Source organism: Physella acuta, unplaced genomic scaffold (genome assembly GCF_028476545.2).
Source record: "Physella acuta isolate Inbredline_101_S28 unplaced genomic scaffold, ASM2847654v3 ptg000350l, whole genome shotgun sequence".
Classification (NCBI taxonomy): Eukaryota; Metazoa; Mollusca; class Gastropoda; family Physidae; genus Physella; species Physella acuta.
In genome coordinates, this window is record NW_026731869.1 from 131,267 (window position 1) to 272,500 (window position 141,234).

Consider the following 141,234-nt stretch of genomic DNA (forward strand, 5'->3'; position numbering starts at 1 on the left):
CTGAAAGAAACACTGAAACCAACCCACCCCCCCACACACCACCCCCCACCACCCCCCACACACCACACACCACCCCCCCACCCCCCCCCACACACACCACCCCCACCCCCCCCCCCCACACACACCACCACCCCCCCCCCCCCCCCACCCCTCCACCACCCCCACCCCCAAAAAAAACATGTCTACCGTCCCATTCAACGAAATATAATTATATACTTTTTCCAGTGTCCGCCCCCTCCCAGAAAATTATACCCCCGCCCCCGAAAATTTCAAGTACCCCCACCCCTCTCCGGGGAGGAAAAAGTCTGAAAGAAACACTGAAACCAACCCACCCCCCCACACACCACCCCCCCCACCCCCACACACCACCCCCCCCCTCCAACCCCCCCCCCCCCCCCCCCCCCCCCCCCAAAAAAAAAAAACATGTCTACCGTCCCATTGCAAGAAAACCACTTTTTAGATTAGACACATTAATTAGGCGGTAATTTTATTATAGAGTATCGATGAAGAAATTTCTTTTGAGTTGGGGAGGGGGGGGGGGGGCTCAGACGTTCTTACGCGGGGGGTGGGGCTTCGCCCCTACCCGAAGAATTGTATGCAAGAAACTCTTCACGCAAACCATTTAGATTAGACAACATTTCCTTTTTTTCAATGTTTACGCGATAATCAATGACGTCATATTACTGTGTGCACTCTCTGGTTTGAGATTATGTTCTACTCTACGCTAAATGTGTCGACGTCATATTTCGTTTTTCGAATTACTGTGCATGTTTTTATTTTGCTTGTGTTTTCTCTAGAGCGTTCTTGTCAGACAGAGCGTTCTTGACAGACAGCGAAACTATTATTATAGATGTAATACTTTGAAAAACTATATTATCCGACACTATACCCGAAATATAGAATTGTTTAAAACTAGCATAACCTCTTTTTTTTAAATTCTAAGCAATATTTATGCATATAAATAAAAACTTAACATAGATTGCCGTTGACCGAAATAAGCACTTGCCGTGATATAAATAAACACGAACTATATTTAAAAATACCAATCTATACCTGAAGTCATAATAAACCCAACTAAAACGCAATTTCGTATCGAGTTAATATCCTGGTATAATTCTTTAACCATTCCAATACAATATCTCAATATCGAATATAACGCCCTTATGATGTGTCAGGCCATGTCAAATACATATTGGTATACACACATTACAAACATGATGTGTATTCAAAATGTGTACGAATGGATAGTTGGCGTATGTTATAGGCCTACTAATTTCGTTTATTTTAGAATTGTATTACAATTTGGAATGAGTAAACTAAAAAAAAAAATTCAACATATAATACATCAATAAATTGACCGACTTACTAACATTCACAATTTTGCCCTTAACCAACTTTTTAATTACGCTCCATCTTTGATGTCGTAAACAACGAAATTGAAATTTCCGGGGGTTTCGGATCTCGCGCTGTTGTTTTTACGTACAAGAATGAGATGTAGCGATTCCGTCTTGGTTTTGTCACACCATAGCCTGTACCTTTCGTTTAGGCCCCACTCGGAAGAGTTGAGCCGATAAATGATGTATTGGGGACTCAGCGAATATGTAGTAGATACTGAAAAGTTCCACTTTTGATTTCCGACTTCCGGTTTAGACGTTCCGAAAACAATGCACAGTTGTCTGTCTTTTTTAACTTTTTGCACTGTAATTAAACAAGTGTACGACAATTCGACGTCTTTTCCGGGGGGTCTGTTCACTACCATAACCCTGCTACAATCGAGTAGGTACTTTTCATTGCAATATCTGTCGTAGAAATAGAGTGTCCGGTTTCCGTTTCTAATATCAATAATTTTAAAATTTAACCTAATATCAATGAGCTTCACAGGGTAGCCTCGGTTGAATTTTTGAAGTACAAAAGTGAGATTGGACGACGATTGGCAGAAATGTTTGTGATAGATTGTATCGGGGTAATATTCCAGCGAGTGCAGTAGTTTTTCCGTAGTGTTTACACGAGCGAAGATTTGTAATTCTACATTCGACTCCCGGTTAACGGAATATGTGGTTTCTTGCAGAATACAAAACCCCGCACCTCTTTGAAAGATAATAGTCAAGGTACATGTCATTGTGTTCATCGTCGAGTTCGCCGTTAACTTCGGTGCGACTTTCAATGTGTATTCGCTGCTTGCGTTAGCGTAGAGAACCGGCACCCTGTTCCCGCACAAAAACACGGGCATGGGTAGTGCGTTAGTATACAATCTCACGGCTGTGTCAATAAATGTAACAAAAAATATTGTGGCTTGTAGAATCTTGATAATCATCATTTGATTCTTGTTGTTATTCCTGTACCGAACTGAAAGTTAAAAATTGTAAAAAAAAAAAATAGTTACCACAGTAGTGAAAATAAAAATTGTAAAAAAATAAAAAATATAATGCTAGACAGTAAAGTTATATATATAGATTTGCAAAATATGTTAATATTATGTATAATGAAAGAAATAGCTACATTAGCAATTGAAATCTAGCTTGATATCATTGCAATATTTACTAAAATTGTTATTTATTTATTGAAACGCAATTAAAAAAATACATGCAAATGTATTAATGATTATAGATAGGCCTACCGTGTTGTAAAATAATAATAATAACTCTGTACTCACGTGCCAGTAGAGTTGAGATAAAACGTGGCTGCTGTGATAATGATCTCCCTTTAAAGACCTACTTCTGTCTGTGTGTTTATATCGATCCAATGTGTGATTAGAGTCATAGACAGACGGGCGTACCAGGTGTTACTAGCTGATGTATACGGGGGGGGGGGGGGGGCGGGCGGACACTGGTACATTTATATATTTTCTATATAAATTATATGTCCTGTCATATGTGGGGTCGGCGTGGTCGAATCGGATAAGCTCATGGTTGCTAAAACGAAAAGTCTCGACCCCAGGGCAGATAAGGCTCGATAGATGGGGGAAAAATCTAACAAATGCTCCCTTGTAGTTTGTTCTTGTTTGGACAAAGACTATGGAAGCAAATCCAAAAAGAAAAGCAGGTTGAAATCGTAGTCAATGGCCTCAATGGTGCATAACCAGTTGACACGTAAACTTAATTTTGTTGGAGGGGATTTCTTCCAACACTAAAATTAAGAACGAAGAAAAAGAAGAAGAAACACCAATCTCCCACAGCGTAATGAGGGTATCAACTCGCCATAAAGACAAACAAACTACTATGCCTTTCTCGGTCTGTTAATGGACACTTTATTTTAGAATTAAAATTTGAAGTAACACAACACACCACAGACACAGATTATATAAAAATGCTGTAATGCACCTTAAAATGGGTATTGGACATTAAACTACGTCTTTTACCATCCACTCCCCCCCCCCCCCCGGACATTCCCCCACCTCAATCCGGTGACCTGAGCAATCCCTACCCTTTGCTCAACAACCCCGACCCCAACCCCAAGCCTAATCTATCTCTATATGGGGGGTGGGGGGTGAATAATGTCCCACTGGGAAGGAGGGGGGGAATTGATACGGTAGTAATTTACAGGGGCAATTTACCTCGTAGGGGTGTAATGTGTGGATGATTATCCAATGGGTCGTTAATTAACATGGGGGTTAATGTCCTGCTCCCACCTTAAACAGTGCGGTACGTGAGTTAATATGTATATTCCAACTTACATCATCTCTACTATGGGATGTTTGAACAGAATGTGGTGCGAGTCTAGTGATGTAAACTTCACCGCAGAAAAAACAAACAAGGTAAGCTACCCAAAACCTGCTGTATAGCAACGTAAATTGTTGTTTGTCTCCCTTTATCATCCTAGTCAGCGTGGGAGTGGCGTATTTTGTTGGATGGAGAGCTACAACGGGCGCTAGGTCCATTCGGGCAAGTGTCCATTCGGGCATTTGTCGCATTGGAGCAAGTGTCCATTCGGGCAAGTGTCCATTCGGGCATTTGTCGCATTGGAGCAAGTGTCCATTCGGGCAAGTGTCCATTAGGGCATTTGTCGCAATATAAATATAAAGTCCACGTAAACAACATACATCTAGCCTTAAAATACAATAAAGGAGGAGTTGCTGGGGGGGGGGGGGGGACGACGACACTTGAAACTTTCGGGAGGAGGGTAGGACAAAATATTTCCGGGGATGGGGCCCGAGACAGGTAAAAGTATATAAGTATATATGTTCTATATAAATTATATTTTGTTCGGGTTGGGGGGGGGGGGGGGAGGAGGGGGCTAGTCATGTTTTGAGGGGAGGGGGTAGGTGGAATGGGGATGACGCCCCGAAGAGATGCCTGCATGAAACATTGATAACACTTATTCAAAAATACATGTAAACAATACCTTACAATGAAAAGAAACGTGTCAAATTGTATATTTAGCAATAAAACCACAGTATTTCCACCACAGTGAAGCAAGTTAAGAAAAATTAAAGTAGGCCTAACTCACGTGGGTTAAAAAATAATTGTAAACTCAATGTGTAACGGCTGTTTAACATTAATTAAAAATATAATGCAAAGCCTTATTTGTATAAAAGTGAAAAAAAAATAATTGACTTCAAAACAAATAAACCGGGAGTGATCTCTCCTAAACTTTCTCGAATATTCAAAAATAAAACAACAAGGGATGGCTAGTCGGGATATAGACATGATTTGCAATCCATTCTAAATACTTAAACCTTTTAAAATAGAATAGAATATTGTAGTGAAAAGAATTGCACACCAAGTGAACGCCAAATAAAAATGTGCATAATAGTGCGGAATATTAGTAGTACTTTATAAATTCACATGCGTTTTTTGAGAAATCGGAAATAGCGTAAATTACTACTTCCGTTCAACGGAAATTATTCAAAATTTTATTTAAGGCAGAGAATTAGATCTATTACTGACAAATGAAATTTCATTTATCTATCTGAAACAGTACTCAATTTAGAGGCTTAAGAAAAATTGAAAATATAAAAAGTTAAAGTTTCCGGTTGATACGGATCTACAAATCTGATATAATACTTATATATGCAATTTCATCAACCTAGCTATAACGGTACTCGTTACGGTACATTATAGACACACAGACAAACAGACACACACACACACACACATGCAGACAAGATTGCAAAACTTTGTTTTTCCGACTCAGGGAGGTGTAAAACGTCGAGATTTACAAAAAATCTCGATTTTTTTTTTTTTGCACGATTACTATACTTTCTCTATATTTCGTATGCACGAGAAAGTAAAAACTACCATTAAAAACGTTATCAAACTGGTCATGTTTGCTTAAATGGAGGCGAGCGAGTTGACGATATTCCTTCCATAATGTTGTTGACATGGAATAAAAACGTGCTTTTTAGATTTAGACCGTAAAAAAAAATAAAAGATAAAAACTTAAGCCTAAAATTAATTTAGAAATTTTATATTTTTAGAATAAATGCTATAAAAGTTGCAAATCCAGAGAACTTGAAAATAATTTGTTGAGTTTAAGGCTCCATTTCTATTTATTTTCATCAAGCCTAAGTTATAACCGGATGTTTCACTTTCGTAAGACAAATATTGATTGGCTGTACAGTAACTTAGTGATCGATAACTATTTGTTTACAAAACTTTGCAGATCAAGTTTTTAAATAACAATGCAAATTTAAAACCCCATGACCTAGTTTTCTATTTTTAGCTTACAATGTGTAAAATAAAATCTATGGCGGCCTCTCCAATAGCAGGATGCCATTGTTTATGTCGCCATTACACGTGAAAACCAAATTGTTTTTGCTTTTTTTTAAAATTTTTATTTAGTTACCGAAAATATTATAAACATCAAATACATCCAATCGTTAGTAAAGTCCGAAAAAAACCAGACAGGCAGGATTTTATAACCATATTAATTGTAACTATGCTGTGCATGATTATTAAATGAATTTATACACCTCTCAAATACCTTTGAGACTTTTCTCGCTGGTGTCCATTAACTAGAAACCTCTTAAGATATTAGTTTTTATTGGCAGCACGACTGAGCATTGCATGATGGCCTACAAGTCCGACTATCCCCTGGGGTCACAGTAAATCTATAGACCCCCACAGGGAGACTGACCATTGTATGATGGCCTACAAGTCCGACTATCCCCTTGGGTCACATAGTCCCACAGCCCGACAGACCATCGCATGATTCCCCTATCCCCAGGACCATTCGTTAAATCAGTAGCTTCCCATGTTACTTTCAATAATTGACGTCGCTCTAGTAAGGGACGTAACCAACAGGAGAAAGTCTGGCAGTAATTTTAGTTATGTTCTCTTGATATTCTTGTAGCGGCACTTGACTAGTGACATCAATCTAATATTAAATTTACTCAGACAAATGATTAACTAGCAAACCTGTCGTTTTTTATGTCAATATTATTTGAGGTATTATTCACGTTGGCAATATTTACACAGCTTAAACCGAACGAGAAATAGTTGCTAAAATTTACAAAGAAGATCTATTCATTATATTGCATTATTCGTCTGTCAAAGCACAGTTGATGGTGCTCAAAATTATGTTAAAAAATTTGATGTTGATGTACTTGTTTTAATTGCAAATAAAAGTATTAAAAAAAAATGTGATTACAAGACAAAAGAAAAAAAAAGTTTTTAGTTTGACCTTCACCCCTTTTACTGTCATCCTTTGCAATTTTTTTATAATCAAATACATGACATCATGTAAATATTCATTATGTACATTTGCAAAACCTTTCGTTTTCATTTGATGTTCAAAATTATGTTAAAAAATTTGATGTTGATGTACTTGTTTAATTGCAAATTAAAAAAAAAAAAAAATGAATAAGCTGTTTACTCAGTATTCAACAATTAAAACTAAATCAAAATACCCTATTAAAAGCTTGAGAGACATTAAAAAAAATAAATAATAATAAAATAAAAAAATTAATGAATAATATTTGGAATAAGTCCTGTTAATTATTTGAGCACTTTGGTTTTCAAAAATTATGTATTGTTTTTGATGTACTAAAAAAAATACATTTTGTTGTTGCAGAAAAAAGTAAACAGGGAGTGATCTCCCCTAAACTTTCACGAATATTCTTATATAACACTACGGGGGATGGCAACTTGGGATATAGTTAATAATTATTTTTAATCAATTTTAATAACTTTTTATAATCTATATATATAAAAAATTTTCATAAAAAATCGTTTTAATAACAAGCTTTTATGTAATAATGCACTAAAAAGTAGAAAATAAATTATAGACTACTATTTAAATAACTATAAAGAAAAGCGTGGGTCACTTTAGTATCTATTGGATACCTTTACTAATGTTAAGGAAGACACCCACGCTTTTCTTTATAGTTATTTAAATAGGTGTCTATAATTTATTTTCTACTTTTTAGTGCATTATTACATAAAAGCTTGTTATTAAAACGTTTTTTATGAAAAAAAAATTCAGTACTTTACATGTTTTATTTACAATAGAGTTACATGACTAAAAACCATTGCTCGCCTACTGAACGTGATGGCGCAGCCATTGAACGTGATGGCGCAGCTATTGAACGTGATGACGTGTGGTGTGGTTGGATAGACATGCCTATTAATTCGGTCCAAATTTTAATTAATTCATAAAAAATTAATTAGGCATCCAATTAAGTCAAATTTAATTTCAGATCGCATTGTCTTCATGTTTTGACCCACGTGCCAAGTGTAAATCGTATCGGTTAAGTAGAAGTTTCCGAATTTTCGCTCCGCTGTTTCGATCTAGAGAGACAGAGGAAGTGAGTTAAATAAAAGCTTGTAAAAAGCAATGTATGTTTGTGTGTGTCTGTCCTTTATGCATTACTACACCTCTCATCACATCGCCGTGAAACTTTGGGAAGTTGTTGAGAATATTCCTGGGGAGGTTTCTGCGAAAAAAAAAAATTCAAATTCGCAGGGGTGGCGCCCCGACAGGGCGAGATTTGTTTTTTTCTATATACGGTATATAAAAATAAAAGTCGATTTTGGTTTGGCATCGTTCATCCGATAGCCATGAGACTTTGGGGAGTTCATTATATCACTTTAGGGAAGGGTTATGAATTGCCGTGACACCGTTCACACGATCGCCATGAAACGTTGGGAAGAAGTTGAATTTATTTCTTGGGGAGGTTTCTGCGCTAAAGACATTTTCAAATTCGCAGGGGTGGCGCCCCTGCTGGGCGCGATTTGTTTTTTCTCTATATACGGTTTATAAAGTTAAAAGTCTATCTCGGTTTCACACCGTTCATCCGTGTACCATGATTAGAGCATTCAATGGTAGGGTTCTGCAAAAAAAATAATTATTATTTGCCCCCGGGGGGAGCGATTTTTTTCTCTATACACGGTATATAAAAAATAAAACTCGGATGCGGTTCATCCGACTGCCAAGAAACTTTAGGGAGTAGATGAGAATACTCCCGAGAATATTTCTGCGAAAAAGAAAACTAAAGTTTCTTATGGGCGGCGCCATGTAGGGTACAATTTTCGTCAATACACGGTTTGGCGCCCAAAGTTTTAGAGCGACTATGTTGGCACATGGCGTCCGTTAATCGAGCGTCCTGCAGGGGTACTATTGTATTCAGCGGTAAAACTACAACAGGCTTCTAAAAACAAGTAACGCGAGGAGATCCTGTACAGTTTCGTCACCTTGCGAAAGATGAAAAAATAACTTTTTGAATATGAGGCGCCTACTGTAGAATACAATCTCGTAGCAAAAATAATTGCACACCAAGTGAACTCCAAACAAAATGTGCATAATAGTGCGGGATATTATTAGTACTTTATAAATTCACATGCGTTTTTTTGAGGGATCGGAAATAGCGTAAATTACTAATTCCGGTCAACGGAAATTACTCAAAATTCGACAGATGGCAGAGAATTACATCTTTTACTTATATGTAAAAATTTATTTATCTATCCAAAATAGTACTCAAGTTATATGATTTTAAAAAATTAAAAGTAGAAAAACTTCCACTTCCGGAAATCGCTCAAAAGTTGATACGGATCTAAAAATTTGATATAATACTTATATATGAAATCATCAACCTAGCTGTAACGGTACTCAAGTTATCTTGTTTACAGACACACATACACACACACATACATACACACACTCAGACATATGGACAAGGTTGCAAAATTATGTTTTTCCGACTCAGGGAGGGTTAAAACGACGAGATTTGTAAAAATCTAGTTTTTTTTTGCACGATTACAAGACTTTCTTTATACTCTGTGTATACGAGAAAATAAAAATCATAAGAAAAAATACAAATTTCTCTTAGTATTTGTATACAATGGTTTAATTAAAATGAATGTAACTGTAGATGTGATAATAAACATAATAATTTATGTTCAAGAACTAAAACTAAAATTAAAATTAATTGTTCAAACGAAACATATATTACCGTACAAAGAATATTCACTAAAGTCTAGCAGCCTTGATGCCAAAAATCAAACCAATCTTGTTACAGGGCAACCTTTATAGCTACAGAACAACCTTTATGGTTACAGTCCAACTTTTATGGCTACAGTTCAACTTTTATGGCTAATGTCCAACTTTTATGGCTACTGTCCAACTTTTACGGCTATAGTTCAACCTTTAAAGCTAGAGTTCAACCTATATGGCTACAGTCCAACCTGTATAGCTACAGTCCAACTTTTATGGCTATAGTCCAAACTTTGTAGCTACAGTCCAACATTTATGACTAAAGTCCAACTTTTATGGCTACAGTTCAACTTTTATGGCTACATTCCAACTTTTATGAGTCAACGTGTATGGCTAAATTCTAGCTTTTACGGCTACATTCCAACTTTTATGAGTCAACGTGTATGGCTAAATTCTAGCTTTTATTGCTACAGTCCAACATTTATGGCTACAGTCCAACTTTTATTACCCTAACATGTATGGCTACATTCTAACTTATATGGCATTATTTCAAGCTATATGACTAGAGTCCAACCTATATGGCTACCGTCCAGCATTTATGGTAAAAGTTGAACCTTTAAGGCTAACGTCCAACATTTATGGTAAAAGTTGAACCTTTAAGGCTACCGTCCAACATTTATGTTAAAAGTTGAACCTTAAAGGCTACCGTCCAACATTTATGTTAAAAGTTGAACCTTAAAGGCAACAGTCCAACATTTATGTTAAAAGTTGAACCTTAAAGGCAACAGTCCAACATTTATGGTAAAAGTTGAACCTTTAAGGCTACCGTCCAACATTTATGGTAAAAGTTGAACCTTTAAGGCTACCGTCCAATGAAACCGTGGGTCACGTTTTGTGGATGAGTGTTAATGACTTGTAGTTTAACTGGTAGTTTAACTGGGCCAAAACAAAGTTTTTACTTTAAAATTTTAGATTAAAAAACGTGATTTATATATATATATATATATATATATATATATATATATATATATATATATATATGCCTGTATTTATATGCTAAACTAGCTGTTTGTCAATCCCTGGCTACGGTGTAAAATACATTAACAATACTATTTGAAGAACGAAACAGAAACAATATACAATGCATAACAATTTAACACATAAAACAACACAAAATGTATACAACAAAAAACAAAACACAAGAAAAAGCACTATTTTTATACAACCTGTTTTATATTCGTTGTAAAAAAATATATATTTGACGTAATGAAATAATATTTAAAAATAACGTTTTAAGGCAAGCTTTTAATGCACTAGAAAGGAGAAAATGAATGATTGTATTTAAATATATAATAATATACTACAAATTAAATAAAAAAGAAAAGCTTTGTTCACTATATTATATTTTGGATAGGTTTACTAATATTTAGGAAGACAGTCTTCACCCACTTGCCGACTTTGAAACGAATAGGTTTGTTTAAAGTGCTCGCCCGTTTCGATCTATGACGACAAAAGCACGACAGACAGACAGAGAAAGCAAGTTAAATAAAAGCTTGTATAAAGATTTAAGACCAATAAACTTTAGTAGGGGAGATAGTCCTTCGCTTAATACACTATATTTAAACAAACACTTTTAATTTTCCCCCTAGTTCAACCTATTCTACCAGATTATTTATTTCTTAATATTTAATATAACATATTTGTGTAATTAATTTTTATTTTGTATTTAATTATGATTTAATATAGTATTTTAATAAATGCTAAAATAAAAAACTGGTATTTTTTAAAGAATATTTTAGAAATTAGTATAGGCCGACAGCTGGATTTTCAATTATTCTTAACTATTTTTTTTTACTTACAAAATATTATTAATAAGCTGATATATCAGAATGAATAATTTTTGTGAGAATGTGGGCCAGCTGATCATCATAAAGAAGCTGCTAGTTAGAGAATTTTATTAGAGTAACATGAAAAGAAAAGTTAGAAGCATCACCAAACAGATGACCAGGAAACACTTCAGATACTTTTCAAAATCATGACGGTGAAGAAATATGAAACACGGCACAAGTTCTCTCAGAAGAAACAGATTATGCCACACCAGAAATAAAGTGTCTGACACCAAACCATTGTAGGACCAACAAATAAAATCTACAAGTTGTGGACAATTATGATGATATAAAAGATACTAATATAATAATATAATTGGCTCTCTTGTTGTAAAGTGATAGTTGTATGGGCATTGTGTAAATAATTACGTTTTGAAATTCAGTTTTGTAAAAAAAAAAATTTAAAAAGTGCTAGGAACATTTTTGTTAGCCATCATAATATGTGTTAGTGTTGTAAATATGTGTAAATATTCCAGCAGCTAGAATACATTCTTATTATCTGGTAGATATTTTAGTAATCACAATAATGTAAGGGGGTAAAAAGTGTATTGTACCATGCAGTGCGGCTAAAATAACAACTATCACTGGACGATTTATGTGCTTGTATAAGTTTTTAGCGCAATTTCCATTCTGGAGAATTGCGTTTATTAATTCGTCATTTCTGGGAATGGGTGGATGAATGTATGGATGTGTGTCCGGGCTTTAAGTCGTATCTCCTCCTCAACGAAGCAATATCGATGACTAGTTACAAAGGCAATTATGTTAAGCAAGTTACGAGGATGAGCATAGGCCATAAAAATTCCGGGTTTCTTTCATGTATTTCCCGGAAAAGCCAAAAAAACTCGAAGAAATGCAGTTTTTGGCCCATATCTCGGCAACCAGACCACTTAGCGACTTGAAACATGTACCAATCGATTTCTACCATAATTTAGAACAATATTGCCGAAGAAAGTTTTCAAAAATATCCTCTCGTTCGGTCACAAATTTTAAAATTACATAAACACCTACAAACCGATCGTTCTTCTAGCTTGAACGCAACCCAGCATTATACGTCAGAGCTATTTTTAGAGAACATAAGGAAATTGCGCATAAATGTCACTAGACTTTTTTAATTAACTTGTTTTTTAATAAATCTCTTAGCTACTAGAAACTTACTACAAAAAGCAAGTTCAAGAAATACACACTAGTGTCAATGCCAATAGGAAAACTGCTATAGCAACTTATTTAACTACAATATTCTCATGTGATAAAAAATAAAGATATGTTTTATTAAGTTACTCATAATACTTTCCAAATTTACCTAAACAGATAAATAATGGTACTTATTGTGTTAGGTCCAAAATAAGGGTTAGGATTATAATGCAATTAAATAATGTGATCATTGATTTCAATACCAAGCATCCAACACAAGCTTTGGAGGTTTATCTCTTTCTTATGAGTTTCATATATACATAAATACATTTTTATGTGTTTTTAGTAGTATGTGAAAATTACCAATATGTGTTGAAATACATATATTATTGATATGTTTAATAAATCTTTAGTTTGTACTGCCAAAAAAAAATCAGAATGAATAATAATAGCATAAGTAAACCATCTTAAATGAATGAAAGTAGGCTACAAGTAAGAAAGAAATATTACTATTGTAAATCTGTATCAGTCCTCACAGGCCTCTGATGAAAACTGTAATACTAAAGCGAACACACACAACTGACGCTGTAAATTACATGTCTGAGGCAAAAAAAAAGGAAGAAAAATCAGGATGAATAATATTCAGTTTGCCAGCTTTGAGTAATACAGGATTCTTTTTAAATTAATTTTAAAATAACAGGTTTACTATTTTCAATTTTTTTTTACCTTAAGCAGTTAGTTATCAATGCAGACTGAATTATTATAGAGCAACATTTTTATAAAGCTATAGTGTTTCATATAAAAATATATTAATTAAAATAATGTTATTACCAATCAAGTTCTCCATATATCGCTGAACATACTTATCACATTACCTAAAAGAGAAAGAGAGAGAGAGAGAGAGAGAGAGAGAGAGAGAGAGAGAGAGAGAGAGAGAAAAGTGCGCTCATGGGCTTTTATATATCATGATTGGCCTCCCATATAAAACACAAATGGCTGAAGTGGGTCTAACTACACAAGATAAGGCCAAAAGTGTGAATTAAGATCGACATGTGGGTGGTTGACGGTCTATATGCAGCAGCAATAACGCCAACAGTAGACGTACATGCATCAACAGTGATTGGCAGTCTGACTGACGACAAATGCGCTGTCTTGCGCTGAGCTAGAAGCCGATAAGTACGCCAAAAAGTATAGCCGTCATTAAAAATGTGATATTTAAGCTATACACCAAGATTCGTAGTTTTAGTTAGGTGGGTTGTTTGATTGTTTTTACTTTTTTTTACATTTGTGTTTGTGGAACTTGTTTTAAATTGTATTTAGTTAATATCGCAAAAAGGCGGCAGTATCCTAAAACTGGTCGAAAGGGGAACGGTCGCTCCCCCTGCCCCCTCCCCTCCTTGCATACACTACAGGGTAAAGTTTTTAGTTTGAAGCTACTTTCTCAACGAATAGAATGGTAACAATTAGTAACAGCTAAGGTTATGGATACTTTAAAAACGATTAGGTGACAAAAAAAGACTGCTACACTGATAAATTTTGTAATGTTATTTTTAAATATAAATTGTTACAACGCACTTATTTAATCAATGAAAATGATGGTGCCTACGTTTTGACAAGGGAATTAACCTCAATGTCTTTTTAGTTATTCGTGTTACCTCCCTTAATATTTCAGTCCTTCGTTATAGAGGGTGCAACCATAGGCAATAGGACAACGGTATGTTTTTACTTCTCAAGAAGTATACATTTGCTAAGCCTCCCCTTACACAACCATTATGTTTCTAAGCATTCCCATACAAAATAATAATATGAATCCCTTACACGATAATAATGTTGCTAATCATTCCCCAATACGATAACAATTTTTCTAGTATTTTCATACACAATTATAATGCTAGTAAGCATTCAGATAACACAATCATAATGTTTCTAAACATTCCCTTACAAAATAGTAATGTTGCTAAGCATTCCCTTTCATAATCAAAACACAATCAAAACATCTCTAAACATTTCCCTACACAATTATAGGTTGCTAAGCATTGCCCTTCTAAAATAATATTGTTGCTAATCACTAATGTACACAATCATATCGTTGCTAAGCATTCCCCAACGCAATCATTCTAACATTCTCTTACACAATCATACCGTCTCTGGGCATTCCATTACACAATCATAATGTTTCTAAACATGCCCCTACACACCCATAACGTCATTGAAAATTCCCGCACACAATCATGACGTCTCTAAGCGTTCCCCTACACAATCAATGATTTAAGACGTGTCCGGTCCATCCCTATTTGTGGGTTTTAATGTCTCGTGATTTGCTTCAAGGAGGGTGCAGCTGAATTATTAACATTAAGATTAACAACTTAATTAGAATTTATAAGTCGGCATAAAATCTTACACACAGGTAGCACAGTTTTTAATTCAACCAATGTAGTTTATATCTATCAGCTTTATCTCAAAGTTAAAAAAAAATTGAAAGATAAAAATATTTTTAAAACATAAGACAGTTTAACTAAACTGTGTTAAAATTTCTTTTAGATCATTGATCAGGAATTAGTGAACTTTACAAAACAGGTTTGGTATCAGTCATTATATGATCTTGTAAATAAAAAAAATTAAGAGTTAGCAAACTGAGATTATTTTATATGTGCGTCGAGAGTACAATTTGTTTAAATTTATTTTATAATTGCGGTGAATGATAAAAAGGTTTACTGTATTTTCTATAGAATTCAATCATGAAATTATTTATGGCGTTGTGCTTCTTGGTTGTGCCTGCTTGTATAGTTGGTCAAACCACAACATGTAAGTAAAACCGTATCTTTTTATTTGGCATTATCAGTCTACGTCGCTTTATAATAGCAGTTATTTTTTTTTATAAATAAAATGTATATTTACTCAAAGGAAAGCGTGTATATGTATGTTTGAGCAAAGATCCAAGATGACACCGAAGACATGTTGTTCTCCCTGCTTACAGTTTTTAACACTTATAACAAGTATCACTAAATGAAGTATTGAAAATGAACTACTGGACATGAAAAGAAAATATATAAATTAAAAAAAATCATTATGAATATATTATTTCAAATATATGTGTATTATACATTAATAAATGTATCTTTGGTACTTTTGATATTAATTAGCATGTAGAGTCAATTTCCCCTTTCGAACCTGACGGTTAATTTGGCAAGTGAAGTAGAGTTAACCTGTTTCTGTGACCTCGGCGTATGACCTCGGTAGTGTGGTCAGCACTATGCCCAGCCCCCTTTACTTTCCCTAACGTGAGTTAGGTACCCAAAAGAGCTGGGTGGACTCATGAACGGTCTAATGACTTGAACCCTGATTTGAACTCGAGACTCACGGGTTAGCAGTCTAATTCTCTACTTCTAGACCAATCCGTCCTAATGATAATTTAGAACTAGTGCTATATTTTGAGCTTAAATCAAGTTCTCAATGTTTTATCAGTTTTGGGCTGACTTTTTATTGCCATTATATTAATTTTAATTCTGTTCTGTTCGTATCCCTAGATACCGATATCGTTGCCGGGCTGACGGCCAAAGGCCACTACACGACATTCCTAGACCTACTCAACACGACTGGTTTCATATCAAGGATCAACTCATGTAAGACGGCGTTAAATACATAACATTTTACATTCAGCTTTCAAAACATTCCGACGCTTTGAACTTAATAATACACTATACATAGCGTCTTATTGCAACATAACGGTAACAATTTAAAGTTTTTATTACATGCAAGTTTTTAAAAAATTCTCATGTAAATATTAATATTGTAGGCGTACGTATACACTAATATCAAATGACATAATCGTATACATCGCAGTATTTATCTACGTGGGATACTCACCTATTTTCATCTATTTCAGTATCTCACAATTTTAATCACAATTCACGTTTTCCATCTTCATGACGATTTATAACTATTTTATCATCTCGACTTTCATCTATTTCAGCCTTTAACCTCACCTTCTTCTTCTTCTTCGTTCTTAATTATTAGTGTTGAAGGGGATCGAGATTTATCTGCCAGTGGGTTTGAACTTGAGACTTTGTTAGAATTTATCAACCATGAGCTTTTTGCCGACTCGACCACGCCTCCAACACAATTAAGCGTTACGTGTCAACTGGTTATGCGCCATTGAGGCCATTGACTCCGATTTCAGCCTGCTTTTCTTTTTGGATTTGCTTCCATAGCCTTTGCCCAACCAAGAACAAGCTACAAGGCAGCAGTTGTTTGATTTTTGGAGTTGTCTCTCCTAGAAGAGTGGCTGTCCCCAGCGAACGAGCCTCATCTGCCCGAGGGTTCGAACTCGAGACTTTTCGGTTTAGCAACCATGAGCTTTACCTCACCATCTTCATATATTTTAGCATTTCAACTCACAATCTTCATCTAGTTCAGCATCTCCCATCACCATCATCGATTTCAGCATTTTACCTAACCATCGTCATCTATTTCAGCATTTCACCCCTCATCTTCATCTATTTCAGCATCTTACCTCACCATCTTCATTTAATACAGCATTTCACCTCATCATCCTTATCTATTTCAGCATCTTACCTCACCATCTTCATCTATTTCAGCATCACACTTTTACAATCTTTACTTCATAATTTCACCTCACCATCTCCATCTATTTCAGCATTTCATCTCACCATCTTCATCTATTCCAGCATCACACTTTACTGTTTTCGCACCCACCGACGACGCCTTTGCCAAGCTCCCCTCTGACGCACTCGACCAAATCAAGAACGACCCTGCACGTCTGAATGAGGTGGTGGGGTACCACGTGACGTTCAATACCTTCTACGTGCATGGCACCCAGCAAGACGTGGTTTTAAAATCCTCCAACAACCTGCCCATAAGGATAAACACCTACAGTATACTGCATGTAACTATCGTCACTGTTTGGAAATTAATATTTACCTGCTTTGTTGGTGGTTGCTTGGTTAAGAATAGTTTAATATTTTTATATTATTTCTACTATGGTTAGAACACGCTGTAGTGATGCCTTTAAGACAGGCAAACGGTCTCGAATTATGGCCTTAAGACAGGCAGATAGTCTGCAGTTAAGGCCTTTACACAGGAAAAAAGACAAGAGTAATGCCCTTTAGACTGGCAGCTAGGCTTGAATAATGCACTTAAGACGTGCGACTAACAGGAGTAATGCCCTTAACACAAGCAGACTGCCAGGTGTATTGTACTTAATAAAAGCAAAAAAACTTAGAGTAGTGCCATTAAGACTTACAGATTGGCTCCAGTTAAGACCTTAAGACACGCAGTCTGGCTGGAGTAATGCCCTTAAGATAGGCAGACCGAATCGTTATATTTAACCTAAAAAATACAATTTGGCCAAATGGGATAGTATGAAACACAGGCTTAACATTAAATAGCCATGCGCATTATTTATTAGGCAACTAATAATTTGTCTGATATCAATAAACAATATTAAACTTCGTAGTATATTATTGTATACACACCATAAAGCATCATGAAGGGTGTAGTGCTAGTATTAATATTGTACTTTGACAGACAGTGACAGCAGATGGAGTGAGAATCATAGAGCCCAACATCACCTTTACGCGAGGTTATGTGCACGGGCTGGAGGCTGTACTCACCCCACCGAGGAAAACAGTCATGCAGTACATCCTGAACAGGACCGACATCAGCACGTTCACGTCCTGGGTAGTCGACAGCAACCTGATCAACTTCATCACAGGTCAGATCAGTGTTCGCTTGATAGAAAACATATGAAAATGTAAGAGTGTTCGCTCGTTGGAAGAAATATGGAGATGTAAGAGTGTTCGCTTGTTGGAAGACATATGAAAATGTAAGAGTGTTCGCTCGTTGGAAGAAATATGGAGATGTAAGAGTGTTCGCTTGTTGGTAGACATATGAAAATGTTAGAGTGTTCGCTTATTGGAAGACAACTGAAAACGTAAGTGTGTTCGCTTGTTGGAAGAAATCTTAAATAGCAACCTTTACCGAGAAAACGAAATTCAAGTATACTTCACACACTGGGAAGTCGAACGCAATACAATATAATATGTAGCACATACGTAACTAACATAGGTTTATAAAAAATAAGCTCAGTGATGTCTGGTCCCGTGATAGAGCAAAGGGCTGTTAACCTGATAATTCCAGAGTTCGATTCTTCTGGTAGATGAGACAAGTTACCTATAAACGAAAACCCATTCGTAGATAAAACTCCGACCTCAAACTAAATTATCATTTCTGGGTTCCAAAAACTGAGCATTTCTTTGAACTATTTCGGTAAAGCTAAGAAATCAATCCAGACGCACCGATATCACATGATCTCTTCATGTAATGCCGTGTTGCGCGCCATGTTTATTTCTCATCTATGGACGCATGCATTGCCAACGTATAAGAGCTTTGTTGATCAAATGAAAATATATTTAAACTCCTCAACTAAATAACCATTCATTTCTCTTTTTGTTTATTAAACTTACACTTAGATGTATCAAACCCTGATAAAAGAAGATATTTTACATCTAAAAGCATCAGTTGCAACTGTCACTGCTACGTTTACTCCATTAATGTTGTATATTTCTATGGTTCAGATGATGATGATGTGACTGTCTTTATACCAAACAACGCCGCCTTCCAAAAACTCAGCGCCGAGACACACACCTACCTCAACAGCCATCCCTCCGTTATTCAAGGTAAGACTTTTTGGAATGCACGGAGCTTTACTTTGATTATCTATTGTCTTAACCTGTTGTCTTGATGACAAATATTGAGTAAGATAAGTAGTCAGTGTATACACAATACACAAAGTTTTATTACTAAGTTTTGCCTTAACTAATATAATACAAATTGACAAAAATATGGGCAGTATCTACAAACTTCGCCAAAAACAAACCTGTTCCCCTCCCCCCTTCCCTTCACCCCCCCCCCCCCCCCAAAAAAAAAGTAACACTTAAAAAGTTACACATGTCAAAGTTTAAGATAGGTAAATATGATATTACTGCTAACATGTGCCTATTATTTTATGTTGTGCATCCTGCTTAAACAAAATGTAATAGCATGAAGTATTGTTTTGACAGAAATTTTGAGGTACCATATCGTAAGCACGATGACCGTATTCAGCGCAGGCATGAAGGATTCCCTGACCTTGACTTCAGCCGACGCCCACCATGACGAACTGATGGTTCTCGGAGAGATTCACGTGCGTGACGTTTCTACTCAACCCACTTATTGTTACCTACGTACATATATATATATATATATATATATATATATATATATATATATATATATATATATATATATATATATATATATATGCGCATATATTCAGTATTGTGTTATATTTGTTGCCAGATTTATATTGATAATTAATACAGCCAAATTAATTCTAAAATTCAAACAATACCTTCCCCAGAGGGCGGCCTTCAAGTGAACCACGCCAAGATTGTAGAGAAAGATATCTCCACACTTGATGGTGTCATACATATCATCGATAGTGTCTTGATCCCATACCGAACGCTGGTCAGTATTGCTGATCAGGGCATTGTTGTTGGTTGATTACAAAGGTTCAGTGATCAATTTGTAAGATCGATGAATGTATTCACATTTAGAATTTTGTTACCTTTAAATATAAAATAAAGCTGGATTTATTGAGATCGCACGTGTTGATGTATTTGATTTAATAATGTAGTAATAGAAAGCTGTTTTTGTAAGGTTCGGCTGCAGTGGTTACAAGATGCGTGATGTTTTACATAAGTGTCTTATAATGGTGTTGAAATATTGACATAAGACTTGTGACATTTTTATATGATTTGGGACGTTAGCACTTGTGACATTTTTATCTGTGGTGGGACGTTAGCACTTGTGACATTTTTATATGTGGTGTGACGTTAGCACCTGTGACATTTTTATATGAGATGGGATGTTGATTTTAGACTTATGACATATATCAGCCTTTTTTTTACTCCTGACTTCTGTCATAGATAAGGGATAGAGGCTATGAAGAAGACAACAATGAAACTTGATAACACACAGTTGTTTAATAAAAAAAAAAAATAAGACTGAAACCCTACGACTTTGTTAATGTAAAAACTTTTGACGTTGAAAACAGAAAACGTATTTTAGCGTGGCTAAAAAACATGGTCTCAACAGAAAACTTGAGACTTAGTTTATATAGTGTATCAGCAACGTTCACAGTAAATCTTAGTACAACGACCATCTATTTGAAGCGCTAAACACTCCTAGAATAGTGTATAGTGTAAAATTAAAAAAAAAATTCTTTCTTTTAAAAAATACGGCTAATTAAAATTTTAATTGTGTTATATTTTTATGTTAAAGCAATGATATAGGTAAATTATTTTCAATGTTGAACTTTTGTGATTATTTTTTTTCATTTAATTTTTATATTTTAGTGAGCAAAAGTTAGCCCGACATTGAAATGAAATCCTTATCACAAAACTGTTAACCCACATTTACTACAGGAATTTTTTTCCGATTTAATCTTATTTTCCAACAGTAGGTGATTTTCACTTGATCTTTCTATGAAAAACAAACAGATTTAAAAAAAAATATAGATAAATAGATGAAAAAAAAACTAGCACATTTAGATATGCTGAAGTGTTTTTTTTTCATCTGAAATCTTGCATAGTCAGATTAAAAAAAAAGTTTCTAGAATATATTTTCCGAGTTTTATCTTTTAGCTGCTTTATAGCTAAATTGTAGGCCTATAACTTAATACTGGAATATAAATTTACATTTTAAAATTGATTTGGGTCTATTATATATGTATTTACTTTTTTTTATTATTAAATAGCAGTATTAAGACATTAAATTAAGAAAGTATTACTGGGTGCTTGTATGTTCAGTCGATCACTTTACCTTAAGAAAGATTTTTCAAACAAATGTTGTGTAGGTCTTATCACTATGTCCAAAACATCGGTTTGTCAGGCCCACTTTCTCAGCCCTCAACCCACAACCCACCTCACTCCTAAAACCTCTACAAGTAAGTAAATATCGTTGAATAAATTGAAAACAATATGTATTTTGATATTTTATGAAACACTAGTCTCAACAGAAATCGAAGTGTAGAAAAGAAGACATGTAAAAAAAAAACTTTATTACTTTGTAATGTAAATAAAAACATAAAAATGAGTCTACGTTAAAGAACATTCATATTATTGACATTTTTATAACTATTTCAAGTGACTTTTAAAGCACATCTCTAGTTTATCGCAAACATTGAAATAAACTAATGACGATACTTAGAACAATTTAGAATAAGGTATGCTTCCTTTATACAAGAATGATTGTGTAAGAGTTTGGTCTTTCAATTTAAGAATGCATATAACTCATAAATGTAACATTTATAATATCTTAAAGTAAGAAAATATGATTTAAGCACTAACATTCGATAACTCATTGTATAGTCTATCTATTTCTGTCTGCATTTGATGACACTGTAAACAGATAAATTCGTAGTTTTTTTTTTGTAACCCAGTCAGCTCTTAAAGAAACCAGTGCGGCAAATTATTAAGTTCTAAAGTCTAGAGAAATGGAAGCGAAGACGGAATCTTTCTAGCGACATAAAACTCCTTCTTCCCGGTTTTAGATAGTGGTTCTGACGTTAGAACACACCGCCCTATACCATAGATTAGTCGACGATTGGAAAATAAAAAAGTTAAAAACAAAAACACCTGACTTCACAGAACACAGCGACCTATCCAATAGATAAGACAACGATTGGAAAATAAAAAAAAGTAATAAAAAAAAAAAAAAAAACAACATCTGATTGGACGAATACAGATAAGTCTGTAGATTAATTTTCAGCGACATTTAAAAAAAAATCTACTGCATTGTTTTCACACGTGAGTCACAATATTTTCTGTTCAAAACGTTTTTTACCATTAGGAGGTAAGGTTATTATTTTTTGGTTTCTGTTTTTTACCTGTTAATTTATGAAGTAAAGTATTATTTCAGGTATTGAATTAAAATAACATTTATCTTAGAGTAAGTAAACTGTCATTTATCTTAGAGTAAGTAAACTGTCAATTTTCTTAGAGTAAGTGAACTGTCATTTATCTTAGAGTAAGTAAACTGTCATTTACCTTAGAGTAAGTAAACCGTCATTTATCTTAGAGTAAGTGAACTGTCATTTATCTTAGTGTAAGTAAACTGTCATTTGTCTTAGAGTAAGTAAACTGTCATTTATCTTAGAGCAAATAAACTGTCATTTATCTTATCTTATCTTATTTATCTTAGAGTAAGTAAACTGTCATTCATCTTAGAGTAAGTAAACTGTCATTTATCTTAGAGTAAGTAAACTGTCATTTATCTTAGAGTAAGTAAACTGTCATTTATCTTAGAATAAGTAAACTGTCATTTATCTTAGAGTAAGTAAACTGTCATTATATCTTAGAGTAAGTAAACTGTCATTTATCTTAGAGTAAGTAAACTGTCATTTATCTTAATGTAAGTAAACTGTCATTTATCTTAGAGTAAGTAAACCGTCATTTATCTTAGAGTAAGTAAACTGTCAATTATCTTAGAGTAAGTAAATTGTCATTTATCTTAGAGTAAGTAAACTGTCATTTATCTTAGAGTAAATAAAATGTCATTTATCTTAAAGTAAGTAAACTGTCATTTATCTTAGAGTAAGTAAACTGTCATTTATCTTAGAGTAAGTAAACCGTCATTTATCTTATAGTAAGTAAACTGTCATTATATCTTAGAGTAAGTAAACTGTCATTTATCTTAGAGTAAGTAAACCGTCATTTATCTTAGAGTAAGTAAACTGTCATTTATCTTAGAGTAAGTAAACCATCATTTATCTTAGAGTAAGTAAACTGTCATTTATCTTAGAGTAAGTAAACTGTCATTTATCTTAGAGTAAGTAAACTGTCATTTATCTTAGAATAAGTAAACTGTCATATATCTTAGAGTAAGTAATGTGTCATTTATCTTAGAGTAAGTAAACTGTTATTTATCTTAGAGTAAGTAAACTGTCATTTATCTTAGAGTAAGTAAAATGCCATTATATCTTAGAGTAAGTAAACTGTCATTTATCTTAGAGTAAGTAAACTGTCATTTATCTTAGAGTAAGTAAAATGTCATTATATCTTAGAGTAAGTAAAATGTCATTTATCTTAGAGTAAGTAAACTCTCATTTATCTTAGAGTAAGTAAACCGTCGTTTATCTTAGAGTAAGTAAACTGTCATTTATCTTAGAGTAAGTAAACTGTCATTTATCTTAGAGTAAGTAAACTGTCATTTATCTTAGAGAAAGTAAACTGTCATTATATCTTAGAGTAAGTAAACTGTCATTTATCTTAGAGTAAGTAAACCGTCATTTATCTTAGAGTACGTAAACTGTCATTTATCTTAGAGTAAATAAAATGTCATTTATCTTACAGTAAGTAAACTGTCATTTATCTTAGAGTAAGTAAACCGTCATTTATCTTAGAGTAAGTAAACTGTCATTTATCTTAGAGTAAGTAAACTGTCATTTATCTTAGAGTAAGTAAACTGTCATTTATGTTAGAGTAAAAAAAAGTCATTTATCTTAGAGTAAGTAAACTGTCATTTATCTTAGAGTAAGTAAACTCTCATTTATCTTAGAGTAAGTAAACCGTCGTTTATCTTAGAGTAAGTAAACTGTCATTTATCTTAGAGTAAGTAAACTGTCATTTATCTTAGAGTAAGTAAACTGTCATTTATCTTAGAGAAAGTAAACTGTCATTATATCTTAGAGTAAGTAAACTGTCATTTATCTTAGAGTAAGTAAACCGTCATTTATCTTAGAGCAAGTAAACTGTCATTTATCTTAGAGTAAATAAAATGTCATTTATCTTACAGTAAGTAAACTGTCATTTATCTTAGAGTAAGTAAACCGTCATTTATCTTAGAGTAAGTAAACTGTCATTTATCTTAGAGTAAGTAAACTGTCATTTATCTTAGAGTAAGTAAACTGTCATTTATCTTAGAGTAAAAAAAAGTCATTTATCTTAGAGTAAGTAAACTGTCATTTATCTTAGAGTAAGTAAACTGTCATTTATCTTAGAGTAAGTAAACCGTCATTTATCTTAGAGTAAGTAAACTGTCATTTATCTTAGAGTAAGTAAACTGTCAATTATCTTAGAGTAAGTAAACTGTCATTTATCTTAGAGTAAGTAAACTGTACATGTTTTTTGTGTTCAGTAACCAAGAGAAATATGAACATGTTGAAAACTTTAGCTGTTGTTGTTGTGGTGACTGCCTGCTGTCTAGCACAAAATACGACAACTCCTGCGCCATGTAAGTTTTGTTTATTTTAGCTTAACTTTCCTTGAAAAACGTACATTATACTTTCCTTAAACATTCAGGATCATGAATATTTAGACTCGTATTTCTGTAATATTAAGTCAGTTTAAATATGTTGCCTGAATTATTTGTTTATCACTTGTATACATTTAACTTAAACAAAAAAAAGTAAAGTTTCCCCTTTAGACCAAGCAATCCATTCTTATGATGAAGTAGAGATCATAATTTCTAGACCTTGGTAAAGGTCTATGCCCAGCCGCCTGTACTCGTGAGTTAGGTACCCATCAGAGCTGGGTGGACTCAGGAAAGTTTCACCCGGAATCAAACTCGAGACTTTCATGTTAGCAGTCTAGCGCTCTACCGCTAGGCTACGCTTTACCCGAAATGTCTACGTGTTATAGTTACTAAATAATTTTAAAAATGAAATTGTCTTTGAGACGCGTTTATATACATACATATATATATATATATATATATATATATATATATATATATATATATATATATATATATATATATATATATATATATATATATATATATATATATATATATATATATATATATATATATATATATACATATATATATATATATACACACATATATATATATACATATATACGTTACTAAAATTGAAATTATGTATACAAATGTGTAGCTAGGGCAACATATATTGAATAAATCGAATCGTTTATTCCTCTGTTTAGTGCCACAGCTTGTTGATGCCCTGACAGCCAATGGACAGTTCACCATCTTCTTGGACCTTCTAGCACAGACCAACCTTCTGCAGCAAATCAATCAAAGTAATAAAGCCTTTATAGACCTCAGCACCACACAAATCTATACAAGCAACAAATTCACACAAAGACAATAATTTTTAAACCACACACAAACATAAGTTGTAATACTGTACAGTGTCACTCATTTCTAATCTAAACAGTAACACTAATTTCTAAACTTAACATTGACATTAAGTTCAAAATGATTTCAGTAGGTCGCCGTGGTCGGGTTGGTTAAGCACATGGTTGCTGAACCGGAAAGTCCCGAGTTCGAAATCCCCGGGGTAGATGAGTCTCGATAGTAACTCATCTTAGAGAGACAGCTCCAAAATCATGGATGCTAATCCAAAACGAATCGTTTGCTAATGGAACATTACTAGTGTACACGAAGTGCATAACTGTGTTGGAGGGAATCCCATCCAACATTCGAATTTATAATGAAGAAGGAGAGTTCTGACTAATTACAAGACTGGCTCGTAATTAATAAAACCATACACTAGTTCTAATGGAACATTAACCGTTTATCATTTTTTTTTCAAAATCACAGAAATGAAAAAAAAAACACAATGTGCGAAGTTTCCATTCCAAATTTTTTTCACTATTTTATAATCTGTTTTATTTCTTCTTGTTGAGTAATTATATCGCACGTGCGTCCGGTATTCAGGTATTCACTTCGCCGTGTTCGCCCCCACGGACACCGCCTTCAACAGACTCCCCGCCGGCAGTGTTGACGCTCTGAAGGCCGACAAGGCTCAGCTCGAGTCCATCCTTGGCTACCATGTTGTCCTCAGCACCAGCTACCACGTCCAGGGGTCCCAGCAGGACCAGACCATCAAGTCCTCCAACAACCTGCCCATCAGGATCAACACCTACAGCATCCTGCACGTGAGTCGAATTAAGCTCGGGGTTATTGAACGCAACCTGACGCGATATTCATGCAGTAGTAAAGTTCCTTTTCAAACCTGACGGTACATGGCGCGAGTGAAGTAGAATTTACTTTTTTCTGTGACCTTGGCATATGAAGAGATATTGCGGTCAGAACATTTACTTACCCTAACGTGACTTTAGGCACCCATCAGAGCTGGGTGGACTGAGGGACGGTCTACTGACTTGAACCCGGATTCGAACTCGAGACTGTCGGGGTAGCAGTCCAGCTCTGTATCACTAGGCCACTTTGTATATTCTTGCAATAGATCGGAATATTTGAGCATGAACAGGTAATATTAAAAACAAGTGAACAATGTGTCTCTAGCTTTACACCGATAGACTTTAAGTCTTTCGGTGAGGCTATACTGAATGTATTGTGTTTGCATTGGTCGTTTCTTACGTTGGTCAGTAAGGCCATACTGAAAGTCCTTATGCTAATTGTCTCTGAGTTAACATTAATCGGCCTTAAGAATTTTGGGGCGTCTATGTATACACAAAGATTCCACTGTAAGAGTTTTGAAACCATCAAGCTTAGTTTACTCTGAATTTGACCTACGGTCTCTGAGAAATAGACCATTATAATGATATTAGATGTGTATATATATATATATATATATATATATATATATATATATATATATATATATATATATATATATATATATATATATATACATATATATATATATATGTATATGTATATATATATTTAATTTATCTGTTATGATATATCTTGTTACTAAGATATTTCAACAAACATACAGACATACACGTACCATGTAAATTATAAATATATGTGTGTTTATGTATAAAATAAGCATGTGCGTGTCTTTATGTATTTATTTAATATGTATGCTCGATGAACATTTATCATTCTAGCCTGTACATGTTTCCTACCTTTTATAAACACGTGGTTTTGTATCTTTAACATCTAGGCGAACACAGTCGAGGGAGTAAACATCACGATAAGAAATATTCATGTCTACCACGGGTACGCCCATGGCATCGACGGCATCATGACGCCGCCCCTGGGAAATGTGGTGGACATCGGCGCTAACAGATCCGACTTCTCTATATTTGAGTCGCTGGTTACAAAAGCTAACCTGGCCAGTTTCTTTACAAGTGAGTTATGGATGTGGCGTTACACTGGGGTGCGAGGGGGCGGCAAGCATTTAACATTTGATCAAGAATAAAAAACAAAAGCGGTTATAAGCTATGCTTTTATATGTTTAAACGTTTATTTGTCATTGTAAATCTGAAATGAATTTATCTTTAACGTTTAACATTAGTTATTCATTCTTTATGTCCACTTAGAATACTGCCAATCAATTTTAGACGTGTCAAAAATGTTTGGCATATTTAAAAAAAAGTTAGTTGTCGAGAGTTATAAATGCATGTATTATTACGAAATCCAAAATCATTAGCAACGTTAAAGCATTGTTGAACATTATACTAAGATTTATACTTTTTAGAAATTGTTTAAAAACCGCGACATTTGACCAATATTGTTAATCACATCTCTAATATTATTTTTTACCATTGATTGTAAGTCAAACATAACTTAACAGAACATATATCAATAGTTACTGAACGACTTTACTGATATATTTATTGCTTACATAAGACTAAAAAGTTACATACATGTATATGTCTGTTGTTCCGTAGATGACCATTCAACGACATTCTTCGTCCCCAACAACGACGCCTTCGCCAAGCTCAGCAACCAAACATTGGACTACCTCAACACCCACGTCTCTGCTTTAACAGGTCAGATATTGTACACTGTTTCATGTGTAATGGACAGTTGTGTTTGATTCACGTGTAGTGGACAGTTGTGTTTGATTCACTCCATAGGTCAGACACTTCACACTGTTTCACGTGTAGTGGACAGTTGTGTTTGATTCACTTGTAGTGGACAGTTGTGTTTGATTCACTCCATAGGTCAGACACTTCACACTGTTTCATGTGTAGTGGACAGTTGTGTTTGATTCACGTGTAGTGGACAGTTGTGTTTGATTCACTCCATAGGTCAGACACTTCACACTGTTTCACGTGTAGTGGACAGTTGTGTTTGATTCACTTGTAGTGGACAGTTGTGTTTGATTCACTCCATAGGTCAGACACTTCACACTGTTTCACGTGTAGAGGACAGTTGTGTTTGATTCACTTGACATGTCAGATAGTTCACACTGTTTCATGTGTAGTGGACAGTAGTGTTTGATTCACTCGACAAGTCAGATAGTTCACACTGTTTCACGTGTAGTGGACAGTTGTGTTTGATTCACGTGTAGTGGACAGTTGTGTTTGATTCACGTGTAGTGGACAGTTGTGTTTGATTCTCTCCATAGGTCAGACACTTCACACTGTCTCACGTGAAGTGGACAGTTGTGTTTGATTCACTTGACATGTCAGACACTTCACACTGTTTCACGTGTAGTGGACAGTTGTGTTTGATTCACTCGACAGGTCAGACACTTTACACTGTTTTATGTGTAGTGGACAGTTGTGTTTGATTCTGTCCATAGGTCAGACACTTCACACTGTCTCACGTGAAGTGGACAGTTGTGTTTGATTCACTCCATAGGTCAGACACTTCACACTGTCTCACGTGAAGTGGACAGTTGTGTTTGATTCACTTGACATGTCAGACACTTCACACTGTTTCACGTGTAGTGGACAGTTGTGTTTGATTCACTCGACATGTCAGATAGTTCACACTGTTTCACGTGTAGTGGACAGTTGTGTTTGATTCACTTGACGTGTCAGACACTTACACTGTTTCACGTGTAGTGGACAGTTGTGTTTGATTCACTTGACATGTCAGACACTTCACACTGTTTCATGTGTAGTGGACAGTTGTGTTTTATTCACTCAACAAGTCAAACACTTCACACTGTTTTACGTGTAGTGGACAGTTGTGTTTGATTCACTTGACATGTCAGACACTTCACACTGTTTCATGTGTAGTGGACAGTTGTGTTTTATTCACTCAACAAGTCAGACACTTCACACTGTTTTACGTGTAGTGGACAGTTGTGTTTGATTCACTCGTTCATATTGTATGTTGTAATACGGCCATAGCATCATTGTAATATATAAATACCTGTATAACTGTGAGTAGTATTTACAGTATGTTGTACCCAAATGAAGTTTTATAACAGGTTATGGTTTTGTAAAATATTCTTCTTTTTTGTTCTTATTTTAATATTGGAAGACATTTCTTCCAACACAGTAAAGTTTTACGTATGAGTATGGTATGTTGATGCCTACTTCAGCCGGATTTTTGCTACTGGATTTGCTTTCATTCTCCCCTAAACTAATTATGTTTTTAAATTATATTTGACTGAAATTAATTATGATTCAAACAATTGCATGAAAGTTGTGAAATATTATATTGGGAAAAAAATCAACATTTATATTGAATAAATTGTTATTTTAAGCAACACCTATGAACGACGATTGTATGTAGTTTTGCTTATCACATCACACTTGGACAAGCTGATTTCCATTGTTTAATGATTTATTTAAAAGTGTAATTGTGAGTATCGCATAACATGAAGACAAAGGCTGATTTTGATTGTTGAATAATGACTTGTTTGAAACATTCCAGAGGTTCTCAAGTACCACATGGTCAAAGAGTACTCACTCTACAGTGTCGGCATGAAGCACACGCTGACCGTTGATTCTGCTGACCAGCATCATGACACACTCATGATTCTAGAGGATGGTAGTGAGTAATTTGTTCCCTTATAGTGCTGAAACTATTGCGAGCAATACACAGCTTTCCACGTTATTCTGTACGTGTATGTTTTGTTAGTTACAAAGAGACGGCATTAAAACATGACTGTAATGAAAATTCTTTTAAACAATTGATAAAATCTAAATCAAAGCTAAGTCAAAAACTCAAAAGATACTAGAATGTATCGTTTTTATAATCATTATTATAATTATTATAATCATTATTTATTGAGGTTTATCGTTTAATCGTGTATAAAAAGAATAATCAATCTGTTTTGTTAGTTGCTTTATCTTACAATCAGTTTTTATTGGTAAAGAATTAAGTATTAAGTTCCTCTTCCAACCTGACGGTCTATGGTGAAAGTGAAATAAAGTTCATATGTTTCTGCGACCTCCTAACACTGTATTAACTAGTGTCCACATTACAATAATTTAAACACTCGATGGTGTAAATGTTTAATTACTATAATTGCATAGCTGGTAATACAATACTGTAACAATACTATCTTACCAAAAGCTCATTATTGTTCAACATCAATTCCCCAAACATCTTACCCCCGGAAAGGATCTCAAGTAAATAACATATGTGCATATTAGTTCAATTTTGTGGTGATAAGTACATTATGTTTCGTGTTTGCTCTATTTTCCAGGTGGAAACATTTTTGTCAACCATGCGAAGATAATCGAGAAGGACATCAGTTCAATTAACGGGGTCATTCATGTTGTGGATACCGTACTTGTTCCAATACGTGTGCAGGTTCAGATCGAAGACCAAGGCATCATCGTGGGCTAACTGCTGCAATATCAATGCTGCTAATATATTGATTTTATATTTCTGTGTTTTAATTTATATAAATCATACTTGACACACTACACACGTGTTATTATTCTGTTTTATTTTGTCTTTATTCCAATCATGACGACAACCACGATTTTTTTGTAGAATAATTATTTGAAGCAATGAAATACGGGATAGCTAGGGAGGATTGGTATCCTGATACGAAGCTATACACGTTTATTTAATGAACAAGCAAGTTATTTAAAACAATGGGAGATTATTCTCACTTTTGTTTTCAACTCAGTTCGGAGGTTTAGATTATTGTAGCAGTTTTAATGTGCACCCTGTTGAGCGTTATGCAGTGTCCGTAAGTAATAAGAATACCAGAAATGAGCGATGGAAAGTAGGAGACTGGACTAGCGTCGTAGAGCCTGCATTTTCTTGCCGCCTTGTAGTCGACAGGTCGTTCCAACATCGGATTTACCCCCCCCCCCCCCCCTCCCCGTTTCCCGCACACATAACAACAACAACGATAACAACAGCAGCCGATATGCACGTAGGAGGAAGAACCTAGTGTAAGCAAAAGACCAAGAGCGATTTAAAAAACCCTGTACAGTAAATGCTAAGGTCTTCATCAAGTCGGGGTTTGCTGTTTTAAGATTATTGTATGCAAAAATTACCCCCCCCCCTTCCCTTCCCCCCCCCCCCCCCCCCCCGCACACACACATCAATCCCCCGTTAATTGCAATAATCGTCTTTCAAACTTTTGATTCCCCCATCATCTATCAATTTTTAAAGGTATATATTTAATAAAAAAAAAGAGACAAAAATACCAGTAAATGTTAGCTAGCTAAGTAGCTTTTCCAAAAAAAATAAAAACACCAACATATTTACAACCACAAGTTAATATTGAAATTGAAATTGGAGCTAATTTCGGACAATAGTAGATACGCTGATCAATTTTCTTAATTTCATCGTCACAGCAGCGTACTCTTTTGTTTATATTTTTATTTCATGGTCGTTAGGTCTGGTGCTATGCCAGGGAGTTGTGAGTTTAAAAAAAGGTTCAAGCGTGATATTTGTGATAATGACTCTTTGTTGTTTCCTGAAAATACTAATAATTGTCTAAATCTCCATCTTCTTCTTCTTCGTTCTTAATTTTTAGTGTTGGGAGGGATCGAGCCTTATCTGCCAGAGGGTTTGAACTCGAGACTTTTTTTTTCTAATTTATCAATCATGAGCTTTTTGCCGACTCGACCATGCTTCCATCACAATTAAGGATTACGTGTCAACTGGTTATGCGCCATTGAGGCCATTGACTCCGATTTCAGCCAGCTTTCCTTTTTGGATTTGCTTCCATAGCCTTTGTCCAACCAACAACAAACTACAAGGCAGCAGTTGTTTGATTTTGGAGTTGTCTCTCCTAGAAGAGTGGCTGTCCCCAGCTAACGAGCCTCATCTGCCCCAGGGCTCGAACTCGAGACTTTTCGGTTTAGCATCCATGAGCTTTACCGACTCGACCACGCCGACCACAATTGTCTATATGAATCACTTGCATGCGTTTCCTTCAAAACTAAACTGAAGACACATCTGCCATGCCGTCTAACCAGATATAGCACAGGAAAACGAAACGACCATACTTAGCTTAATCATGTACCTTTTATTGTCTCAATACTGTATCTAGGGGACCATGTTACTGACTACCCTAAAACAATACCGCTGGTTTCCATAGCAATCAGTACCCTTGGTGGGATCAATACATGATCGATGACGTGATAAACGCCTGTCTCAGAGCTTATATCGATCTGGATCAGTCTAGCGTGATCAATAGAAAAATCTCCATCTGCAAAAAAAAAAAATAAAAAAATATAAAACAAAAATTGAAACTTACATTTGCTTGAAAGAGAAATGAACTTCTTATTTATACGGCCATAACTACCGGCTCCAGCTATCGTTCATCACTCAAGCAACTAGAGCAGGGTCAAGCATTTCTCCCACCCATGTGACCAGCCGCTAGACACAGGTTTCTTCCAGGCTTTTGTTTGTCACCAGGTTTAGGCATGCGGGGGGGGGGGGGGGTCAGAAAGGCGCGACTACCTAGGGCGTCGAGCCCATCACTAGACCACACCCTGCCTTCAGACATGAACTGCCATTGTCTGCACGTCGAGTGAACATTTCGTGATAGTTGTGTTATTAGCAATGGGCGTAAGAATTAGCGCCTTACACTGATTTTGGAAGATAATTAGAGTTCATTGAGCAGATGAATTTGAGTTCATCTTTTTCAGAAATCTTGACATTAAAGGGATAGTGTGGTCAGCACTATACCCAACCGCCTTTACTTTCTCTAACGTGAGTTAGGTACCCATCAGAGCTTGGTGGAATCATGGACATTCGACTGATGTGAATCCAGATTCGAATTCGATACTTTCGGGCTAGCAATCTAGCTCTTTAGCATTGGCTACGCCGTCTAAAAAAAAGATAGTTAATAGCATAAATGGATTCGATGGTGCGACTACTGAGAAACAAACGCACCAGCAAGTAGACGCTGGAGGATGACCATGATGTACTCACCACCGTCCTGTAGGATCATCAGGTTGTCGTGGTGTAGCGTGGCCGAGGGGATAGTCACCGCATGTCTCATGCCGATGCTGTACAGGGTGGTTGTCTTGCTGATGTGGTATTTCAGAACCTCTGATGGTTTAAATAAAAACAAATTATGCTGATGTGGTATTTGAGAACCTCTGGTGGTTAAAAGAAGAAAAAAAATTATGCTCATGTAGTATTTGAGAATCTCTGATGGTTAAAAAAAAAGGGGTGGGGGGGGTATGTTACAGATGTGACATTTGAGGCCATCTTAGGATTAAAGAAAACATAAAACCTTAAAATAAACAGCTTTAAGTTCACTGCGAATATCTTGACTTCATTTTTATCAAAAAAACTAAACTAAATCATATGATAAGAACTAAGTTTGTAACAATTTAGGCATAAAAAAAAATCCTCTCACGGATACATAAAAAACTGTGTATATGTTAAACGGCTGCAATAAGGTATTCGCAAATATTTTCTAAATTCTAATACTTGTATTTGATTGTGATATGTTGTTCATAGAGAAATGACATAAACATATCGTCTCCATTTCTTTATTTGTATTTTGAATAAAATATCATCCGATACAAAAATTTAAAATGTATTTTTTTTTTCATTTCCATTTTTTAATATTGCATAGTAAGCCATTTACTAATGTAGTTTACTTCTCCTTCATAGTTCTAAATTAAATCTCCGGGGTTGTTTTCCTACAACATAACTGAGCATTACATGTCAACATGTTATGTGTCATATGGCCCGTTGACTCCGACTTTTCTACTTTTCTTTCTGGATTTGTTTCCGTAGTCTTGGTTCAATCAAGTACAATCTGCGAAGCACGAGTTGTTTGATTTTGGAGCTGTCTCGCCCAAATGGGTTGGTTTCTCCAGCTCACAATCCTCAACAGCAGAGTTTTTTCCAAGCATCCCTTGGGGGGAGGGGGCGGGGGGAAGGGCAGAGCCCTCTCGAAAAAAGGCTACCACCCCCAACCCCCACGAACAAATTGGAATTTATACTGAAAATATATACTTTTAACAGATCCGCCCCACCCCACGCCCAAAGGAAATTTTCGTCCACCCCTCCGAAAATTGTAAGTGTCCCCCCGGAGAAAAAGTCTGGAAGTAACACTGCTCAACAGGCCCTGGGTCCAAACTCGATACACTTATATTAGCTATCATGTGCTCTACCTCCCCACAACACCGCCTCTATTATGTGTATCAAATTTATCCTTTTCAATGTGAATATACCCGATATTTTACTTCACACTAGTCTACTTTTCTTATTAGACACCTGGACACGTGGTATTTACCTGTAAGATCAGCTGGGTGAGTGTTCAGGTAGTCCATGACCTGAGGGCTCAGCTTAGCCCAAGCGTCGTTGTTGGGTAGGAAGATGGTGCTGGTGGTATCCGCTGGGGACAGGGGGGTAGCTTTAGTTTAATACACAAGAATTTTCTAGAGGCATAGTGTAGCTTTAGTTTAATAGATGTGGGTGTTCTAGGGGAATAGTGTACCTTTAGTTTAGTAGACGTAGATGTTTTAGGGTTATAGTGGAGCTTTAGTTTAGTAGACGTAGATGTTTTAAGGTTATAGTGGAGCTTTAGTTTAGTAGACGTAGATGTTTTAAGGTTATAGTGGAGCTTTAGTTTAGTAGACGTAGATGTTTTAGGGTTATAGTGGAGCTTTAGTTTGGTAGACGTAGATGTTTTAGGGGTATAGTGGAGCTTTAATTGAATATACGTGGATGGTCTAGGGGTAAAGTGTAGCTTTAGTTGAAAACAGTCGAATTTTAAAGGGGGATAGTGTAGCTTTAATTGAATAGACATGAATGTTCAATGTTACAGAGTGTAGCTTTAGTTGAATAGACATATTAGTGTTATTAATTTTTAACTAAATATATTAGTTTTCCCTCTTTTCTCTAATTCAGAAAAAACATCAATAGGAAATACGCATTTCAATTGTTGTTTGTAAATTATTATGAATTATTGATACTGTTTAGAGTGACCCTGTTGAAATTAATCTGTTTTTGTAGAAATATATTGCTATTTAAAAATTAATTACTTAAAAATACGTACCATCAGTGCTTTTACGTGTGAACAAATTCTACTGACCTTTAAAAAAATCTGGTAACTTTTGTTGAATAATGAGATTATCGAATCTCGTGAGATCAGGCTGAGTGGTCAAGTACTGAGGGAGGTTGGGCACCGGTGCCTTCATTATGCCATCTATGATATGTACATGCCCGTGAACGACTTCTTGGTTCATTGTGGTAACGTTGACACCTTGGGCCGTGTTAGTCTGCAGAAAATCGCAAATGTTAATTTTATAAAACGTAATTTGAATACTAATTTACTAATTAAGATTAAACAATAAAATACTATAAGATATATTAGTGGTTAGAAGAGGCAACGGAAAAAGAGGTATAATAATAAAAATGTCATATGTGTAGGTAAAATATAAAATAGTGTAATATTTATATACTAAGCCGTCTAAAACAAGTATGTTATAACCTTCGTTTTTTGTAAACATTCTAAAATCTACCAGGATATTGCATAATATGTTAGTTATTTAGCATATTAAAAAATAAAAAACGTATACAACTGCATGTGTTTGGTCATACTGTTATGTTTGAATATTTATGTGTTTAATTAAAAAAAAACCAGCCCAGGTATTTTTAGTTTTTAAATTGCATATATTTTTCTATAGCACAATAATACATGATGTGATACTGATAACTCAAAGAATTCTAAAAGTCATTAAATAAAACACTAAAATACATAAAATACACCATTAACTCCAATAACCAACATTTTGTGCCCCTCTACCCTGATTTATGATGGGACGTAGTGGTCTAGCGGTAGAGAGCTGGACTGCTAACCCTTAGGTCTCGAGTTCGAATCCGGGTTCAATTCAGTAGACCGTCCCTGAGTTCACCCAACTCTTATGGGTACCTAACTCACGCTTGAAGAAAAATTGAAAACACGCACCTCTCACATTACTTGTAGCAGATTATACAGTTACGAGCCGGCCCGGGGCATAACATACGCCGCTATTTAGTTGTTGTTTTTTCTACTTTTCAGTAATTCATAATTTGTGAATTCGACAGTACCAACGCTGACACTGAAAATATTTCTTTAAAACACTATAAGTAGCTCGTTAAGGACCATAAACCCCCCCCCCCCCTTCCTTCCCCCCCCCCCCCCCCCCCCAACGTTTAAAATCGTTTCAAACTAAATTATCTGCCCCTAATAGCCGTCACTAAACCCGACTCCACGAAGGTAAACATAGCGTGAATCACAGCTCACTAAGACCATGTAGGGGTGGGGATGGTAGGGAGCGCGTTTACAGCTTCATTTCTAGCGTCTCTTAGAAGAGAATTATATATATAGATACTTAAGTCACCTAAATATAACGATGTATATCTGTTCAAAAACAAGGTTATACGTACGTGGAGCAGGTTATACAAGTTGACCCTAACGTGCTGAAAGGTCGAGGACGTCAGGACCTGATCCACCACACCGTGGAACTTGTAGTCGGCGTTGAGGATGACGTGCAGACCGATAAGGGCGTCAAGCCTAGCCTGGTCAGCTTTAAGGGCTTGGATGTAGTTGGCGGGGAGTTCGGTAAACACGGAGTCAGGGAAGGCGAACACCGTGAAGTGTAGGGCTGGGGAATAGTGGAATAAAATAGTGTGACGTGTAGGGCTGGGGAATTGTGGAATAAAATATTATGATGTGTAGGGTTGGGGAATTGTGGAATAAAATAGTGTGACGTGTAGGGCTGGGGAATTGTGGAATAAAATATTATGATGTGTAGGGTTGGGGAATTGTGGAATAAAATATTGTGAAGTGTAGGCTGGGGAATTTCGTAACAAAATATAGTGATATATATATATATATATATATATATATATATATATATATATATATATATATATATATATATATATATATATATATATATCGCTTTTATGAACCAGACTGTTCAATCTTTTCCTTTTTCGAGAATTTTCACCATTTTGTTCTAAATTCAGCAAACTGCCAAGGCAAAAAAAAAGTGCTCATATCTCCTACCATGAAAAACAACATAGATTTGAACCTAATAGACATTGTGGAAAGATAAACTTGAAAGTACTGTTGCAAACAAGTTTGAAAACTGGACTTAGATACATACAAGACAGCGATGCTTACATGTGTTTATTTTTGGGAACAGATTAGAAGAATCCAGAAGATCTAGAAAGTTATGGAATCTGTTTTGTCCATCAAGAAGATTGGTTAAAGTACTCCCTAGATTAGTAGAAAAATTTAAAAAAATGGTTAATAATGACGGGTATTTACAAACAATGAAGCAATATACTTGGAGTTATGTAAGTTATTTAAACCACATTAGATGATTAGCCATTTAAAAAAAAATTGTATACTTAAAGTGAATAAAATGTTTAAATGTGATGTTTTGCATTTTCATAAAAAATTTATTTCCATAAACTTAAATTTCGATTAAAAAAAACACCGATTAGCTATTTTTTCTTTAAAAAATGTTCTTTATAATGGGAATACAAAGTTAAATTTAATGTTAAAGAGTTTAAGATACTCTTTATTTTAATATAGCCTTCCAATTGTAAATTTGAAATTCGACTAATAATTAAAAAGAACGGTTTTCTTAATGGCTTACAAATTCATTTTTAAATAGTATAATAGAGGCAATTACATTTGTATCTTTTTTATAATTCCATATTTTCATCTATAATATTATAGTTTAGGAAAATACAAAACATCGTGCATTTCTATTAAATATTATATTTAAAATTTAAAAAATGTATAAATCGCGTTTTTATGAATTTTTTTTGACGAACTAAAATGTACATACATTACAAAAATAACAGGTATTGTTTAGAAAAAAATAGTAATAATATTAATTTCGGTAATGATGCTTCTTATAATAAAGATATTTAAGATATTTAATTTTAAGGGATAATGAAGCTAGTTAGCGATTAGTTTAAGCTTCTTATATGTAAGAGATTTAATTCTGAAGGATAATGAAGCTAGTTAGCTGTTAGTAGTTACACGGACGGTCAAAATTAAATATAAATTCATATTATCCTATCTTAGTGTCAACACAGGTAAAAACTTACATTGGTTCGATGACGGTGAATGTTGAGAAACAAATGCCGCATGTGTGATCGACATGCCGATGGCCAAAAACACTAACACTGACCAGGCCCTCATGTTGATACTAGATGATACAAAAATTATTTGTCATTATCACTGTATCGCTTTTATTTCTTTCAAATTTATCTTCTATTGCACTACTCTTATTTATTGGTATATATATATATATATATATATATATATATATATATATATATATATATATATATATATATATATATGTATATATATATATATATGTATATATATATATATATATGCCTATGTATATATATATATATGGTATATGCCTATATTATATATATATATATATATATATATATATATATATATATATATATATATATATATATATATATGAATTGTTAATCATCCAATTAAAAAAAATGTCTTCTATAACCCTAGACAATATATGATTGTTGTTAATATGTAATTGTGTTGAAACTTTTGTTAAAGCATATTTTTTATTTATCATTATGAGCCATACTAAAACATGAACGAAATACATAATTAGAGCGTCTCCACGTTAAAATGATTACCATAAGAATAGATCACAATACGTACTGCATTGAGCATCATTAATATAATCAATAAATAAACTTTATTAAAATAGGTTTAAAACCCGACTACTGGTCTTTTTTTGTTTGCCCAAATACATTTTCATCTATTTATACAAACAGCGCACTTCGAGATAAAAACATAAGAGCATTTAATTAAAGGTTGAGAAATAGAAATTGGAATGTTAATGTAGTTTTTAAAATATGAAAAAAACTATTTAAAAATTACAATTATAAATTTATATTATAATAATATAAAAGTATATACTTGTTTTCCACTGCAAGAAATATGGAGAAATTCGTGTCGGAATTCTGGCATCAGTCCCAAAGTGTCTGGTACACAGCGGTTAATCATAAACTGGGCCTGGTTTTGTTTCGTTTGAAACTGATAACACGTAACAAACATGGCCTCATCAGCACAAAAAAAGGTGTTGATTGTCTTTAGAGGCGACGCTAATCTTTAGTTAAAGGCAGGCATTTTAAACAACGCTCCGGTGGTCTTTTTAATGTTCATTTACTAGCGGATTTATGTTATAGCATAGCTTGGTTGAAAGATAGACATTAGTAAATTATATCTATAACTAGCAATAAATATCAGATGCTATTGGAGAATAAAAATAAAAACGCTAAAACATTAGTTCGATAGGTTGATTTCATTTTTTCTTCCAGGTATCTCTTCGGTGTGGGCACAGCCCCCCTCCACCCCTGAAAAATGTCTATCCCCCCCCCCCCCCCTAAAAAAAAAAAGAAATAAAATTTATATAAAAAAAATATATTTTTACCGGTGTCAGCAACCCCCATCCCCAAAAATTTCAAGAGCCCCCACCCCCTCCCCCCCCCCCCCCCCCCGAGAAAGAAGTCTGTAATAAACACTGATTGGTTTCTTTTTAGAATTGTATTTCAGATGTTGGCATATATTACTAATTAGGACGTTTAGCCATTTAAAAAAAAAAGAAAATGTAGGTTCTACAAAAGCGACTCAGTCTCCGAATGGATGTTTTTGTCTCTGATTTCTCTTCTTCTCCTGTCCCTTTAACTTCACACTAGGTACAATTTGCCTCTTGTAAAAAGCACAACACGATATAGATTTAAATGACAAACTATGTAATCAAACATTTAAAAAGACAAATGCTGTTTCCCACACACTATCTATCTGTATACTACTAAAACTCAAGTTTGTGCCCACACCGAAGAGATACCTGGAAGAAAAAATGAAATCAACCAATCGAACAAATGTTTTAATGTTTTTATTTTTATTCTCCAATAGCATCTGATATTTATTGCTAGATAAATCTAGAATCTAGATCTAAATCTAGGTCACTAGACTTAACGTAAATTCTAGATCTAGACTTAATGTAAATTCTACATCTATAATCTATTTAGAGACCTTAATTATTTTTTATAAATCTTTGTTTAGCTTCAATGATCATCTAATTCGAAAATCAATGGGATCTATCTATCTATCTAGGTTCTAGAACTAGATATAGTAGGATTACTCGCTAACTTGTAGGCGTGGTCGGTTGCTAACAACAATATGGCGTCCGGACAAGACGCATAACTTACGACCATTTTTAGGCCATGTTTACCACAAGCAAAATGGCGGGTTTTCACGTTATATAAACATGCTATAGGTGGCCAGGGCTAGATATGCCAGAAAAGCATTTTAAAATTTGCTTTGGAGAATGAAGGCTAAATTTTAAAGTCGGTGTCATTAAAATTAATAGATTCCGGCCGAGCATGTCTCTGACCACACTATCCCTTCATATGCTTAATACGAAGAAACAGGTGAACTCTACTTCACCTGCCCTGTGTCCCGCGAGGTCCCAATAGGCAACTTTATAATTCACGTTTAAAAAAACAAAAATTGAAAAAACAAATTTACTTTGTCATGATTTGTCTTGAACCGGTACCACCCACTTGGTAGCCATTCTACAACCATCTTAGCTATAGGGCCACTGACTAACCAATGAAGAATGAGTCTTATATTGTACTGCAAAGTAAGAAACCAGTTACGCGAATAGGTCCTATTACTTTAAATTTAATTAGGGGCCGATATCCCAAATTAGTCAATTCCATAGTTAAACAATATACAATAATTAAGGCCCGAAATAGTTTAGTATATAGATTCTAGTTCTAGGTTCTAGATGTAGAATTTACGTTAACCCTAGATCTAGATGTAGGATTAAGGTTGAGTCTAGATTCTAGTTTTCGCCGTAACTCTAGATCTAGATCTAGAATCTAGATAGATAAATACCATGCATTCTTGAATTAGATGGTCATTGAAGCTAAACAAAAATGTATATAAAAAAATTAAGGCCTGAAATAGATCTAGATTCTAGATGTAGAATTTACATTGAGTCTAGATCTAGAATTTACGTTAAGTCAAGTGACCTAGATCTAGATCTAGATTCATAACTTTTTCTTCCTTCGACAGCTAATCTGTAGATCTAGAAAAATGTATTGTATAAAAAAATAAAAAGAATTGTTAAAACATTGATAATAGTGTTGAAACGTAATAAAAATAGCAAACGGGCGTATTGTTTATAGTTATAGCCGACAAAAAAATAGCTTTATAACGCGTTAAAGATCGAAATGGGCAACACAATCTTCGATAGAACCGCCATTGTTGTTTTATAAAGTAAATAAATCATGTGAAGTGACTATCCACTCAAAGTAAAGTCATTGTTTTGAACTTTTATAATTAATGTAATTAATCTACCAATTAATAAATTAATAAAGTAATTAAATTATTTAAATAAATTTGTGATTAACAGTCTCTCTGAAAACTAAAATTGTTCTCTACCAACATACTTTTTTACAGCTCTACACATAGTGCAGATTCTCTCCTGTAACCAAACGGACAAAAAAATAAATATTCAAATTTGTAAATAAAATTGAGTTTTAGTAGTATATAGAAGATACGTAAACTGCTAGGCTATACCACATTGACCACTATTGTGTATTTTATCATGGAAAAAAATGTTATTGTGACTGTTATTGATTTACTTCATCTGGCCACTTCGGTTGACTTCATGGAGGGGCTAAGAGCTTTTTTTTTTAAAAAAAAATATTTGAATTTTAAAAAATCGCTTTTCAACGGCTTATATGCAAAAATATGAGAATAAGTGTAATCTATGGTCCCCAATCAAATTTCATTTTTTATTTTAAAATGTAACTATAATTTTATCGCTTGCCATATTTTAAAAAAGATTTGTTTTCAAAAATTTAGTGCGATTACATAGACTTTTCAAGCCTATTCCAAATCGGCATTTTTTTAAAGGCTAATCCTAACTTTCGTATCAAACAGAACTTGAGAACAAACCAATTCTTGATTTGTTATTATTTTGTATGTATTGTCTTTGGTGTTAATTCTTACTAGACTTACCCGGTCATCCATTGGATAACCGTGGGTTTCGGGGGTCATCACCAAAAAAACAGACCCCACATTCAAAAAGACGTTTTGTATCTTTTAAAAACACCGATTTTGGCTGAGCATAGGTCTGACCACACTATCCCTTCATATACTGACGTCACAGGTGACCTACTCAACTCTACTTCACCTGCCCAGTGTCCCGCCAAGTCTCAGACAACATGTTTTTATCGTTTAAAAAAACGATTCCGGCCGAGCATGACTCTGACCACAATATCCTTTCATATGCTTGGGACAAAGAAAATAAACTACTTCATCTGCCCTGTATCCCGCCAAGTTCAGATAGTCAAATTTATCATTCACATCTAAAAAAAAATTTAAAAAAAATTAACATTGACGTGATATGTCTAGAACCCGTGCCACACACATGAAAGCCTATTACACTAACAACTTAGCTGTCTAGACTCTTGACGTCACAGATGTTTGTTGTGGTATAACTTAATACTATGAGTCTCCTTATGCAACTTGATTTACGTACATAGGCCCTATCTAGATCTAAATCTAAGTCTAGTAACTTTCAAATTACATTTTATCTTAAATTAGCCAATTGCATAGCTAAAGAAACAAAGATTTATTAACACTAGACTTACCTGTCATACCTTGGATGACTGTGGGTTTTGAGGGTCATCCATAAATGACATCACGTCTGTGACTTATCATCACAAAATAACCAGACCCCACATTCAAAAAGACAATTTTTATCTTTTAAAAACACCGATTTTCGGCCGAGCATGGGTCTAATCACACTATCCCTTTATATACTGACGTCACAAATGACCTTTTAAAAGTTCTATTAATTTTAATCACACCAACTTCCAAATTCAGCCTTCATTCTCCAAAGCAAATTTTAAAATGCTTTTCTGGCATATCTAGCCCTGGCCACCTATAGCATGTTTATATAACGTGAAAACCCGCCATTTTGCTCGGGGTAAACATGGCCTAGAAATGGTTGGAAGTCATGCGTCCGGTCCGGACGCCATATTGTTGTTAGCTACCGACCACGCCTTTAAGTTAGCGAGTAATCCTACTATATCTAGATCTAGAACCTAGATAGATAGATAGATCCCATTGATTTTCGAATTAGATGATCATTGAAGCTAAACAAAGATTTATATAAAATAATTAAGGTCTCTAAATAGATTATAGATGTAGAATTTACATTAAGTCTAGATCTAAAATTTACCTTAAGACTAGGGACCTAGATTTAGATCTAGATCTAGATTCATAACTTTTTCTTCCTTCGACAGCTGATCTGAAGATCTAGAGATATGTATTGTATAATAAAATAAAAAGAAGTGTTAAAACATTGATAATAGTGTTGAAACGTAATAAAAATAGCGAACGGACGAATTGTTAATGTTATAGCCGACGGAAAATTAGTTTAAGAACGCGTTAAACATCTGAACGGGCACCTAATCTTGGATTGATGCCGCCATTTATTGTACTAAAAAGTAAACAAATCACCTGACGTCACTATTCAGTCAAAGTAAAGCCACTGTTTGAAACTTTTATAATTGATGTGGTTAATCTACCAATGAATAAATCAATAAAATAATTAACGTCTTTAAATAAATTTGTGATTAACAGTCTGTCTAAAAACAAAAATTGTTCTCTACCTACATACTATTTTACAGCTTTGCACATATACTCTGCAAATCAGACAAACAAATAAATATTGAAACATGTAAACAAAGTTTAGTTTTAGTAGTATGTAGATTAGATAGATAGCAAACTCAAAGTTTTGATCCTTGAAGCATTGAGTTCTCATTGAACTGAAGCAACTTCGTGCAATACACTTGGAAACTTATTGCGTGTTTTTTGTCTTTCTTTCTGTGAGTTTCTATTCAAGGTTGTAGTGAGATTTATGTTGTTCTGACATCAAGATGAACAGTAGATGACACGTGACGTAATGGCCCTAAACTGTGCATAAAAGGTAGGATGGAGGCGTGTTGTGAGCTGATGCGATGCGGCGCGTGTAGGAGGAAGGGGGGGTCGGAAGTTCAGTTGAGTTGAGTTGAGGTATGATCGTAGAAGAACTATTTTAGACACTATCTGAAGATGCTATTTAAAGAGACAGCATTAGCCGGTTTTTGAAAATGAAATTTTTGAAGAACATGAGAAATAATTAACAAATAGTAGCTGCAGTGTTGTTAATGCAATTAGTAATAAAACAGATAGTATTAGTTACCTCACAAGTTAAAGACAGTTACAAGTACTATGGACGTTTCGACCCAAGGTCTTCGTCAGCACACAACAGTGTGGTTACAGATTAGACAAATAAAGACAATCAGTAACACATTTTTTTGACTTAGCTCGACAGTGAAAACACGTCTTGTCTGATAAAAAATTATTTAAAAATTTAAAAAATTAAATTATTAAAAAATAAAAATAAACGATTTTAATTTATTTTGTGCCATTTTGTTTTTCTGCATTACTGTGAATGTACATAATTAACGTTGAACTTGAAATGTTTACAAAACGGATGAAACTGATGGATGTCTTTTTTTGAAATCTCCTTTTACTTTAGGTGGCATTCATGATTCTTGTAATATTCTGTTTCGTTTAAATTCCAAATCTATTTTAGATCCAAGAACAACTCCATAACCACCTAAACCCTCACAAGTCTTCACTTTATATGTCAGGTAAAGTTTATATGTGGGTTCCCCCCTCAACACCTCCTGTTGAATCTTCCACAAGACATTAAATTAGTCCTTTTGTATGATGCATACATTATAATGAACAAAATAAAGAGGATATTTCAGAAAGATTAGTACTTTTTGAAGATTGTATCAGTATCAGCCCTCACAAGCAGATGATGAGAAATGTAAAGCGAACAAAAATGCAAAGAAAAACTGATGCCGTAAACTTAAAGTCTGTGGCGAACAAATATTTAAAAAATGAAAGAACAAAAATACCCAACACTTATAACGGTAGCTAAAGGAAAATAAAACAAAAGTACGCAACTTTTATCAATGCAAACTTGGGTCCGAACCACTTAGCAGGGCATTACTCAGCAAGGCATATATTATGCAGGGCATGTACTGTGCAGGGCATATACTCAGCTGGGCATAGATACAACAGGGCATATACTCAGCAGGAAATTTGATCAGCGGGCGGAGGCAACACACTGTAAGCTGCGCGAGAAATCGTGAACTAATCTTTAAATAAACCGGGAGGGATCTCCCCTTAAACTTTCTCGAATATTCTCATATAACACTACGGGGGATGGTACCTTGGGATAGAGACATGAATTTTAATTTATTTCTAATTACTTAAACTTTTTAAAATAGAATAGAACCTCGTAGAAAAAAGAATTGCGCATCAAGTGAACACTTAACAATATGTGTATAATTGTGCGGCATATTATTAGTACTTTATAAATTCACATTTGTACTTTTGAGAAATCGGAAATATCGTAAATTACTACTTTCGATCACCGGAAATTGCACAAAATTTGTCAGAAGGCAGAAAATTAGATCGTTTACTTACATGTGAAATTTCGTTTATCTATCTGAAACAGTAATCAAGTTATATGATTATGATAAACCAAAAGTAGAATAAGTTCCACTTCCGTTTACCGGGAATCGCTGAAAAGTTTATACAGAACTACACATTTGATATAATACTTTTATATAAATTTCATTAACTTAGCTGTAAGGGTACTCAAGTTATCGTGTTTACAGATATACACACTCACACACAAACAGACATAAGGACTCAATTGCAAAGCCCAGTTATTTCTGACTCGATTACGCATAGAACACCGAAATTTTGATAAATCTGCATTTATTACTTTTGGGCATAGAGCTGACCACATTATTCAATTATACGCCGAGGTCACAGGAACAAGTGATCTCTACTACATTTGCCCTTTGAACAGCCCTTGACGAGATCTGATTACAACTTGTGATAGCGACATAGAGTTAAAATACAACGACTAAAATCTGTGTTGGAAACTTCAATCATTCTTTAGATCTAGCTATAAGTGACTGAGTGCAATTGAGACATGGACAATCTATTTTAACTTTTGTTTTGGCGATCTAATCTAAACCATGGATCAGGACACATGTCGCTTCACATGCAACATTAAAACAAGGCAGAAGTTTGGAATCTTCGCCTCAGTTGGCCTTTTCTTATCTACTTTGTAAGTACTGTAGACGGTTAGCATTGTGTACGTACTGTTAAAAAAAAACCAAACAAATAAATGCTGTTGTAATGAATTAAGATTTGGTATTTACTTCTTACATGATGTATTATCTATATCATACAATTTAATTTACATTTTTAAAAATTAAAGTGTTGGTTAGTTTATAAACGAAAAATTAGGTTTAATTTTAAGAAATGTTTTTTTAAAAATATAGGCAACAGTCATATTAACAATTTTATTTAAACAAAATTTTAAAGAGTCTAATTTAAATAAGTAAAAACTTTCGATAAATTAGATACTACATTCTTTGAGACCACTTATATTGTATTTGTTCAGCAACCATTCGTTTTTATGTAATTAATCATAAACGTATTGTTAAAAAATGTATTCTCAAAAACTTTGACCTTTACTTAGACGTATTTAATCCATACAACAATGTCTTGTTTTGTTTGAGCAGGTAACGAATATGGCACCGTTTATCTTCGCCCTTGCACTGGTCATCATACCTGGACTGGTGCACTCACAGACTGTTACTCCAACCCGATGTAATATATTACACAATCATTAGTAACTCTTACACAATTTTGTAAAGTAACGTGTAAAACTAAACCTTGAAGTAAGCTGAAATTAGATGTAGTATATTACACAATGTGTAGCTCTAACACTAACTTCGTTAAGTTACAGGTAGAAAAAATAATCAGTATGTTGAATAAAAATAAATGGGACGGAGTGGTCCAGCGGTAGAGAGCTGGACTGCTAACCGTAAGTCTCGAGTTCGAATCCGGGTTCAAGTAAAGTATGGGAAAGGAAAGGTCACAGAAACAAGTGAACTCTACTTCACTTTCCCCATAGACCTTCAGGTTTTAAAGGGAAACTTCTTATAGAAATAGGTAGGTTGTATCAACTACTCGCCCTCGAATGATGCCATACTATTTATACTTCGTCAGTTTATGAATTAAACTATCTGTCAACTGTACCCTTTCACCTAATTTCTCAGTGAATCTCACACCACCAGTGGCTAAACGGTATATTTGAGCAGTGGCGTCACTGGGCCGGGTGTCACCCGGTGCTGTATATAGAGTGTTAATAAAAACATTTTTTTGTTTGCATTTTAAGTTTGGTGTCACCCTAACCCCCTACTCTTTCGTTGTCTTAACTGTATAAAAAAGTGTTTTAAAAATAAATTTTGCCCTATTTTATCATAATGTCACACCCTGGTGTCTCCCGGCAGAGAAAGCAAGCTCCCGTCCTGTGACCCACTGTTTAAGGACGCTGACAAAACAAGGAAAGTCATTGATTACAAATGATATAATGCACACTTGTCTGTTTCAGTTCCGGATGTAGTGTCTGCTCTAGTAGCTAATGGTCATTTCACCGTGTTTCTCGACCTGCTCAACTCCTCTGGTTTACTGCCCAGGATCAACTCATGTAAGTTTCGACATGCTGTTTATAGTGTTCACAGTTTTTTCAGAACTCAATTTGTTTACAACATAATTGGTTTCCGTGGATCTGAGTCATATTTTGAATTTTCCTAACATGACATATAGATTCATCAATTGCTTAAATTTTGTGTACCAATAGCAATAATTAATTATTCAATTATCAAAAGAATTGAAATAAAACGAATTGAAGTCAAATTTTTATTAATTTATTCGACTAGTCATACTGCCTAGCTTCGCTTAGGTTTTCAAAAGCATTTAAGAATTTGAATACTTAATTATTAAGTAATAGGCTGAGGTGTGGAGTGCTTAAATTTAAATAGTAACTAGAATACCCGTCATCCGTTGGATAACTGTGGGTTTCGGGGGTCATCCATCAAAAAACATCACGTCAGTCACTCAGAGGCATAGCGACCCTTCCCGGCGCCCGGGGACAAACTTTTCGATTTTAACCCCCCCCCCCCCCCCAAGATTTCGATTTTCAACCCCCCCCCTCAAACTTTTGATGTGCACCCCCCCCCCACTCAAACTTTCGATTTGAACCCCCCTCAACCTTTCAATTTATTTTTCCAAACCATTTTGGCGCCCCAACATATGTCCCCCCCGCCCCCCCCCTTCCCCTCCCCCCGCCTTCCCTTCCCACCCCCTATATCTATATTTTAGATCTACGACTGAGCTATATTTAGAATTTACGTTTATAATTTAGCAAAATTACCGGCATCTAAACCGCGTATGAATCTTAAGCTACACCAATAGGCCCGGGAGCGAGCATTTCAAAATTACCATATTCCAAACAAAGATTTATACAAAATAATAAAGGTCTAAAATAGTTTAGTATATAGAAACTCATTATTATCTAAATCTAGATAGAATTATCTATATTCTAGATCTACGACTGGTTTGCTTAAGTCTCGTTTTTTTAATTGTATTTATAACTAATAAATCTTTGATTTGACCTAGATTGTCCTAGATTCTAGATTCTAGATCTAGATCTATAAATAACTTTCTTGGACAGATTTTAGATCTAGAGAAATTTATCGTGAAACTAAATGAAAAAGACAGTTGAAAATTGATATAAGTGTTGGAATGTAATAAATACAGCAAACGGACGTATTGTTAAAGTTATGACCGACAGAAAATTAGATTTAGAACGCGTTAAACTTTTGAATGGGAACACAATTTTCTTCGATAGACGCCGCCATTTTATTGTACTAAAGAGTAAACAAAAACCGGTGACGTCACTATTCCCACAAAGTTTAGTCAGTGTTTTAACATTTAAAAAAAAATGGGTTACTCTACGTATGAATAAATCAATAAATTAATTAACGTCTTTAAATAAATTTGTGATTAACAGTCTGTCTGCATTAAAAAATTATTCTCTACCTACATACTATTTTACAGCTCTCCAGATAGAGTCGAACATATCACAAAACTCGATCGGACAAACAAAAAAACAACAAAAAAACAAATAAATATTCAAATATGTAAACAAACTTGACTTTTAGTAGTATACTAGAGTACCCGTCATCCGTTGGATAACTGTGGGTTTCGGGGGTCATCCATCAAAAAACATCACGTCTGTCACTCAGAGGCACAGCGACCCTTCCCGGCGCCCGGGGACAAACTTTTCAATTTGAACCCCCCCCCCCCCCCCCGCAAGATTTTGATTTGACCCCCCCCCCCCACCCCCACCCAAACTTTCGATTTGCACCCCCCTCAACCTTTCAATTTATTTTTCCAACCCATTTTGGCGCCTTCTAAGGTCGGCGCCAGGGGACATGTGTCCCCCCTACCCCCTCCTCGCTACGCTACTGCAGTGTCACTTATCGTCACAAAAAACAGACCCCACATTCAAAAATATGTTTTTTATCTTTTAAATACACCGAAAACACTGATTTCGGACTATCCCTTCATATACTGACGTCACAGGTGACCTACACAACTCTACTTCACCTGCCCAGTGTCCCGCCAAGTCTCAGACAACATGTTTTTATCGTTTAAAAAACAATTCCAGCCGAGCATGTCTCTGACCACACTATCCTTTCATATGCTTAGGACAAAGAAACAGATAAACTCTACTTCACCTGCCCTGTATCCTACCAAGTTCAGATAGGCAACTTTATCATTCACATCTAAAAAAAAAAATTGAAAACAAAAATATCATTGACATTGGTCTAGAACCCGTGCCACTTGCATGAGAGCCGACTACTCTACCAACATAGCTATTTACTCGTGACGTCACAAGTGAATTTTTATACTATACTTTGAGTCTCGTTATGCAACTTTATTTACGCGCATAGATCTAGATCTAACTTCTAAGTCTAGTAGTAGTAACTTTCAAATTAAATTTTATCTTAAATTAGCCAAACAAAGATTTATATAAAATAAAGAAGGTTTGAAATTATCTAGATCTAGATAGAATTATCTAGATCTAGATTCTACGACTCGTTTTCTTAAGTCTTAAGTTTAGTTTTTCTTGCTAGATCTAGAATCTAGATCTAGATCTAATCATTAGCTACGCTAATAGGCCCGGAGCGAGCATTTCAAAATTACCATATTCCAAAAAACATTTATATAAAATAATAAAGGTCTAAAATAGTTTAGTATATAGAAAATCATTATTATCTAAATCTAAATAGAATTATCTATATTTTAGATATACGACTGAGCTATATCTAGAGTTTACGTCTATAATTTTGCACACTTAGCGGTATAGAAGCCGCGTATGAATCTTAAGCTACGCAAATAGATCTAGGCCCTGACTCCAGCATTTCAAAATTTGCATAGGGGCCTAGTCAAAACAAAGACTTATACCAAACAATAAAGGTCTAAAATATTTTAGTATATAGAAACTCATTATTATCTAAATCTAGATAGAATTATCTATATTCTAGATCTACGACTGGTTTGCTTAAGTCTCGTTTTTTTGGATTGTATTTATAACTAATAAATCTTGGATTTGACCTAGATTCTAGATCTAGATCTAAATCTATAAATAACTTTCCTTCGACAGCTGATCTTTAGATCTAGAGAAATTTATTGTAAAACTAAATGAAAAAGACAGTTGAAAATTGATATAATTGTTGGAACGTAATAAATACAGCAAACGGACGTATTGTTTAAGTTAAAGCCGGCAGAAAATTAGCTTTGTAACGCGTTAAACTATTGAATGGGCCACAAAGTCTATGATGGAGTCCGCCATTTTTATTGTACCAAAAAGTAAACACATCAAGGGACGTCACTATCCCCACAAAGTTTAGTTAATGTTTTAAAATTTAAAAAAAAATGTGGTTAATTTAACTATGAATAAATCAATAAATTAATTAACGTCTTTAAATAAATTTGTGATTAACAGTCTGTCTTAAAACAAAAATTTTTCTCTACCTACATACTATTTTACAGCTTTCCACGATGAGTGCAACCATGCGAGATAGTCAATCAGCCAAACAAACAAACAAACAAAAAAACAAATAAATATTCAAACATGTAAACAAACTTGACTTTTAGTAGTATACTAGAATACCCGTCATCCGTTGGATAACTGTGGGTTTCGGGGGTCATCAATCAAAAAACATCACGTCTGTCACTCAGAGGCAGAGCGACCCTTCCCGGCGCCCGGGGACAAAGTTTTCGATTTGAACCCCCCCCCCGCAAGATTTCGATTTGAACCCCCCCCCCTCAAACTTTTGATGTGCACCCCCCCCCCCCCCCCACTCAAACTTTCGATTTGAACCCCCCTCAACCTTTCAATTTATTTTTCCAAACCATTTTGGCGCCCCAACATATGTCCCCCCCCCGCCCCCCCCCCTTCCCCCATCCACCTCCCCCCGCCTCCCCTCCCCCCCCCGCCTCCCCTCCCCTACCCTCTCCCCCCCCCCCATCCTTGCTACGCTACTGCAGTGTCACTTATCGTCACAAAAAACAGACCCCACATTCAAAAATATGTTTTTTATCTTTTAAAAACACCGAAAACACCGATTTCGGACTATCCCTTCATATACTGACGTCACATGTGACCTACTCAACTCTACTTCACCTGCCCAGTGTCCCGCCAAGTCTCAGACAACATGTATTTATCGTTTAAAAAACGATTCCAGCCGAGCATGTATCTGACCACACTATCCTTTCATATGCTTAGGACAAAGAAACAGATGAACTCTACTTCACCTGCCCTGTATCTTGCCAAGTTCAGATAGGCAACTTTATCATTCACATCTAAAAAAAAAAATTGAAAAAAAAAATTTCATCGACATATTGGTCTAGAACCCGTGCCACCTGCATGAGAGCCGACTACGCTACCAGCTTAGCTATTTACTCGTGACGTCACAAGTGAATTTTTATACTATACTTTTGAGTCTCCGCGCATAGATCTAGATCTAAGTCTAGTAGTAGTAACTTTCAAATTAAATTTTATCTTAAATTAGCCAAACAAAGATTTATATAAAATAATTAAGGCCTGAAATAGATTCTAGATGTAGAATTTACATTAAGTCTAGATCTAGAATTTACATTGAGTCTAGTGACCTACATCTAGGCTAGATCTAGATAGATCTAGATCTAGGCTAGCTTCATAACTTTCCTTCGACAGCTGATCTTTAGATCTAGAGAAATTTATCGTAAAACTAAATGAAAAAGACAGTTGAAAATTGATGTAAGTGTTGGAACGTAATAAATACAGCAAACGGACGTATTGTTTAAGTTATAGCCGGCAGAAAATTAGCTTTGTAACGCGTTAAACTTTTGAATGGGCCACAAAGTCTATGATGGAGTCCGCCATTTTTATTGTACCAAAAAAGTAAACACATCAAGGGACGTCACTATCCCCACAAAGTTTATTCAAAGTATTAACATTTTTAAAAAAATACGGTTAATTTAACAATGAATAAATCAATAAATTAATTAACGTCTTTAAATAAGTTTGTGATTAACAGTCTGTCTTAAAACAAATTTTTTTGTCTACCTACATACTATTTTACAGCTCTCCACGATGAGTGCGACCATGCGAGATAGTCAATCAGCCAAAGAAAAAAAAAAACAAAAAAACAAACAAACAAAAAAATAAATATTCAAACATGTAAACAAACTTGACTTTTAGTAGTATATAGATAGATAGATGCTAATTTTAGAGAAACTGTTGTTGTATTTGTTTGTTGTTTAAAGTCCGTTTTCAGAAAAAGTATTGGAAAGTTCGTAATGTATGACAAAATGGAATTAGAACTACAGAGGTTCAATGAACTGTATATCTCATAATTTATATTACATTTACTTTTAAAATTAATTTATTTTTTTAATTTGGATACGTACCTTAATTAACAACTTAATTTTGTACTAAAACAAATGCTATACTTCGTCATTTTCTGTTTATGTTTAGAATAGTATACAATTGTTTGAAAAAAAAAATTCTTTTAAAAAAGCTACCTCCCTTAAAAATTGAACGAAGACGTATGTCTTTGTTTACTTTTTTTTAACAAATAGTTGCTATGCTTATATATGAAAATACGGTATCTGGACATATTTACCGACTATAATGGCTTTTTCCGACGGGAATAACGTTTTTTTGTTACCATCTAGGGTCGGTCTACGACCTTACAAAATATCAGGGGGATCGTTCGGCATTTTTTTTTATATAGCTAATGTAACGAGAATGTCACTCGTGGTCAATTTTTTAGCCCTCGCCGTGTGAGCATAGGCTGACCGATAGTTTATCCCTAAGGCCGATTCATTGATACAGCTCTATGCAAAACATGAGCCAGATGTAGAGAGCCAAAGTTACAAAACATTTTTTTTTTTAAAATAGTCATCGTTTTTCACCAAATTAAAAAAATTTATAAGGGAATTCGGACCGGTCAGTTCTAACTGCCTTTCGAAGTTTTCCCGAAGATAACTTCTATTCCGTAGTGATGCCCGGCGGTATTTCTACAACCTCAGAGAATTACGAATGGGTTTGCACGTCCAGATATTTGAATTTTTTTTTACAAAAACGGTACTATGTTTATATAAGGGAATATGGCCTCTGGTCAGTTAAAACATTGTTCTGGAGTTTTCCCGAGGGTAGCACAATTTATTGGCTGACACCGAGTGGCCGATGTACATCCCCAAGAGTTTTCAAAGGGTTCCTACGTGGTAAATGTTTTTCGATATATAGCTCATATAAGGAGAATTTCACTGTGGTCACTTTTTAGCCCTCGCCGCGCGAGCAGAGGCTGACCTATTGTTTATCCATAAGGCCGATTTATTTACCCATGTAATTGGAAAAAATAAGCCAGATGTACAGAGCCAAAGTTCCAGAACATTGTTTTGAAAACAGTCATTGTTTTTCAGAAAGTTAACAATCTTTATATAGGGAAAATTCGGACCGGTCAGTTTTAAAGGTCTTCCGTGGTTTTCCGGAATATATAATAGTTTTTTTTTGCGACTACCGAGGGTCGGTCTACGACCTCAGGAGCTATGACAAGGTTCCTACGTGGGAAATTTTTTTCAATATATAGTCCATATTAGGCGCCGGTCAATCGAGGTCAGTTTTGACCCCCTCTTCGTTTTCCATTCAGCCAACCGGCACCTGCCCTCGTGTTCTATCGACCCAAGGCAGGATCCTGCCAAATTTGACGCGCCTGCGGCTCCGGGAAATGCCCTATCGGACACCCTAGCACTTTGCTTTATATATATAGATTATAAGACATTATATCTTTTTACTTTCTCGTATATACGAAGTATAGAGAAAGTCTTGTAATCGTGCAAAAAAAAATCGAGATTTTTACAAATCTCGACGTTTTACACTTCACTGATACGGAAAAACATAATTTTGCAATCTTGTCCGTATGTCTGTGTGTCTGTCTGCATGTCTGTCTGTGTGTGTGTGTGTCCGTGTGTAAACACGATAACTTGAGTACCGTTACTGCTAGGTTGATGAAATTTCATATATAAGTATTTTATCAAAATCGTAGATCCGTATCAACTTTTGAGCGATTTCCGATAACCGGAAGTGGTACTTATCCTACCTTGAATTTTTCAAAAGCCTATAACTTGAGTACTATTTCAGATAGATAAATCAAATTTCACGTGTAAGTAAAAGATCTAATTCTCTACCTTCTGTTAAATTTTGAGTAATTTCCGTTGACCGGAAGTAGTAATTTACGCTACTTCCGATTTCTCAAAAAACTAATGTAAATTTTTAAAGTACTAATAATATTGCGCACTATTATGCACTTTTTTATTTTGCGTTCACTTGGTGTGCAATTCTTTTGTCTACGAGATTTTATTCTATTTTTACAAGCTTTTATTTAACTCACTTCCTATGTCGTCAGTCGTCAGTCTGTCGTCAGTCTAGATCGAAACGCAGGAGCGAAAATTCGGACAGTTCTACTTGAGCGATACGATTCACAGTTGGCACGTGGGTCAAGACATGAAGACAATGCAATCTGAAACTAAATTTGACTTAATTGGATGCCTAATTAATTTTTTATGAATTAATTAAAATTTGGACCGAATTAGTCGGCATGTCTATCCAACCACACCACACGCGTCATCACGTTCAATAACTGCGCCATCAGGTTCAATAGCTGCGCCATCACGTTCAATAGACGCGCAATGGTTTTTAGTCATGTAACACTATTGTAAATAAAACATGTAAAGTACTGAAAAAAATTCATAAAAAAGGTTTTAATAACAAGCTTTTATGTAATAATGCAATAAAAAGTAGAAAATAAATCATAGACTACTATTAATTTAATAACTATAAAGAAAAGCGTGGGTGACTTCCTTAACATTAGTAAAGTATCCATAGATACTAAAGTGACCCACGCTTTTCTTTATAGTTATTTAAATAGTAGTCTATGATTTATTTTCTACTTTTTAGTGCATTATTACATAAAAGCTTGTTATTAAAACGTTTTTTATGAATTTTTTTAAAAACTTTAATTATTTAAAATGGATTAAAAATCATGTCTATAGCCCGAGTTCCCATCCCCTGTTGTTTTATATAAGAATATTCGAGAAAGTTTAGGGGAGATCACTCCCGGTTTATTTTTATTAAGCACACGGTAGTTCACGTTATCTTAGCCTAGAATAGATAATAAGAAACATCAACGATTTCCCATGGTTGATAATGTGAGGACAAATAGTTTAAATCTATATCATGAATTATATCCATCTCTAATCAACCAATACCTAACACCTTTGATCCTTTACACATAACCATCAATATGACACAGCCCTTGTAACATGCTAAAAAGTACAGTTCCATTTTTAAAACCGACGGCCCATGTGACTAGTGAAGTAGAGTTAACCTGTTGCTGTGACCTTGACATATGACGGGATAGTATAGTCAGGACTATGCCCAGCCACAATTATTTTCTCTAACGTGAGCTATAGGTACCCATTAGAGATAGATGGAAGTGTTCTACTGACTTGTATCCGGACCGAGACTTTCGAGTTAGCAGTCGAGCGCTCTACCACCGTCCCACCTGCCTTTGTAACATGCTACCCAAAGGTTAACATTTTTAGAAATGTTATATTGATAAAATGTGCCCTAAAATATAAAATACCTATGACACGACTGCTTATATACAAGATGAAATTAAGTTCATCTGATTTTTTTTTAAACTTGTCTTATAAAAACCGCAATGCGACCTAGATTGATCTCAGTGGTATTAGCTCACTCTGCCTTAGTACCACGCCATCTCACGGAAACATAATTATGCTGCACTGCATTATTGACATTAAAAAAAAACTCAAATGTTTCAATGCGCCAACACATCCGTATCTCCCCAACAACAGCCGCGCACTTCACGATTTTCGCCCCCACGGACGACGCCTTTGCCCGGCTGTCCGCCGATGATTTCGATAAAATAAAGAACAACCAGACCAGGCTGGCTGAGATCGTGGGGTTCCATGTCGTGCTGACCACCAACTACCGCATACACGGCACCCAGCAGGACGATGTGCTCAAGTCCTCCAACAATTTCCCCATCAGGATCAACACCTACAACATTCTGCACGTGAGTAGCGGCCGGGGAGCCAAACGTTAAACATTTGTAGCGTGTGACTAGCCATATGTTAAATACTAGTAGCGTCTGGCTAGCCAAACGTTAAACATTTGTAGCGTATGCCTAGCCATATGTTAAATACTAGTAGCGTCTGGCTAGCCAAACGTTAAACATGTGTAGCGTCTGACTAGCAATAAGTTACATACTAGTAGCGTCTGGCTAGACAAAAGGTAAACATGTTTAGCTTGTGACTAGCAATAAGTCTACTAATCTAGTAGCGGTTAGCTAGCAGAGCGTTAAACACGTGTAGCGTCTGACTAGCAATAAGTTACATACTAGTAGCGGCTGGCTAGACAAACGTTATACACTTGAATGGTGTGACAAGCAATAATTTAAATCCTATTATTCTGGCTAGACAGACTTTAGTCAACAGTTGCTCCTATCTAGTCTAGCATAAAAATAACTGCTAGTAACGTATCGCCTACAAAAGGTTAATCAATAGTAGCGTCTGGTTAACAAATTTCAGATACGAGTGGCGCTTGGGTAACAGAAAGATAATTACTAGTAAATTCTACTTTGTTAAGTTTTTAGACAACCGTTTTTTTCTGAATAGAAGAACTGTCATCGTCAATAGTTTGTCTGTTCACATTAACATGACTCATACCCCCAAATTCAGGGAAATTTGTTGAAATTTGTCCTTAAAAGTACAATAATTTGTTTTATGCATAGTATCCAAAATAAAAATTGTCATATTGTTTATGGTTCTTGTCTGTGCGCAGTTTCATTGAATTTTATAAACTAATTTTTTGTTTCTGATTTTTTGTAAATTTGCAAAATTGTTACACAATCACATCTTTTCCTCAACAAAATTAAAAAAAAAATAATTTTTAAATCGTACTTATATTTATTATATGGAAAACACTACTAACGCCAGGCTAGCACAAAATTGAGTCCCCTAACGATAAGAGCTTAGTCTAATACAGGCAAACGCTTATATTATTGACATGAAAGTATTTTTGTGCCACCGTGTTTTTACACACGTTGTATATTGGCTTTCAAAGACAACCGAGTCGGTATAATAGCAACTTGCGTTGTTTATTTACAGTAGCAACATCGGAAAAAATCACAATACGGCGTTCACAAGATGAGTTAAATATACAGGTGATCGCAAAGACATTCAGCTTTAGTAAATACCAGTGTGATGTCTCTTTCATAAACTTCTAAAATCCCCGTGAAAAAGACATGCATGTTTTATATTAACGTGTGTAGAATTTACAATTGGATTTACGTAATTGTCTACAGGGAATGTAAAGGGCATTTGGGTACAGATAATTTTAATGATCTGTGTATATGCACTACAATGTACATGTATCAATATAATGTATTATGGTTTGTTTGGCGAGGTAAATTAATTTGATAACCTGTGCTTACAGACAGTGGCAGCCGATGGTGTCAACATCACCATCAAGAACATCCCCATCCTCCACGGGCTGGCCCACGGGCTGGACGGTGTCCTGACCCCACCCACCCAGAGCATCATGCAGCTCAGCCTCAACAGGCCAGACATCAGCACCTTCGCCAAGTGGGTGGTCGACGCCAATCTGCTCAACTTCTTCACCAGTGAGTCAATGTGTAGAGGAGTGGGGAGAGGGGAAGGGATGGGGGATAGAGGGAAGGAGTGAGAGGGTGGAGGGAGATTTTGGTTGTGATAATGCTGGAGAGAAGGGTTAGGAGAGAGAGAAAGGTGAATGAATGAAGGGTAGAAAAATAGAAAGATAGGAAGTGAGAGCGAGAGTGAGAAGTATATAGAGAGATATAATTAGTGAAAGTTCAGAGAGAGAGAGAGAGATTGAGAGGAAGGAAGAAAGGGTGTGAAAAAAAAGAGAGGACGTGGTATCTCACTAAATGGGAAACAATAGAATGAGATAGAAATAGGGAATAAGATACAAGTTAGTGTGGAAGCAAAAACAGAATTGATATTAAAAAAACAAACAGAGAGAATAAGGAGAAAAAAAAATTGCGAAAGAAGTCAAAATTAAAAAAACTGGTACTGTATTGGAAATGTTAAATAAACGTATAAAAAGATAGCAAATGTCTTAGGAGAAACACCAAACGTTACAAACTTTATATACCTATTAGCTAGAACTCAATGTGTAACTATTTACATATTGAGGAGTCGGGGGAGGGGGGTTGCTTAACACCACTTATTGCGAAATTAAGATAAACAAAGTAAATATTTAGATGTAGGCCCAACTGTACACACTACGTCTCCCAGTATAGAAGGTGCTTGCTTGTTATTACTGATTCTTTTATCACAATTATAGTTGCATATGTGCTTGCTGTTACTGATTCTTTAGTTACAATTATATATGCATATGTGAAAAAAAAATTAAAATATTTTAAAAAAAAATAAAAATAAAAAAAAAAAAAATTGCGAAATTAAGACAAACAAAGTAAAAAACAACATATAAAAGTAGAGACTGGAAAAGATGGAAAAAACGAAAATAAAGATTAAAATAGATAAAGATGATACAATGCATATGTCAGCTTCCTGCTGAATTAGTGATGTATAACTAACTATTTTAAAACTGATACACAATGCACCTTTGTATGTTTCGTGCACCAAAAGTTATATGCAGGCTAAGTCATTACAAATCGAGAACACAAGAGGCATCAAATGAAGAAAAAAATATATTTTCAGTTTTAATTATAAATATTTCACATGCATTCATCAAAGAGTTATCGTTTGTTGTTATAAATCAGTCACCTATGTTTTATATGTTGCTCCCTGCACGCCGAACAAATTTGAACAGCATTTTTCTTCTTTGCAGACGATAAGGACGTCACCGTGTTTATCCCCAACAACGCAGCCTTTGCTAAACTGAGTTCAGATATAACCACATTTCTCAACAGTCACCACGCCAACATGGCAGGTAATACTTCAAGTATTTATTCTACTTAAACATTGGGTGTGTTCTATTATCTAAATAAATTCAAATCAATACCAACGCATCGATTTATAATTAGAGCAAGATAAATTATAACTTCAAGGATAGTTACACTACTGTAGTATAATTATTACTGTTCAAGATAGACAAAGTAAAACAACAATACTCTACTGTTGCATTACTGTGTCCTTTGTCTAAATGCATACATTTAAAAAAACAATTAAATCCGACTATCTTAGTAGTAATGATTTGACTTTCCTTGCACAAGGTTGCGATCAGAACAAAATAGTTTTTTGTGTTATATGTTATTTATTTTCAAACATGAATGTTCAACAAGTCACTCTCGTAAATTGCCTTAACGTTGAAGTATTTTAATCCCCAGAAACTTTAAAGTTCCACGTCGTAAACGCCATGACCTTGTTCAGTATTGGGATGACCCACAGCATCAGCCTGACTTCCGGGAACAACCACCACGACGGCCTGATGATACTACAGGATTCAGGTTAGTATCACGCGCTAAACCACACGGCATTACCAGAGCACACGCTACTTGATAAGGCATTACCTCAGCTACACGCTATATAATACGAAATGCAATTAATTAGGCACTAAATAGTACAAATATTTTTAAATTAATATATAAGCTGCTCTATATACAACTATATATAAAATCTCGTTTAGTTACTTGATCTGTAATTGCACGAACCGTTTTCTTATCCACACCACAGTTGGAGCCCTGAGTGTGAACCACGCCAAGATTGTAGAGAAAGACATCATCACCACCGATGGCGTCGTGCACATCATTGACAGCGTCTTGGTCCCACCTCGCGTCTTGGTAGCTCTCCAAGATCAAGGAATCGTTGTTGGTTAAATTTGTGATGGTGCTGTCCGAAATCAACGTAGCCATCTTTGTTCAATTCTTTGTTATATCGGCAACAATGCACATGTTTATTAAATTTCTGCCTAAAATCAGTGTAGCCATGTTTGTTTAATGCTTTGTTATATCAGACATTAATGCACATGTTTGTTAATTTATGGGGCTGTTCAAAATCAAACCATATTTGTTTAATGTGTTGTTTATACTAGCCAATAGTACACATTTTTGTTGAATTTTTGAGAAAAGTGAAATATTAAAGACCAAGGTATAATGTTCTCAGTCAATTGTTGGAGAAGTGAAGAATAGACTTGTAATCTTTGTGGCGTAGACTTCATTAAGCACTAATTATTACAATCTAAGAAGAAAGAACAAATACAAGAACTTAATTTATTATAACAAGCTTTAAAACGCACAGAAAATAATAAAATAAACTAGCTTTCTTTAATAAAAACATTGTTGAGCATAAAATCTCTGGTATATTTTAGCGACCAACACGGTTATTAACTAAAACACTTTTTTTCAGTTATCTTTTTTTTCAAGACATTAAAATATAATTTCTCTTTAACATTTAATAAAAAGATTACTTAAATATACGATAACAAGAATAACTACAAGACAACTTAAGAGTGTCGAATTTTTCCATCTTATTAACAAATATTAAATAAGTTATTTAAATCTAATTTAAAATTTACACAATTTAAAAAAAACAAAAGGGAGATAACAAGAATAAGAACTCGCAAACGATAGTGAAATTTGGACACTTATGATTGATTTCACACATGAGTGCGACCACAGACAAAGGAATCGGCAGATAAGATCGTTTAAAAGCAAATAAGTTTAGAATAACTTTTGATTTCCGGTTTCCGGTTTAGACGTTCTGAAAACAATGCACAGTTGTCTGTCTTTTTTAACTTTTTGAACTGTTATTAAACAAGTGTACGACAATTCGACGTCTTTTCCGGGGGTCTGTTGACTACCATAACTCTGCTACGATCGAATAGGTATTTTTCATCGCAGTATCTGTCGTAGAAATAGAGTGTCCGGTTTCCGTTTCTAATATCAATAATTTTAAAATGTAACCTAATGTCAATGAGCTTCACTGGGTAGCCTCGGTTGATTTTTTGAAGCACAAAAGTGAGATTGGACGACGATTGGCAAAAATGTTTGTGATAAATTGTATCGGGGTAATGTTCCAGCGAGTGCAGTAGTTTTTCCGTAGTGTTTACACGAGCAAAGATTTGTAATTTTACATTCGAATCCCGGTTAACGGAAAAGGTGGTCTCTTGCAGAAGACAAAACCCCGCACCTCTTTGGAAGATAATAGTCAAGGTACATGTCATTGCGTCCATAGTTGAGTTCTCCGTTAACTTCGGTGCGACTTTCAATGTGTATTCGCTGCTTGCAATAGCGTAGAGAACCGGCACCCTGTTTCCGCACAAAAACACTGTCATGGGTATTGCGCTAGTATACAATCTCACGGCTGTGTCAATAAATGTAACAAAAAATATTGTAGAATCTTGATAGACATCATTTGATTATTGTTGTTATTCGTGTACCGAACTGAAAGTTTAAAAATTGTAAAAAAAAAAATTATCACAGCAAAGATAAAAAAAATTATAATGCTAGATAGTTATACCTAAAGATTTGCAAAATATGTTAATATTATGTATAAGAAATAGCTGCATTAGCAGTTGAAATCTAGCTTTATATCATTGCAATATTTACAAAAATTATCTTTTTATTTCTACGCATTTAAAAAACATATGCCAATGTATATATGATTGTAAATACCGTGTTTAAAAAAAAAGAATGGTTTCGAGTGTGGAAAATTTAACTTAGTACTCACGTGTTGGTAGAGTTAGATAAAACATGGCTGCTGTGTAAATAATCTCCCTTTAACGGCCATCTCCTGTCTGTGTTTACATCCATCCAATGTGTGATTAGAGTCATAGACAAGCATACCAGGTGTTACTAGCTGATGTATACGTGGGGGGGGGGAGGGGGGAGACTGGTAAATGTATAGTTTTTCTACATGAATTATATTTCTGGCCATACAATATAAGGAGTCGGGGTGGTTGAATCGGTTAAGCTCATGCTTGCTAAAACGAAAAGTCTCGACTCCGAAACCCCCGGGCAGATAAGGCTCAATAGCTGTGGAAAAAGAAAATCAAACAACTGCTACCTTGTAGTTTGTTCTTGATTGGACAAAGGCTATGGAAGTAAATCCACAAAGAAAAGCAGGCTGAAATCGGAGTCAAAGGCCTCAATGGCGCATAAACAGTTGACACGTATACTTAAATGTGCAGGAGGGGATCCCTTCACGAAGAAGAAGAAGAAACCCCATTCTCCCACATTGTGATGAGGGATCAACGCGCCATAAAGACAATATTTAACTACTACGCCTTTCCAGGTCTGATTACGGATACCTTATTTTAGTATTAAATTTTGAAGTTATACCACATACTACGGATACAAATTATATAAAAATGCTGCAATGCACCTTAAATTGAATATAAGACATTACCCATCATCTATTACCAAATTATATAAAAATGCTGTAATGCACCTTAAAATGGGTATTGGACATTACCCATCATCTATTACCAAATTATATAAAAATGCTGTAATGCACCTTAAATTGGGTATTGGAGATTACCCATCATCTATTACCAACTTATATAAAAATGCTGTAATGCACCTTAAATTGGGTTTTGGACATTACCCATCATCTATTACCAAATTATATAAAAATGCTGTAATGCACCTTAAAATGGGTATTAGACATTACCCATCTATTACCCCCACCTCGTTCCGGCGACATGAGCAATTACTACCCCTCGCTCAAGAGCCCCAACCATAACCCCAAACCTAAGCTATCTTTATAGGCGGGTGGGGGGGGGGGGGGGGTTGGTAGGTCGGAGAGGGGGGTGGTGTTTGTGAATATTGTCCTTCTGGGAGGGGGGTAATTTACAGGGATTAATTACCCCGTGGGGTTATAATGTGTGGATGATTATCCAGGGGGTCGGTAATTTACATGGCGGGAGGGGGGGGGGGGTGTAATGTCCTGCTCCCACCTTAAACAGTGCTGTTCGTGAGTTAATATGTATCTTTCAGCTTACATCATCTATACTAGGGGAAGTTTGAACATAAAGGTAGTGCGCGTCTAATAATGTAAACGTGACCGCAGAGAAACAAAGGTAAGCTACCTAAACCTGCTGTAGAGCAACGTAAATTGTTGTTTGTCTCCCCTTATCATCCTTGTCGGTGTGCAGTTGCGTATTTTGTTATTTGCCTCCCCTTGTCAGTCGCCTGGTGGCCCAACAGGTCACGACCTCTGAACTCTAATTAGTTGGGATTCAGGTCGTTTACTCTCGAATAACACGGGGTTTAGTTTGTTTCCAACCTTTGTTTTTACTCGTCCTGGCTGAGCCTGTTTTCGTCCTTAAGTCGTTTTTCATTATACATTTTTCGTATCGCCTACATACCTGATGTGCTATGTGCTGCTAAACCTATGTTATATTTCAGTCGGAGATAGTGTTCCATTCAGATACTTTTCTCCGGCATGAGGGAAGGGGCATTGGAAACTTTCGGAAGAGGGGGGTGAATATCATAGCAAAAGCAATAACAATCTTATACAGATTTAGTTGAGCATATTAAACTATTGAGAAAATACTTTCTGTATTTTGTACCTTTGGGGCAAGAATTTGTCAGGCTTCGTAATGATGGGAGGAGGCTTAGAGAGGCAAATGCAAGCAACTTCGATATGCAAGAATAAATTTGAACTCATTTAACATCACATCAATCATGATTTATTAATAACGTGTTAGTACCTGCTATATAGAATGTAATGCATTTAAAACACGGATAAATATTGGTTAATAATATTTGATGACCAATCAGAAACAAATGGCCTAGAGTGGCGCGCTTTATGCTCAAGAAAAAAGGGGTAGATTCATAACTGATGACGAAATAAGCTGGTTGTGGTTAAACTCCTAATTTTGACAGCTGGTTATTGGCCACTGTACTGTACTGTACTGTACTGTACTGTACTGTACTGTACTGTACTGTACTGTACTGTACTGTACTGTACTGTACTGTACTGTACTGTACTGTACTGTACTGTACTGTACTGTACTGTACTGTACTGTACTGTACTGTACTGTACTGTACTGTACTGTACTGTACTGTACTGTACTGTACTGTACTGTACTGTACTGTACTGTACTGTACTGTACTGTACTGTACTGTACTGTACTGTACTGTACTGTACTGTACTGTACTGTACTGTACTGTACTGTACTGTACTGTACTGTACTGTACTGTACTGTACTGTACTGTACTGTACTGTACTGTACTGTACTGTACTGTACTGTACTGTACTGTACTGCACTGTAACCTCTTTTACACTAGTCTACTTTACCTTTTCCTGCCCTACCCTGGCCTACCCTACATTACCCTACCCTACCCATATATTAACACAGAATAAAGTGCATTTATCATGTAGGCTATATTGCAAAATACTACCACGGTAAAATAAATTTAAATACTTAAATTAAGAAATACCACCACAAAATGAACTGATTTCAAGTTGGTTCAAAATATACATAAAAAACAACAAAAACCTGTTGTTACCATTTTACATCTGTCAAGTCTCATTGTTCAAGTAGTCAAACACTATTACAGTCCTTAAAGAATATAATATGTTCAACCTTACGCATTACTTATGCTTGTCGTATTACATTATTACAATCCTCGCTACACACAAAAGAACCCAGGAACAATAGGCTCGTTATAGGAAACGATTCTACAATGTAAGCTTAGCCTCGTTATAATCATCTTTTCAATGTATGCTTTTAAATCATAGCACGTAGTTTATAAGAAAATAATTAAGCACGATCTTATTTAGATTATTTTATCGGTCTTCAACATTGATAAAATCAACGATGAATTGACTTGATTTGTGAGACGCAGCACTAAAATATGTACTTGTTGGTATTTGAGATCCTTAGAAACGTATCGGTCTTTCTCTAATTTCTTTTTAGATCTTCATACTGTATATGATATGGGATGGGGAAGGGGCTTATTGTACTTATTTCTAAGACCTTTATACTGTACTAGCCCAGGGCTAATCGCACCATGCCGGGATAAGTCGGACGCGCCTGATTACGTTTAGTGAACTACTATAATACTAGTTCTTATCTATAGTTTATCGCATTGTTTAAAACGAACGTAGACGCCATAGCGCTTACGGGGTAACCCGGGGTGCCAGAGCGAAATTTAAATTCTTTTTTTTCGCAGTAACATCCCAAGGAGTATTCGCAACAATTTCTCAAAGTTTCATGGCGATGTAATGAAAGGTGTAGTAATGCATAAAAGACAGACAGATAGACAGACACACACATATATTGCTTTATATAAATATACAGAGAAGATGGGGTTACAATAAACTTGTTTCTAAGACTTTTATACTGCATAAGATGGGGGGGGGGGCACTGTAAACTTGTTTCTAAGACCTTTATACTGTATAAGATGGGGGGGGGGGCACTGTAAACTTGTTTCTAAGACCTTTATACTGCATAAGATTGCGTGACTCGTTATGTAAACACATTCACTTATGAAGTCGTGCCTTGTCGCAACCCATTTGCAGCTTTAATGTCGGTATTTATAAACATAGTAGTCAGAGCTTTTCTTTCTGGTTACCTTTTCTTGAAAATGCGTTTAAAAGTCTGGAATTACTTCTTCTCTTCTTTTCGCTCTTAGTTTTAGTGTTGGAAGGGAACCCCCTTCAACACAATTAAGGATACGTGTCAACTGGTTATGCTCCATTGAGGCCATTGACTCCGATTTTAGCGTGCTTTAGTTTTTGGATTTGCTTCCATAGCCTTTGTTCAACCAAGAATAAACTACAAGGCAGCAGTTGTTTGATTTTGGAGTTGTCTCTCCTAGAAGAGTGGCTGTCCCCAGCTAACGAGCCTCATCTGCCCGCGGGTTAGAACTCGAGACTTTTTCGGTTTAGCAACCATAAGCTTTACCGACTCGACCACGCCCTTGGAATTACTGAATTGTTACACTTTTTTTAGGGAAATCTGAATTCAATCTTACCCAACAGTAGCTCAGTTTTTATTTCTCCCAGCATAGTTGATATCTATCAGCACTATCTCAAAGATAAAAGAATCGGAAAGATAAAAATAGTTTTAAAACATAAGACACTTGAACTAGAGAGAAGAAAAACTGCGTTTAGATCATTGATCTGGTTTTACTGAAGTGTAAAATCTACAAACAGGTTCAGTATATTTTATTAGTGATCATATTTAAAAATATCGAAAGCTTGCAAACAAAGACTTAGATTATTTGCTTTTGTGTAGAAAACAAATATTGTTTAAAAGTACGTTATAACTTTAGTGTTTTTAAAAAACGATTTTTGTCCATAGATCTTCATCATGATACCATTTGTGGTACTGTTCTCTTTGGTGGTGCCTCCTTGTATTATTGGTCAAACTGTCACAAAATGTAAGTAATACCGTGATTTGTTAATTGTATTTTATTATTCAATTGCACCATATCATGTAAAAATTGTTTTTTTTTTATAAAACTGAGAAGTTACGTTTATACAAATAAATGAGCGTATATGTATGTTCAAGCAAAAGACCTAATTGACACGAAATACATTTTTTTCTTCCTGCATATGCGTAGGCAATTTAGAACACTTAATAAATACGACTAAACCAAATGCTGGAAATTATCAAGTGAACCCATAAACAGAGTAGAAATAAATCCATACACATAAATTTAAAATAAAGAATAAAAAATTATACATACATATATATATATATATATATATATATATATATATATATATATATATATATATGTACATTCTGTCTTATTTTCTCTCTCTTTTCTCTTTATATATATGCTAGCCATCGGTATCCGTTACACGGGCAATTCTGGTGACTTTTAGTTCTCTTCTCTTTACAAAAGGCTACCCGGTTTTTCTTTAAGATATTTATCTCCGGGGAGCGGCATTTAAAACTGTGCGGAGGAGGTTGTGGTGGTTGTGTGTGCGTTGGGGGTGGGGGGGGGGTGCGGATACTGTTTTATTTTTATATTTTTGTATGAATTACTATTTTCAATATCGTTCGGAGGTGAAATGGGAAGAAACGGTAGAGATGCCTGAAGAAAATGTACATATCTACGGAAAGTGAGTAATGAAATGAATTATAATTCAGCTTTTAAAAAAGTCATTATCGGAAACCTAGGAAAAGAAACATTTTATTGATCAAGAGTATTGGAATGAAACATTGTTAAGATTATGAAAAAAGGGGTTTTGTTTTATGTACTGTCTATGTTTATACTTGTTTAAAATAACATAGACTACCAATACCTATTAGAAAAATTAAAACCAAATTATATACAGTATTAGTCAACACAATACCATATTTAATGCACTCGCTGATTAACAGACTTAAAATTAAGAGACTTAAAATTTAGTGAAAAACTAGGCTGTTCAATGGTAGTCATTTAGTTTTTGTCTTTTAAAAGCACATATTTCGGCTGGGCATGGGTCTGACTACACTATCGCTTCATATGATGAACTCTACTTCACCTTCCCCGTGTCCCGCCAAGTCCGTATAGACAACCTTATCATTCACATATAACAAAAAAAAATTGAAAAAAAAAATTAAGATTGTCTTTGTGTGTCTCGAACCCGTACTACCCGCATGGTATTAATTACACTATTATCTCAGCTATTTAGACGGTGCCCTGTAAAACAGCCCGGGACAAAACGGCCCCGTTTGTATGACCCCGTCAATTCAACTCCCGATAAAACGACCCATTCAAAATAGCCCCGTCAAAAGGGCCCCGACTTATTGGCTCCCGTCAAATGGGCCCCCCGTCATATTGACTCGCGACATATAGGCTCCTGACAAATGGGCTCCCAACATTTAGGCTCCTGTCGAATGGACTCCCGACATATTGGCTCCCGACAGATAGGCTCAGGACATATTGGCTCCCGACAAAGCGGCTCCCGACATATTGGCTCCCGACATAAGGGGTCACGACAAATGGGCTCCCAATAAATGGGCTCCCGACATATTGGCTACCGACAATTGGGCTCCCGACATGTTGGCTTCCGACAAAATGATTCAGGACATATTGGCACTAACAGATGAATCGTATTACCACAATTGGCATAATTGTAACCATTTTGTCCTACCTCCACTACCACTATAACCTCTTTTAAATGCCTGAATGAAATTGTTTTTTATGAACCAGCATCAATTCACAAACAAATCGAGTCCTTAACAGCTAAATTTCACCAATTCTAAAGTTTGGATAATGTTTAATTTACAACAGTAAAGATCTGTTGCTTAAAAGCGAGCACAGAAGTGTAAATGTATGATATACATGATGTTTACAGGATAACGACTTTTTGTTTTAATACTGCAGATAGTAGTGTATAGCGTGGACCCCTCTCCCCACACACTGAGTTGGAACAGCCTATAACCGACTCATTTATGGAAGTCATAGATACTATTTCTTATAATAGATAAACCTGCCGAACAAAAGATGCATTCGTTGTTTTACTTAAGAGTAAAGAATATTGATGAAGGGGTCCCACTGGCAGGTGTCATATGCAGTGAAAACCATTTTGCCGGGAGCCTAAGCCTCTACAGAAACCGTATTGTCAGTGGTCCTTTAGTCGGGAGTCAAATTGACAGGAGCCTATTTGTCGTGAGCCAAAATACGGGATCCTATTTGTCGGGAGTCGTAATGACGGGGGCCGCTTTGTGGTTAAACTAAATGGCGGGAGCCTATTTTCCTGGAGTCGTAATGACGGGGGCCGTTTTGTCGAGAAACTAAATGACGGGAGGCAAAATGTCGGGAGCCTAAATGACGGGAGCCTATTTGTCTGGAGCCTTATTGACCGAAGCCTTTTTGTCTGGAGCCTATATAACGGGAGCCTATTTGTCGTGAGCCTATATGATGGGGTCCATACGTCGCTGGCCGTTTTGACGGGGTCAATTTGACGGGGTCAATTTGATGGGGCTCTTATGTCGGGCCGATTTGTCGGGGTCGTTTTGACGGGGCCGTTTTGTCATTGGCCGTTTTGACGCCGCACGATTTAAACACTATGGGTCACATGGAGAATAAAAGAGGTATTTAGGAAAGTTAACTTACGCGATAGGCTCTATTATTTCAAATTTAATGGTATCTCAAATTAGCCAATTCCATAGCTAAACAAACAAAGATTTCAATAAAATAATTAAGGCCTGAAATAGTTTAGCATAGAAATTTATTATTGGAATATATTCTAGATCTAGATAGGGTTTAGATATAGAATGACTAGATCTGTCTAACTAAGTCTAGTTTTTCCGAAGATCAAGATATTCTAGATCTAGAATCTCTAAATCTAGATCTAGATGATCTAGATCTAGATCTAGATCTAGAATCCAAATACATAAAATAAATTTTATAAGTTTGGGCCGAGAAAATTGTATTATATACATTTTATAGCGTACGTAGATCAAAATCAAATTGGAATGAAACAGTTCTTTTCTTTATATTCTAAAATCGGAAGATGACGCCATTAGTTTTGTGTTCTTTCCTAAGTGTAAGCATTTGTGACGTCATTGTTAATCACGTTCTTGTCACAGCTATACAACATTTTCTGGTTGCATAATTAAAATTGTTTTACTACATTCGAATATGCCTTTTTTATTTATTTTTCTTCTTTAAATATTTTTTTTATACATTTAAAACATCTACCATATTATTTTCAACAAAATTCCGTATCAAGTGCTCCATATATCGCTGAAGATACTGATATGATAGCCTGTGAAAATATTTTGCGGACAGATATATATATATATATATATATATATATATATATATATATATATATATATACTTCAAGTTGAATACATTAGAATAGGTTAGGTTAGGTTTGCCTGTCGTCTCTACTGGGACATAGGCCGCTGACAAGAGCTTTCCAGACTTTCTGTCCTGGGCTAGTCTCTCTAAATGTCCCCAGGTGTATCCAATCTTCTTGGTGTCTTCTTCCAGGTCGCGTCTCCAGGTCTTTCTTAGTCTGCCTCTCCTCCTCCTGCCTTGTGGATTCCAGGTGAGGGTCTGTCTTGTTATGCTGGATACAAGATTCCTGAGTGTGTGGCCAATCTATTTTCATTTTCTCTGGAGGATCTCTACTTCAACTGGCAGTTGATTTGTCCGTTGCCATAGAACATCATTCTTATGGTTTTAGGCCAGCAAATTTGCAGGATCTTTCTGAGGCATGCGTTTATAAATTATTTTATTTTATTCTTATTTATTGCAGTTATTCTCCATGTCTCAGTCACATAGAGTAAAACAGGTTTTACTAGTGTGTTGAAGGCCCGGATTTTTATTCCAAGGGTTAAATCTCCAGAACCTCAACGATTTCCACATTGACTGTCTATCCAGGCTATCAAAGGCCTTCTCGTAATCTATGAAATTAATATAGAGAGATGAGTTGCAATCTTGGGTCTGTTCAATGATGATGCGCAGGGTAGCAATTTGGTCTACGCATGACCTTTCCTTCCTAAAGCCCGCCTGTTGATCTCGAAGCTGGGGATCTATCGCTTCCTTCATTCTGTTTAATAATATTCTGTTGAAGACTTTGCCTGGGATGGACAAAAGTGTTATTCCCATCCCTCTATAGTTAGAGCATGCACTAAGATCGCCTTTCTTTGGAAGTTTTATGAGTAGTCCCTCCTTTCACTCCTCTGGTATTTGTTCATCTTCCCAGATTTTCTTGAAGAGTGTGTATAGTAATGTGGTGCTAGTTTCTATATCTGCTGTCAGTGCTTCTGCCGGTATACCATTTATTCCTGGAGCCTTCCAATTTTTCAGCTGCTTAATAGCTTTATGTATCTCTTCTTTTGAAGGTGGGTTGCAGTCTATAGGGAGGTCACTTTCAGCTGGTGGTATGTCTTGCGTGCACTCTGGTGTTGGTCTAATCAGTAGTTCTTCAAACTGTTCTGCCCATCTCTTCCTCTGTCCTTCCGCATCAGGTATTATCTTTCCATCTTTGGTCTTTACTGGCCTCTCTGGCTTACTCTACTTACCAGATATCTTCTTATTTGTATTGTACACGTCAATAATATTACCATGGTACAGTGCTTCTTCCGCTACTCTTACCAGCAGTTCCAAATAACTCCGTTTGTCTTTCCTTATGCTTTTTTTGACATTTTTGTTTGTTTTGGTGTTTTCTTCTAGTGCTTTTAATTTAGCAGCCCGTGTGCGGCTGTTGTTTACTGTTGCCTTCTTTCTTTTTCTCTCTTCAATAATTTTCATGGTATCTGCTGAAATCCATTTCTTTGCTTGTCTTTTGATAGGGCCAGGTACTTTTTCGCATTTTATAATAATATGTTTTTAGTTTTTTTTCCATGTTTCCTCTTTCGTCTCTTCTTCTATTGGTTCTTGTAGTACCTGAAACCTATTGGACATATGAAGTTTAAATTCATTGAGTTTAGAGGGGTCCTTTAGCAGGCCTGTGTTGTATTTGTATTTACTTTTGTTTTCCAGCAGGTTTTTCTTCAGTTTGAGTTTTACTTTAGCTACAAGTAGGTGATGGTCTGCGGCAACATCAGCTCCTTTGTTGACACGTACATCTTGAAGTGATCTCCTGAACTTTTTTATGATACATATATGGTCTATTTGGTTTTCTGTAGATAGGTCGGGTGATACCCAATCAGAGCCCTTTGTGCTTGGTTTGATAGCATGAGTTCAACTCCTTGAGTATTTGGTGGATTTTCATCCTCATGGCCTGAGTACAGCAGTAGCTCTCCTGTTATCAACCTTTTTTTGTCCTGAGCCAGTCCACCTTGACTATTTTATAGCGTCTCATTTCTGCTGCTACTTGGGTTGCTTTTCCGGTTTCGTACATTGTGCGGACATTCCAAGCTCCAATATTGATGGTGGACCAGGTGGAAATAATGGTGATCGACCTGGTAGTTTCCAATACATAAAGGCTTTCACCCAGCTTCATGAATTCTCCTTTGGGAGATCCATTCTACCCCTGGTCCGAGCTGTCTTTGTTTCTCTTTGTCTGCGTTTCTGTAGCAAGTAATTTGTTTTACGATATAAGGTTATTGACCTTATGCTCAACCCTCAACCTGGAAGACCAGGGTCGTAGCTTTCGTCTGACCCGTACTCGCGTAGACCTTCCCAGCTTGGTTGAACCTGCCAGGAGTTAACACTCCCGCTGGTATAGCTCTGGGGGTCGTCAGAGTACACAAGCTGCCAAGCAACGACAAGGCCCTAGCACCAGATGACAGATGCATAGAATAGTAGATGTATATTCTACAGAGGGAGTATTTTTTATCGTACTAAATAGTTACTATATATTTTGACAGTTTTTCGCCGTTTTACATCGCCCACATCATCATTTACGGAATATAAAGAGCTTGCTGCTTACCCGTGCTCCTTTTTAAATGTACCAGCTATTGAACAGAACAAAACTAAACACAAATACAAAAGAAAACACAAACTCAGACACAACGCAAACAGAAACACAAAAGTAAACAAAAACACAACGCAAACACAATGCAATCAAAAACACAATGCAAACAAAAACACAAATGCAAACACATACGCAAAATAACACAAACGAAAACGCAAACACAAACGCAACACGCAAAAATAAACACAAAAGAAAACACAAACGCAAACACGAACACAACGCGAAGGCAAACACAATATAAACACAAACACAAACACAAATGCAAACGCAAAAAATACAAACAAAAAACAAACAAAAACGCTTACACAAACGCAAGACAAAAATACAAACGCAAACATAAAACTGAACGAAAACAATGACGCATTACATAAACAATACTTAAATGCAAACATAAAAGCATAGTGCTCACCGTCTAGCCCGGGGCGCCAAATCGCACCCTGCCGGGGCGCCGGCGAAACCACCTGATTTAACTTTGTAAATGACTAAAATACCCCAGCTTACCCATAGTCTATTGCACTCATTTAAATAAAAGGAGGTGCCATAGCGCTCACGGAAAGGCCCGGGTCGCCAAATAACACCCTGTCCGGACGCCGAAGGACGCCCTGGTTTCAATTTAGGGAAGGACTATAGTAACGTTACCCTTTTACCTTCAGCTTTTCGAACTCTTTAAAACAAAAGTATGCACCATAGCACTCTAAGGATAGCCCAGGAAGCCATATCAAACCCTTCACGGGCGCCGGCTGACTTCCATGATTCAATTAAGCGAAAACTAAAAAAACTCCAGATTATCCGCAAATGGAAAGCTAGAAGTAAACTTAGAGAACATTCAGGAGCTGCTTCTAAACTGTTATTAATTGAAAGTGATAATTAGTAAACAGTACGTTCAGTGTATAAAATAAATAAAAGGCAGTATTTAAAATTGCCGTGTTTTACCTAATAGATTGCACTTTATCAATCCACGCTAATTATATTATTCCAACAATAATGCTTTCACGGACTTCCGCGGAATTTGCAAGCTCATTTTTTTACTTTCTCGTATATACGAAGTATAGAGAAAGTATTGTAATCGTGCACAAAAATCACTTGAAATTTTAACAATTTTCACCGTATTACACCTCAGTCCTTCATCACATCCGAAGTTTAGAGGACTTATTTTAATCGGGCAAAAATTATCAATCCAGATGTATCAAAATTAAGAGGTTTTGTGTGTAATCCAGTCTGAAAAACTGGGCTTTGCAACTCTGTCCGTATGTCTGTGTGTGTGTGTGTCTGTGTGTCTGTCCGTGTGTAAACACGATTACTTGAGTACCGTTACAGCTAGGTTGATGAAATTTCATATATAAGTAGTTTATCAAAATCGTAGATCCGTATCAACTTTTGAGCGATTTCCGAGAACCGGAAGTGGTACTTTTTCTACTTTGAATTTTTAAAAAGCCTATAACTTGAGTATTATTTCACATAGATAAATGAAATTTCACACATTAGTTAAAGATCTAATTCTCTACCTTCTGTTAAATTTTGAGTAATTTCCATTGACCGGAAGTAGTAATTTACGCTACTTCCGATTTCTCAAAAAACTAATGTAAATTTTTAAAGTACTAATAATATTGCGCACTATTAAACACTCTTTTATTTAGCGTTCACTTGGTGTGCAATTCATTTGTCTACGAGATTTTATTCTATTTTTAAAACTTTAAGTATTTAAAATTGATTAAAAATCATGTCTATAGCCCGAGTTCCCATCCCCTGTTGTTTTTTATAAGAATATTCGAGAAAGTTTAGGGGAGATCACTCCCGGTTTATTATTAGCGTGAATTGAATTTCTTTTTAAACTACCTTCCCCGGCATCATTACTAAACATTTTAATTAATTAATATTTTACACTACTGTTATTAAAATGTATTTGTTTTTTCTAGGAATCTAAGCGAAAATATTATTTGACATTGATCTGTTTAATATGTTTTAGCAATGTGCGGGTAATTAATATTTTTTTAACGTTATGCGAAAAAATAAAAACTATGCCAATTACTATATAAATAAACCCTACTTTTACATTATATAAAGATATTGCGATGCAAGTTAAATGCACGGCATGTGTTGGTATTTACCTTTTTGGTTCCGAAATCTTTAGCGATGACGGAATGACACACTACTACCAGCCTTATATTATAGATTAATTAATTAATTAGATTATTAAATATCTAAACAGAGCCTTTGTCAAACATTGAAGTTTAACACTTCTCTAGGACGGAAAACGTGTTTTAATTTTGTCTTTATGTGTGTCGGTAAACACGATAGCTCGAGTGCCGCTTTAAAATGCGTAGTATCAATTTTTGAGCGATTTCCAGTCATTGAAAATGGTATATACACACACTACTGCTAAAAAATTGCTTGAGTGTCGTTTAAGTTAGGTGGACTAACCTTCACATATATTTAATTAACTTGCATGGGCAGTATGATTTAACATTTGAACGATTTTCGGAAACTGGATATGATACTGTATTTCATTTGAACACTTTAATTAACTTAAGAACCGTTTCAGTCAGGTAGAATACATTTCATTTACAAGTATTTTATAGTTGCATTAGTTTCAATTTTTTTGTCACCTCCGATAACTTAATTGGTATTTTAATATATATTCGATTTTAAAAATACATATAACGTACATACCGTTTCATATAACGGTAATCGAACTTATTATGTTGGTTCTATTAAATTCTGAGTGATTTCCAGAGACTGTAAGTAGTAAGTTACGGTCTGTCTGATTTCTAAAAAAATTAAAATACCACTGGGCCGATATGATTGAGGATCCGTTAAAAATACTAGATTTCATGCCCCAAATTTCACCCAACTTTGATTTTTTTAACGGACACGAAATTTGAAAATTCATAACAAATCAATTCGAACATATGCACTTAAATTTGTTTTAGCTGAATACTCCAACATATAGTAGACGATTATGAATTTATTGTTTATTGGGCTTAAAATATTATACTTTACGAGTGATGGAAATTCTAATAGGATGATATTTTTCAAGATGGCTGCCGTCGTCATTGTTATTAAGATATTTTCCACCAATTTTTTTTTATATTGGAAGCACATATGCGGATGTACCTTTAAAACGCTGAAGAGAAAAAAATGAGTTCTAACGAGCATTACAATTTTTTTTTAATCGGAGCTTACCCCCTTTAATGATTTTCAAAATTGACATCAATTATTAGCTGATGTTTTAGTGCCTTTGAGTTAATTTTAGGTTTGTTCCGCTTGTATACGTAGATGCCGACATCGTTACCGGTCTGACAGCAGAAGGACGCTACACGACATTCCTAGAATTACTCAACACGGCTGGATTCATCTCACGGATCAACGCATGTAAGATGTATTTAAATGCTTAACTTTTAGTATACAGTTTATAAAAAACACATACCGACGTCATGTAAATTATACGTTAAAATAACGTCTGACTGCGACAAAAGTGAAAGCGTCCTCGTCACGTTGTACACAAAACATTGAAACTTCTTCATTTTTCTATCACGATTTGTACTTTTAAAACAACTATTACTAACGGACTTAACATTATTAATATCATATGACGTAATCGTACACTTAGAAAGCGACGTTATTTTTCAATAAAGAAAACACTGTTGTATCATCGTTACGAAATTACAGTAAGAAACACACTGGATTAAATTTCTTTTAATAAAACGCTATTTTTTGGCATTTTAATGTATGGTGACCATCGTCATGTTTTTTCAGCATTTCTCTTCAAATTTGTTATAAAAGTACGCTCCTCACCTCACTATTTTTCATCAATTCTAGCAGTAACCTGACTATTTTCTTTAACTTTGCCATCTCTTCTCACCATTTTCATCACTGTCAACATCTTACCTCACCATCTTCACCAACTTCAGCATCTCAAACCCGCAATTTTCATCACTTTCAGCATCTCACTTCACGGTTTTCGCACCCACCGATGACGCCTTTGCCAAGCTCCCCTCTGACGCACTCGACCAAATAACGAGCGATCCGGCACGTCTGAATGAGGTGGTGGGCTACCACGTGACGTTCAACAGCTTCTACGTGCACGGCACACAAAAAGACGTCATTTTAAAATCCTCGAACAATCTGCCCATCAGGATAAACACCTACAGTTTATTGCATGTAGATATTTTCACATTTTTAAAGTTGATAATTACCTTCTCTGTTGGTGTTTGGTTAACAACATTTACATTTTTTACATTCCTTCTATTTTGGATACAACTGGCTGTATAATACCTTTAAGACAGCCAGGCTCGAGTTATAGCCTTAAGACAGGCATATTGGCTCCAGTAAAGGCCTATAGACAGAGAAAAATAATGGATAATACACTTAAGAAATGCAGACTGGCAAGTGTTATGCCATTAAGCAAAAAGGCTATAATAATGCCATTAAGACAAGCAAATTGGCTTCTGTAATGGCCTTTAGAAACGCAATCTGACTGGAGAACTGTATTTAAGAGAGACAGACCAGCTAGTAATGTGGGACCGAAAAAATATAATGTGCCTTAGTGACGAGTCCTTTTGCAAAACCTGCGGTCAACTTTAGAGATAAAAATAGGTTATTCTTTTAGGCTTCTAAATTTAGTGTCATTCAAAGCAGATTACTAATTTTTTTTTCTAAAATGTATACTATATAATACATTTCGTAACTGTAAAATATCGAAAATGATGAGGTTAGCTAACAAGAAAAAGTCGATTTCCTCAAGATCAGGTGGCAGTGACTAAGAAAGTTTTGCAAGAAGACTCCTCAAGTGTGATTGTGTGAAACACAGGCTTAGTATTAAACAGCCACGCATATTATTTACTTAGCATATAGATACGTTGTTTAGTATCAATAAGAATGTGTGTGATCATATTGAATACGACATACGTTTGTAGTGCTACATTTGGACTTTGACAGACGGTTACAGCAGATGGCGTGAGAATCATAGAGCCCAACATCACATTCACGCGAGGCTACGCGCACGGCCTGGAAGGTCTGCTCACGCCGCCGAAGAAAATCGTCATGCAGTACATCCTGAACAGGACAGACCTCAGCATGTTCACGTCCTGGGTAGTGGACAGCAACCTGATCAACTTCATCACAGGTCAGATCAGTCTTTACGTGTGGAAGAAATCTGAAAACGTAACTTAGATCAAAGAGCCAAAATTCAAATATACTGTAAATAATGGGTAGCCAAGAGAAAAAAAAAACCCACAATATTTAGCAATTAAGTGGCTAACATAGGTTTATAAAAGGTGAGCTAAGATGTGTGGTCAGTTAAAACATCACCTGGTTGTCAATTTAAAAATTCCAGAATTCGATTTTTTCCGGCAGATAAAACTCGTAAACTTTGGACATAAATCCATTTGAAGTTAAAGCTAGAGCTTAATTTTCAATTAAAACAATGGACTTTACTCGACAACATTCGAGAGAATGATTATGATTTATAAGCAACCCATGATTACTTCTTGTAATATTTCGGTACACGCCTGAACGATTAACTGCTATGGACGAAATCATTGTCTTGAGAGGCATAAGTAGCTATAAATAAGGGATGGCTGGTCATAGGATGGTACATTTGAGCCTCTCGAATTTATAACGGCCTTTCATGTCTCTCATTGTTGGATTTCCAACCTTTCTATTAGATATATCAAACATTAATAATAGAATATATTTTACAGCAACAAACACCAATAGCAACTGTATCTTTTAGTTCATGTTTTAAATTTTTATTGATCAGATGATGATGACGTGACTGTCTTTGTACCAAACAACGCCGCCTTTCAAAAACTTAGCGCCGAGACACACACCTACCTTAACAACCATCCCTCCGTTATTCAAGGTAACACTGTTGGAATAATTGACAAAATCCAAAATTTAATATTCTACTATTGTCTGATAAAATATTGTGGTTAGCATAAGTAGTCGTCAGTTTAAACACAAGGCTTTCATACACAGTTTTGTCTAATCTAAATTGATACAAATTGAAAAGATAGAAAAAAAAGGGCAACATCCCCTGGAGAAAGAAAAAGTAATAAAAATAAAAAAATAAAAACACAAATAAAACAAAACAAAAAAAAATCCATTTTAAAATAATTAAATGCCAAACAGAGGTCTATAAAGAATATAGGTCCCGGCGAATGTGATGCTGCCTTCTTGAGCAAAATACAGTAAAATACGATGTTGTTTCCACAGAAATTTTGAAGTACCATATCGTAAGCACGATGACCGTATTCAGCGCAGGTATGAAGAATTCTATGACCTTGACCTCAGCCGATGCCCACCACGATGAGCTAATGGTTCTTGAAGATTCACGTGCGTGATGTTCTTATACACCCCCACCCCTCTTTCCTTCTAAGACACGCTCACTGCCACAAATGACATTCAATGTTGGTCAATAAGACGATCATGTACATCTCTGTACCCAGTTTTACAAATGTTGGGGTATCTATGTCTAATCCAATGTTAACAATATTGAAAACGTGCAGTTTTTTTTTCTCAAACTAGTAATAACATTTTGGAGTCAACAAAATCTTATGATCATTTTATCAACAAACATTATGACGAGTCCACAACTATCCGTACCTACCAAGAGCGGCGTCATTGGCATTCAAGCATGCTTTTTATCTGAGTTGTCATCTGACCATCAATTGTATCCAACTTACTTTTCTCTTTCCTTAAGGGATTCCTATTTATAGCGCGTCTGGTGTTATTATATCCTTAGTTACACAAAGGCTGTCAAATGCATCCACTTTGAAATTTGTAAATCATCCATACATATAATCAAAACATACTCTATCATTCAGAATGCTCATTGTACGCGCACAAACAAACACACACACGCTTATATATATATATACAGTGGCGTAGCCAGGATCGTCTCAAGGGGGGGGGGGTTCCAATTTTTACCCGGGGACAAACTTTCGATTTGCACCCCCCCCCCCTCAAACTTTCGATTTGCACCCCCCTCAAACTTTCGATTTGCACCCCCCCCCTCAAACTTTCGATTTGCACCCCCCCCCCCCTCAAACTTTCGATTTGCACCCCCCCCTCATACTTTTTATATATACCGACGGGTCTATGGGGGGGGGGGGGGGGTTATGACCCCCCCTAACCCCCCCTGCCTACGCCACTGTATATATATATATATATATATATATATATATATATATATATATATATATATGTCTTTTTTATTATTAACAAGTCTAAAATCATTCTAAAATTTAAAAAAAATATTCTCCAGAGGGCGGACTTCAGGTGAACCACGCCAAGATCGTGGAGAAGGATATAGCGACGCTTGATGGTGTCATCCATATCATCGATAGTGTCTTGATCCCTTACCGGACGCTGGTCAGCATTGCTGATCAGGGCATTGTTGTTGGGTAGTTGTAAAGGATCTATGTTTTATTTGACAAGTCCGATGTTTTTATGTGCACAGTGTCAATGTTCTCAAATTGAAAAATAAAATAAAACTTGTTTTACGGAAAACTCCTTTTAATATATACCATGTTTTACAGTTTTGGAATTTAATTAGGTACATTTTTATGTTGTTATGCTGTACATGTTACAATAATATTATTGTTTTGGAAACACATGTATTAAAGTACTGACTTAAGAATTGTGACATTTTACATAAGTTGTGACATTGACTAAAGACTGAAATTTGTAAACGACCTGGGGTATTGATAAGAGACGTGTGGTAATTTTAGACAAACTTGGATACTGATTTAAGAATTCTAACATTTTTATAGGAGATGGAGATATTGATATAAGATTTCTGACGTTTTTACTTGAGCTGGAATATGGATTAAAGACTTCTGGCATTTTTGTATAAGCTGGGATATTGATTACAACTTCTGACATTTATAAATGTTTAAGAATATGAGGCGGACATCAATGGAAAACTTGATAAGAAATGGTTTTATTAAAACATATTATGCATGAGACATTACGTGTATGCTAAGGTAAAAGCTCGTGATATTGAAAACAGAAAAAAAAACTCTTATTTTAGGGAACGTACAAAACATGGTGTCATTATAAGAACTTTATACTCCCGTTACAGCTTATCAGTAACGTTAACATAAATTTTAGTAGAAGGATAATCTTTTTTAAAGCGCTCAACAATACTAGAGCAGAGTGTTGTGTATAAAAACCGATTAACATGTTTAAAATTTGTTAAATATTTCTTTTAATGCAATTAGATAGGGAAATTATTCTCGATGTAGACATGTGTACTTATTTTACCTAATTCAATGCTACTATGTTTGAGAGTAAAAGTTAGCCCAATATTTAAATGAAATACTTATCATCCAACTGTTAACCTACATGAACTACATGTAATGTGTTCTGATTTAATCTTATTTTCCAACAGCAGGCTATTTTCAATTGATTATTCTATGACTTTTTTTTCTTCAAAAGATAGGAAAATTAACAACAATCACATTTCGAAATGCTTAATTGTTTTATTCACACGAAATCTTACATAGTTAGATTTTTCTTTTTTCTTTCTAAACTCTATTTTCCGCATTTAATCTTTAGCTGCTAAATTGCTATAGGCATATACTATATTTTAAAAATGTCAATAAATTCCATTGAAAATTATGATTGTACATACATTACGAACTATAATAACAATTTTAGATATTAGATAACATTATATAAAGTTTTTAATCGCAAATTTAAATTATGATAGTATAATTGGGTGCTTGTTTGTTCGGTCGATCACTGCTCTTCAGTCAAGGGTTTTAAAGCACATGTCCACTATTTATGTTGTGTAGATCCTATCAGTAGGGTCAAAACATTTTGTCAGGATAGAACACTTGTTCTCAAAATGCCATTAAGGGGTCATCCATAAATGACGTCACGCTTTTTTTGACGATTTTTACCTCCCCCCCTCCCCTCCGTCACACGTCGTCACAAAAAGCCAGACCCCCCCCCCCCCTAAAATGACGTCACACCTCAACCTACAACCCCCTTCAAAATTGCAGTTGAATTTTTTTTAAACATCGATATTTTTCCAAAATCTTGTCTAAACTATTACAATTTATTAAAACAGTTATCTAAAACGCGAAATAACGTCTAAAATTCGTTTTCTAACATTGCTTTTTTATAATGCAAAAATGTGACGTCGCAACAGCTGCCCCCCCTCCCCCTCGTCACACATCGTCACAAAATTACGGACCCCCCCTCCGCCCTACGAGTGTGACGTCATTTATGGATGACCCCTAACATGAACATAAATTTTATGTGTTCTGAGCATAGCACGATTTCGAATAAGTTATTCCTTTTTTTGGAATGATTGAGCTTCTAATTTTAGATGCTGATTATTTCTAATTCAAATTTGTATAACATCTATGAGTCCACCCAGCTATAGAGGGTACCTAACTCACGTTAGGGAAAGTTAAGGCAATTAGGCATAGTGCTGACCACACTATCCCTTCATATGCAGAGGTCACAAACAAGTGAACTCTACTATACTTGCCCCATAGACCACAAGGTTTGATAGGGGACTTTACTTTTACTGACTTTTAATTATAGCCTACTTCCTAATTGTAAAAATGTATATTTTTTACAGTAAGAAACGAAAAAATAGGCATTAACCTTCAATAAATCATAGTACATTTAATGAATGACTACATTTAATGCAACTCTAAACTGTTGGATTCCTAGTAGTTTTTGACCCCAATCAGTTCTAAAGAATAGTAGATTAACAAACTATTGTCTAGCGAAATGGAAACCAAGACCGAATCTTCATGATGAGATAAAACTTATCGAGCATGTTTTTAGATAGTGGTTCTTAACTTAAGTTAAAACACAGCGTCCTATTCAATAGATAAGACGACAATTGAAAAAAAAATGAAGTTTAAATTAAAGGAAAACATTCGGACTTGACAGAGTCCACAGATAAGTATGTACATTAATTTTCTGCACCATTTTTTATTTCCTAAACTTTTTTCACACGTGAGTCATCGTATTATCTTTTTCACAGGAGTTTTTTTTTAACGTTAAACTGTAACTAATTTTAGGTTTCTGTTTTTCACCGGTTTACTTATGAAGTAAAGTATTTTTTCAGGTATTGAATTAAAATAACACTTGTTTTAGAGTAAGTAAACGTTATATGTTTGCTGTGTTTAGTAGCCAGGAGAAAGATGTTGAAAGCTTTTGCTGTTGTTGTTTTTGTCGTGGCCTGTGCTCATGCACAAATAACCACAACTCACGCGCCAGGTAAGTTTAGTTTTTTTAGCTTACCTTTCTTAGGAATACGTACATTTTAAATTTCACAAAAACGTGTTTTTCAGGATTATGCGTATTTTAAAGATTCATTTTTCAGTTATATCAATGTCTATTTAAAATATGTTTTAGGCGTTATTAGTCTCTCACTATTACATATTGTATCTATACATCATCGTCTACATCTTGTAGTTACTGAACAATTTAAAAATAAATCATTGGAACGCCTTTACGTAGCTACTATACTACCATTATATGTATTCAGTGGCGTAACGAGGGGGGGTGCGGACCGCACCGGGTGACACCATTTAGGGGGGTGACACCAAGGCAAAAAATAGCAAAATATATAGAGAAAAAGGATAATTCCACTTAATTAAGTGATTAGTTTGAGTGTTAAATAGTCATTTAAGAGCAAATTTGACAAATCCCGACAAGGATGGAGGGGGGGTGCAAATAGATATTTTGAGGGGGGGGGGGGGTGCAAATCCAAAATTGAAAGATTGATCCAGAGAGCGCGCCAAATTGAAAGTTTGTCGGGAAGGGTCGCTACGCCTCTGGGAGGTTGACACCATTAAGTGCCGCACCGAGTGACACCCGACCTCGCTACGCCACTGTATGTATTTCAACTCATGTGTAGCAGTGGCTGTGTGTTATTGACTGATTACAAACGTTTATTTCTTCATATAGTGCTGCAGCTAGTTGATGCCTTGACAGCCAATGGACAGTTCACCATCTTCTTGGACCTTCTGGCAATGACAGACCTTGTGCAACGAATCAATCAAAGTATCAAAGCCCTTATAGACCTCTAACCGCGTACTAATTTCAAAACTACACCAGCAACAACGTCACACACACGTTAGTTTTAACACTGTACAATGATGGTATTGTCGAAACTAAACAGTGACATTGATTTTAAAACGAACACCCGGTTATTTATTTCAGGCAGTAGGCGTTGTCGGGTCGGTTAAGCTCATGGTTGTTGAACATAAAGTCTTTATTTCAAAGCCCCGTGCAGATGAAACTCGTTAGCTAGGGACAACTCAACTAGGAGAGACAAAATCCAAAATCAAACAACTGCTGCCTTGTTTTTGGTTGGAAAAAGACTATGGAAGAAAATTAAGAAAGAAAAGCAGGCTGAAATTTAAATCAACGGTCTATAAGGCGAGTAATACGTAGACAAGTAATACTTAATTTTGTTGGAGGGAATACCTCTTAACACCAGGATTAAGAATGAAAAAGAAGAGTTCAGACTACGCTCTGATAAAACGAGACTTGCTCAGTGATTTAACAAACCATACACTGACGAGAATTTCAAAAATTATTGCACTGGACACCTTTTTCAAATCCAACAATATTGGGGAAAAACAAACAAAAAAAAAACACATCGGGAGTCGTTTTAATTCCTGTTTTAACACTATTTCATTGATGGTTTTATGTCTGCGTATTGTGCTAGATGAAAAAACAATGGTTTGGGTAATTGTCCCACGTGTGTCCGGTATTCAGGTACTCACTTCGCCGTGTTCGCCCCCACGGACACCGCCTTCAACAGACTCCCCGCGGGCAGTGTTGACGCCCTGAAGGCCGACAAGGCTCAGCTCGAGTCCGTCATTGGCTACCACGTTGTCCTCAGCACCAGCTACCATGTGCAGGGGTCCCAGCAGGACCAGACCATCAAGTCCTCCAACAACCTGCCCATCAGGATCAACACCTACAGCCTCCGGCACGTGAGTCTAATGAAAGCTCAGGGCGTGGATATTGAACAAAACCTGCCTTCTGATTCGTACGTTAGACGTATATGTCAGAATTATTTTAGCATGAGCTTGCAATATTGAAAACAAGTAAAAAATATGTCTCTAGGTTTCGGTGAGGATGTACTAAATGTAAATCTCTTTACATTAATCGGCCTTACATTGTTCGGTAAGGCCCCCTTCATGTGCTTTTGTTTATATTAAACATTATTATTGCCTTTTGTGGCGTACAACTACACAGCTAGAGTCCATTGTAATAGTGTTAGAGCCAACAAGCATACACTCTAAGGTAAAGTCGACACATCGACTCAAAGAAACAGATAAACAGATGTAATCAATATATATATATATATATATATATATATATATATATATATATATATATATATATATATATATATATATATATATATATATATATATATATATATATATATATATATATATATATATATATATATATATATATATATATATATATATATATATATATATATATATACATACATACATATTTATGCTCGATGATTATGTAATATTCTAGACATGTTTTGCTTTATAATTTTTATTCTCTACCTATTGTTCATCTTTTTACCTATCCTTACATCTAGGCGAACACAGTGGAGGGAGTAAACATCACGATAAAAAATATCCGTGTCTACCACGGCTACGCCCATGGCATCGACGGCATCATGACGCCGCCCCTGGGAAATGTGGTGGACATCGGTGCTAACAGATCCGACTTCTCAATGTTTGAGTCGCTGGTCACAAAAGCAAACCTGGCTAGTTTCTTCACAAGTGAGTTATAGATGTGGCGTTACACTGGGGAACCAAGGGGTGGCAAGTATGGAAGACGATATATTGTTGTCGCTTAGCCACCACCCGAAGAATTGCATTAAAGAAATTGCAAGAAAACCACTTTTTAGATTAGACACATTAATTAGGCGGTAATTTTATTATAGAGTATCGATGAAGAAATTTCTTTTGAGTTGGGGAGGGGGGGGGCTCAGACGTTCTTACGCGGGGGGTGGGGCTTCGCCCTTACCCGAAGAATTGTATGAAAGAAACTCTTCACGCAAACCACTTAGATTAGACCAAATTGCCTTTGTATTGAATGTTTACTCGATAATCAATGACGTCATATTAATGTGTGCACTATCCGGCTTGAGATTATTTTCTACTCTGTGCTAAATGTGTCGACGTCATACTTCGTTTTTCGAATTACTATGCATGTTTTTATTTTGCTTGTGTTTTCTCTACAGCGTTCTTGTCAGATAGATAGATAGATAGACAGACAGCGAAACTATTAATATAGATTCAGAAATCATTTTTTAACATTCAGCTTAGAAATACACTATTTAAAAAGTTAGTTAAAAATCGCGCCACGTTATCAATATTCTTAATTGTTTCTTTAATATATTTTTTTATATTTGTAAGTCAAACATCACGTAACAGAGCATGTATCAATATTTAGTTAACACATACGACTTACAAGAGCACCACTTGATATTTACTTCTCACATAAGACTGAACAAAGCACAAATATATATATACGAGAAAAATGGCCCGTTGAGGAAGGGTACAACGGGCGCTAGGCTGATAGTGCTGTCTCTTTTCTCTAAACTAAAACCAACCCCCCCCCCCACACACACACACCACCCCCCCCCCCCCAACCCCACCCCCACCCCCCAAAAAAAACATGTCTAACGTCCCATTCAACGAAATATAATTATATACTTTTTCCAGTGTCCGCCCCCTCCCCGAAAATTCTACACCCGCCCCCGAAAATTTCAAGTACCCCCACCCCTCTCCGGGGAGGAAAAAGTCTAAATTAAAACCACCCCCCCCCCCACTCACTCCCCACCCCCCCCCCCACACACACACACCACCCCCCCCCCCCACCCCCCCCCCCCTCTAAAAAAACATGTCTACCGTCCCATTCAACGAAATATAATTATATACTTTTTCCAGTGTCCGCCCCCTCCCAGAAAATTCTACACCCGCCCCCGAAAATTTCAAGTACTCCCACCCCTCTCCGGAGAGGAAAAAGTCTGAAAGAAACACTGGTGTCGCGCTTAGCCACTACCCGAAGAATTGCATTAAAGAAATTGCAAGAAAACCACTTTTTAGATTAGACACATTAATTAGGCGGTAATTTTATTATAGAGTATCGATGAAGAAATTTCATTTGAGTTGGGGAGGGGGGGGGCTCAGACGTTCTTACGCGGGGGGTGCGGCTTCGCCCCTACCCGAAGAATTGTATGCAAGAAACTCTTCACGCAAACCATTCAGATTAGACAAAATTTCCTTTTTTTTTCAATGTTTACTCGAGAATCAATGACGTCATATGACTGTGTGCACACTGTGTGCTTGAGATTATTTTCTACTCTATGCTAAATGTGACCGCGTCATACTTCGTTTTTTCGGATTACTGTGCATGTTTTTATTTTGCTTGTGTTTTCTCTAGAGCGTTCTTGTCAGATAGAGCGTTCTTGTCATGTTTTCTCTAGAGCGTTCTTGTCAGATAGATAGATACATACATACACAGACAGCGAAACTATTATTATATATATATATATATATATATATATATATATATATATATATATATATATATATATATATATATTTAAAAAAAAATATATATATATATATATATATATATATATATATATATATATATATATATATATATATTTATATATATATATATATATATATATATATACGTGTTTTTCCTTAGATGATCATTCAACAACATTCTTCGTCCCTAACAACGACGCCTTCGCCAAGCTTAGCAGTGAAACATTGGAGTACCTCAACACCCATGTCACTGCCTTAACAGGTCTGATACTTCATACAGTCTTACGTTTACTGGATAGTTGTGTTTGATACACTTGTTTACTTGTTGTTGTAATACAGCCATAGTTTTATTTTTAAATATAAACGCCCTGTTCACATGTAAAAAGTATTTAAGATTTGTTGTTCAATAAGGTAATTTTATATCAGGTTTTATTAGGTAATGTATGTTTAAATTATAGGTTTCTTCTTTTTTGTTTTTATATGTAATATTGTTAGGCATTTCTCCCAAACAATCAAGTATTATGTGTCAATATGGTATGTTGGCGACTTCATCCTATTTTATTGCTGGATTTGCCTGTGCCCACCCCAAAAAATCAGCATGGTAGCAACAGTTACATTTAGAGAGTTTTTCATTCCTTGATGGGTTGCTGTCTAAATGCAGTAAATTACAGATGTTTGTTAACTTTCAAACTAATCATGCTGTTTTTTTAATTTTATCCAAACATTTACAGGAACATTTTTAGATACTATATTGAAAAATCAAATTTGTAACAGATGAGATTATTATTTTAAGTACTGCCTATGATCGATGAATGTGTGAAGCTGTGCTTTTCACATTGCACGTAAAATGAGGCTGATTTTCATTATTAAATGGCTTGTCAAAAAGTTTAATTGTATTGACCCCATCACAGAAATATTGAGGCTGATTTTGGTTGTTGAATAATGACTTGGCTTAAATATTTCAGAGGTTCTCAAATATCACATGGTCAAAGAGTACTCACTCTACAGTGTCGGTATGACGCACACGATGACCGTTGATTCTGCAGACCAGCATCACGACACCCTTATGATTCTAGAGGATGGCAGTGAGTAAAGTGTTTCCTGTGTAGTGCTGACACGAATGCAAACAATGCACCGATCCCTACCTTATTTTTACAAAATTAGTTTGTTTTGTTAGTTAAAATGGAATAGTAGTAAAATATGAATGTAATGAACGTTTATTAAACATTTGATACTATCTAAATCAAACCTAAGTAAAAACATCCTCAGAAGAAACTAGAATGAAACATTTGTTTAATCTTAATTTAATTTGAAGTTTATCGTTTAAATGTGCTTATGATGTACACGTCATTTACTTTTCTTATATTTAAAAAAAAATAATATTTTGTGTTTTTCTGAGGCGCAGAGTAATTCTCATTTTACTTGCACTGTGTTAACTATTGTCCACAATACAAAAGTTTCCATACTTGTTGGTGTAATTACCAAAATTGCATTTCCAGCAATACTATATTATCAAACCAAAAGCTCATTATCGTTGATTATAAAATCCTTAAACTCCCTCCAATAAATATCTTACCCCCGGAAAAAATGATAAGTAAATAATATATTTCATCTAAGTTCTATTTTGTGGTGGTAAACACATAATGATTTTGTTTTTGCTTTATTTCCCAGGTGGCAACATATTTGTCAACCATGCGAAGATAATCGAGAAGGACATCAGTTCAATTAACGGGGTCATCCATGTTGTCGATACCGTACTTGTTCCAATACGTGTGCAGGTTCAGATCGAAGATGAAGGTATCATCGTAGGTTAAATGCTAAAATGCCAGTTGTGCTAATATAATAATTTTAAATTTATGCGTTTAAATCTGTGTAAAGCATACTTGACTCACTGCAAATGTATTTGTATTACTTGTTCTGTTTTGTTCATCGTCTAATCATAAAGACAACTATGATTTTTGTAAAATAATTAGCTTAATCAGTTAAATATGGGACAGCGTGATGATGTATACTTTTGTTTAAAGGAAAAACCACATTATTTATTACAAAGGCGAGAGGTCGCTCCCACACCGTATTTCGCATCCCCACCCCCAACACACATGCACTTTAGAGCCTATATTTAAGTAGGAAGTAGAACCCGGTCTAAGTATAAAAAATACTGTATGGTAAACGCTAAGCTCTCCATCTTTGTCGGAGTTCGCTTGGTTTAAGACTGTTGTATGAGACTAAAGGAAAACAAGGTTTATGAATTATACGACATATATCCCAAATTGTTTTTTACAATAAATAAACTAAACAGATAAGCTCTGCTTAACTGTTCAGTAATTAACAAGTTATTTTAAAGCCAACCAAAATTAGATATACCGAAACATTTTGTTTATGAACCTTAACAGCCGGGTAATCTTTTTTACATTTCAATTCGAGGTCGTTAAGTCTGGTGGTATTCGTTGAGATTGTGAGTAAAACAAACATGTGCAAACGTTATATAAGATGACCAGAAAGATGCGCTACGGAAAAACGCGCAACGGATAAAGCGCTACGTAAAAAAGCGCAAACAAAAAATGCGCACACAAAAAAATGCGCAAAGAGAAATTTTAGCACAAAAATCTATATGGACTAGATGACACATTTATACATGATTTTTAGGGCTGCTGTGAGAGGGTCGTGTTTGATCACGTGAGATACTACCATTTTAAAAAATACCAATTTTCATATCACAACGATACCGTCGATAATCGCTTTACACAATGCCTATTATTTTCTTGTTCAATATTTATTCAACTACTATTCTCGTTTAGATAAACATAAAACTATCCTTGATGTTGGCCTTACACGAAGTATCTCTTACATTCTCCCTAGTCTCTATCCTTAGCTTGTATACCATAACAACCCGTTCCTATCGCAAAACTTCACTCTCTTTCATCCACGTCATCGAACATGAATTAGCTATATCTCTTGCACCAACATTCATTCGCACTAAAATACCCTTATAAAGCACACATCATAATGATGTATTTAATATTATATTCCGCCATGATGCACCTACCTACCTACCTACCTACCTACCTACCTACCTGCCTGCCTGCCTGCCTGCCTGCCTGCCTGCCTGCCTGCCTGCCTGCCTGCCTGCCTGCCTGCCTGCCTGCCTGCCTACCTACCTACCTACCTACCTACCTACCTACCTACCTACCTACCTACCTACCTACCTACCTACATACCTACCTACCTACCTTACTACATACCTACCTACCTACATACCTATCTACCTACCTACCTAACTACCTCAAATATATATAAATGCTAGGCATACTGCCTAGCTTCGCCTATGTTTTAAAAAAAAATGAGAGTTTGAATGCTTAATTAGTTAGTGATTGGCTGATATGGAAAGCTTAAGATTAAACAGTAATAGTAATTTCAGAGAACTGCTTGAATGTTCGAAATTTAATACTAAAAACGTAATTAGAACAATTTACTACAAAGGTTCGCTGAATAGTATAACTCATACATTATTTTATGTTCACTTTTAAAATTAACTACAATTTAAATAGGATACATACTTTAATACTTAACAAAAATTATACTCAAATGAATGCTATACTTCCTGATTGTCTGTTTGTGTTTAAAATAGTATAAAATTATTTGAAAATATTTATTTTTAAAAGTTACCTCCCTTGTAAATTGACCGAATGAGGTAGTCTTTGTTTACTTTCTTTTCACAAACAGTTGCTATGCTTATAAAAGAAAATACGGCAACTGCTCATATTTAGCGACCATAATGTTTTTTTCCGACTGGAATAAAGTTTTTTTGTTACCCTCAAGGGTCGGTCTATGACCTCACGAAATATCAATGAGAGCGTTCGGCAATTATATATATATATATATATATATATATATATATATATATATATAGCTGATGTAAGAAGAATCTCACTCGTGGTTACTTTTTAGCTCTCGCCTTGCGAGCAGAGGCTGGCCGATAGATTATCCATAAGGCCGATTCATTTACTCAGCACTTTGCAAAAAATTAGCTAGATGTACAGAGCCAAAGTTGCAAAACATGTTTTTAAATTTACTGGTCGGTAGGTGGGTTAGTGGGTAGGTTGGTTAGGAGGTAGGTTATTAGGTGGGTGCGTGGGCAGATGGGTGAATGAGTAGTTAGGTAGGTGGTTGGGTGTTTGATTATGCACATTTCCATTTTGCTGGCTTAATAATACTATTAGAAAACTCGAACTTTAAAATTGGTTTGGATTATGGTTAGTTTATTGAGCCAATTAGGTTCTACATTAAATAGTTAACCAGTTTAATAATGTCGAAGCCAATGGAGTCAATCTAAGTCAAAGCCTGATTTTATAATAAAACTTTCTCTCTTGGTTTCTTTATAAAAAGGTTATGGAAGGTTTTTGAAAGTTTTTTCTGAAATGTTTACCGCACGAATGCAAAAGGATATCAACTACCATAGATCTTGTTATATAGGCTACATGCTGCCCATTATGCTGTTCAGTACATGCTTTGGTTGGGTGACACTAACCTTGTCATGTTTAAACAAATGTAATTGTGTTAGTTCGAATTGAGTTTTCATACAAGCCCAAAGCACTAATTAAGGATGTCGCAAGAAATGTAACATATGTCAATGAATTATATTTTTTCTGTCTGCACATTTATTTATTTGCGCTTTTTTCTGGCTGCGCATTTTTCTGTTAGCACTTTTTTTTCTGTGTGCGCTTTTTTCTGTTTGCGATTTTTTTCTGTTTGCACTATTTTCTGTTTGCGTTTTTTTTCTGTGTTTGCTGTTTTCTGTTTGCGCTTTTTTCTGTTTGCGCTTTTTCCGTTGCGCAATTTTTTGCGCTTTTTTTCGTTGCACTTTTTTTGTTGCGCATTTTTCTGGGAACCATTTAATTGACTCTTCGTTTTTTTATGAATCACTAGCAGCGTTTTCTTCAATACTCAGCTGATGGTACACTTGCCAAGCCAACTTACCAATCAACGAGATTTATAGAGAAAAAAGAAACTAACATATTTTACTCAAAAATGAGCATTTTATTGTCTCAAAATTGTGTCAGTGGCCCTTGGTACAGGCTACCCCAAAACAATACCGCTGGTTTCCATAGCAATCAGCACCCTAGGTGGGAGCAGTACGTGATCGATGACGTGAAAAACGCCAGTCTCAGAACTGATATCGATCTGGATCAGTTGAGCGTGTTCAATAGAAAAATCTCCATCTGAAAAAAGAAATGAAACTTACTGTTTGCTTGAAAAAGATATGATCTTCTTCTCATTTAAACGGCCATTACTACCTGCTCGTGCTATTGCTCATTGTCCAGGCAAATTCTAACAGGATCAAAAAGGCTTTTGCTTTCTCACTCAGCGCATTGCATTACCTAATAAACATGAGGGGCTTTTGGGTCAGTGCGCGGCTACCTGTGGCGACGAACCCACCACTATATCAACCCTTTCAGAAATGAAATGCCATTAATTGACTGCACGATGAATGACCGTTTCATAAGAACGGTGTAATTAACAAAGGGTGTAAGGATGAATGTTTTATCCTAGAACCCGAATTATGACTATACATCTAGCAAGTGAACGCTGAGGGTGGACATTGTGTACTAACTTCCGTCCTGAAGGATCATTAGTTGATCATGGTGTACGTTAGCCGAGGGGATTGTCAGCTTATTTCTCATACCGATGCTGTACAGGGTGCTGGCCTTGCTCATGTGGTATTTGAGAACCTCTGAAGGTTAAAAAAAAGAGGGATTTCTTGAAATATTTGCGGACCACTTTGGATTAAAAGAAACCAAAACGATGTTGGTTCAGTGTATGAAGACCTCTGATATTATTACAAGAAAAAAATATACAATGATTGATGTGGTATTTGATGACCTGTGATGGTTAACAAAGAAAAACAACTGATGAAGATGATGTGGTATACGATGACTATTGGGTGTTAAAAGAAAAAAACGAAACGCTTGAAAGGTAGAGCCTCCTCTTCAATAACAATTATTATGTTGTCTTCACATATTTTTTTCAAAACAAATGCATTAAAACATTTTATGGCACGAAGCTAACTGTTGAAAACAATAAAGACATGTAAAAAAATTTGTAAAATAAAATATTAAACTTAACGTGCTTAAATAATTGTTTATGTAAAATCGTTAAACGAAGCAATATGAAACACTACAATTATTTTACCTATATTATCATATTACTATATTATCTTATTTAAAATACATTTTTTTTAATTGAGGAACGAATCAAATGCGTCCGTCTATTTTTCTCAGTCTACTTGTGATTGAAACAGATAGCTAATAATGATACATGTATTTGCTTATTGGTTTTGTTTCCTGTTTTTGAATTGGATTGCATTTTTAAAAGTTCCTTTTTTGAACCTGACCGTCCATGGTGCAAGTGAAGTAGAGTTCACATGTTTCTGTGACCTCGGCATATTAAGAGATAGTGTGGTCAGCACTATGCCCAACCGCCTTTACCTTTCCTAACATGTGCTAGGTACCCATCAGAGCTGGGTGGACTCAGGGACGTTCTACTGACTTGATTCCATCACGAGGCTTTTGGGTTAGCAGACTAGCGCTCTAGCTATGCCACGCTGTCCCTTATTGCATAAGTCGTGTAAAAATTAATTGTATAAATGTATTTTCTACTTTTAATGCAACGTTAATAAAATACACTACTTCGCGTTATTAATTGCATGTATGAATTGTCAAAAACGTTCCCATTTTAATTCTGAATTTAAACCCAATACACTACTAATGCGCGACTATCTACTTGTATACATTTTCAAAACATTTCAATTCTCAATGTAAAACAAATATACTACTAAATACTGCTACTAAGTCGGCTAATTGGCACTTAATTTACCTGTAAGATCAGCTGAGTGAGTATTCAGGTACTCCATCACGTGGGGGCTCAGCTTAGCCCAGGCGTCGTTGTTGGGTAGAAAGATGGTGCTGGTTGTATCCGCTGGGGACAGTGTTTAGCAATTGTTTAGTAGACATTGATGTGTAATGGTACAGTGTGGCTTTAGTTTAGTTGACATGGATGTTTAATGGTACAGTGTGTAGCTTTAGTTTAGTAGACATAATAAAATGAATACGAATTTTAATTGTGGATTAAAGATTATTTTATATGCTTGATTCTCTATACTCACACCGCTTGAAATCAATCCGTATCCGTTTTTTTTTATTTTTTGTAAAAATGTATTGCTATATTTGTCATAAAAAATTGTATCAACAGTAAATTTTAGTGTTAAAGAATTTTCTCACACTTAAAAAAATCTTGCAAATTTTCCTGAATAATGAGATTATCGAATTTCGTGAGATCAGGCCTAGTGGTTAGGTACTGAGGAAGGATGGGCACCGGTGCCTTCATTATGCCATCTATGATATGAACATGCCCGTGAACGACCTCTTGATTCATTGTGGTAACGTTAACGCCCTGTGCCGTGTTGATCTGCCGAGTTTACAAATTTATTTTTAAAAAAAATTAATTTGACTAAATATTTCTCAATTAATACTTAACAATATATTACAGAAGGGTAAAATGGTGGCTTCAAAAGGCAGCGAAAAACGAGCTACAATGTTATTGTCACATTTGTAAGTAAATAAAAAATATATAGTTGAATATGTATTGATAAATCGTTTAAAACAATCGTGTTATAATTTTCCTAAATTTTCTTAATTAAAAAAAAATTAAAATATATATATATATATATATATATATATATATATATATATATATATATATATATATATATATATATATATATATATACTAGCTGCATACCCGTGCCTCGCCACGGTAAATCTTTTTTTATGTACCAACTTGGGAACAGAACAAAACTAAACACAACAAAAACACAACACAAATACAACACAAAAACAACACAACACAATCAAAAAACAAAACACAAATACAAAAGAAAACACAAACACAAAGAAAACACAAACGCAACACGAACACAAAATAAAACACGAACACAACACAAACACAAAAGAAAACACAAACACAATGCAAACAAACACAATGCAAACACAAACACAAACACAAACGCAACACACAAACACAAACACAACAGAAAAAACAAACGCAACACAAATACAAATGAAAACACAAACACAATGCAAACTCAAATGCAAACGCAAAAAAAGACACAATCGAAAAAACAAACACAACACTCATAACATAAACACAACTTAAATGCAAACATAACAGCATAATGCAGACAGTCTAGCCCGTGTCGCCAAATGGCACCTTTTATAGTCATTCAGTGAATGACTATATAACCCCCAGCTGGTCCGCTAACAGTAAACAGTACGTTCAGTGTACAAAATAATTAAAAGGAAGCATTTAAAATATCCGTGTTTTACCTACTATATTGCACGTTAACAATTCATTCATTTTTTTCAGTAATTAAAAAAAAATTACAATAGAGTATCATGACATTGTGCACCTAATGAACGTGATGACGCGAGTATAATAGTGCGAAATAGTTGATTATAAATTATAATTAGTAAACATAACGTTCAGTAAATAAATAAAGAAAAGATAGCCTTTTACCAATCCATGCTAATTATAATATTCCAACAACAATGTTCTCTTAAACGACTGCAGAATTTACATTCACATTTTGCTAATTATATTATTATATTACTCCAACAATAATTCCCTCTTGGAGATTTTGCATTCACATTTTTAGATTAATTTTTACTAAATTACCTCCCTTGGCAAAATTACAAAACAGTTTAATTAATTAGTTTTTTTACCCTACTGTTATTTAAATGTTACCACTTTTTCTAGGTATATAAACAAAAATAACATTTGACTTTGATCCGTTTAATATGTTTTAGCAATTTAGCAATGTATCTGTCAAGAACGATTTTACTATAGGGAAAACAAAAGCAGAGTAAAAACATGTATAGTAATTCGAAAAACGAAAAGTGACGTCAAATGGAGCAAATAGTAAGAAATAGCCTCAAGCCGGGAAAGTACACACAATAATATGACGTCATTAATTCTCGAGTAAACAATGAATTAAAAAGCTGCCCCCCCCCCCCATCAAAAGAAATGACGTCATCGATAATCTATAATAAAAAGACTGACATTACGGCCTAATTAATGTGTTTAATCTTAAAAGTGTGCACATATTCTTTTATGCATCTCTTCGGGTAGGGGCTAAGCCCCTATCCCCTCACTGGTGGAAAGCCTTACCCCCTCCTAAACGAAATGTAATTTATATAGAATATATTTACTTTTACCAGTGTCGGCCTCCCCCGCCCCGGAGAAGTGTATTCAAGTGCCCCACCACCGAAAAAAGGTTTAAAAGAAACACTGTCTGCGTGAGCGAGGTTTATCGACCAAAAGTAGTAAATATTCTGGGTTTCGGATGGACTAAATTTTCTGGGAGGGTTTGGATCCTGGTAAAAGTATATATTTTATACACTTTCTTTTTCGTTGAAGGGGATTCGCTTCGGGGTGGGTGGTGGGGGGGGGGGGGGGCGGGAAGGTAGAAGGTTAAGGTGGTGATTTTAGTTTTGGTTTTGAGAAAAATACATTTATCAACCTAGCGCCCGATTTATCTCTCCCTTAACGGGCCATTTATCTCGTATATATATATATATATATATATATATATATATATATATATATATATATATATATATATATATATATGTATATATATATATATATATATATATATATATATATATATATATATACAAAGGCTATGGAAGCAAATCCAAAAAGAAAAGCAGGCTGAAACCGGAGTCAATGGCCTCAATGGCGCATAACCAGTTGACACGTAACGCTTAATTGTGTTGGAGGCGTGGTCGAGTCGGCAAAAAGCTCATGGCTGATAAATTCGAACAAAGTCTCGAGTTCAAACCCACTGGCAGATAAATCTCGCTTCCCTTCAACACTAATAATTAAGAACGAAGAAGAAGAAGAAGAAGTATTAGTGACAAAGCAAAGAAATCACTCTAAAAAATCCGACACATTTAAAATAACACGGGCTACCATTACCTATTAGAAAAATTAAAACTAAATTATAAGCTATACATTGTTAGTTAACAGAACACCATATTAAATCCACACAGTGATTAAGAGACTTAAATAATGGTTCTATTAAAAATCCGGCTATCAAATGGTCATTATGTTGGTTTTTTAAAAAAGAGATTTGTATTAAATTTACCGAGAAAATTGAATATAATGCATTTGATTTCGTCTTTATACGTAGATTTATAAAATCTAGATCTAATTCAAATTTAAAAGAAATTGTTCATTTCTTTATATTCTAAAATCGGAAGATGACGCTCTTAGTATTGTGTTCCTTCCATAGTGTAAACCAGTGGTCTCCAAACTACGGCCCGCGGGCCGGATGCGGCCCGCGAGGTCATTTTATCCGGCCCGCGACGATCTATTTGTCCACTGAATAAATGTTTGTTGGAGGTGGATGAGGAGCTTTGCACAGAAAATTCAGAACTATTTGAAAATGTAGCTTTGTATGCGAATACAATTACTCGTCGTGTTGCAGATATTGGTGAAAACATAGTAACTCTAATAGCGAAAAATTCAAGGAAGTTCAGCCATTTTTCAATTGCAATGGAAGAGTCGCAGCTTATCCACCTCTCAACTTCTTGTGTTCGTTAGAGGTGTGAAAGACCTGAACATAACACTAGAGCTTGCTTCCCTACATAGATTGTATGACACTGTTACCGGAGAGGATATCTAACCATAGATAGTTCAGAGACAAACACAAAAACGCAAGATTTACCATATTTCACATCAGTAAGATTGCTAATTTTGCGAGAAAATTCTGAGCAGAGTATCTAAGAAAAGAAATAGGTGACTTCTTGATAGTAAAGATGGGACGGAGTGGTCTAGCGTTAGAGAGCTGGACTGCTAACCCGTAAGACTCGAGTTCGAATCCGGGTTCAAGTCAGTAGACCGTCCCTGAGTCCACCCTACTCTGATGGGTACCTAACTCACGTTAGGGAAAGTAAAGGCGGCTGGGCATAGTGCTGACCACACTATCTCTTCATATGCCGAGATCACAGAAACAAGTGAACTCTACTTCACTTGCCCCATAGACCGTTAGGTTTAAAAGGGAAACTTTACTTTTACTTAAGAGTAAAGGCAAGTCACAGCCATTTTTGTCTGATGAAGAGTGGGTATAGAAATTGGCTTCTGCTGCAGACATAACTAGTCATTTAAATTTTCTGATTCTAAAACGGCAAGAGAGTGAAATCTAGTTTCTGATCTATACGCCCACATACAGGCCTTTAGATACAAACTTGTCATGTTTTTGGAACAAGTACAGGCTAACAACTTGACACACTTTCAGCAGTGCAAGGTCTTTACGGCTGAAACAACCACTGAGTTCCCCACGTCATTTACATACGAGATCATTATAGACCTCCAGCTGCAGTTTCAGTAGCGGTTTTCTGACTTGGCATTCATAGGCAGAAGAAGTGAGACTGTTCCAAAACCCATTTGAAGCAAATGTGGCCAGTTGCAAAGATGAACTGCAGCTGGAGGTCATTGAATTGCAAGAAAATGAATTCCTTAGAGACACGTTCAAAGAAAGGCGGATGGGTTTTCGTGCGTTTTTGCACAAGGAAGACTTTCCTAACATCAAAACTTTTGCATCAAAGTACCTTTCAAATTTTGGAACAACATACCTGTGTGAACAAACATTTTCAAGAATGAAATACGTGAAGAGCAATTTGAGAGCAAACGTGGACCTCAGATGGGGGGGAGGGGGTGGACACTTGAAATTTGTATATATTTCTATATAAATTATATTTCGTTGGGGGGGGGGGGCGGTAGACATTCTTCGGGGGGGGGGGGAGGCGCCACGACCCTGAAGAGAGGCCATAAAGAAATTCTGGCCCCCGAACTGATATTTGATAGTTAATGCGGCCCTCGGGCTGAAAAGTTTGGAGACCCCTGGTGTAAACATATGGCATGTGACGTCATTGTTTATTTGCGTTGTTGCCACAACTATAAACACTTTTCCGGTTGAATAATAAAAATTGTATTTCTACATTCGAATATTCCTTTATTTTTACTTTTCTTCTTTAAATAAAATTTAGGTTATTCATTTAACACATATAGCATATTATTTTTAACTAAAGTCAGTATCAAGATCTCCATATATCGCTGAAGATAATGATATCATAGCCTGTGAAAATATTTGTTTTGCCGTTATTTTTGTTGTTGTATAATTTTAATGTGTATTATTTAATAACGCAGCCACCCACCTCTTGAATTACTTATAGCAGGGAGTACAGCTTTTTAAAAATTAAGTCACATATAATAAAGTATAACCCGCCAATACCAACTGTCACAACGTAATACATACGTGAAGCAGGTTGTACTCATTAATCCGCACGTGCTCAAAGTTCGACGAGGTAAGGATTTGATTCACGACGCCGTGGAACATATAGTCGGTGTTTAGGATGACGTGTAGCCCGATGAGGGCGTCCAGCTTGACCTGGTCAGCTTTCAGGGCTTGGATGTAGTTGGGGGGGAATCCGTCAAACACGGAGTCAGGGAAGGCAAACACCGTGAAATGTAAAGCTGTAGAATAATCGGAATAAAAAATCAATATAATGTAAGGTTGCGAAAATTACTAAATCTATGTTTCATCACTGGTTTTATATCCATCCCCCTTCTCTCTCTGTATGTCTTTCTGTCTGTGTGTGTGTGTGTGTTTATATATATATATATATATATATATATATATATATATATATATATATATATATATATATATATATATATATATATACATATATATACATACATACATATATATATACATATATATATATATATATAAATATATATATATATATATATATATATATATATATATATATATATATATATATATATATATATATATATATATATATGTTACCGAGTCTATTTGCTTGTAGTGCCAAATGTTACCGATTTCACTGCTGACAGCGCCAAATGTTACCGAGTGTATTTACTCGTGCTACCTTTGACCAGCACACAACATCGACCACAATATAGATACTCGGAAATGCAGGTTTACATTGATCTCTTTATTACATGAATCAATAGAAATGCTCCACATAACAATGCACCAATGTTCCATAAGAATACAATGAACCAACTGACCCCCACTGCCCTCACTAGTCCTAACATAACAGAATGCACGTGTCCATCCTTCCTATTCTAACACACACGTCTACACCGTTCAATAACCAACTTGATACTGCCTCTCTCTACCAGTCGCCTTCCCATCCTCCCCTCGTATACGTATTCATTACCATTTGATGCATCAGAACTATTAACTGCGCAGCTCTGTCGTACAATCCTATTATTAGACCACCTGCACTGTTACGTCAGCCCCGTTTGGCCTTGGTCATGTCAAAGTTGACAGCGCTGTAATACGTTCTTATCGTCCCTGGTAACTCTACTAGTTACATATATATATATATATATATATATATATATATATATATATATATATATATATATATATATATATACAAATCGTTTCCCTGAATTAGACAGTTCTTAGGGCAAATGTTTTACTTTTTTGCGATTATTACATTTTTTTTTTACCGCAGCAACGTACCAAAGCAAAAGAAATGAAACAACAATTCTATCTTACCTGGTACTCTATGTAAAAATATTCGGGAAAACAAAATGTTAAAAACTATGTTTCAAAAAAAACTTAGAAAACTATACCGACATACATACAAGACAAAGAACCTTACATGTGTTTATTTTTGGAAACAGATTAGAAGAATCCAGAAGTTCTAGAAAGTTATGGAATCTGTTTTGTCCATCAAGAAGATTGATTAAAGTGCTCCCTGGGAAAGCAAAATAAAATAAATAATAAAATTGTTTAACGAGGCAAGTTATTTACAACCAACGAAGCAGTCAACTTAGCCTACTGGTGATTACTTTTAGCATATTCACTGATTGGCCAGTTAAAATACTGATATTCGAAATGTGATTGCAATGTTTATTACGTATTAGAGTTTATGACTTTGTTGTAAAAAGTAAAATACATTTCATAAACTTATGTTTTACAATTAAAAACCCACCGATTGGCTCTTTAAAATACTCTTATTTGTATAGTAAATGCACATTTATTAATAATATTTCAAAATTTAGGAATTTTTTGTTGAACCTAAAATTCATACAGTTAATTCAAAATTCGACTTACAAATAATAAGAAAGATCTTCTTAATTACTTACGCATATCTTCAGAAATTATAACAAAAATAGTTCCATGTGTTTATTTTGTAATTCAACATTTTCATCCAAAATATTTTATTAAAAACATATGAAATGTATTGATCTAATTTTTATAAAGATTTTTTATTTGACAAACTAAAACACATGCACTAACACTACAATAGCAGTAGAAATAGTTAAAAAATATCAGTTAAAATGTAATTTTCGCTATTATCTGTTTCTTGTGTGTAAGAAATTGTATTTTAAGAGATTATGAAGTAAGTTAGCGGTTAGTTTAAGTACTTATACTGATTGTAAAAGTTAACTAGAGGTCATAATATAATATTTTAGGGTCATGATAGGTAAAAACTTACATTGATTTGATGACGGCGAATGTTGAGAAACGAACACCGCGCTTGTGCCCGATATGCCAAAGAAGGTGATGGCCAACAACGTGAACACTGTCCAGGCCCTCATGGTGGTGCTAGATGATAGAACTATTATTTTTATAACTTGAAAAGCATTAACTTAAAGCCCACGCGAAAATCATGGTTAGTAATGAGCAGGGGCGGAACTACAGTGCCGGCAGACACCGAAATGCGAGAGGGGGGGGGGGGCACGCCATTTATTTGTTAATAATTTTCTTGCATTTTTTACTTGATGGTTGTTTTGTAAAAAAAGATTACCGTAGCTGCGGTTGGATTATCTTTATTCTATAGACACCACCCACGCTCTTGTATATTATTCTTGTTCCCTTTGTTTTTAAACCACTGTTAAAGCCTAGTCTTCTTTCTCCTACAATCAAACTTATCAAAAACAACCCATGCTAATTATAATATTCCAACAATAATGACCTCTTACACGTCTGCAGAATGTGCATTCATATTTTGCTAATTATGTTTCTCTAAATTTTTTTCCGTCTTTGAAAATTTTGCATTCACATTTTTCTAGCTTGTGTTGAATTTATTTTTAAATTACCTCCCTTGTCAAATTTACATAACTGTTTACGTAATTAGATTTTTCTACCCTAATGTTATTATGTTATTAATGTATCCACTTTTATAGGAATCTAAACGAAAATGATATTTGACATTGATCCGTTTAATATGTTTAGCTTTTTGCGTGTATTTAATTTTTTCTTGACGTTATGCGAAAGAGTAAAAACAATGGCAACTATAAAATAAATGTAAATCGTTATATAAACAAACCCTACTCTATTACTTATAATCAGACACTGCGATGCAAGTAAAAAGCACGATAGAAATTTATAGCGATGCCTGACTGACACACTATCACCAGTGTTATATTATATATATATTATACAATAATTATATATATATATATATATATATATATATATATATATATATATATATATATATATATATAACATAAATAGGTTTAAATACCTTACTGCCACTAGATTGACTAAATAAAAAGTAATCTAATTAAAAATACATTTTCTTCTACGTAGTATCTTCTAAAAAATGCAATAGTAGTAAAAGACACCAAAAAGAAATTTGATTTTTCTAATTTCCGCAAATACCTGCTTCGAACTGCAACGAAAAATGGAGATAGTTGTGTCAGAATCCTTGCTGCAGTTCCTGCAGTGTCTGGTAAAAAGCAGTTAATCTGAAACTAGGCCAATGATTTGTTAGTTTAAAACTGATAAAAGTAACAACTATGGCCTCATCAGCATACAAAAAAGGGTGTGGATAGTCTTTAGAGGTGACACTGATCTTAGGTTTGTGGCAGGCAACATTAGCAAAGCTCGTGGTTGTTTTTTGTGTGAACATCAAGTCATGTTGTTCACTAACTTAGTGGATTTAAGTTATGGTTTAGCTTGTTTGTAAGAAATTACTTAGAAAACTATATGTAATTGATAGCAATAAATTGCAAATGATACTGAAAAATAAAAATGAAAACATTGAAATATTAATTAACTATAGTGAAATTTGTATTTATGTTGATATTTAAGATTTAATTTTATATTAGATCGATGAAACACATTATTTTTTTTTCAATATCTAATCTCTTAATGGCTGTTTTTTGTCTCTGCTTTCTCTTCCCCCTCCCTATTTCGTTAACTTTTTCCTAGATACGATTTGCCTCGTAAAATAAGCTCAACACGATCTAGTCTTGAAAGACAAACAATATAATCAAACAGAAAACAAATGCCATTTCCCAAGCATTATCTTACACAACCTTTTCTTTTTTATTTGTTGAACTGTAGACCGAAGATCACATTGACACAATCACATTCTTCTGCTTATATAAATTTACTTATAAAAATGTATCAGACATTTTTGTCATTTTAATCTGGTACAAGTAAAGCGACTTTTAAAAATATAAATTTTTTCCCCTACTGCTTGAAAACTAGTTGATTAAAAAAGAAAATAGTCAATGAAACTAATTTCTGCAGTCCTGCTCCCAGTGGCGTCGCTAGGTTGGTTGTCACTCGGTGCGGCACCTCATTGTCACTCGGTGCGGCACCTCATGATGTCACACCCCGGAAAAAAAATTATGATATATATATATATATATATATATATATATATATATATATATATATATATATATATATATATATATATATATATATATATATATGATCAATACAGGCCTATATACTAATAGTTGCAATTGGTGTCATCCCTTCCCATTTTGCCTAATTGCGTCAATTAGTGCGCAATTTATATTAATCCACCAATTCATTCATGTGGAAAAAGCATCGTTTTTATCTTGCATTATTAGATTTTGGTGTCCCCCCTATCCCCGGTCGTTGATTGACTCACCAGTTATTTAAAATACTCAACAACACCGTTTTTTTTTCGTATGTAAAGTTTGTAGTTGTTACATTCTCCCCCCCCCCCCCCACCCCTTCAGGTGATAGTTTTAAATTGTGCACAGTTAATAGTAAAGATGTTTATCTATAGTCAGTTATTGATATAGGTGGATTAACTCTAATTGATCATTAATAAAAATGGCAAAAAGCTTATTTCTACAATATACTTTCATCATGGTGTCACTCCTTAAATGTTGTCACCCGGTGCGGTCCGCATCCCACGCCTCTGCCTTGCGACTCCTCTGCCTGCACCATTTGATTTTTTTTTTTACTGCTGTAAGATTTCGACATAGACGTAACCATTTTGTCAAAACCCACCATTCACAGAAAATGTCTACCGCCACTACCACTATAATCACTTTTACATGCCACGATGAAAAGCTTTTTTAATAACAGCAATTCATGAACAAATTGATCTTTTTACTGCTAAATTCCGCCAATTTTGAAATTGTGGAGATGTTTTATTGAAATCTGTGAAGATATTTTGCTTAAACGATATATTCAAACACATACTTTTAAATCTATGATATAGGCCTACATAACGTTATTAGGATAAACGACATTTTTTTGATAACCTCGAAGCTTCCTGTAGGTAAATGTACAATCTGAACCTCTTTCCGCACACTCTGAGTAGGAACAGTCTACAAACGACTCATTTGATGGAGGTCATAGCTAGATGACCCTTACATTTTTTACCGTTCTATATTTTATATTATTTAAAATAATATAAAAATAAGACCTGTCGAACAAGAGATGCATACGTTATATTATTAAAAGGTGTTGGCTAAGCTAATTCTAAAGGTGTCATTTTCTATGAGACGGTTTCGCCGGGAGACTTTGTCTCTAAATAAACCGTATTGCAAGGGGCCCTTTTGTTGTGAAGCCAACATTACGGGAGCCTATTTGTCCAAATTTCTAACGCCAGAAGCAGGTTTTTTTGGGGAGCCTAAATAACGAAGCTTATCTGTCGGTAGCCTAAATGACGGGAGCCTATTTGTCGGGATCCTATATGGCTGGGTTCATTTGACGTCGGCACATTAGACGGGTTTCTTTTGTCGGGGTCATTTTCACGGGGCCGTTTTGTTACTGGCCGTTTTGACGCCGCATGTAAAGCAAGCCTATATACATTAATCGGTTCTGAACTAAACCTTATGAGGAGTTCTACTGATTTGAGCCATCTTATCAATATTTTAAAAAGATATCTGATTAGAACAAGTTTATCTGCTCTTTAAAGAAAGCTATTCTGCAGGTCTTCAATTTGAATGCTGTGCGCAATATTATAGAAATCAGTTAGTATATTTTACATTTCACCAACATGTATTTTGCTGCATTCTATTTGTTTGGATTTTTATTCAGCCATATTGATGGTCAAGTTACCACAACTCGCGCTCCACGTAAGTTTTGTGTTTCGTCTAATAAAAAACTAATTTTATAAAAAAAATATTTCCTTTTGGATTAATTTACTTCTTATTTTATTGTACAATTTGTTTTCTTTCAAACAAACAATATTTTATTCAATATTTAAAATTATGCAATCTATAGGTTGGTTATATATATATATATATATATATATATATATATATATATATATATATATATATATATATATATATATATATATATATATATATATATATATATATATATATACATATATATATATATATATATAATTTTTTAATTTTGTGCAGCTCCAGGAGTAGTCGATGCTTTAACAGCCAATGGACATTTCACCGTTTTCTTAGATCTACTTCAGGCGTCTACAATGCTGCCTAGAATTAATGCTTGTAGGTATTTAATAAAAAATTCCAACAAAAAATTCATTAAAAGCCTTTAGGATGCATATTTTAAAAAAAAATAATGGTACTGCATTTGTTTTGTGTGGTCTAAATTTTCTAGAATAATATTTCTTAGAAAAGATTTCTCAGATCAAAGTATCTGAATATTTTAGTAAAACATGTATCACGAACCAAATATGTAAACCAGGTATTAAATGTTCAAAGATAAATTTCTCAAGATATTTAGCCCGTGTATGTCTTGTCATGTAATCAAATGTTAAAACGTTTGATATAACATATAACACTTTGAGCACCTTGTCAATCTACACAATTATTGAGTCGACATTTTGAACTCTTTTAAAAAAAAAACATTGGACATCATGAAACGACAGAAAACAACTGAATACATTTATTTAATTCTCAATATATTTAAAAGCTAGTCTTTGTTATTTATTTGGCTGATTGTTGGTTTTGACTGTACATTCACCGATGCACCAGGGAAGTTTTAAAACCTCAACACAAAAGTATTACAAATCTTTTAAAGTAGCAAACCAGCATGCTTGGTTAAAAGATAATAGGCTGTTCATTCAAAACTTATGACTATTAGATTTTGGAATGTAGACTGTAATTTCTCCTAGGCTATTGACAGGGCTGCTGTAAATAATGTTCGCTGTTATAACTTATGTTAAGGGGACGGGGTGGCCTAGCCAAAGTCTTGAGTTTGAATCCGTGTTCAAAGTCAGTAGATCGTCACTAAGTCCCCCAGTTATGATGGGTACCTAACTCATATAAGGGAAAATAAAGACGGTGTGATTTAGTGCTACCCACACTATCCTTATGCCGAGGCCACTGTTACAGATGAAATCTACTTCATCTGCCTCATGTGTCTTGGGCACGAATTGAATAGATAATGAATTTGAACCTAGTTTTAAATGCTTCAAAACTGATTTCAAGCAATAACAGCTGCTGGCGCTAAAAAACTCAAATAGTGAAGAAAGAAATATTTTTTAATTTAGACGTTATTTTTTTTATCTCTTTTTGTTTTAAAATCATGTGATCGTACAAATAATTGCATCATTTTAAACTATTTTTTTTAAAATTTGTTAAAGCAAGCTTTTTTGTTTCATAGGTTTAAAATAATTTGATTGTACATATTACATCATCATATCAAACTATTTAATGAATCTGTTAAAGCAAACCACTCGACTATCTTTGCTCCGACTGACGCCGCCTTTGCCAGGATGCCGGCCGGCACCGTGGACAGCCTGAAAGCCGACAACAGCAGGCTGGAGTCCGTCATCGGGTATCACGTGGCACTCAACACCAGCTACCACATTCAGCAAGCTGCCCAGCAGGACAGGATCATCAACTCCAGCAGCGGGCTGCCAATTAGGGTCAACAATTACACACTCTTACATGTAAGTGAGGGGAAGTTTAGGGGGGAGGGGTACACTCCAAGTACTATTATGTCTGAAAACATCAAATAAGAATTATATTTCCATATTTCCATGTTATATATATATATATATATATATATATATATATATATATATATATATATATATATATATATGTAACTAGGGGAAGTTACCAGAGACAGAAGAACGCAGTACAGCGCTGTCAACTTTGACACGACTGATGTAATAACGCAGGTGTTGGCTGATAACGATCAGAAAGCCAAGGCGTAGTATCTTGGGAAGCGATACGATAAGAACGCAATACGGTTTGTCAACTTTGATGTGACAGGATGCAGATGGCTTATTAAATCGGACTGTACGACAGAAGCGGCGTAATTAACATTCTGATGCAACGATTAGAATCGATTACGATTACGATTATGATAGAACCGAATACGATTACGAATACGAAGGGGATATATAGGAAGGCGACGGCTGAGCTCGCGGTCGGTGTGGCTCTCTCTCTCGATCAGTCAGTCAGTGTGGCAGTATCAAGTTGGTTATTGAACGGGTTAGCCGTATTGTGTTAAAAAGGACGATAGACATGTGCATTCAGTTATGTGAAGACTAGTGAGGACTGTTGGGGGTCAGTTGATTCAGACTATTATTGTGAAGCATTCCTTTTGATTCATTATATTATTGTGAAGCATTTCTTTGATTCATGTAATAAAAGGATCAATAGCGAACCTGCATCTTCGAGTATCTATACTGTGGTCGATGTTGTGAAGAATGAGTGGTTAGACTCGGTAACATTTGGCGTTGTCGAGCAGAACTCGTTAACATTTGGCACTACAGGCAAATAGTCTCGTTACATTTGGCGCTGCGGACAGGATGAATTCAACGAGACTTGCCGCTTGAGGCACCCATAGTCAACCTTGTTCATAACTGTGTTTCGTGTGTGTGTGAATTCGGACATTCAGGAACAGTGAAAATTGAGGAACGAGGAAAATTTTTCATACACACACGGTAAGAAAGAACTCTTTTTTTTACTCAAGGAATAAAATGTCTACTCTGGACGAGAAGCAGACCCATATTGTGGTCCTGCCCAGAGAGTCCCACATTAACAAATTTTACGGGGACGGTGATCCAGCTTTAACCAACAGGTTCAGTGAAGAGGTCAAAGCGGCCTGGGCCTCGAGACACATGTCACCAGAGGAAAGATTAAGACTGCTGATGGGCAGAATAGGAGAGACGGTTAGGGCAGAGGTCAAATGCCACGATAAAACCATCCAATCAGATCCAGATAAGGTGCTGGATCTAATCATGGAGACCTTTGGGGAGAGACGGTCGGGATCGCAACTGCTATCGGGGTTCGTAGGCTTAAAGCAGAGAATGGCGGAGAGTGTGATGGAGTATTCACACCGTATGAACAGGGCCTTTGATTCGGTAAAGGGCAAAACACCTGACATTGATGTACGCCTACTGAGGGACCATTTCATCGAGGGGCTAGCAACCCCGATCTTAAGGAGAGAGTTGAAAGAGGAGGTCCACAAAGACCCGCAGTTGACCTTCCTTCAGGTCAGGAACTCAGCGATCCGCAGGTCCGAGGATGAGGACTAATCGAACTGTTCGGTGGACAAAGTCTCTGTGCCGGAACATAAACCATCCCCACCCACAGGGACCGGCACAGTGGAAACCATGATGGCTCAACTGTTGGCCCACCTGGATAAGGTTGACCAACGATTGGAGAGGTTAGAAAGCAGGTCAACAGCTGAGAATCAGGAAAAGAACGGGACAAAACAGAGACAGGTTGGACGGCCGCGACCCGCCGGTCCATCGCTCCGGTGGACGGCTGACGGTCGACCAATTTGCTTGTCCTGTTCACAGCCCGGACATATGGCACGGTACTGTCAGGGAAACGGTCGTCCTCTGTAAGGCAGGGCCAGGCTACAGAGGGGCGAGGTTATGGCCCAAGAAACAAAATGATGGGAGTCTGTCCCGAAATGGTGATTACGATTGGGGACATCGCGGTGAAGGCAATTGTGGATACAGGCTCCCAGGTGACGACAATTACGGAAAATTTTTACACCAAATGGATGAAAGGAAAAGACCATAGGTTGAGGTCTGACACATGCATGCGCCTGACGGCAGCTAATGGACTAACCATTCCATACTGTGGTTATTTTCTGGCGGATGTCGTGGTGGCGGGACATAGGTTGAAGCAGGTTGGGGTGTTCGTTACGAAACACAACCTAGAGACAAATGTGTCAAATATACCTTGCCTGTTGGGCATGAATATTCTTGGCCAGTTGCCAGAATTTCTTACAAATATTGTCGGATCGACCACACCAGGTCGGGGATCCAAGTTGGCCAGGTTTGCCAAGACCAGAGGAAGGATATCAGTCCCGGCAAACACGGTCAAGGCAATCACATTACAAATTGGTGATAGAAGCGTGAATGGTGATGTGATGATAGAACCATGTGGCGCCGCACTGAGGGCAGGCGTCGTGTTACTGCGGACATACACATCAGCGGAAAATGGACTAGTTCAAGGATTAGTGGCAAATGTTTTGGATGAGGAAATTTTTATACCGCCTAATACTCTGGTAGGAGTACCACAGAACGTCGAGGTACTAAGGTCGGCACAGTGCATCGAACTGAGCAATACCAGCAGTAATGAAGTAACAATTAGGTCGGTCAATGTGACGGCCGAGGTGAAGAAAGAGGATGGCCGATCATATACATTCCCGGAAACTGAGGACCCAAAACTAAATGAATTGCTGAATAAGTACAGGGATATATTTGCCTCGTACGAGGGTGATTTGGGTTACACGGAAGTAATAAAACACCAGATACCCTTACTACAGGACAGGCCTGTGGCGCAACCTTATCGAAGATTACCACCAAGTCACTACTCGGCGGTGAAAGCACACCTGAACGATCTACTAAAAAAGGGAATTATTACAACCAGCACGAGCCCGTATGCGGCACCGATAGTAGTGGTAAAAAAGAAGTCAGGGGAGATAAGACTGTGTTGTGATTACCGGAAATTGAACAATATCACAAGAAGGGATGCATTCCCCTTGCCTCGTATTGATGAATGTCTTGATGCGTTGGGGGGAGCAAGATTTTTTTCTACCTTGGATTTGGCTAGCGGCTACCACCAAGTGGCCATGCACCCCAACGATCAACATAAGACTGCATTTATTTCTCCACTGGGACTGTACGAGTGGACCCGTATGCCGTTTGGTCTAACTAATGCGCCTGCTACATTCCAGCGAGTAATGCAGAGTGCTATGAGTGACTTTCTATTTCAAATAATGTTGGTGTACTTGGATGATATACTAGTTTACTCAAAAACGTGGGAGGACCATCTAAAAAGATTAGAACAAGTGTTTCTCCGTCTTAGGGAGATAGGAGTAAAGCTGAACCCAGACAAATGCGGCTTCGGTCTGAAATCGGTACGTTTTTTGGGTTATGTGATTTCGTCGGATGGCATCGCCACTGACCCAGATAAAATTGCAGCTGTTAAAGAATGGAAACATCCAACAACCACGGTAGAGGTCAGATCATTCTTGGGCTTTGCTTCCTATTATAGAAAATTTGTACCTGGTTTTGCAAAAATTGCCGCACCGTTGCATGACTTGGTAAACAAAATGACAAAGAAACACAGTAAGGAGAAAAAGAAGGGTAAAACACAACTGATAGGTGAATTATGGACTGATGAATGCCTGAACTCGTTTAAGCTCTTGAAAAAGGCTTTGACAGAGACGCCGATATTAGGATACGCAGACTTTGACAAACCATTTCGGCTAGAAATTGACGCCAGCTCTAAAGGTCTGGGAGCTGTGCTATCACAACAACAAAAGCAAGGTTTCAGGGTTATTGCGTATGCCAGTCGAGCTCTGAAGGAATCAGAGAAGAACATGACAAATTACAGCGCCATGAAACTAGAACTTTTGACATTAAAATGGGCTGTGACTGAAAAATTCAGGGACTATCTATTAGGTGCTAAATGTGTGGTATACACTGACAATAACCCCTTGAGTCACCTAAAGACAGCAAAGTTGGGATCCATCGAACAGCGATGGGCAGCAGAATTGGCACTCTTTGACCTGGAGATAAAGTATCGCCCGGGGCGGTCCAATGGCAATGCGGACGCCTTATCAAGGAATCCTTACGAGAGACCGGGCGATGAGGAAGAAACGCTGACAGGAATATGTGGGGTCAGAGCGTCAACAGATATCCCTCACGGGGTGCAAGTGATGCAAAACGGACAGACCGGGGTGGAGCACATATCCACAGAGCCCGGACATATGGACATTAGTGATTTTAATTGCCTTAATCACAAAGAGATAAGAGATGCCCAGAGAACGGATAGTGGCTTACAGCCGCTGTTGAAACACGTCCAGGAACAAAAATTCCCAGGAAGAAGGGAAAGAGAACAATTTGGTCGAGAAACAAAGAAAATACTGAGTCAGTGGGACCGTCTCAGTATAAAGGATGGTGTTCTCATGCGGAGAATTCATGACCAAATTGATGGGACAATACACCAGGTGGTGGTGCCTGGACAATTACGAGAAGAAGTGCTAAGGTTGGCACATGACAGGGCAGGACACCAGGGTCAGGACAGGACGCACAAAATATTACGACGGAGGTGTTACTGGCCCAATATGGAAATGGAGGTCAAACGCCATTGTGAGGCTTGTGTGAGGTGTCAGCATGCGAAAATGCCAGTTGTCAAAATGAGACAGCCATCAGGACACCTACTAGCGACAAAACCACTAGAGATTGTGGCTATGGATTTTACGTCGTTGGAGCAATCATCGGATGGGACGGAACATGTGTTGGTAATGACTGATGTATTCACCAAATGGACTGTGGCGGTGCCCACACGAGATCAGACTGCCAAAACAGTGGCAAAGGTCTTAATAGAACATTGGTTCATCAAATATGGCATACCAAGACAATTACACTCTGACCAAGGAAGGGCCTTTGAGTCAGAAGTAATTAACCAACTGTGCAGCCACTACGGGATCAACAAATCTAGAACAACCACATTTAATCCGAAAGGAAACGGACAGTGCGAGCGGTTCAACCGCAGCATGCATGATTTGCTGCGTACTCTAGAACCTGAACAGAAAAAACGTTGGCCTGATTTTCTCCCGGAGTTGGTATATCTATACAACTGCACCCCCCATGCCACAACCGGCTTTTCGCCACACATGTTGCTGTTCGGACGGGAGGCTCGACTCCCTCTTGACTTGTTCCTAGGAAAAAAGGAGAGTATGACTGGCTCATACACCGCACTAGAATATGTGAATGAACATATGAGACGAATTAGAGAAATGTACAGGGTAGTACAGGAAAGACTAGAACATGAAGCACGGCGAGGGGAACCGCCGGTACAGACAAAGGACCCGCCACTCAAACTGAACGACAGAGTATTACTGCGTAGCCACCCGTTAGGCAGAAACAAAATCCACGACCTCTGGGGACAGGAGATATGGCAAGTCGTGGAGATGCCTAAAGTAGCAGGTGGCCCCTTTAAGATAAGACCCATCGATCACACCAAACCGGATCGGTGGGCGAATATTGCTCAATTAAAGAAATACTGTCATAGTCAAGAAGAGCAGTTACACACAAGGAAACCCAAGACAATTAGGGAACCGGAAACTATAACGGAAATTCACATACCCATCCCGGAACCATGTCACCATCAACAGAACAACAGCGATACACAAGTGGAGGATAACGGCAACGAAGAGGATCCCGTTCCTCCCAGAAGCAGAGAGACAGTAGACCATCAGATAAGTGGTCCGCGGAGAAGTTTGAGAAACAGAAAGAATACGAAATTTTTTGTCAGCAACCATCAATTCTTTCATGGTCGCGCTGGTATGAGAACAGACTGTTCAAAAAGTCATACAAGTGAACTGGTGAAGGCACCAAACGAAAAAAGGTGGATGTGAATTCTAGAACTGTTTTGTGTCTGAGGAAGATGATGTAGACACATTTGATATGTGAAATAGGGATAACTGTCAATCTTATACGAATGGGACGACATTGACAGTGAGTGGAACAATACATTTTTTTTACGGTGGTGCGATTGACTTTGAAGGACTGCACCTGCCAAGCGTTGTTTGTGGTTCATAACACACAAAAAAAGGCAGGGGTGGATGTAACTAGGGGAAGTTACCAGAGACAGAAGAACGCAGTACAGCGCTGTCAACTTTGACACGACTGATGTAATAACGCAGGTGTTGGCTGATAACGATCAGAAAGCCAAGGCGTAGTATCTTGGGAAGCGATACGATAAGAACGCAATACGGTTTGTCAACTTTGATGTGACAGGATGCAGATGGCTTATTAAATCGGACTGTACGACAGAAGCGGCGTAATTAACATTCTGATGCAACGATTAGAATCGATTACGATTACGATTATGATAGAACCGAATACGATTACGAATACGAAGGGGATATATAGGAAGGCGACGGCTGAGCTCGCGGTCGGTGTGGCTCTCTCTCTCGATCAGTCAGTCAGTGTGGCAGTATCAAGTTGGTTATTGAACGGGTTAGCCGTATTGTGTTAAGAAGGACGATAGACATGTGCATTCAGTTATGTGAAGACTAGTGAGGACTGTTGGGGGTCAGTTGATTCAGACTATTATTGTGAAGCATTCCTTTTGATTCATTATATTATTGTGAAGCATTTCTTTGATTCATGTAATAAAAGGATCAATAGCGAACCTGCATCTTCGAGTATCTATACTGTGGTCGATGTTGTGAAGAATGAGTGGTTAGACTCGGTAACATTTGGCGTTGTCGAGCAGAACTCGTTAACATTTGGCACTACAGGCAAATAGTCTCGTTACATATATATATATATATATATATATATATATATATATATATATATATATATATATATATATATATATATATTCGGTTAATTATAAAAATTGTTTATACTTTGATTGTGTGATGCAGACGGTGACTGCTGAGGGTGTTAATGTGACCATCAAAAACATCCGGGTTTACCACGGGTATATCCATGGGATTGACGGTCTCATGACCCCACCGGTCGGGAACATCCTTGACATTGGCAGAACAAGACAAGACATTTCAACCTTTGAAAGTTTGATCACCAAGGCTAATCTGACTCACCAGTTTACTAGTACGTATCCAGTTATTCTACCAACAGGCAGCTTGTCATTGGAAATGTATTGATTAGCTTTAGCATTAGTATTACGTTTTGAGCATATCTGGCAATGTTGACTAAACTCTACTTACAAACATCTCCTGATTTATCGTAGGTATTTTGAATAACAATATTTTCAGTAAAACTAGTCAACATTTTATATACATGTTGTATTTGCTGTACTAGTGTTTTCCTATAAGCTATCAACTTATCAGATATCACACTGTTGTGATGGGACGCGAAAAATTCGAGTGGTAAATCCTACATAATGTACACCATAAAGAGACTTGGGGTGCTGCCCTAGACTACGAGTATTATACATTTATTTTACTTTATTGCTTAAATACTAAAGACCTGTGTTTTGTAGCTAACCTGTACCCCCCCCCCCCCCTTTACTCAGCTGTTTGAATTAAAAAAACTTGGAACACCTTTTTTACAATCCCCAGCGGATCACTCGACCACCTTTTTTGTACCCAACAACGACGCCTTCGCCAAACTGAGCCCACAGGTCATGGATTACCTGAGCACACATACAGCGGCTCTAGCAGGTAATGTCACCTTGCTCTCAACTCATCACTTCAGTGTGTCATCTACATGGGTTCACCTATCCTTAAGTTTCGTCATTTACATGAGTTCACCTATCCTTAAGTTTCGTCATTTACATGAGTTCACCTATCCTTACGTTTCTTTATCTACGTGGGTTTACCTATCCTAAATTTTCGTCATCTACACGAGGTCACCTATCCTTAAGTTTCGCGTCTTTAAATCAATATCAAGCAACCCCATGTCGAGGTTTTATACATTTCACTATCATAAATGTAACATTATTATTTTAGTAAATATGAAATTAGAAATTGAAGATAATAAGTAAAATAGATTAAAAGTAAAAAATAAATTAATAGAAAAATATGTTACTAAATTATAAAAAGCTCAAACATTCTTTATCAAGACCATCATAGAAACCCAGACTTGAAATCACATTCAATCATAGCTTAGTTGTAACAAGTTCTATTAGATAGCTATTTTTTGATACACCATGTCCTGTTCCAATCAAGTTACTCATAAGACCCACCTATCCCTACAGGGTGATATAAAACAATCATTTAGAATAATTGTGGCATATCCCATCTGTTTACAATTGAGGTGACACAAACTTATATCACTAGTTTATGGCATCATGAGGTTTATTTAACCCTGATAAATATTTTCTCTGGTCTAATGGGAAAAAGCAAGGTGGGCCCTTTGGAAAATATCCCGGTGAACTCCCAGAAAAATATCCCTTTGGGCTCCCAGAAACGTTGATGTAATAGTCCTATTAGATTTTTTTTTAAATTGTTGTACCAAGGTGTAGAATTCAGGCTTTGATTGTAAAAAAAAAATCACAATGAAAATTTCAATCTGGGGTTTTTGGTCGATTTTTTAATAATTTCCCGGGCCTCTTGGGTACGCCAGTCCATCCCCAGACTCCAGACTATTAGTTAGTGGTAACACAAACTCCAATTATCAGTGTTAATTTGATGTTTAACCCAAATTTCCAATTATCCATGATGATCATTTCGTTTCAATATAAGATCTATTGAAAATTGTCTAACCACGCGCTCTCATTAAAATTGTAAAATAATGTGTAACCCCCCCCCCCCCCAGACGTACTGAGGTACCACTTGGTCAAGACCTACACCATGTACAGTGCCGGCATGCTGCACTCCATAACCGTCAACTCAGCTGACCAGCACCACGACACTCTGATGATCCTAGAGGACGCGAGTAAGTTGAGACACTTTTGTTCAAGACATCGTCACGTGATACAACTTGTATCCACTCGATTGGACAGTATAATTAGAGCACTTGAACAAAAATGTGTTCTGGAACTCATTTAAATTCCACCTTTTATTTTTTGAAGGAATGCTTTCACTTCATAACATTAAACTAAAAGTCAGAAGCAACCTAGATAATTAAATATAGGTATGCTGCACATAGGAGTGCGATAAAGGCATCATCCTTGGCCAGACTAATCTACCCAAGATGTAGCCAAATGTATTTATGGTAAATTTTAGTCTAGCGATGGTTGACCTATAGCTTAAAATTAAGTTTGTAAGCAGAACATTTTAGTCCAGCGATGGTCAAATCGTGACAGGACACTTTCATTCACCTATAGCCTAAATATGTGCCAGTAAATTTTTGTCCAAAATCTTGTCGCAAATCTTGTACCGATAAGTAAACCGGTGTCGTCAAATCTTGTTTCAGAAAAGTTGATTCCAGAAATTACATACCCTTTTTCTTTATTCAAACTTATGTTACATTTTCCTTATTTGTGTGTAGGTGGCAACTTTTTCGTCAACAACGCCAAAATCCAGGAGAAGGACATCAGCTCCATCAACGGTGTGGTACACATCATCGACAGCGTCCTCATCCCGTCTAGGGTGACGGTGGCAATAGCTGATGCTGGCATCATCGTTGGTTGAGGAATTAGTCTTTGATTAAAGGTGTATTATTTGCAGTCATCGTTAGTTGATAAATAATTACAGGCAATAAGCTTTGATTAAAGGTGTATTATTGGCAGTCATCGTTGGCTGATAATTAGTACAGGCCCTCGTCTTTGATTAAAGGTGTATTACTGAGGAATGGTAGCAGTCATCGTTGTTTTAAAAATAAATAAAAGCAACTATAAAATAATTTTAGAAAGGTATAAAATAACATCGAAATGCGTAATGATGTTTAGTAATTTTTTTGAAATATTTTATTTTTATTTTGCCAACTACCTTGAATTTAGACAATATCACTTTGGGATAATTTTGTATTACTTAAATGGTTTTCTGAATCTAGCAAATGAACTAAAGAAAAATTAGCCGTTTATTATAATGGATATTTTTGTTTTTACAAAAATATTTTAGATTGTATTTTCTTGTTGTTGTACAATTCATAGAATGTTATTTCCGGAAGCCAAAAATACGTAAGAACAGAGCAGATTTTGGTTAAAAAAACACTTTTAAACATTTGCAAAAATGATAAACATCAAACAATCTCTTTTATATCCAAAAAGCATAACCTCAGAAATAATGACCTAAACTAACAAAAAATAAAACCATCAATTATTTTTTTTAGTCTTTGGGTCACTTACTTTTGTTACTAAAATTAATATTATTTAAATTTATATTACTAAAATTAATATTATTTAAATTTATATTACTAAAATTAATATTATTTAAATTTATATTACTAAAATTAATATTATTTAAATTTATATTACTAAAATTAATAGTATTTAGATTTATATTACTTAAATTAATATTATTTAAAATAACGAATCATTTCTCGACATTGTATCTGTTTAGTCGCCTGCTTAAGAAAGTAGGATGCGGAAAACCAACAGGAGTAAATTATAACACATTAAATATTATACATATCAAATGCAATTTTAATTATATAGGTTACATTAATTCAGACGATGCAAAATAAACACAAATGTAATTTAGTGAAACATTTTTACATATAAAAAATAAATTTAAAGAGATAATTTTAAAAAAGTATTCTGGTGAACTTATATTTGCGTTTCTGATACTTATAGTATTTTAATTAGTGTTCTAAATTAGCATATCATACTCAAAATTCTTTTTTAACCTGAATTTTGTACAATGTCAATGATATGATGGTTTATACGTCATTTCCTTTAACCAAAGGTTCACATTTTAAGTTTATCCAAATTAATAGCTGCTGATTTAGGTCGATATAGGCCTACTTAAATACAATTTAACTTGTAATATACAAATAAAATATATAAAAAAATATGACAAAAAAAAATAAAACATTAAACTATATATACAGGTACGCTAAATATCTTAAACTATCTTTCAAAGTAACAAAAGTCTCAAAATATAATGTTCTACTTCTTTAAAAATAAAAATTAGGATCTCACTAATTCATATAAAAAATGAATTTTTGTTTTTTTAAAATGTTAGTTAACAGAATTAGGTAATATTTCGTATTATAAAATTGATAGGGCTTTTTTAAAAAAAACGTTTCATTTAAACATTTAGAAAAAAATGTGTAATCTACTCAAGATAACAAAACTTAAGTAAAAATATAATGGACAAGATCAATGACGGGCTGTACTATAGCCGGGTTAGCAGGGAGACTAGGACAATCAGCAACCCTAAGGCGTACGTACTAGAAGACAAACTGTAGGCTGCGTTCAATGATGGTGTCTCTGGAAACAATAGAAGAAAAAAAAATTCTATGGACAACAATATGAACACATTGAAAAAAAAAAAACTAAATGTTCCTTTCCAAAACTGATGGTTCATCGGGCATGTTAAGTAGACTTAACCTGTTTATGTGTTCTCGGCATTTGAATGGAAATCCATTACCAGTTTAAAAATTACACTAATTAGCAATGGATCTGATTACATGAATGATTAATAACAAAAAAAAATAATTAAATAAACAATAGACAGAAAATCCTAATATTATACCATATGAAAGTGTTATAGAAATCAGCCGTTTGGAATGAAAATTGTAATGCATGTACACAACCATTACAAAATGAGCACAATAAAATTGTATATATAGCATTTACTGAAGTTGTGCGATAATGATCCATAGTGTCGTTTATTACAGAAGGTAGGCTACAGCCGTATGAATTAAACCTAAACTTACCGCAGTTGGCCAGCTTTAATCTTAACTTTTCACTGCTGACAAATTTCTCAACCTACAGGAAAATATAGAAATATGGTATCAATAGGTATGATATAAATAATGCCTCATATAATACGTTTTAAAACAGAGCAAAACAAGTTTAAGTTTGTATTTGATATGAATCAGAGCTTTACTCTAGGGACATATCCCATTTAAAATATTTCTTCCGCCTTTGATTTTACATAAACTCGGTTGTCAGTTTCTCTGAAGACATTGCTTTATTCAACTAGAACGCTCATTTTACTCATGCCAGATAATTTTTCCCTAATATTAGCACACCACGTCCACCTACGTTTTATTTTAACACGGACGTTCTATTTTGGGTAATACTAAAACAACAAACCTCACTTCCTCCCCCCACGGGTTTCTATAAATATCTATGATAGATGGCTCTAAACGTTCGTCCCCCATACCCCACCCCCCCCCCAACAGGTTTCTATAAATATCTCTAACTTGGAGATCTAAACTTTCATGTCCCCTTACCTCACTTCTGACCCCCCCCCCCACAGGTTTCTATAAATATCTCTTTGGAGATCTAAACGTTCATGTCCCTTACCTTACTTTTGCCCCCCACCCACAGGTTTCTATAAATATCTCTTTGGAGATGTAAACGTTCATGTCCCTTACCTCACTTCGCCCCCCCCACAGGTTTATATATATATATATATATATATATATATATATATATATATATATATATATATATATATATATATATATATATATATATATATATATATATATATATATATATATATATATATATATATATATATATATATATATATATATATATAACAGACGTCACTTCTGCAGCCTTTACCTCACGTTTCTATAAATATCTCTATGAAATGGCTCTATACGTTCATGCCCCTTACCTCACTTCTGCCACCCCCCACAGGTTTCTATAAATATCTATGATAGATGGCTCTAAACGTTCATGTCCCCTTACCTCACTTCTGCCCGACCCACAGGTGTCCAACTTGACCAGACATCCAGCAAACGTGTCGATGTTTCTGTTGGATAAGTCATAAAGATATTACTCAAATCACATGAAAGATATATCAACACATTTACATAAATTGTTACAGTAGCTGCATGTCAACGGGATATATATTATCTTCTATTTAGCTCTGGCATTAATCTAAGCAGGGTGGACTTATAGATCGATCCCTTGAAACGAACTCGAGATATTCTAGTAATCAATCATACGCTCTACCGCTTGACCACAGCGTCACATAAGACTAAAGTTTACTTCTAGAACTTACTGGCAAGACAACGTGTCGTTGCGTGGTTCCACGTCATACTTTATCACGGCATCAAGGTAAGTCTCAAGACACTTCTCAAAGCCTGTCTTACATTCTGTCGCAGTCAGGTTAGAAGACAATCATATAAAAAACAATGAATATTATTGTACCAATCAACATTTAAAAGACAATCACATAAATACAATGGATAGTATTGTACCAATCAACATTAAAAGACAATCACATAAAAACCAATGGATATTATTGTAACAATCAACATTAAAAGTAACGGGTTTGGTTGTAGAGTTTTTTGCTATTGGACACACGCCGCATATTGTTTGTGTTAGAAACGTGTCAACAATCTTAGTTTAAACGTTAGGAATACATCACCACATGAAATGTTGAAGCTCTATTTAATTCTAAATATTAAGTAGTCAAGCTCCCTTTTCGAATGTGAAGGTCCATGTGACAAGTGAAGTAGAGTTCACCTGTTTGTATGACCTCGGCATATATATATATATATGGGATAGTTTAACACTATGCCCAGCCGCCTTTACTTTCCCTAACTGGGTAGATCTACTGAAATGAACCGGATTCAAATTTGAGACTCGGGTTAGCTGTCTAGCGCTCTATTGCTAGGCCACACCGTCCCATTAATTTCAAATATGATTTAAGTATAATAATAGAAATGCTTGATAACATAAGTATTATGACACCACGAATTTAAAAGTATCCAAATGCATAAACATAGGACTTAAGTATGTGATCTAAAAAGATTTAGACAAAAATATATTAGTTAAATACATTTGCATAACACTAAAGGCTAAAGAAAAATGTCAAAAGAGTACAATGACTTACCAGGAGTGGCGAATGTTCGATCTATGGAAAATATATTAATATAAAAATATTATGTCTGAGTTTTATAATGTTAATTTTTCCTTTATTACGTAAATATCACTTATATTCTCATTATAGTTGTATATGTAAGCATAAATAGACGAGACAAACTGTAAGCGTTTGAGGAAAAAGAAAATTAATGATAGTGATGATTAACATAAGTTTTAATAATTCATCCAAAGGTTACTTACTGGTTGGAAATACTCCGAGCTCTGAAAAAAAGGTTGATAACAAAAATATTTTACAAAGTATCTAGGTATTATTTGTACGTGGTTATTTATCGAACGACATACTCTAAAGATTTAAACAGGATGTAGTTTAAAAAAAACAACCTAAACAATTTTTTTTATCCAGCAAAATAGCTCATCTGCTTTCTTTCACCAAAACTGGATGAAAGGATGGCATAGTTTACATTACACGCAACTGTTTATTTTCCCCTACTAAATGTTAACGAGTCGTGAATGAATCTGACCAGGGTGGGAACATAGAACATCGGGTATCAAACTGAAGTCGATCAGCATAGCAATATTTGACTCTAACACTCGAGTTACCGTCTATTCGAACTCATCCACATTCATCAAGTAATAATTTGCCGCTTTGGTTTAATCACTAAGGCCTCATTTTATACAACACTCATTATAAAAACTAAACTGCCATTTCGTTTTATTGTTTTTAATTTGGATAGACTTACCATATTGAGCGCTAAACTCTAAATAGGATAGACCTACTACATTAAACGCGAAACTCTAATTAGGATAGACTTACCGCATTGAACGCGAAGTTCACGGAGTCTGTTATCTGTAGATCGATATCCAATCCTGCCAAAGATCTCTGACTCACACATCAATTCCTCAGAACAGATAACAGACGATCTGGCTTTTCTAGAAAATTTTTTTGAGAAATTAAACTTATTGCTCTGTTACAACTTTTATAAATCATCAACAATTATATATATTAGTACACACATATATATATAGGCCTATATATAATATATATATATATATATATATATATATATATATATATATATATTATATATATATATATATATATATATATATATATATATATATATATATATATCTATATATCTATATATCTATATATCTATATATCTATATATTTATATGTATATATATATATATATATATATATATATATATATATATATATATATATATATATACATTACATAAGTATATTTACATATATATATATATATATATATATATATATAGATATATATATATATATATATATATATAATTGTATATATAGAGGCCCTATACATATATATGAACGTATGTATATATATATATACATATATATATGTATATATATGTATATATGTATATATATATGTATATATATATATATATATATATATATATATATATATATATATATATATATATATATATATATATATATATATATATATATATATATATTAGTACACACATATATATATAGGCCTATATATATATATATATATATATATATATATATATATAGTATAAATTATATATATATATATGTATATATATATATATATATATATATTATATATATATATATATATATATATATATATATATATATATAATCGATATATCGATATATCGATATATATATATATATATATATATATATATATATATATATATATACATAAGTATATTTATATATATATATATATAACTATATATATATATATATATAATTGTATATATAGAGGCCCTATACATATATATGAACGTATGTATATATATATATATACATATATATATATATGTATAATATATATATATATATATATGTATATATATATATATATATATATATATATATATATATATATATATATATATATATATAATAAATATTTATTGTATTACATATATAAATATATTTATATTTTATATATATATATATATATACATATATATATATATATATATATATATATATACACGATTATGTATATTTAAACTTGATTATGTTTAAAATACAGAGTAATATAGTGTTATTAAGGAAATAATATTATACTGGCAAATAGTTATGCTGGGTCATTCTGCTGCACGGAGGTCAGGAAAACATCTCGACATTTTGTAACTCTTGCTGGCATTCTGTATAAAAAATTTGTTGAAAGCAGAGGAAATGTCTGTAGGCCTACTTAAAAACAAGATGATAATTTAATATATTTTAAAAAAGTATTGAAACTAATTCATCCCCTATTGTGTTAATGATGTGGTATAATGTATCTGAGCTTTGTAAATTAAACGTTGAACAGTACAAGATGTAAGTAGTGTATGCATGCCGCCGGGCTATAAGGATTAGAAGCGAAATGACAAACGAAAGGGAGTCTATTATGTGGAGGACCAAGGGAGTGAACCTAGTCAACAATGAGTTGTCAGCCTTGAGTCAATAGCAGGGCGAGAGAGAAATGCGTAATTCGCTTTCGTTAAATAATTATTTTTATTCTAAATTAGAGTTTTTAAAATAATTTTTTTACGTTTACAATTTTCAAACCAACGACTTGTAAAAAAATGTGTTCTAAAGTGTTAAAGAAAGTTAAATATGCGACAAAAGAAATAAGATACAATATTACACTGAGATAATCATTTAAATAGTTTATTGTTACACAAAGTTAAATGTTGAAAAAAAGTTAAGTCACATGACCAACACGATATAGAGATAGCTGATACAAATGTCAGGGTAAACCAGTAGTTGAAGCGGTTTAAAAATGTTTGAAACGCAAGCTAGGGAAAAGATACAGTTACATTTTAAAAACTATATTACCTTCCATAGACAGGCAGTCCAGATGGTAAAATCACTGAAAAAAAGGAAAACATATTTGATTCATTTTTTAAATTTTTCTTTATCTCTGTTGAACTTGTCTGTTTAAATTGTAATTTTACTTATCGTCACTGTATTGCAAGATCATAGTACTGCCATTGTCAATGATTCACAAATAGTATATGTGTAATAAGGACTATGTACATTATTATCAATACGATCAATTTAAAGCTTTATCAAAAAGATGGTTTAATTAGCGAATATTTAAAATCACGAAATAGTAACAAGATTGAATATAATACCAATCAAACATTAATATAACACTAAACGCCATTTTAAAGAGATTCAGTTGTATATTATGCGAAATACAATGGGGGTATAGTAATATAATAGAACATTTGCAAAGTACATTTTAATGCAGTGGGTGTTATGGATTGAGAATTCAAAGTATGATCGGGAGTTAGAGCATTCAGTGTTGTCATTTTTGTTATTATGGGTTATCCATAAATGACGTCATGCTTTTTTTGACGATTTTTACCTCCCCCCTCCCCTCCGTCACACGTCGTCACAAAAAGCCAGACCCCCCCCCCCTTAAAATGACGTCACACCTCAGCCTACAACCCCCCCCCCCCTCAAAATTGAAGTTCAATTTTTTTTAAAACATCGATATTTTTCTAAAATTTTGTCTGAACTCTGTCAAAATAGAGTATTTTAATCGATTCCTATTGCAATTTATTAAAACAGTTTTCTAAAACGCGAAATAACGTCTAAAATTCGTTTTCTAACATTGTTTTTTTTATAATGCAAAATTTTGACGTCGCACCATTTTAACAACATCCCCCTCATCACACACCGTCACAAAATTACGGACCTCCCTCCCCCCTACGAGTGTGACGTCATTTATGGACGACTCCTTATAACTTAACCATAACCTCAAAACAAAACATACTAGTAAAAGAAATATTTTTTATCGTTTACTTTATTTATATTTTTATTTGTATATGTTTAAATATACAATGTTTTTTTTATAAAACATTTTACGAAGATATCAATTTAAAAAGGTTTTACTTACGGGATATAAATAACAACCCTTTTAGCACAGCTTTAGCCATCCTTGTTTATTGCGTGTACACAAGAAAGTTTCCCTTCCGATTTTAAAACAAAATATAAACAACACTGCCCAACACACCATAAGATGACCACTACACACCACACCACAGTGTAACCACTACACTGGAAGCGACACTCAGCTTGTTAAAACGTCACCACTAAACACACAACTCCTGAATTCCTCAGTAACACAAATGATGAGCTACAAGTCCACCTGCACTTAAAACCACCCCACACAATCACGGTGTCTTCACCAGAACTAGAACACCCTGGTAGTGACTAACTAACCTGTGTTAGACGCCGACAGTTTAAACAGATCCACCTGCCTACCGCGTCACATACCTGTGACAAACCCTGGGAGTAGTGCAACAAATTGACAGGTAAAGAGCAGACCACTCCAAGCCTCTGTTTGATCACCCAGTCCACGGGGGATTAGTTGGGAGCTCAGGACAAACATAACCTTTACCCTAACCACGATTTGATGAGTACGGCCTTATAAGGCAATAGATAGACAGACACAACATCAACTTGTAGATCAAAGAAGAATTAAAGAATGACTGTTTTTACTTTCCCGTATACGAAGTATAGAGGAAGTATTGTAATATTACAAAAAATCGAAGTAGAGATTTTCACAAATCTCGACGTTTTACGCCTCCCTGAATCGGAAAAAGAAATAGTTTTGCAATTTTTTTCCGTATGTCTGTGTGTGTATGTGTGTATGTGTGTGTGTGTGTGTGTGAACACGATAACTTGAGTACCGTTACAGCTAGGTTGATAACATGTCATATACAAGTATTATATCCAATTTGTAGTTCTGTATAAACTTTTCAGCGATTTCCGGTAACTGGAAGTCGAACTTATTCTACTTTTGGTTGTTCAAAAGCCTATAACTTGAGTAATGTTTCAGATAGATACACGAAATTTCAAATATAAGAAAATTATCTAATTCTCTGCTTTCATTCAAACTTGAGTAAATTCCCTTAAGCGGAAGTAGTATTTGACGCTATTTCCGATTTTTCAAAAAACGCACATGAATTTTTCAAGTATTAATATTCCGTATTATTATACTCACATCGTTTGCTGTTCATTTGGCGCGCAATTCTTTATTTTTTCAAGATCTATAAATATAATTCTCTTCTTGGAGACGATAGAAAACACCAAGCTGTAAGCGCGCTCCCTACCACCCCCACCCCTACATGGTCTGGTGAGCTGTGGTTCACGCTAAATGTTTACAATCGTAGAGCAGGGTTAAGTGACGGCTATTAGGGGCAGATAATTTAGTTTGAAACGATTTTAAACTTAGGGGAGGTAACTAAGAGGAGTTTACTTTCAAAAGTGGGGGGTGGGGTAGAGGTTGGGGAAAGGAGGGGGGTTATCGTCCTTAACGAGCTACTGATAGTGTTTTAAAGCAAATATTTTCAGTGGCAGCGTTGGTACTGTCGAATTCACAAATTATGAATTACTGAAAAGTAGAAAATAAAACAACTCAATAGCGGTGTATGTAGCGGCGTATGATACGCCGCGGGTCGGCTCGTTCTATTATATTTTTGAAAGCTTAAATAATTAAAAGTTGATTAAAAATCATGTCTATATCCCGCGTTGTGACATCGCGGGATATGATGTTATATAAGAATATTCGAGAAGGTTAGGGGAGGTCACTCTCGCTTTATTATTTTTTTATTAAAACGAAATGAACCAAAGCATTTTCAAATTTCTTGCAGATTTTTTTTTTCAAATCTAGTATCTATTTATGATTGCTGTTGTACTTTAAACTAATTGTTTATTTTCTGATGAATTGATTGTACCAATTAGATCACAGATACGGGTCATGTGGAGGTTAGGTTAGAATTAGAATAATCTAGAACAAAGGGAATATCGCGTTGGTGAGTTTAGTTTATTTACAACAGTTAGGACGAGGGGATGGGAGGTGCATTGCAGGGATATAAGGAGAGGGATAAACACGTTAGCAACTTTACGCGTTATGGTGCGCTTTAGCCTGAGTACAGAGAATGAAAGGTAACCTTATTAATCATTTCCAACACGAGTAACATTTGACGGTGTTATTATATATAGGATAAGGCCGTCTGTATATTCGACTATTAGAAAATATGTGATCGTAATCTCTTTGATACTTATATTGAAATATTAAGTCAGTTTAATTCATGCATGCATTTCTTTTAATTTACAAAGTACTAATGTGTATTAACGAAATTTATTAGATTTTTAAAAACACAACTGGTTTGATTTTTATTTCCAACGATCAAGAACCGCTCTTATTTTTACAATACATATGCGCACGACGAATTAAGTGTTTATATAAAGTAAATTGTATAAACAAAGTTTTACTTTGCTTGGTGTAAATAGCAATAATCTGAAGTATCTCTTTTACAATGTTGTTGGCCCACTTGTAATATTAGGGAAATGAGACAATAGATACTCTGTTTACTCAAACACACACATACACACACACACACACACATATATATATATATATATATATATATATATATATATATATATATATATATATATATATATATATATATATATATATATATATATATATATATATATATATATATATATATAAATATACAATTGTACAGATGTTTTCAGTAAGTTTATTGCCATTGCCAATTGGTGTGCCTTCTGTGATTTGATTGCCTTTGATTGCTTGTTTTGCTGAAGAGTGTGATCTCATTATTTCAGCTTACATTTAGCATAGTGTATATAAGCTTAGAAAACTAGAACAGTGATACCGTGGTATTCTAACTCTGTTCGATCTATCACCACTGAACAGAAATCAATCAACTCTTGAAATGTATAGGTCATCTGGGTACCTGTTTTTCTTCTTGATTGGCGCAATCTCAGGTATTTTGTTTTTAGCTTCCTTAATAGATTAACTTCTGATTTGAAAAATAGCGATACCGGTTTAAAAAAAAAAAAAAAAATCTTGATTTGTATTTAGGTTAGCATCGTATATATTACCCGATGTGTTAAGAATATAGGTAAAGAAAAGGCTGATGGCTTATAAACAAGCTGAGTTGATTATTTTAGCAGTCGTGTAGATGTGGCAGTTGTCAAACAACCTGCAGTTTTGGTTCTGTTGGAAGCAACTGTTTTAAGGGGAGAGACCAAAACAACTTAATAATTATACTTGTTTAAAAATGTATTATTTTCAAAAGCCACTTTAAGATATCAAACTATTATATGTAAACAATTTGAACATAATAATAATAATAATTATTATTATTATTATGTTTTGCCAGCTGGTAACGATAGTTTAAAACATATATTAATGCTAATTTTAGCCCAATGTATCAGGAAAACTGCAGTTGCGTTTGAAAATCGTTGTTACGAGGTTTTCACAACTCCTTTATCATGGCACGAAGCAGAGGTAACGTTAAACTTTTCCTTTCCCTGCATTATAAACGTGTCTCTATATTTCGCTTTCGTTAGTTTTTTTTTTAAATCGTAGTTTCAAATTATATAAGGGAAGGAACTGTGTCAGTCATGTGCTTTAACTTTATGAAAGTAGCTTCTCCCTTTGTTATTACGACAGTGAAAACAGTTTGAATGATAACATAATTCTGTCTATATTATAGAGAAACTATAGCTTTTCTCAAAATATACATCAATATGTTACATTATATTATTGTCTACATCTGTCCTATATAAGCTGCGGGACATTTTAGCATAGATGCGATTACATGTATTTCCCACTCAGTGTACAAAGTGCATTGAAAATCAGCTTTATTCAAAGCTATACCCATAAGTATAAGAGATCGTAGTGTTTCGGTCTGATTATTTAACTTCCTTATTGCTCCCTCCTGGTACAGTGCCTTGCAATATCATTTTGGATAGGCTGTTTGTTCATGAAATATGCCCATACCGACTTAACGTTCGTGTTTTGCCTATGCACAGTTGACTCTCAAAAGAACCAATCAGCACCATTTAAAAAAAAAAAAATTCGAAAACTACTTTGCAAATTATATATTTTGCATACCGACATTGAAATCGATCTCCCCTTGGTTAAAATCTTACCCTTATGCTACTTTTATTGTACTTTTTAACATAAGATTTTGTGGTAATATTAGTTTAAACACTATGAATCTGTTTTCTTTATGGTGCTAGAAATACTGCTCCGATTTGTCTGCTGGAACAACTCTAGCAAAAGTGACCTCGGCCTCTATGATGGCCTTCCTAGTCGCAGAAAAAAGGTCGTATTAAATATCGTAAGTTTACACATGAATTGCTAGTCAGATCACGTCTTTACATAATTATAGGGACACCAATTGGACATAAAACATTGAAAACTGGACATTGGACTTTGGGCATTGGACGTTGGGCATTGGACATTGGACATTGGACATTGGACATTGGACATTGGGCATTGGACATTGGACATTGGACATTGGACATTGGACATTGGACATTGGACATTGGACATTGGACATTGGACATTGGACATTGGACATTGGACATTGGACATTGGACATTGGACATTGGACATTGGACATTGGACATTGGACATTGGACATTGGACATTGGACATTGGACATTGGACATTGGACATTGGACATTGGACATTGGACATTGGACATTGGACATTTTCTAAAACGTCAGTTACCAAAGTATTATTTAATTTCATACATCACTTTCTTATTCTGAGTGTGGGTTGGAGGAAACGACATTGAAAATAAGGGACGTGGGTGTGGACGGACAAGACGGTGGCCAATCTGACGACATTATGGGGTCCAGGCAAGCCGAACAGGGCCATTGATAATTGCTTGATGATACACAGCAACGGAAAACTAAACGACGCCTTTTGCACTGTACCATGTCCATTCGTTTGTATGGAGAAAGGTCAGTTATCACCTGTGAACAAATTGGTAGACATTGCTATTTTTAACACGAAAGTCAGGAGTTCGGAACCCGGGGTGAGACAGTAGGTCGTCCCTTGACCGATCTGCCCCTCAGGTAAAAAACCAGGTGTCTAGTGCCTGGTAACATGGGTGAGAGAAATGCTTGGTTCTTCATCATGTTCCAGATAACCAGGTTGATGAGCTAAACCTATAGCTGGCAATCATTAGAACTTATACTAAAGCATGGTCGATAGTTTTTAAACACATTAAACATAGCTGAAAAAATGTATTTATAGAAATATACAGTAATGATTTAGTTATACTTTAAATAAATGGTTAAATAGGCGGTTAGGGATTCAAGATAATTGCTAAATGTTTCTAGTGTGATAAACACTATTGTTTTAAAGAAAAAAAAATACCTGCGTGCCATTGACAAATGTGAAAAATATGTATTTGATATTTAGTGTATTGAAATGCGGCAAAGGAATATGCCTTTGTTGGTACTAAAATTATGAATTACTGCAGGTTATGTTTATGTATATGTATTTATCAAGTATTATCATTTATTTAACCTTACGTGAAATTTTAATAACTAAAATATAATAATATACCCGGCTGTTCTAAGCGAATAATATTTATGAAAATGGATTTGGCTCTCAACAAGAGTTGATATAAACTGAGATATAGATAGCCACTGTCAACATAACGGTATGCATATAACGATGGCACCCTGCTTTACATAACAATAACAGGACTATTGTCTGAAATCTTAACTTTCGGAATAAGTAGCTAAATAACCAAAAATTGTGTAAATAGTTTTAATTACAAATGGTTTCTAAAAATAGTTACTGGCGCACTTGCAAAGTATTTTTTAACACTGAAAAAAAGATAGCTGAAGGCTTCGCCTGATGGAATAAAAGCTAATATATATATATACAGACATATTACTATCTTATAAATTGCCTGATGGCAAATTTTATCGAAAAAAAATTACATTTTAAAATAGCATAAAATCGTACTGGTTTTTTTTTTCAATTGGACATTATGTAATAAATATTTATCTAATCAAACTGAGTAGCCAAGTTTATAGTTTGCTTTATCTGCCAAGACAGTTTTATAACTGAAATATTTTTTTAAATTTGATTTCTCAGAGAATGCGACGCTAGATTCAGGAGTATTTGCTTTTACAGTGGGGTTGTCTAAACCACTGAACATTACTGAGAAAGATATCGTGGTTTTCGATAAAACATTCACAAACATTGGTAACGCTTATTCAAACACTACTGGAGTCTTTACTTGTCCCAAAGTAAGTAGTTGTCTATGATTAAGCTGCAATTATAATTTATTGAGTTTACCAAAGTGTTGCTAAGGGGTCATCCATAAATGACGTCACGCTTTTTTGACGATTTTTACCTCCCCCCCCCCCTCCGTCACACGTCGTCACAAAAAGCCAAGCCTTCCCCACCCTAAAATGACGTCACACCTCAGCCTACAGCCCCCCCCCCCCTCAAAATTGCTGTTGAATGTTTCTTAAAACATCGAAATCTTTTAAAAATCTTGTCAGAACTCTGTCAAAATAGAGTATTTTGATAAATTCCTAGTTATATTTATTAAACCGTTTTATAAAACGCGAAATAACGGCTAAAACTCGTTTTTTAACGGCTTTTCTATAATGCTAAAACGTGACGTCACACCATCTGAACCACTCCCCCTCATCACACACAGTCACAAAATTACGGACACCCCCTCTTCCCCCTATGAGTGTGACGTCATTTATGACGACCCTAAGTACACTATTTTACTAGTATTGGTCCATCAAAATTATCTAAATTATATAAGGGCATGCATATTGTAACAGTTTCTTGGTCAAATTAAAGCGTTAACATGAGACTGTGTTAACTTACAGAGCTCTAAATAACTCTAATGTCAAAGACATTTTTATCACGACCCTTTTTTTAAACATGAGACTAGGGAACATTACTCACAATGAAACCGCAGCCATATTGATTAAATGTCATCACACTATGACCTAAATGGGACACTTGCCAGGTCATCCCGGCCAGTTCGAGAATTAACCGGCCAATGTACGAAATACACTGTCAATATTATGTTATATGCTTTTGCAGGCTGGTTTATATTTCTTTCAAGTCCATTGTGTTGCTAACAAAGGGAAAGCACTGAGTCTTGCCCTCGTTAAAAACAAGATGGAAGTTGTCTCCCTGTTTCACAGTGCAAATGAAGACACTTCTACTGCTGGTAATTATAGAACACATACAATAAAGGTGACGTTGTGTGAAGGGTGTGGTTGTGTGAATCCCCGAATTGCATTCTACATACAATCCAGTTATAGAAATTATATTTTGAATCCCCTTTAAAAAGTATATTGATAATTCAATTACGCCCTGCCTAAACAACTGCAGGAAAACTAAAACACATCAAATTTTTAAGTTTTTTTTTTAAACTACAAAAAAAAAAAAATGATGATGTCAATTAAGAATACCACATCGTTTTAAACCATTTTTCTAAAAAAATGCTTTCGTGTTAAAAAAAATGATTTTTTTTTCACTTCAAATCATACCAATCTTTTGCATTTTAGATTGAACAATTTAAATTTTTTTAAAAATCAGCTTTTGATACAATTTTACCAATATAGTTAAACAATGAGCTGTGTTATTTCAACCAGGTAACTCAGCATTTTTGCAACTTGCACAAAACGACCAGGTATTTGTTCAGGTATCATCCTGTGATGGTGGCAGTTTGTTTAGTGACGGCAGGAACATCGTCAACACGTTTTCAGGAGTTCGTGTGGCGGACTAATCATACTAGTGTAGCGTCATATGTTAATGATATATAGCTAAACACAACACTCATACAAATATTTAGTATAAATGCATATCTCTCTCTCTCTCTCTATATATATATATATGTATATATATATATATATATATATATATATATATATATATATATATATATATATATATATATATATATTAGTAGACTGTCTCACTAAATTTTAAATTAAACCACTTGATAAACCTATTTCATTACAATGTTTATCCATATATATATATATATATATATATATATATATATATATATATATATATATATATATATATATATATATATATATATATATATATATATGTATGTATGTATGTATGTATGTATGTATGTATGTATGTATATATATATATAAATATATATATATATATATATATATATATATATATGTATATATATATATATATATATATATATATATATATATATATATATATATATATATATATATATATATATATATATATATATATATATATATAGTGTAAACACACTGTTACAAATAGTTACAATATTGAATTTTTAATTTAATGTGTTAAATATAGTATATTGTTAATAAAGTTTTATGATATATAAACTGTTGTTTTGTATTATTTCTCTACACGCAATTTAATTTAGAAAAAAAAAAGAAAATTTTAGGAATAAAGGGTGAAAAAACGTATATAAAGATTTTTTTTTATTTTAATTTATTATGTGTAACACATTTATACCTCTCAAAAGAAAGTGATTGTCTCACCTTTGTTCTCACCTTTGTTGACCTCTTTTTTTCGTTTCGCTTAGGATTACAAGTTAAAGTAAGATTACATAAGATGTGTGTCTCTGTGTAAATTGTTTGTTTTATAGCATCGGATAACAGCCAACAAACTATTGCAAAAACACACTTTTTAAATATCATTATACAAAAATAATTCGCACGTGTTGTACTACAAATAGATTATTGGACAAAAGCCAACGTGACGTATTTTAGCCACGATAGTTTTCCCGGGAAATCTTACTAGGTCAGTGTGATCGATAAGTGATAACTAAAACATAAACAGACTTAGAGCAAACTTTACAATACCGCGTTTTATGATCAACGTAAGTTGTGTCTTATACCTTATACTTCTTATATGCATATATATATATGCATATATATATATATATATATATATATATATATATATATATATATATATATATATATATATATATATATATATAGTGTTACATCGAATATAAATATTTACAAACTGTTAGCGTGCAGGCATATTGATTTATCTAATGTTTACATGTAATAGATTGAGGATAAGACGTATAGCTTCTACTCCTTGTACCTGTGATGTTAAGATACTTCCTATACCTTGTTGGGCTCTTCAGGTTGTCTGCAGGTAGGTCTACATTGTTTATGTCTAGGTCTCTTGTATGCAGCCGTGTGTAATATACAGTCCTATTTAGTACGAGATGATGTATTGTTTACTAATAGAACGTTGTTAAATTAGATGATTGAAATAGTCTTTAGTCAAGATAGAGGGCTGAAAATCATGTTATGTTTTGTGTTTCTGGGTGTTTTATTGATCGTATTTAAATAATGGTGAGTAGTAAAACCTCAGATACTTTTATTATATATTTGGTTTGTACACATTACCTATGTATCGGTGTGGTCTAGCGGTAGAGCGCTTGTCTGCTAACCCGAAAATCTGAAATTTAAATCCGGGTCCAAGTCAGTGGAACGTTCCTGAGTCCACCCAGCTTTGATGGGTACCTAACTCATGTTAGGGAATGTATAGGTGGCTAGTCCTAGTGCTAACCACATTACCCGTTCATATTCCGAAAGTCAAGAAACATATGAACTCTACATCTTCTGCCAAATGGATCGCTAGGTCTAAAGAGACATCTTTATACACATGACCTAGTTGGCGTTAAGAGTATATTATAACTTATCATTGTTTCTAACGATTAACCCATCAAATGGTAACACAATTGTTGTTATTTAGCTGCATGTTATCCTGAGTGGTCCTTCTGTGTGGAAAACATACAGCAACGAGAGGAGACAAGTGCCTACTGTCAGTAAGTTTTCACTTAACGTACATCATCATCTTTTCCCGTTGGTGCCAAGACACACGGGGCAGATGAAGAAGAGTTCATCTGTTTCAATAGCCCCGGCATACAAGGGGATAATGTGCTCAGCACTATATCCATCCACCTTTATTTCCATAACGTGAGTCACGTACCCATCAGAGCTGGATTCGAACTCGAGACTTAACAGTCTATTTCTCCCTTATAATACATGTAATTGAACAGTAGATTTAAATACTAAATTAATTTGGATTCCAATATATATCATAGTTTATTTGATGTACCAAAACATACTTGTTTATTTAACAATTAATGCCAACAACCAGTAAAGTAACAGTAAAAATAATAGTAACATTAGCAGAGACTTTGAAAACGTTTTTAAAAATATCGTGCGTTCTTTGGCCTAGAAAGGCAAGTCATTCCCCTTTATGGTCGATCAAAGTTAACTTGAGTGTCTGCACTTACTATAAAGGCTAGATTATAATTAGCCAGCAACGAAATATCAAACAAAGACCTGTGGCAAACTTTAAAGCAACATGCTTTGGAATGGAATCCCCAGGGAAAAAGGAGGGTGGGCCGGCCAAGGAAGACATGGAGAAGAACGGTTGAAGAAGAGGCGAAAACAGCTGGGCTCACATGGGCACAGAAAAAGGGGGCAGCCCAAAACCGAGTCCGCTGGTGGTTGCAGCCCTTTGCTCCCCAGGGGCCACAAAGGAATGATGATGATGATGATGATCTATAATGTTATAAGAGAAACTTATTTATATACAAACTATATCCAGTAAATATACCACTTAAAATTTTAAATTTTAGTCGTTACCTTTGAAAATATATCATAATTGTCTAAATTGATATAAAATAGAAACAAAAATAAGTTTGCTGAAATTTCATTTATGGGATGACGTGGTCTAGCTAGACTATTAACCCGAAAGTTTCCAGTTCGAATCCATGTTCAAGTCATTAGAACGTCATTGAGTCCACCCAGCACTAATGGGTACCCAACTCACGCAAGGGCAACAAAGGCTGTGCATAGTGCTGACTACACTATCCTTTAATATGCCGAGGTCTTTAAAGCAGATGAACTCTACTTCATCTGCTTATGTGTCTTGTGCACGAATTGGAAAAGATGATGATATTCCATTGACGATCCTAAATGTTACTCTACTGTGTACGTGTTCTGGTTGTTAAGTAAATAATAGCTGTTGTTTAACTAATCTCCTTCCATTACAAGCCTTGCATATATATTTTAACTCCCCTACTTTAAGAAGTGATTAGCTTTATTTTAAATTATTATATACGAGCCGAGCCGCTATTTAGTTGTTTTATTTTCTACGTTTCAGTAATTCATAAGTTGTGAATTCGACAGTACCAACGCTGCCACTGAAAATATTTGCTTTAAAACACTATCAGTAGCTCGTTAAGGACGATAACACCCCCTCCTTTCCCCAACCCCTACCCCACCCCCCCCCCCCCCGTGAAAGTAAACTCTTCTTAGTTACCTCCCCTAAGTTTAAAATCGTTTCAAACTAAATTATCTGCCCCTAATAGCCTTCACTAAACCCGGCTCTACGATTGTAAACATTTAGCGTGAGCCACAGCTCACCAGACCATGTAGGGGTGGTAGGGAGCGCGCTTACAGCTTGGTGTTTTCTATCGTATCCAAGAAGAGAATTATATATATAGATATTTTTTTTAATTTACAAAAAGAAAACCACTACATTATACCAATATTTTTGTGTTCAATTAAATCGTAATGTAATGTGACAGTGTTATCGTACATTCCTGTATCACGGATCCACATGTAAACGCTCCACTCCCTGTCCCTACCAGTGATGTTGTGGAAACCGTCAGCTGCATCTTCCAGCAGTACCCGTGTGCCCCATCTGATCTAGAGGTACGGTCACTTCTTGCTGTGGTCAGAAGGAAACTAACGCTGCTGAATTTTGACTTGAGGGAAAAGTGTGGTCAGTGGCTGTTTAAGCTTTCATTCATACTCCTGTTTTATAGCTCTTTGTTTTAGAAAATAAATTATAGATCTAAAGCTGTATTAAACTAAAACAGACGCATGGAAAATTAAAAAATTATTACCACTGAACAGCTGTTTATTATGTTATTATTTTTCTGTGAGTTATTTATTTCGTGATTTTTGCAGGGTTTAATGTAACGGAAATTTTCAATCGTAAGTATAAAAGTCTAATTATTTTTAAAGAAAACAACATTTTTTTTTCAATTTTATGTTTTTCTTACAACCGTTCTTTATGATAGTTAATTTAATTCTCTTGTCTAAAGATCATATAAAAGAGTGTAATAGTATTAAACCTTTAATCAAATGTCATATAATCAATGTGATACAGAGATAGTAAGCAAAATCGAATTAAATTGCAAATGTTTTGAATGAAAAAAATGTGTAAAATTTAGAAAAAAAATAGCATAGCCTATGCAGAAAATGAATCTATTTAATGCATTCGTCAGCTACTAAAAATGTACTGCCTCTGTTAAATGCATCAATCTTTAAATTACATGACGACTATTAGGAGCGATTAAAACAGAAACTGAGTTGTTTGTTACTATAACAACACCACCCGACCACACCAACAGTCATGTTCCTCATGACTGTAACGTTTTTCTTTTAATAAATTTTTTAAATAAGTTATAATAGCTAATGTGTTTCAATTATTTCATATTGAGCCTGCAACTACAAATGGAGAAGCTGTTTACAGTACCTAACAACAGCAAACAAGGCAGGAAACATTTGCCAGTAAGTACTTGAATAGTTTAAACACGACTTTACATTTACAAAAAGTTCGCGAACGATTTATCTCAATTTAAATCACGTCTCAATTTTTTTTACAGAGGCATAAAATTATTCTGGGCGTGTGTTTACCGTACACCATGTAGGCCAAGCATTGTTTTTGAGGGTACCGTCTACTACGAATTGGAAAACAGAGTGAAAAGTTACCCGTATGATGTACAGGCTCAATGCGGTGAAGAGATTTTTTTATAAAACTAATTCAATTTATGCTCTAATTACAAGAAAAAAAAATGTTTTTTAATGATAATACATTAGTAGGCTTATGCTCCTTTTACTTCTAGTCGTCGTAATGCTACAATGTATTTTAAAATAATTCCTTAGGTTTGAGTTTTAAAGGAAGATTGGAAGGTAGGTTTGGTCTAAAGTCTTTTTATCATTTATTTTAACCCGTTATTTGTAAAGTCGATTTTTTAAAATAGTATACTTTTATAAGAATGATTTTTTAGCATCTTTTAACTAAAACATTGGTTACATATTGTGTAATTAAAGATGCTCATTTCAGTGTTGTTTTTTAAAATGTGTTACACCTCCACAGAATACAGGCAAAGCGACCCTAAAAACAGCGCCCCAGCAACTAAATCATCTCCACTTATTGCTCTTATGCTAATTACCATCCTGCATTTTCTTTTATACGAATTGTTCATCGTCTTATGAATGGCATTAAAATGTACCATATTCAATGTTTTTTTCCCTTTTTTTTCTTTTTAATAAAGAATGGACTTCTAAATCTATCTTAAATTTAAAAAAAACCACACAACCACTAGCAGACTTTAAGTATTAAGTGGTGATTCAGATTATAATTATTACATATATATATATATATATATATATATATATATATATATATATATATATATATATATATATATATATATATATATATGTATATGTATATATATATATGTATATATATATATATATATATGGTACCTTTTGCCTCGTGAGACAATGGATAACGACCAGATTTTAATACGATGTTATTTTCTTTTGATGTAGGCTCAGCTTCGGCTTACCATGCCAATTTTAGAATGCCAATCTATGCCACAATTATTGCACATTATTGTGGTTGGTACAATTCGGGCAGATGATTTCCTCCTTGTTTTCTCAGATTCTACTTCTGCTCTTTTTTCTTCGGCGATGAGGATGTCGATCCACAATTTTTTGTCTCAACAATATTCTTTCTTGGGCTAGCTGCCCCTCCCCCACATCTGTTCACTTATAACTTCAGGTCTCATTCGCGAACACCTCTGTAATTCATCAGGCGTCGTCCCTTGGGTCTTGTACCATTGGTAAGATCACCATAGATTGATGTTTATTTGGGATTAGATAATAATTATTAAAAAATAAAACATAATTTTTGTTATGCTATTGTGCAGTCATTTTTAAGGCTTGTTTGTTAAGCTTGTATTAAACTATTCACTGGAAAAATGGACGAAGCCATTTTACAATTCAATAGTTAAATAAACTCCGTTTTAAATATTTATTTATACTAAATGTCTACTGTTTTTATTATAAACGGATACTATTCAACAAAAATAAACGTGCATTACTGCAATGAGCATGCTCACTGTAAAATACAACACGTTCAAAACCTATTGAAGTGTATAATTCACGTACATTATTGGTCGCTGTAGATGATAGTTTCGCCTCCAATAGATCTAATTACGCGTGTCAGCTGTGTCTCGATGTCAACATGTATAGCTCATTGTTTTTTTATCATGCTCAAAGGTGAGCTCCCTTTCTTTCAGCGCTGAGTCAAACAAAGATTTGGGACCAGCTGACGTAAAAAAACAATGCCCTATGTCTTCGTCTTTCATTCGTTATCTCTAACAGGGTTTCGTTTTATATTTTACACAGCCTATTAATACAACAATGACCTGATTACGCTGACGGGTGGTAAAACATACGATTGCTAGCCCGAAAAGATAGAGTTCGAATCCGGATTCATATTAGTAGTTCGTGCCTAACCCCAAGTGGTTCTGATGGGAACCTATCTCATCTTAGGGAAAGTAAAAGTGGTAGGGCTTAATGCTGACCGCACTATCCCTTCACAAGCGGTCGTGCCTGAAACAGGAGAACTCTACTTCACCTGCCTCATGGACCGTCAGGTTCGGAAAAGTTTACTGTATTAATGGACACAATTCTTCCTCACTATATCACTTAGACAGTTATCTTTACCTCCAACCTTATGGACAAACTTCCCCCTCTTCAATGTCTTGTTTCAATCGTTAGGACAAGGTCTGAGCCAAATACTAAAACGTCAATATCTTTTATACCACGTCATTATTCCATACCCACTTCATTATTATTTTACACAATGATTTA

At 35.1% G+C, this 141,234-nt stretch overlaps 8 protein-coding genes and 3 long non-coding RNA genes across 11 annotated transcripts; 8 read left to right on the forward strand and 3 right to left on the reverse strand.

The window, feature by feature from the left end:
* Positions 1-14,913: 14,913 nt before the first annotated feature.
* Positions 14,914-20,045, forward strand: LOC131941142 (periostin-like). Its single transcript, XM_059300150.1, has 8 exons — positions 14,914-14,963; positions 15,116-15,191; positions 15,914-16,009; positions 17,075-17,292; positions 17,934-18,120; positions 18,983-19,084; positions 19,469-19,630; positions 19,807-20,045. The coding sequence occupies exons 2-8, from the start codon at positions 15,125-15,127 to the stop codon at positions 19,947-19,949; spliced, it is 975 nt and encodes a 324-aa protein (XP_059156133.1). The 5' UTR covers positions 14,914-14,963; positions 15,116-15,124; the 3' UTR covers positions 19,950-20,045.
* Positions 20,046-22,243: 2,198 nt separating this feature from the next.
* On the forward strand, positions 22,244-31,006 carry LOC131941159 (transforming growth factor-beta-induced protein ig-h3-like). Its single transcript, XM_059300169.1, has 8 exons — positions 22,244-22,301; positions 24,585-24,680; positions 25,397-25,492; positions 26,133-26,353; positions 27,331-27,517; positions 28,061-28,162; positions 30,006-30,125; positions 30,784-31,006. Exons 2-8 carry the CDS (start codon positions 24,599-24,601, stop codon positions 30,924-30,926), a joined length of 951 nt encoding a protein of 316 aa, XP_059156152.1. The 5' UTR covers positions 22,244-22,301; positions 24,585-24,598; the 3' UTR covers positions 30,927-31,006.
* A 1,545-nt stretch (positions 31,007-32,551) lies between these two features.
* On the reverse strand, positions 32,552-39,589 carry LOC131941157 (periostin). The gene is made up of 8 exons (XM_059300167.1): positions 39,487-39,589; positions 38,625-38,725; positions 37,684-37,779; positions 36,942-37,159; positions 35,605-35,791; positions 34,804-34,905; positions 33,483-33,602; positions 32,552-32,754 (listed from the first exon to the last, which is right to left on the reverse strand). Exons 2-8 carry the CDS (start codon positions 38,716-38,718, stop codon positions 32,612-32,614), a joined length of 960 nt encoding a protein of 319 aa, XP_059156150.1. The 5' UTR covers positions 38,719-38,725; positions 39,487-39,589; the 3' UTR covers positions 32,552-32,611.
* A 7,211-nt stretch (positions 39,590-46,800) lies between these two features.
* Positions 46,801-61,037, forward strand: LOC131941143 (periostin). The gene is made up of 8 exons (XM_059300151.1): positions 46,801-46,819; positions 47,253-47,340; positions 48,128-48,223; positions 57,010-57,230; positions 58,652-58,838; positions 60,050-60,151; positions 60,549-60,668; positions 60,895-61,037. The coding sequence occupies exons 2-8, from the start codon at positions 47,262-47,264 to the stop codon at positions 61,035-61,037; spliced, it is 948 nt and encodes a 315-aa protein (XP_059156134.1). The 5' UTR covers positions 46,801-46,819; positions 47,253-47,261.
* A 6,148-nt stretch (positions 61,038-67,185) lies between these two features.
* On the forward strand, positions 67,186-81,072 carry LOC131941162 (periostin). Its single transcript, XM_059300171.1, has 8 exons — positions 67,186-67,326; positions 67,475-67,553; positions 76,822-76,917; positions 77,489-77,706; positions 78,484-78,670; positions 79,307-79,408; positions 79,762-79,881; positions 80,813-81,072. Exons 2-8 carry the CDS (start codon positions 67,484-67,486, stop codon positions 80,953-80,955), a joined length of 936 nt encoding a protein of 311 aa, XP_059156154.1. The 5' UTR covers positions 67,186-67,326; positions 67,475-67,483; the 3' UTR covers positions 80,956-81,072.
* Positions 81,073-86,239: 5,167 nt separating this feature from the next.
* Positions 86,240-89,944, forward strand: LOC131941144 (uncharacterized). The gene is made up of 3 exons (XM_059300154.1): positions 86,240-86,345; positions 89,096-89,215; positions 89,802-89,944. Exons 1-3 carry the CDS (start codon positions 86,240-86,242, stop codon positions 89,942-89,944), a joined length of 369 nt encoding a protein of 122 aa, XP_059156137.1.
* Positions 89,945-93,146: 3,202 nt separating this feature from the next.
* Positions 93,147-104,068, reverse strand: LOC131941156 (periostin). Its single transcript, XM_059300166.1, has 8 exons — positions 103,912-104,068; positions 102,740-102,849; positions 101,900-101,995; positions 100,507-100,724; positions 95,408-95,594; positions 95,004-95,105; positions 93,742-93,861; positions 93,147-93,349 (listed from the first exon to the last, which is right to left on the reverse strand). Exons 2-8 carry the CDS (start codon positions 102,840-102,842, stop codon positions 93,207-93,209), a joined length of 969 nt encoding a protein of 322 aa, XP_059156149.1. The 5' UTR covers positions 102,843-102,849; positions 103,912-104,068; the 3' UTR covers positions 93,147-93,206.
* Positions 104,069-106,311: 2,243 nt separating this feature from the next.
* On the forward strand, positions 106,312-118,142 carry LOC131941158 (transforming growth factor-beta-induced protein ig-h3). The gene is made up of 7 exons (XM_059300168.1): positions 106,312-106,604; positions 106,902-106,997; positions 108,183-108,406; positions 115,375-115,561; positions 116,032-116,133; positions 117,230-117,349; positions 117,905-118,142. The coding sequence occupies exons 1-7, from the start codon at positions 106,526-106,528 to the stop codon at positions 118,045-118,047; spliced, it is 951 nt and encodes a 316-aa protein (XP_059156151.1). The 5' UTR covers positions 106,312-106,525; the 3' UTR covers positions 118,048-118,142.
* Positions 118,143-119,502: 1,360 nt separating this feature from the next.
* Positions 119,503-121,640, reverse strand: LOC131941136 (uncharacterized). Its single transcript, XR_009386614.1, has 4 exons — positions 121,546-121,640; positions 121,230-121,293; positions 120,239-120,290; positions 119,503-119,789 (listed from the first exon to the last, which is right to left on the reverse strand). It is a non-coding gene; the product is annotated as an uncharacterized LOC131941136 (long non-coding RNA).
* Positions 121,641-135,047: 13,407 nt separating this feature from the next.
* On the forward strand, positions 135,048-138,057 carry LOC131941138 (uncharacterized). The gene is made up of 4 exons (XR_009386616.1): positions 135,048-135,119; positions 135,320-135,409; positions 136,016-136,088; positions 137,928-138,057. It is a non-coding gene; the product is annotated as an uncharacterized LOC131941138 (long non-coding RNA).
* Positions 138,058-138,248: 191 nt separating this feature from the next.
* LOC131941152 (uncharacterized) lies at positions 138,249-139,257 on the forward strand. Its single transcript, XR_009386617.1, has 4 exons — positions 138,249-138,276; positions 138,786-138,855; positions 138,951-139,081; positions 139,231-139,257. It is a non-coding gene; the product is annotated as an uncharacterized LOC131941152 (long non-coding RNA).
* Positions 139,258-141,234: the final 1,977 nt, after the last annotated feature.

Excerpts from the sequence above, each read along its gene's own strand:
- LOC131941142 (XM_059300150.1), top strand. The coding sequence starts at position 15,125 with ATGAAATTATTTATGGCGTTGTGCTTCTTGGTTGTGCCTGCTTGTATA. Across the intron at positions 15,192-15,913 it reads AGTTGGTCAAACCACAACAT|ATACCGATATCGTTGCCGGG; the intron begins GTAAGTAAAACC and ends TCGTATCCCTAG. Across the intron at positions 19,631-19,806 it reads ACCCACTTATTGTTACCTAC|AGGGCGGCCTTCAAGTGAAC; the intron begins GTACATATATAT and ends TACCTTCCCCAG.
- LOC131941144 (XM_059300154.1), top strand. The coding sequence starts at position 86,240 with ATGACGCCGCCCCTGGGAAATGTGGTGGACATCGGTGCTAACAGATCC. Across the intron at positions 86,346-89,095 it reads CCTGGCTAGTTTCTTCACAA|AGGTTCTCAAATATCACATG; the intron begins GTGAGTTATAGA and ends TAAATATTTCAG. Across the intron at positions 89,216-89,801 it reads TATGATTCTAGAGGATGGCA|GTGGCAACATATTTGTCAAC; the intron begins GTGAGTAAAGTG and ends TTTATTTCCCAG.
- LOC131941157 (XM_059300167.1), bottom strand. The coding sequence starts at position 38,718 with ATGAGGGCCTGGTCAGTGTTAGTGTTTTTGGCCATCGGCATGTCGATC. Across the intron at positions 37,780-38,624 it reads TTCACCGTCATCGAACCAAT|GGAGTACTTTAACCAATCTT; the intron begins GTAAGTTTTTAC and ends CTACTAATCTAG. Across the intron at positions 34,906-35,604 it reads GTTACCAGATTTTTTTAAAG|CGGATACCACCAGCACCATC; the intron begins GTCAGTAGAATT and ends CCCTGTCCCCAG.
- LOC131941156 (XM_059300166.1), bottom strand. The coding sequence starts at position 102,842 with ATGAGGGCCTGGACAGTGTTCACGTTGTTGGCCATCACCTTCTTTGGC. Across the intron at positions 101,996-102,739 it reads TTCGCCGTCATCAAATCAAT|GGAGCACTTTAATCAATCTT; the intron begins GTAAGTTTTTAC and ends TTGCTTTCCCAG. Across the intron at positions 95,595-100,506 it reads ATGAGTACAACCTGCTTCAC|ATCAACACGGCACAGGGCGT; the intron begins GTATGTATTACG and ends TAAACTCGGCAG.
- LOC131941158 (XM_059300168.1), top strand. The coding sequence starts at position 106,526 with ATGTATTTTGCTGCATTCTATTTGTTTGGATTTTTATTCAGCCATATT. Across the intron at positions 106,605-106,901 it reads TACCACAACTCGCGCTCCAC|CTCCAGGAGTAGTCGATGCT; the intron begins GTAAGTTTTGTG and ends AATTTTGTGCAG. Across the intron at positions 108,407-115,374 it reads ACAATTACACACTCTTACAT|ACGGTGACTGCTGAGGGTGT; the intron begins GTAAGTGAGGGG and ends TGTGTGATGCAG.
- LOC131941162 (XM_059300171.1), top strand. The coding sequence starts at position 67,484 with ATGATACCATTTGTGGTACTGTTCTCTTTGGTGGTGCCTCCTTGTATT. Across the intron at positions 78,671-79,306 it reads CCTGATCAACTTCATCACAG|ATGATGATGACGTGACTGTC; the intron begins GTCAGATCAGTC and ends TTTATTGATCAG. Across the intron at positions 79,882-80,812 it reads AATGGTTCTTGAAGATTCAC|AGGGCGGACTTCAGGTGAAC; the intron begins GTGCGTGATGTT and ends AATATTCTCCAG.
- LOC131941143 (XM_059300151.1), top strand. The coding sequence starts at position 47,262 with ATGGCACCGTTTATCTTCGCCCTTGCACTGGTCATCATACCTGGACTG. Across the intron at positions 47,341-48,127 it reads GACTGTTACTCCAACCCGAT|TTCCGGATGTAGTGTCTGCT; the intron begins GTAATATATTAC and ends TGTCTGTTTCAG. Across the intron at positions 60,669-60,894 it reads GATGATACTACAGGATTCAG|TTGGAGCCCTGAGTGTGAAC; the intron begins GTTAGTATCACG and ends TCCACACCACAG.
- LOC131941159 (XM_059300169.1), top strand. The coding sequence starts at position 24,599 with ATGAACATGTTGAAAACTTTAGCTGTTGTTGTTGTGGTGACTGCCTGC. Across the intron at positions 25,493-26,132 it reads TCTGCAGCAAATCAATCAAA|GTATTCACTTCGCCGTGTTC; the intron begins GTAATAAAGCCT and ends TCCGGTATTCAG. Across the intron at positions 30,126-30,783 it reads CATGATTCTAGAGGATGGTA|GTGGAAACATTTTTGTCAAC; the intron begins GTGAGTAATTTG and ends TCTATTTTCCAG.